Genomic DNA, 131295 nt, shown 5'->3' on the forward strand with positions numbered 1-131295 from the left:
CCAGGATGCAATCCCAAACTTCTCTGCCACCTTAGTAACCTGAGCCAGCCTAATGCTGTCCATCAGTTGAGAGCAGGATCACTTCTGGAAGCGCCAACTTAGAGAAACTTGAATTGCCACCGAGTCCAAGAGAGTGCCGAGATCTCTTAAACCAGCTTTAATAAGGGAGGATTTGTGTCAGGGAAGCATCTCCTCAGCTCAAGTTCAGATAAATCACATGAAGTACCACCTATTTAGTTTCACAGATCTGAGTGTGCTTTTAGGCAAGTAGAGGAATTGTTTTGGTTTTACAGCTTGCCGTATTTTAGCACAAGGCAAGTTTCAGCAGTTGAACTATAACAACCTGAAAATAAGGTGTTTTAATAGATACAGGGAAGAACCCAACGAGCACTTCAACCATGCCTGAACCACCATCTCTGCAACAGCCTGCTCTTACTACAAATGGTATAAGCATACATATATGCAAATATTTAAGTTATGTTCAGCTGAATACAAAGCTGATGATCAGCTCACAAACAGTAATCTCCTTGCAGATCAACCTTTAGTTGAACAGATGTATTAGATATTTTCACAACTAAAGGCTCAGCATCCCTTGCTAACCCACATGCATTCAGTGCAGATTATGTTCACAGAGAGGGCTTAGGAAAGCATCACATGCTGCATATCTAACTTTTCAGCACCTAAGGCCAGCTCCAGGAGGAGACCAAGAGGGCCTTCAGACAGCCACTGCTGAATTGCACTTGGCAACTTACAGGGCAACAGCTTCCAGCAGCCCTGCCCTCTCCTCTGCTAGTGACTGCCATCCACAGAAGCAGGCACGTACTGGCTTTTGAGGGTGCAGTAGGAAATGCAGTTGAAGCAACGTGACAGCCCGCTGGCCTTGAAAGCTGTGGTGGTGGTCCCCAGCTCTTCTCTTCACCCTGGTGCTGGCTCTGGCACTCACCTGACAGTACAAGCCAGTTCAACTCATACGCCCAGTGATCCAGTTAATAAATCAATCTGGCTGTCTGTGCAGTCGGACAAGTGCCAAAGCTTGTGCATGGAAGGGAACAGAACAACTTCTTTAAGCACCTGAGAACCAGCAGGATATTGTGCAAGTGTACGCTCTGTTACTGCATTCAGCGCGGCTTAGCCAAACAGTCCGGATCAAACCACTAATTTCAATTTAAAGCTCAGGTAGCCGGGAAGGCAATAACCTCTCGGATCACCTAGCACAAGCCAGAGTTCATGTGGTAGGAACATTTGCTGTGCTCAGAAGGGAGATGTTCCTGTTACATAGGAAGAAAATACTACATATTCACATGGTCAAGGCCCAGAGATTATAACTGACAAACGCATTGTGTCTTCAAGGGCTCACAAAAACCCTCTCAACAAAAAGTGAAATGCTGATGGTTTGATTTCAAGGTTTTGTTTCCTCCTTTTTAGTTTATGAGTTTGTTCTAGTAAACCATAGTTTAGATAAATAAATTAATAATAATAAAAACTAAATAATAGATTTAGATACGTAAATGGATAATAAACAGATAAATAAATAACATATAGATAATAAATTTAGATATGTAAATAAGTTTAGAAAACTACCATGATTTGCTCACCTGCCAAAGGCAGTAGAAGATTTACTTGAACAAAACCAACATTCATTAACAAAAAAATGTCATCGCACCCAAATTCCAGCATGTAAGTTTTATACTATACCAACTCTTATACCTGTGAACTGAAAAGCAAGCAAGGATTGGAAAAATCAGCCTTTCGGCTAAAAGCTAATGAAAAACTGAATTAGTCAGATGATACCAGAAACACAGGAGAAGGAAGTCACCTGATGCATGCCAGCATGTGGATTTAAAGCACTTTTCAGTGTATTCTGGACAAGAACTGTTCACGCCATGCACCCGCAAGACTAATTACTATGTACTTTTATTTTTTTGTTGTTTTAAAACTTTCTCAAATAACCACATAAAACCTTAACAGTTAGCTATGCACACTGAAGAGGGAAAGAAGGAAGAAAAGCATTAGGAGAACAGAGTATTAGCCTCCGACAATTAGCAAAAAACCTTACATAGAATAGCTCCTACCACTCAAGCAGTAATGGCGAAACTATTACTAAATATTTTTTTGTGCAAATGATTAGCATAATTTTGTACTTTATCAAAAGATCCCCGTCAGGCAGTGCCAGCAGGGAATACAGTGGTATAAGTCCAAGCCATTCATGAAGTTTCACCATACTGTCCACGGGGAACAAAAAAATCTCACTAGATAATGGGGTGTTTTAAGGGTCTTTTAATGGAGCCTTGCATCTCTTAACTAGGCAAGGGAGTGTGGCATGAAAAGCCCGATCTCCAAGAGCCACCCTGTAGGCAAACCTGCATTCTGCAGATAACTAAGACGCTCTTGGTCACAGTAAGGGCTACAGAAATCAAACGGGACGCCCAGGCAAAGCCACCTCGGTAGCGCATCTCTGTGATACCCTTCAAACCCCCAGATCCCAGGACGCAGGCCTGCTTATAAAACATCAACAAAAACCCCAAGAAAGCGAGCAAAAGCAAGTTACGCCTGTGAGAAGCAAGCGGGGCCTGCCACCCGGTGCCCGGCGGGGAGCTCCAGCAGCCCCGGGGCCACAGGGCTTAAGGCAACCCCGACCTCACCGCGGTTACGCCCGCCAGGGCCTCCCGGGGGCCTTTCCGACAGGGCAACCGGCACGTCGGGCTTCTGGCTCCAACAGCGGCGCTTCACACAGAGAAGCCCGGGACCGAGCCCCGGCAGAAGGGAAGGCGGCCAAAGGTGACCCCCGGCAGCCGCCGCGCCCGGCCCCGGCCCCGGCCCTCGCCCGCCGCTGACCTTGGCGGAGGTCGGGGTCCTGCAGGACGTCGTGCGCGCGGTAGTCCTCCACGCCGTGCAGGCGCAGGATCTGCACGACGGCGTTGCTGAAGCCGCAGAGGGGCTGCGCCGGGCTGCCCTTCATGAACACCACCACCGGGTGCGCCCGCACCAGCCGCTCCACCGCCTCCCGCGACCCCGAGCCGCCGCCGCTGCCCTCGGCCCCGCCGCCCTCGGCGCCCCCGGCGGCCGCCTGGCTCAGCGGGCGCCCGGCCCGGCCCCGCGCGGCGGCGGCGCCCAACCGCCAGGCCGCGCGCACGACGCCGCTCATGCTGCCCTGACCGCCCGTCCGCCCGCGCCCACTGCCGGCCCCCGCCGCGCTCCGCCGGCCGCGAGCCAGCGCCGACCGCCTATTGGCGGAGAGTGGGGAAGGTCAGGGGGGGAGCTTCTCCTTCGCATAGGCGTAGCCACCCGCCAATCAGCACCGACAGCCAGTAGCGTGAAGATACAACGAGCCTTGCCCCACCCAACAACCCTGAGGGTATCTTGCTTTTCTATTTGTAGAGGGAACGGAGCCGCCGCAGTTGCATTGGGGGAAGCACCTGTCAATCTAACCTTATTTGGTTAATCCCCGCCCACTCCGCGGACGCGATTGGTCAGCTTTCCCCGGCGCGGTGTTTTGCTCGGCACGCTCCGGAGGAGCGTGATCGGCGTGTAGCTCCTTCCGCTTCCGGGTAACGGTCGCGCTCGTGGCGGCGGGGCCCGGCGCGCCTCAACCGCCTTCTGCCTGATGGGCGGCGGGGGATGGAGCCCACCGGTCCCCGCTGTCCCCACCGCCGGCTCCGCGGGGCAGCTGGGGCGCAGGCCGAGCGTCAGGGAAGGGAAGGGAGCGGAGCCGCCTCCGTGCTCCGCCGCTCCCGTCGGGCCTGGCGTGCGGGCGGGGCCCGGGGGCTTCACAGGCTGAGCGGAGCCGTGAGGGTGGTGCGCTGGAGGTCTGTGGTGCAGGCGGGGGATGTGCCGGTGTCGCCCGCCCCCAGGGGCGGGGTTGGGTTTTTACCCCGCCGGCCCTCCTGTGGTGCAGGCTGTGGCTGGGGGCGAGCCGGGAGACAAAACAGCGTTAACGACGGAATGAAGTCCGGGGAGAACGGGGCTGCGGAGGGGCAGGCTGCGCTGGCGTATAGGCTGCCTGTGCTGAGGGAAACTGCGGGGCGGTGAAGCGTGTCCTCAAACGAGCAGAGCCGTCGAGTCGGCACCTTTTGTCACCGTAGGCAGGCGGACGAGGCAGCGGAGGCTTTGTGTGGGCAGCCGACAAAGTGGGGGATGGGTCTGGCTCCTTGGTAGCTTGGGCTGTGTCTGGTGGCCTGTTTGCCTGCGTTCACGTGTTCGGTTTTGGTTCGTTTTTAATGGGATGAAGCTGGCAGTTTGTATCGCTGAGAAACTAGCAGTTCTTTGCATGCTTTGTTTTAGTACTAGGAGAGGAGACCTGAGTAACCGGTGGCTTTGTGCAGCTTGGTCTGTGGCTGGAACAGCTGGTGGGGTGGCAGCAAGATGGAGAGATGGGGGCAAGATTGGGCTGGCTAGCAGCATGTGCAGAAGGGTGGGTTCAGCTGGTGCTGCAAGAGGCGCAGAACTACCCTGCATTAGCCAGAGGAGCGCTGAATTTGGAACATGTACTGGAACGGCCATGTGTGTAGCCAACTTCATTGGAGCTCCTGGGCAGATGCCAGATTCTTTCCAAGAACTTGGAGCAGAGTGTGGAGGTTTCCTACAGCATCCAGGTCCACCCTGTAAGTAGAAGAAAGTATTGAAGAGTTTTCTTCTGTACTAAACCACAGTCTCTCACAAATAACGAATCAAAGTGTATTTCTGAGTATTAATTTACATTGCAGCTCTGGCATCTGTACTTTTGGTATTAATGGCCATTTGTATTACTTGAGTTTGTAAAGAAAAGAATTTTTTTCTGCCCAGTTCTGCTCATGTGAGAGTTTTACAAACGAGACCAGCTTGTCTTCAGCATTCAGAAGACTCTTTGCTAGTTCTTGATTTTTGTGGAATCCAGTTGATACTTGAGTAACAGCTTGTTTTTCATTTGCTATGAAACCACCTTCAGGCATCGTTTCTGTTGCCTTTTATTTAAATTTAATTAGAACACATTCCAAAGGGAATTGTGGCAAACTTGCAGTTTGTCATCCCATGTGAACAGCTTATGAATAAAAAAGTCTTGCTGTAGTATTTGAAGGTTTATGTATTTATGAAGAAATACTTTCTATTATGAATCTGAAGGCAGAGTTCACGTATTGTGCCGTTGATGAACATTGTGCATTTTGTGTGTCAGTATGTTTTGTTTTCAGCAGAACATCAGAAGCCAGGCACAGTCATGCTGATCAAGACACAGAAAAGTTATTGCTTTCTGTGGTTTATATGTTGTGATTAACATGGTGCAAGGTTGTGTAATATGAAAAAAAAAATAGTATCCAGTTCGTGCTAGATAAAACTTCAGTAAATTCTGCAAAACAAAAATATGTTTTTCTATTTGCTGAGCTGGTATGATATACAGAGGCTTAACAAGTGTTAAGTGTAATAGCCCAAGTGATCTAGTTTGTTGTTTTAATCTAGCAGAAAGACTCCTGCCACTTTAAGATCCTGGGGAATCAGAGGGGAATTAAATTAAAATTAAGTAAAAAGAGAAAGATCTCTCTATTCTTAAAGACAACTAACTGTCTTCTTTCAAAAAAATGTTGGGCTATGAATGGAACTTTGTAGTATTTGCCTTCCTGAATTTCATTCTAGCTATTTCTACAAGGAGATGGTTCATTAGAAATTATAAGTGAAATAAGGACATTATTACACAAACTGAAGTATAATAAACCCTTATGAGGATATGCTCCTTCCAGAATAAATAACCACAATTGTAGTTTAATCCTCTGTAGTCCAAGAGATGCCCTTGGTTGTTGGTACTCTGGGCATACCAGGCTTGCAGAGAGAGCACCCGTGTGAGGAAGCCGAGGCATGCCTGTAAGAGTCGCAGCAGCAACATGCGCAATATTCCTCTAACAGTTATAATTCTGTTGCCACGGAGATAATGACTTATCCCATGTCATTATTGATCTATCAACAGTGAGAGCAATTTTGCAGTGTGATATTGTTTAGCAAATAGAGTAACATCTGCTGAACACTGAAAAACTGCTATAAATGTTAGAAAGCTTCTCTGAAGTCTGTGTACTGGGTTAAATAAAAGTACCTGAATTTATAGTTAACCACTGTAGTTTTGTGAGATCGGCTTGTAAGACGATGTTAAGCTTAACAGAATGCTTTTTAATAAAATAATTAGTGTGGTAAAATGCTTTTGGATTATGCACTATGCAGCACTTTGTTTGTGGATAAACACTTTTCCGTACTGATAAGACTTAGAACAATTAGCCCATGTACACTCTAGAAACAGAGAGATAACTATTTGTTACCTGGTCCAGTCTTCTATCAGTCTAAGTGAAACTTCTTGTATTTTCCAGATAATGATTTAAATCACCTGTTCAGAAGAAATATTAATGGGACTCCCATAAGACTCCTGACATTTTGCTGATGTTCCTGTTAGAAGACCTATCACCTCATTTTGAAAGCAGTAATAAAAGTATTTGAACTGCAGGGCATAAATGACCAGTTAGTCACAAATTAGGTTACTTCCAGGCATTCTGCTGCTGAACAGAATTACTAATTATGCATTGGTGGTTTGAGGTTCTTACACAGTGCACGAGAAGGTAGACATCTAAGAATGATACTGTCTGCAGAAAGTTTTTTGTTTGTTCTGTTTTTAAAAAGTGGAGGGCTAAATTAGCTGGTGAGAAAGATCAGAAGAAAAGTCTCATTTCTGCTTACTGGAACAGGACACCTCTTCGTGTCCAAGTCAGATATGTGTGTGTCGTTCTGTCCTGCGATAGTGCCTAGAAATGAAGTCCCTTCTTGTGCCTTAACAATTGAGCTCTACTTAGGCAGTTTTATTGCCTCTTGAAGGTTTTTAGTGGGATGGCTTGAGCTCCAGTTGTTCTGCGTGCCAGGTAAATAATTTCAGCATACCATCAAGGCAACATCTGGCAGCACCAACATATCCTCAGTTTTGAGAGCATTAAGCATTAAGAATGCTTAAAATGTACCTACAGTTCTGGACTGTGCAGTTAAAATTTGTGTGGGATGCCTAAATTGTGAACGCTGAAGAAATGTCTGTGAAAAGTTCCTGGTTATTTTGAAGATGTGCTAGTTTGAAAAAGCTGTGCAACAAGCAGCAGAAATGTAGAAGTGCTATGGGGGTTTTACTGGCATAGAAACTCAGGTCCCATGGGAAACTGACATTTTGTAATCTGAACTGTTTCTAACTTCTTCTTTTGGATCTGACCTATAGAGGGAGAGACCTATAAGCAAGTTTGTGTCTCAACTAGATGGGTAATTAAATAATATTTATGGATTTACAGCATATTCCCAAGAGGGTGTTTGCATTGGCTTTAAAATACAACAGTCCATTTCATAAATGACAGAGGCGAAGAATATGTATGAAATGACCTAAGTCGGTTTAACTGATGGGTGATCTACATGATCTAAGGAAGTTTTTTGACTTGGATCATGTAAGGATGCCTTTGGCAGAGAGAGGTCACGCTAATAATCAAAGGAAAAATGTCTGAACCTTGCAGTTAACAAATAAAACGGAAGATCATGTTCAAGCTTGAATGTGGACCTTTAAACAAGACACTTTTTAGACTTCAAGCTTGCTTCTTAATGACACTGATCTTAATATATGCCTCTTTCTAGTAACACTCTGCTTTGTGAATTGTGAAGCTGTCATGGAGCAAGGACGTGTAGTATGACCTTTGTAATAGAGGAGTAGAATTATTCTTTGGGATAAGCAAGCTTCTTGCAACTATTCTGCCTGACCAGAGTCTATTAGACCCTTGTTCCTTATTTGCAGATGATAGTGGTGGTTGAGTCTCAGTATTAGAGGAAACATACTTTTATATACATCCAGCTTATATGTAGAGCTGAGAAATGTTACCTCTAATGAGAACACCTCTTGCTTCTTTTCACCCAGGAGTTATGAATGCCAAAATCATGGGCCTGGAAAAAGACTGGGCAAACTCAAGAAAGTAGAATTAATCTTCTGAATACAAAGATACTGTTACTGGATGAAGTCTTGAGGCATAGCAAGCTAGGGACTGGGATGATAACTATATCCATGTCCTATTCTTTGCTTCCTGTGCGTTCACTTTTAACCAGTGTTGCAGAAACAGGGTCCTGAGTTTCTGATTTAACTCGGTGTGGTAATCTGTACAAATTGTAATTTACTTAATGCTGGAGATGTCTTCTGCTCTTTCATAATTGTGGGAAAACCCCAGGGCACTCTCTGCCTGTGAGAAAGATTCTTGTGCCCTAGTTAAGTTCTACTGGCAGGCATACTCTGGGTATAGCTAGGATGACAGGAGTGCTTTTGTTGGCTTAGCTTGTTTTAAGAACGTGCAGTTGCAGTGAGGCAAGAAAAGCTCCGATCAGGGTGTACTTCGTGTCCACGAGGGGGCTGTGACAGCTCCGGTCTGGCGGCCGCTGAGCCCCAAGTTACGCACTTCGCTCCAATGGCAGGCTGTAGTAGCTGAATGCTTGTTGCCTCTGAGAGTGATTATATCTGTTCTTGTTCAGCACTTTTGAATTCCCTCATCTCTTCTATATAAAGTTTAGAAAAAAAAAAAAAAAACAGTAAGGTATTTTTCTGTCTCATTTTGATAAATGCATCTCCTGTTACAAAAACTTTCCTCAGCTTTAATAAACAGCACTGGCCATTTGATCTCCTCTGTGGCAGAAGACAGATAGTGCCAAGCACGTGTCATCACACGTGAGTTTCAACTGTATGAGAGATTTCTCAAAGTAAAAATTCAAGAGTTTTGTACACATCGATGTATTTGTAAAGTAGATGGAATTGTTATGGAGAATCTTAATTATATTTTTTTTAAAATCTTAGTATTTTTTAAACTTGGTACTATATTATTTCAATAAAGATTTTATTTTTTTCATCACATACCCTTCAGTCTTTTGTTTTTTTTCTAGGAATGTGTGTGCACGTTTTAACACAATTTTTAAGTTCTTATAACATTCCCTTGAAAAGGAACTATAGTCTAGCTAATGCTGTGCCCTAAATCACATGAATTGCTGTTGCTCAATCTTTGACAAATCTGTATTAAGGTAATTCTGGGGAGCATGGAAGCTTTTTGTTAAAACATTAGTCTTCAGTTCCTAGTGTTAGCAATGTAATTTTATATTAGATGTAGTATAAACAAGCTGTCATTACTGTAAAAATGTTGAGGGTAATTCTCAGCTACATATTGCATGCTCGTGGAAGTGCAGAAGTGGTATGTTAAAGCAGGGATGAAAAAAAGCTTAAGCAAGTAACTAAACTAAAATTAATCATTGCAGTCAATGATATTTTTTCTAAAAAGATGTTCCTAGTCCCACTATTATATAAAGTGTTGTGCAGAATAAAATGACCCTCATCTCACTTGCTTACATCTTTTCATATGGATTGAAGCTCTGAAGTTTTTATGCTAATTGGAGTTGTTTTGACTAAAATTTCCCACAGGAGTTGTGCAATGATTTATGCTCTGCTAAAGACAACCTGAATTTGGATGAGGCAAATGTAAAATGCGATACCTGTCAGAAGACAGCTGTGGTTTGGAATTTGAGGGCTTGAAACTTTACTGAGGACTGATCTTTGACAGGAATGTGCATGGAAATCTGCCCGTGTTTGGCTGTGGTATGAGGTTCTGCAAACTCTTATTTCTATATGTACAAACTACATTAAGCTAAAAGTATGTTGTATGTGATACTGTCCCTGTATTTCTGAATTTTTGTGGGCTGGGCTGGTGTCTGCTTCCAGTAATGAAAGTAAGGGGAGGGGGTACAAAGGTGCGGGAAGCTGGGAGTCAGACAGGCGGAGGGGAACTGTACTTCTCCTCTGATGCAGATAGCTATGCTGGTTGCTCCTAGAGATGGACAGGACAGTGTCTTCTTTCCAAGCCTATTCCAGTCATTGTCCCCTTCCCTCCAGAGTGGGGAGATTCTCAGACCAAATGTGTAACCTAACAAGAGACACTGGGAGTATGGAGGGGAGAGAGAGAATCGGACTGAAAGGCTGTAGCAACTAGGTCTGATGGCACAGACAGCAGAAACTGCTAGGGTGGTGTTGGATAAAATTAAGAATAGAAGAGTTCTGCGATAAAAAAAAAAAAAAGCATTGGGCTCTGCCATGAACAAGATGGAGGGGGAGTAGGACTGAAAGGGCTAAAGTTGAGTGGCGCATGCAAAATAGGCTTTCCCAAGAGCACAGAAATGAAAACTCAAAGCTATTAGGTGAGAATCTAGTGGCAGCGTGTCTCAGCCTTCTGTGCCACTGGTCACCTTAGTGACCACGCTATGGTGGTGAACAACCAGCATGTGGTATTTCAGTCACTCCCTGCAGAAGTTACGAGAGTTGCATACTGATCCAAGATGGTTTGTGCAAGGACCAATGTGAATTTCTATTGTGAAGATTTTTGTTGATTGACTTCTAAGGAAATAAGCATGGATGCAAGGTTGTTAAAGGAATGCTCTTAAAGTTGCAAAGTCGGATACTCAAGAAATGTTAGATTTAGGCTGAACAACTTTCAAAAGCATGTGCATGGGAGGTCAAACCAAGATTTTCATTATGACATGACACCTTTTTCCACAAAATCTCTGCATATTCAATGCATAGGCATTTGTTTTCTTAGTGTGCCCTGAAGTTCAGACAAGGGAAGGCTGCCTGCAGGAGGACAGCATCAAAGCCTTTCATATGCCCTCCTTAGATGGACATTATTTCAATTTCTACTATGGGGGGAAACCTGGAAAATTGTTTAAAGCACAGCCTTCAACAGTGCTTACTGCTGGTGTTTCTCTTTGAGTGTTTATGCTGATGTAGTTTGAAGGCTGACTTGGAGAAGTTCTCAGCCTTTGCAGTGGTAATTAGAAACAATAAAGCAGAGAGTATGTGAAGTTGGAAAATACAAAGTACTGCAAAAACTGCTGTGAAAAGTTAGGTGTCTTAAACTGGGTTTCTGAAATCAACAGGTGCGTTGAACTTGCTGTGTTTTAAATCTGGCTGTTAACCACAGATATTGAGGTTGCAGGTAAATTGTGAGCTCCTATATGTTAAACTCTCTGAAAAAGTGTCCACGAGTGTGGTAGTAATATTTTGGATCAGTTGGTTTTCAGAGGAGTTTTTGTCTGATGTGAAGAAAATTAGACCCAAAGCACTAACAAAAACTTTAAATGGGAGAGGAGGATTGTATGTTGGCATACTTGCATTTGTAACATACAGACTAAAAGCTCAAGAAAAGACTCAAAAGGTATCTTCTGTGAGAGGTAAAAATACACATTCTTAAAGGGAAGGCCAGAAACTTGAGTTTTTGAGATCTCTACATTTTGCTTATTAAAAAAAAAACAACCAAACAAAAAAACTCCAACCACTTGTAAACCCAGAAATAACAATATAAAGATGAGGGAAGTTTGCTGGTTTTGGGGTGTTTGATATTCTGAAGTGTTTTTTCTCTCCTTTTTTGAAGTATGAAAACCTGTATCTCTGGAAAATCTGGCTGTTCTAAGCACAGGTGAACTAATTGAGAGAGCGCTGCCAAATGCCCCATATAGGTACTGTGATTGTCTTGATTCTGACTGTTTACATGCAATGTTTTTAGTGCTCATAACTGCATGACACAAACATACAGGTTTGTTTGGTGGTGGTGATTAACCATGCACTTTTAGAGGGCAAGCAGTTATTTCACAGAATAAGCAACTTCTCCACAAATACAAGTGTATGCACCTTTCCTAAATTTGCATTAAAATAATTGCATGGAAGGTCTCTCTAATTTTAATGCTTACCTTTAAGTTAATTTCTTGCAATTTAGTGATTGAAGCTTCAATAAGCTCTTCCTCTAAAGTTCATAGTAGCCTTCCTCCCTTGCTGATGTCCATGGCAGGTGAGATTGTTCAGCAGCCTCCTTGGACATAGCTAGCAGCTCGCAGGGTAAAGAACTTGTACTGCAAAGTTGTTTGCCATTTAATTGTAGCACTTGTTGGGCTTTTACAAAGGCCTGTTTTATAATCAGCTTGACTTCGTTTAAAAAAAAAAAAAAAAAGCATTTGCACCCTGTGAACAAAAGCCTGGGAAAAAGCTCTGAGTTTTAGAACAATCACTTTTCTTGTGACAGTAGAGCACAGATCACTCTGAATCATTCTTGGACTCCCTTCCCCATCACTAGCCCTTTTGCTCGTTGTCGAGTGTTTTGTTCTGATACTAGTTTTTAGTTGCTGCTAGTCCTGGGATGCACAGGGAGACAAAGGTACATCCTAGCCGCTGCTTTCTCTCACTGTACTTTAGTTTCAGACACTCGAGTGGAGGAAGCCGATCTGTGCTCTGTTGTAGTTTCATGCTAGATTACTGTGGTGAATGATTTAAGGTCCATGTGCCATGGAAGAAGGAAAGTAAAACTAAAGACTTCTCCTAAACTATAGTCTTTTAAACACTGGCATACAAGGGTTGTTTTGTGTAGCATGTGTTTCCCATCCCTTAAAAGACTAGATGCAAACAAATAAATTGTTTCAAAATGCTGGCACATCTAGAAGCAGGGAGACTAGTATAGGTGAAAGTATAGCTCCAGACTACTGAGTCTCAGGGAAATCAAAATACCAAAACTGCATTTGTGGTGTGAAGGGAAGCAAGGAGAGCCACATATAGTCATGTGTCATTAATTTTAGTAATAGAAATTTTATGGAATGTTATATTTCAACAATTGTCTTTGCTATTTTTTCCAGAGGACTCCAGAGAATATTTTTTAAACCAGTTTCTGGCATCTCCTTCTGTAACTTAAAACAAAACAAAACAAACAAACCAAAACCAGTATGTGGAGAGGAACAAGGAAAAAACCCAATCCACGCTTTAAAAGCAGAAGTCAATATACCCCTTCCCTCATACGCTTTCTGGTGCGGCTAGATTGTTGCTGCTCCAGAACATCCAGTCTTTTTTTCTAGGCGCATTCAGACTCCTTAGCAAATTCTGTGTCTGCCTGCAGTTGGAGGTCTCTGGGTGCTACTGTTATACAGCCATTAAACTTTTTTTGGTCCACAGAGAGTTCACAGCATAAATCAAGAATTGCATAAAATCTGAGACTTCTTCAGCTGCTGTCTTAAAAAAGATATGAAAATGCTGCTATATGCAGGATTATTCATAAACCTAATTAATTTTCATATATTTCTTAAAAAAAAAAAAGTGGATGAGTATTGGTGACTTTTTTCCTGTTTAAATAGAGTGTAAAACACATGCAAAATAGAGAATGTCTTTCATTTCAAAAAGTGGGGAGATATTTGGACTTGTCTTTATTCCTACACTAGTTTACCATGTATGTCAGGTCTGTGTTCTTTAATTCACTTTAATATTAATTAATCAAATTCTTGTAGATAAAGAACATGAAAATTTACAGGTAAGAAATGGTTTCTGGTTTTAATATACCAGCTATAATGCATTTAATTTTTAGACTATCTGTCTCATTGTTTGTAGGCTTGCACGGGATTCACAGTGGTGTATGCTCTATGAGGGCAGTGCTCCAAGCCGCACAAGCCTCAGCAATCCCACTGTCGTATCTCATCTGGAGGGAGACGCGTCGTATGAGCAAGCTGCTTGATTTCTGTTCACAAGTGGAGAAGCCATTATCTCCCTTCCCCTTTTCTCAAAGATACTTCTACGCTCTCCTCCAGTTTGGAGCTGCTTCCTGTTTCCATGTTAACTTATCTTCCTAACTTAAATAGGTCATTGAGGACTGTAAAGACACTTGGGAAAAGAGAGCTATGCAGAATAGTGCACTTTAAAATATATTGTAAAGAAGGTAGCTGAACACAGGGGAGATTTCTCAAAAAAACAAAATAAATTCAATCTTTTGTTCTAGTTGCAAAATGTAGACAAGTTAGAGACTGTATGTCCTGCATAGCTGCTAACGTTGCTGATGCCTAAACGTTACAGACAACTTGCAGGGGAAAAAAAGTAAATCAAGTCACCCTGGGGAATGCAGAGAGCAAACCGTGTGGGACTTCATAGCCCTCTAGTGAAGATGCTCCTCAGGGCAAGGAGAGTCGTGTCTTGGGGCTCTGCTCCTACCCCATCTGTGCCTCTAACTTGGTCTATGTTCAGTTGTTCTCTGGTTGACACTTTTGCTTGAAGAATATTTTTTAAAACAAAATAATTATATTGGTACTCAGATACATAGTCTTAGATTTTTTTTCCATATAGAAGCAGTATAAAAAAGCTTCCTTTTAATAAAGCCAATATAAGGACTTTCACTACTGCAGATGCATCAGGAAAACTGCACCAGTGTAGTTAAGTGTACCACAACCTTTTTCTATTGTTTTTGTGTTCACCAGCTGTCTCCAAAGTTTGGGTCTGCTCCCTTTATCAGCTTTTAATGCCCCTAGTGTATTCTTTTGGGCATTGAGTGTTTGTTCTTATATTTAGGGATAAAAGAAAAGCCTTCTGAGTGCTTTCAGACTGTTAAAGATGTGTAGGCACCAGGGTGAGAACAAACAAGAGCAGAGTCTGCAAGAACCTACAAAGAACATAGCTAGAAGAAATAATGATGCTTGGGAGAGTTGCTGCTTTGCTCTCGAGACAAAAATTGTTTGATATCAACATGGAAGTTGAATGTTATTTATGAATGTTTTGATAGTGCTGGAGGATTCCAGTATCATCAGTGACAACTGTTCCTCTAGAGCGTGTGTTCCATATAATACGGTGTGATTCAAGCAAATGTTCACATGATGAATCCTGATGTCTAGTGCGTGTGATGCAAACAGTCTGTTTTGCTCACAAATAAATGGAGCAGTGCCTCAGCTGGTTTATACTGCCTTAACTCTCTTTGAATTCTGTGGACTTGTGTCAGTTTTTGTCTGCTAACCTTGTTCCCGCATTCTTTTCACTGTAAGGCTTGCTTTTATCCGCTGCAGAAGCTGCAGAGATCTGAGGCTTCTTTGGCAGTATCTAGCACCTAATGGAAAACTTGAAACAAATTTCCTCTGTTCCTAATTGCGTACGCTTACTGCAGTTCTGGGAGTGATATTGGGTGTAGTAAGTCCAGATTTAAATGTCTTAGGTGCTGAAGGCTCCTATTCTCGGAAGGGTCTATGGGTGTAAAGGACTTGGTTTACAACAATTGATTTAGTGGATGTTGTTAACACTTTGTGGATTTAACATTGTGCAAACTCCATTTTGAGTGCACAGTCTTCTGTGGTATTTGTTAACTTTCAGTTTGAGATGGAATTCCAAATTTAAAAGCTAATGAATAAGGGCCACCAAGTATAACTTTTCTTCTGTTTACATGGAAGCATACTAGCACAAAAAAATTCAAAAATCAATTAATTCAGAATCTTGTAGAAACTGTGCTTAAATTTCAAGTGTCCTTGGAGTGTTAAAATGCCCATGAGTCGGAACTCAGGTGAATAGTAAATGCTTAACTATGGGAGAGCGTTTGGGCCAGGGCTGTCAGAACTGGTACTGTAGCACAAGGTCCCGCTCCCCTGCAGAGGTAGTCAGTCCATGCCCAGGATGTGGAGCCCAATTAGACAAAAGGTAAATGTCAAAATATGCCGCAGGGAGAATGTGAAATGCCAGGTTAAGCCTGGATGATCTCCGCATGAATACAGGGCAGGAAGTTAGCCTGGCTGACTGGTGTGATCCTTGCCCGAGTGCTCCTGAAGATACGCTGTTTTGCTGACATGAACATTTAGAGTTTATGGCTCTTCATAACTCGTCGACTGAGGAGAGAGTTCTTCTGTAGCAACTCCTACCACCACCCACAGAAGCTTTCTGTCAAGCGATGTGCAACTTCTAGTAGCTATAAAACACCACCAAAAAAAAAAAAAAAAAAACCTGGAAAGTCCCAGTGTTAAAACCTGTCATGCCAAAGACACATGTTACTGGTATGCTGCACACATATTACTCTGCCAACAAATGCTGTTCCTCCCAGCCCAAGACTGCCATGTGACTCATTATTTGAATAACAATTTCACATTGCTGTACCCAAGCAAACATAGAGGGAAACATCTTAATATCTTGTAATACTTGTTTGTCATTGGTTATGAGCATGAATAAAGGTGTGTTACGCTAATAAGAGAGAGCAGCTACCCTGCAGCATTATAAGTGCTTCTCTGTTGCCCTAAAGATGTTGTGCAGCTCCTCCTGTGGAGTAAAGCATGCCAACACCATTGTTACTTTTGCAGTATTTGGTGCTTTCCACCCAGTCTCTTGGGTATTCTGCTCATCACAGGAAATGTCTGAAAATGCTGTACATTCACTGACAAGTACTCGTGGTTTGGTTTAGAGGCTGAGCCAACTGCTTCTAAAAATATATTCCCTTCTTCCAAGGAAAGAGAGCTAAGAGCTGCTGCTCTTTCCTGTTCAGATGCTCCTCCACCTTTCCACGCTGCTTGCAGTCATTCTAACCTCTCCTTTGTTGTTTAGGTGTGGTGTGTGGGCAGCTTTACATTGTTTGGGTAATGCACTGAATGCTCATTTACTTAATGCCTGCTGTTTGCCTGTGTATATTGGTTTTTCTAACTCAGCATGTACAAAGCTGTTTGAAGTAGTAAAATCAGAGCCGTGAAAGCCTCCAGGTAGGGGAATGCAGAAAAGGAACTTAATGCAAGCAATGTTTAGATACGGTGTTGCATTGTCCAACACCAGCAAGCTTTCTGAATACGAGGGGCTGCTTTTATTTTGTACTTAAAAGGTCTAGGTATACAAAGTAATTTCCTAGGGGGTGGTTTCATAAGGAATTAATTGCTGCCAATGAGGGCTGATCATATACTCACTGTGATGACTGAGCCAGTTTTCCCAATGCAAATTCACAGATAAGATTTTCTATTCTCTATCATCTACTTATTCTGGACACATTCCTTCGGAGTTCAACCTTTTTACATTGTATCTAGTTCCTCACACTATTCCAAAGGTCATTAGGAGATAATCAGCTCTGAATTACTATGGAGCAAGAGCAGTTGCATAGGCATAGATTCCATTTTACACACTAGTGATACAGACTTTGCTCCAAGTGAGTAGTCTGCCAAAACCATGCTAGTGAATACATTATATTTTCCAAGTTAGATGATAGGCTTGTCCAAAGAGGGAGATTACAGCATTCAGTTTCCCTCTCAGTGACAACTTAAAAGGTCATAGTCACCCCAAATTGTGCCACTACAGGACTCACTGTGGGCATTCAGAGCCTCGAGGTCAGAACTAGCTATAAAAGTACACTCCTCACCATTAAGTTCTGACAAAATTTCCATTTAACTTTCTCACTGCTGGTGAGGGATGGTGATTCCTGATGGTTTGGGAGCAATTTAAATACAGAACTATTCCAAGTAAGGCTGTGTTGGCACATGGATGGCAGATCATCTTGAATACGTGGCCGTGGGCAGAAGTGAGCCTCCTGAAGGCTACCCTGGCTGACGCAGCCAGATAACATTATTGATGCAGGCCAGCCTACCCCACCCGGCATTAGAGGGTGGAGAGCTGTCCTCCACTGCCTCTCACAGACTCACCCGCTCTTCACTTCTGAACTACGTATTTCGAGGCTCTTGGCCGCAGTACTGCTACGTGTGGTCAGAGACTTTTATCGCAAATGGCCCATTTTTCTGCTTGTCAGGCAGATGAACTGCACAAGTTCCCAGCAGCAGAGGGCAGCAATATAACCTCTGCCAAAGAGCATGGTTTTGTGCCGTACGAAATACTGACAAACTTCTTCACGTGCTCATTCAGTTCGTTTACATTATATTATTGTTCAAATATGAAGAAGCCGTTCATTCTTTCCTCCTTCCCTCCCTGTGGCTCCACATGCTGCCTTTCATGTGATTATAACTTTCTGATGCCGCAGATGGAGCACAAGATGTTGATGACTCTCTGGCTTCTCTTGCTGGACTACAGAACTGACGCTGTGGCTGGCAACACACCACTGCTGCTGCTCCTTTTGTTTCTAACTGATTTTTCCAGAATAACCTGAGCAAATGCTGTAGACTTTTTGCTTGGATAGGTTACAGAAGAAAGAATCGCCTGAATCGGACTACAGTGGAAACAGGTTTTGTTTCTGAAGTTCTTGGTTGTTTTTTGTTTTTTTTTTTTTTTTTTCCAAATGACTGTTACAGCATGCCATGCATCCAAATGAATTCCTGTTTGCACTAACTGCGATGACCTGGAGTTGTTTCATTCACGTATAACTGCTGAAATGCAGGCTGCCTTCTTGCTTTCTGGGCTTTCAAAAGAAACGTTAAGAAACTCGCCCATGTGTTGGCACGGATCGCTGGGGCTACCGGCACGCGTAAAGATCGCCCGCCGTTCGTCACACATCTCCTGGTGTTCGTTGACTCTCACGGCTCCAAGTCCCCCAAAACGTAATATTGTGAGAAATTCAGCTTTTTCTCTTCTAGTGCAGTTTGCTCTGCTAGAAATAGCGGAGTGCCGGTGCTCACCTGGTGCCTGTGGCTGCGGCCCCCCGCCTGCCGCCGCGCAAGGACAGCCTGCAGCGGGCCGCGCCAGCCCGGCCCCGGCCCCCGGGCCGGGAGGGGGCCTGCCCGCGGCCCCGCCGCCGCTGCCCTCGGAGGGGCTCCCTGGCGGCGGCTCCCCTCAGGCCGGGACGGCGGCGCGGCCGCGGCCCGGGTTACATAACGCCGCCCGCCGGGCCGGGCCGCGGCGGCGGGGGCGGGCCCTCCGCGCCGCCCCGCGCAGCCCCCGGAGCGGCGGGGCCGGTGCCGGTGCCGGGCGGCCCCGCCGAGGGAGGGTGAGCGGCCGCAACGCGGGGCGGGGGAGGAGGCACCGCGGCCCCTTGGGCTGCCCGCGGGAGAAACGGCGGCGGCGGCGGGTGCCGCGGCGGTGAGTGGGGCGCCGGCCCGCGGGAAGGGGCCTGCGGCGCGGCCGGGGGCGCTGCTCGGGGCCTGTTGCCGGTGCTCGGGGCGCTGTGGGGGGGGAATAACGGTGAGGCGGCGGCGCCCTGGGACTGCGGCGTCCCGTCCCGTCTCGTCCCGTCCCGTCCCGTCCCGTCCCGCCGGGGAAGGAGGGCGGCGCGGCGCAGGGGAGGCTCGCCTCGCCTCGCCTCCCCTCACTGACAGCCCGCCCGCGCCCGGACCCGCCTCCTGTTGCTCGGCGCTGCCCCCCGGTCCCGGCCCGCGTCCCTCCGTCTCCGCGATCGGCCGGGCGGGCTGAAACGCCGCCAAGGCAGCGGGCGACCGGCCCCCGCTCGGCCCCGCCGCCGCCGCCCGCCTGGCAGCCGCCGCGCCTGGGCTCGTCCCCGCGGCTGGCCGCCCCGCCGCCGGCCCCCGCCGCGCAGGTCGGTGCCGCCGCACGGTGTAACGGCCGCAACGGGTGCGGCCGGGGCCGCGGAGCAGGAGCGCAGGCAGGGCTCGTCCTCGCTGAGGGAGCTCCCTGGGTAGTACGAGAGCTCCGTAGGTACCACGGGTATGTACAATAACGTAGCTGCAGTAATTGCAACGTACCTCCCTAAATAATGTAAGCTAAGCGGGTATAACCTTTTATTTAACTTCTTTTTAAAAAATCGCATCTGTGAACGAGTACCAGCCTGGTGGAAGCGTTCAACTGCATTCTGCAACTTTTCTTTCCCAGATGTCAGGCTCTTGCCAAAGCCGGTTGCTCAGCGTTACTGTCAAATTTCTTCATCTCTCGGTCCCCACTGCCAGGACTCTGCTGCAGTTTCTGTTCTCCTTCTCCTCTTCTCCTTCCCCAGCCTCTCTCCCCTTCAAATCTATTAAATATATCCAAGCTCAGCTCTGATTCCCCTTAAGCAGGTCTGACCTTGTCTCCCTTTCTCTTCCTAAAGAGTTAGAAAGGTTCCCTCATTTTTAGATACTGTACAACTTCTGTATGTAAACACCCCCACCCCAAGATGTAGTAAGGCTTTGGTTTCTCATATGCATGTTTCTGCCATCTCTTTTATTCCCAAATCCTTATTGGTTTGACCTGCAGAAATTTAGGTCTTTGTCCAGGAAAACTTTATTCCTAGAAACAGCTCTACTCAAATAGGTAAACAGACTGAAATCTGCAGGAATTACAGATCTATATGATGATTAATTGTGAAAATGATGGTTGCAAGACTGCTTTCTTTTGCAAGTTCATCAGAGCAGGATGCCTGCCTTCTCCTTTGCCTCAAATCTAAGCCTGGCTATCTTAAATCATTAATGAAAAATAATATCGCTATGCTACTTTTACCAGCTACTTGCTGCTACTTTTGGATGTCACTTTTAAGACCTTGGCATGCTGCATGCTATTTGAAAATCTTTGTACACAGTGGTTGTTTTCTAGGGAAAGAATTTAAAAAATGCAACAAAACTTTAAAAGCTGATTGGTTGCCTTCAATGTTTTCCTTCTTTTGCTAAAAGTGTCTCAAATTTGTGGGTTGTTAAAATGCACATCAGTTTGGCACAGCCTCCACAGTTGCCAAGTGTGTGAGCCAGTTGGATCTCAAGGAAATGTAACTCCCTGCAATCAGTCCCATGTCGACTTTTATTTCAACGAGAAGCAGACATCTTTTGGTGAGTCACGGGAACATTGTTCCCTACAAACTAGCTGTCAGGAAGTGGAGTCTGACAAAGCTGATGGGCTCTCTATAAAACCAGCTTTCCCCTACACCCAGTGCTGTTTTCACGTTCTCCGTGAATCATCAGATCCGGAGTCCTCTCAAATTCCCAGCGAAGGTAGATTTAGCTACCATTCAGGGTGCGGTAGCATGGTGCCTGCCTCTCTTCTTGTATTCCTACTTCTGATAGTTCCAGTTCTTTCCCTCAGCCACATATTTCACTGCTCCTCCTTTCCCTCCCATCCTGGTCAAGACTTTTACCGTGCTTCAAAGTCTGTTCCTGGTGTCTGTGTCCTCTGAGGTCAGTGCACGAAGGCCACACATTGAAAAGAGTGTCTAGCTTTTCCTCTTGTGTAAGCCGTTTTTCTTTGCCCCTCCAGTTATCTGTGGCTCCCAAATCATCCTGAAAACCTCTGTGTACACTTGTGGGTGCTCAGCCTCAGGATGTGGCCGTACCTGCATCCATGTGTCTTTGGAGAGCAATGCCACTGCCTGAGGGGATGCTCCAAACCTAGCACCTGCATCGCAGCTTCAAAAAGATAACTAGCCTTCATCTTTTAGCATAGCTTCTGTTGGAAACAAGGTTTATGCCATCCTTTAATATGTGTATGCACATGCATCTTGGTATTTGTCCTTTAAATAATATTTTATTTCCATTTCCCAGTTTCAAGCAAGTATGACATAAGAAGAACAGCTCCCAGGTAATGAAGTTCTTGCTAATTTTGCAGAAACAGACCAACAGAGAAAAGCAAGTCTAGAGTCAGACACTTGCCAATTTTCTCCAGTTTTTAGCTTAGTGACTGAGTGATACATTCATATGTGACTGCCTCCATTTGGCAATAAGATATTCAGTGTAAATGAAGTTGTAAAGAGAAAAGGAGAAGGATTTTCTGGGTGAAAGACCCTGGATTGGCATCTCCCTCAAAATTTCGAAGATAAATAACTCTGATTTGATGCATTGCATTTTGAACATGGAAATAGAAAATCTTAGTACAGTTCAGTGTAAACATTTAATCAACCAAGGAACACAGTTCTGTAGGAGATCTGATTTCCTGAGTTGTGCTGGTCACAAAGCGCTTTGTTTTTACTTTGCTGCGTCTCCAGGGCACAGCTCCTGTCTTTGTTCTGCCAGGCACACATTTGCCCAAGTACATCAAGTACAGAAGGGCTATGATCTCAACTAGTGTCTTTAGATCTATTTTATTTTGACAAAATTGGCCAACAGTTTCAAGAGTTACTGAATGTTATCATATAAGCATAATTCCCTTGAAACAAAGCAAAAGTGATGATCACTCATTGTGACACAGAATAATGTATTCCTTGATGCGGCTGGTAGGGCAAATCCCAGATCGTTTATAGCAATGACAAGATATTGGATTTTTGTTTTGATTTATTTGTGGGTTTTTTTTAATCTGTTAGTCCTTGTCAACTGCAGATGGAGTTTCGTGGCACAGCTATGACCTGTCCTGGCAGACTTGTTCTGGGGTAGCTACTGTCTATACAGGTGCGACGATGTCCTTAGGAAAGGTCCCTTTACAACTGCATTGTACATGTCCACGTAAGGATTGTGGGCTAAGTGTGAATCTTGGCAATTCAGGTATGTGAAAGGATAAAGCCACATGGTAACAAGAAAAATTCTTGAGCTCCAGGAATGTTAACAGAGAGCATAACTGGCAAGGGAATTTTTTACGTGGCACATTATATGAAGACAAAGGTATTCAGGCACCTGAAATCAACAGGAATAAATACCAGATTCCTAAATACCTCTTTGAGCCTGACTGAAAACCTCCCTGCAGTCTTTGGAGCGTAGGCAGTGGAATACTTTTATTCTTCAAGAAAAATATCTCTTAAGGTAATGCTTACTGACAGTCGATAAAGTCTCAGCTTTCTCAGGCTTCATTTGACAGAAATTCTGTGAAATTTAAAAATGCAAGTATTCAGGGTCTTTTTTGATCATGCAGATCTGCTCTGCAAACAACTGAATGGTAAGATTTGTGCCTTTAATATTGATTAAATAAAAGTACACTGAAATGACACAAGAAGAATGGAAAAGTATTTAAAACTTGGTGTTTAAACTTTAAAAGTCAGCCTGATACTGATTAGTGATAGACCCCAAACTACACATCCTTGAATTTTGCTAAATTTTTGGTCTGAAACGTAATTCCATTGCCTGTAGCTGATACTGGCATATGCATTTAGTAAGGTAGAATTTTTTTATAACAATTCTTCCATGACCAGCTGCAGTATTGTCAGTATCACTTAAATACAATTTTGTTCTTTTGTTTGAAAATTTACTTTTCTTGTTTGTTCTCTAGTGTTTGACTGTTTAGGGCATAACAGTCAGAGTTTTAAAGAAACAGAGTCTTTTTAAATGAAAGTGGAGATCTGTACATAAGGATCTCTCCTTACACACTCTTCTCCAGAGCTGGAGCTTCAAATCTGTCCTTGCCTTCCACAAGAATTGATGACTCTGCAACATCCTGACTTGCGACTGGATGAAGCCAGGGCAAGCAGTAAACATGCTGTCTGTTAGACATTGCTGTTGGAGTCACTGCTTCATAGACTCAAAGTAGCGTGAACTGTTGTTTATCACGGTATGGCCGTGTATTGCTAATAAATTTAATTGCAAGGTGGTACTGCCTGTATTACAACAAAATGACTCACGGCGTTGTGGGCCCTGGGGTATTTAACTTCAGCTATCCGAAGTGGCCCCACCTCAATGTTGAGATAAAGATAGTAGATCTGACAGGGAAGGGCATTCTTATTGATACCACGTGTCAGGTTAATAAGCAATCTTTGATGTCTCTGTCTGTGCACACATCTTAATTGTAATCCAAGGAAAAATGCATTGATTTTTGAGATGATGTGGACTCATTCGTTTCCCTTTGGCAGAACTGACTTCTCATGTCTCTGTTGGTACAAGCATCTTTTCTATGTTACACTTAAACAGAAGACATGGGCTTGATATGAAGTCCTTCATATCAAGGGATTTCAAGGGAATTTCTGCTTTGACTGTAACAGGCTGAGGATTCAGTGGCAATCTCAGCCTTGGGATCTCACTGAACAGATGCGGGAAGTAACGTACTGGAAGAAATTGAAGGAGGTAGCTATAAACAAGGAGAACCATGAGACTGTAATTTGCTTGGAATTCAGATATCAAGCTGTGGCTTGCTTGTTTTGTTCTTGATTAGTGTTTGTTTAGTGGTATTAAGAGGTGAAATAGCAGTTGTTACAGTTGTGCTATGCAGAAAGCCTTTTCAGAAATGTGACAGTAATACTTGGGAGCACAAGATGAATGAGAGGCCCATGTGGGTTAGCGTGTGCTGGGGGACTTACTGTTACACTTAATAGATAAAGTGCCTGTCACCAGGGAGTCCTGGAAACACTTTGCATAGGGCTACATGCTGCTGCCCTTGCAGTTGATGATGATAATAAGAATAAAACCCCAATGGCTTTAGTAGAAGAGCAGTAAGACCAACAAAAACCTTTGGGTTCCTTTGAGGCAGGTGGGTATTACTGTATCTGTGGGATAGCTGAGCAAAGTGAGGCACGTGATTCTGTAGTGTTTGCCCAGAGGATGCAAGAATTCATTGGGAGAGCCAGGAAGAGCGACAGAAGTCTCACCAGTAGCCCAATTTGCAGGCTTCCTCTCCCAGGCACGTTTCTCCCACTGTTGGAGAGTAACAGCACCTTGTAAGCTCTTTCAGTATCGTGCCTCGTGGGACTAAATAACAGAATATTCAGGAAGTTGTTATCTTTGATGGAGTGAGAGATGTTCTTCAAGGCTCCTTGAAAATACTTGATTTTCAAGAATGACTGTACCTGTAAGTATTGTTTTGATCCAGGCTGGCGTATACAACCAGAGTTCTCATGAATTCTCCTGAAACTGTTTGCATAGCACTGCTGAGTAAACAGCATAGTCTTCAAGGCCTTAATCCATGACTCCCAAGCAACATACACAGTGAGTGCATATTGTTGAGCACATAGTCATCCTTCTCTTCATGCATTGGACTGATTCAGAAGAGCTGTGTTCTGTGCCACAGGTTTGCTCAATGATGTTGAAGGAGCATGTACAATCAGAGGTTTAAAATGGGACCGGTGATGTCGCGCGCTTCATGTGTTGTTGAGTCTGGCACTGTCTGTCGCAGGCTACATTTGAAAGATAGATGCTGCTGAGAGCATCGGTGTCTCCATCTGTGAAACGGGGACACTAACATCTCATTTCATAGGGTACACTCGATGTATGTGGCAACTGTGTTGTAGGTACTAGGTTGGAGGGTATCATGGGTGAGACAGAGTAAACCACCCATAGTGGATCTGGATTCTTGGGTTTATTTAAAACCCAACAGGATTGGAGCTTTTACCCTACAAGATTATCTCACACACTGACTCACCTACTCACTCAGCTGGACTGACACAACAGGAATAAAAAAATTAAGCTGTAACAAAAAATGTAGGGTTACTTTTGGCTGTGTTTTCTCTCCACCTTACATAGAAGTGATATGTAATTTAAAGCATTGCATGCTTGTCTTTTGTTTTCCTGCCATTATAATGAGGCAATCCTAGCAGAAAAATACGTGTTGCCTCTGACTGAGGAGTGGCCTAAGAGATGTATCAGCTGGTCTTTATCCAGGCTTTGTAGCCTGTTGTCAGTACAGCCTGAAGAAGTTCAGGGAAGCTGAAGGTGGAAAACGTAGAGGCACTGATGTACCCGCTGCGTTTTCAAGTCAGTTAGATGGGAAGGCAGGGTCATGTGAGGAAATATGTCTGCGCCTTAAAGATTCTGGGAATAAATAAGAGAAACCAATATTTGGAGCTGTCAGTTCTTCCCCAGGCTGGGCATTTCCTTTAACCTAGATGACTGATTTTTCTTAATGCAAAAGGCTCTTTGTGTGAGTGCTCTTCAGTCTCCATGCAAACGTGGTAGTGGTTATATGAATGGCAGATGACAGTGGTTGACAAATGTAGGTGATATTTCTTATGTAAGTCAGCAGAAATGGTCTGTAGCTGCAGCGGGTTAAGCACAGGCTTTGTGTGAAGTGCGCAGCTAACAATGCTGGCTCAGTAAACACCAGAGGAGTGTTCGGGTTAATTTAGATCGCCAGATAAAGAGAGCGCCCAAGGAAAAAATTTCTTGTTACCTTGTCTCTTAAGTCCATAGGAGTCAGGGTAGAAATCTTGGCTCTGTGACAGTATTGCCCTTGGGTTCACCAGAGCCTGGGATTTTTCCCTTGTATTCTCAGATTATAGACCTGCCGACTCCATTAGTTGTTCTGTCAGTGTGTCCATACTGCTGGTGTGAGAGAGCAATCTATAGAAAATGTCTTCAACCTAAAAGAAGGGAAAAAAATTCAAGCATCTCTGTTATTTTTTTATTTTTTTTTAACATACAAGCTTCAAATCCCTGTATTGTAGAACTCTTCCCCCCTACTCGTGTCCTTGTTCCCTAGCTACTACTTCATTTTTTAAGGCACTTTCAGTGTAGAATTAATTTCTTTACCCAGATTTTCTCAAATCGAACCCCAGGTATGACTGCTTCTCTTCTGAAGCACTTCAGTTGGAAGACAGTGCCATTGGCACTGAGCTCTTGGTCCAGAACTAAAGGTCCTTGTCTGAAAAATGGCCCTGTTATGGGCATCCGTAAAATGATTGTTCCCTGCTCTGAGAGAAGCTCATGTACAAGTGTGGAATCAATAAAATGATAATTAGGGAGACAAAGAAGAAGGGAGAAAGAGAGGAGTTAAGCAGTGAGAAGAGTTACTGCAAGGAGGTGAGGGAGCAGGAGCGTGTCCCTGGCATTGCCTGGCAGCTGCCTGCACCCTAGGTTGTGTGAGGCGGTGATAGCTGTGCCGGCTCCAGCTGTCCACAATACGGCTAGCTTTCATCACCGCCCATCAGCCTAGACCTCGCTGCCCACATCCCTGTTTTGCCTGCATCACCACGTACCTTCTCCACTGCTGTAGAAGATGGGTAGGAACATATGTCCATTTGCAAAATACCCCTTTTTCAGACACTCACTCAGAGGCATCCCTTGTCATGATGTTTGCAAACCTTAACCACCTGATTTCATTTACCCAGGGGTGCTTAGGATGGATCTACCAGCAACCCTAAAGATATTCTTGCCTTCACCATTACTTTGCTTCTCACCTCAGCTGTTTGCTTGTCCAGCTATTTTGTATTGTGAGAATACGTAGTGATGGAGGAGGGCTGGTACTGTCATTCTGGTCTGCAGAGCAAAGTAGCATTTGCTGTCTGATTAAAGAGCTGAAGGTGTTTATAAGAAACACTTTTGTAAGTAATTACATGAACACATTTAATCCCAATACTTTAGATGTCACTGCTTTTTGTTTGGTTTGGTTTTTTTGTTTTTTTTTTTTTAAAGCCCTGCTAGTGCTGGATAGTTGTAGTTAGTCAGTGCTGAGGAATTTACCTGGGTGTTAACAGGCTGTCTTAGTGCTCCACGTGTAATTGTTTTCTATAGTGTGCCCTTCCTGTGTCGTCTATCACTCTGGTATTTGAGAAGCTCTTTTAGGTTATTGCTACTAGCAGGTTACACCTTAGTTTGAGGATTTGCAGATGGATGTTTTTTTTCAGCTAAGCAAATATACCAGCAGCTAACCTACATCTTGGTTCTTTTAGTCTTGCTCAAATCAGATCTGACATTTTTCAGGGTTTGGTTTTGTGTGGGGGTGGGGTTTTTTGGAGTTTGGTTGGTTGTTTTGGTTTTTTTTTTCATGCTAACTGGTAAAGTCAAAATACTTTTTTTTCTTGTTGAATGGGACAGAGCATAACGACTGCCTTAGCCTGATCTTTCAAATGCTCAGCTTGCAGGTGGGACACCTGAATCATGAGGCTCTGCCTAATGATTAGGTTCTGCATAATGATTCATTATTTACACAGAGTGAAATTGTACCAGAAAGAGGGACCAAGAACCTGACGCCTGTCTGTGCCGCCCCTGCCAGTACCTCCAAGCCAAGTACTTAGGGACACGTGAATGCTTGGTGTGGGTGTTCCTTTTCTGAAAAGTCCTTTCACAGCATTTCCAAACCAGATTCTTTGGGGAGTAGCAATTGCATGGAGAGACCTCTCATACCATTGTTATTTTAATTCAGAATTAAAATATAGTTAGAAATGCGATCTTTCCCAGAAGATGGAAATTTTGATTCTCATACATCCCCCTGCTGCATTTCATTTGTTACCAAGAGAGCAGCTTCCACTTCTGACCAGCCTATGATACCAACCTCCACTAACTCTTGGTAGACTTTCAGCTGAGCACTTTCATGCTTTTTCTCCCAGTCTTGTCCTCATGTGTAACCTTTCCCGAATCCACGTCATAACCATCCCTCAGATTCCTCCTTAAAACTCTTTTGCTGCAATGTCTATGGAAATTTGACCATGGTTAACCATTAGACAGCTGCTGCTCTGCCTGTGGCTTTTCACGCTGACTAATTCTGTGTTGCTGCTCCTGTGTGTTCCCCCTCTCTCTCTATCCATATTCTGCTGCTTCTCTTCTGCCTCAGCAGTAACCTCAGCGAACTGGGGACGCCACCACTGCTCTACACGTGCTACCTGCAGCATGGTGGAGTGCTGGTTCACAGCTAGGACCTGAGCCTCTGCAGAGCAGTAAGAGTATATAACACAGTTGTAATGGTCTTCTTGGAAGAAAATCTTTTATACTGCTGCTCTGTTTCTTACCTGAGAGGTTTCATAGCACTTTGTCAGAGCTCACACAACACTGTATAATTTATAACCCTTGTAACCCTACTGGGGTGACAGTTAATCTCCTGAGCAGTTAGTGGTCTGGTACATCACTGGCTCTTCAAAGATGCAGACAATTAGGGGGCAATGAGGCCAGTCTGTCCAGAGTATCATTTAACTACAGTAAGTTAATCAGTGGGGCAATGTAGTCATTTAACTCCATGAGCTGCACTGGGTTTGCAGATAGGTGTTTCCTTTGCAGTGCCTACAGACTGTCAGGTAATCTAAGATCATCCACCTGGTTTTCTTACAGATGTTATTGAATCCGTATTTGAACATAGAGATGTCAGGCTAAAGAAGGGGCCATTCAAATGCTTTCCACTACCACAACAGAAATGATAGTTGGCCTGAAGAATGGGAGAAACACGGTTTCATCCCTCACTGAAACTGAAAATAGTGTTCTTTGTATGGGAAGGAAGGGAATGGCCGGTCAGATGTTGTGGGAAAATTTGGAATATTTTGCTGAAACTGCAGTTTCCTTTCAAGATATGGAAAAATGTAAAATCAAATTTGGTCTAAAGGGAGTTATGCTCAAGTGGTAATCTAGGATTTATATGTTTAAAATACGCTTTGATACTAACTTACTGAAAGTTTTATGGAGAATGCTGCATTTCTGACTGTTAATTTGATCCTTTCATTGCTGCCTCCAGGTTGTGGCTGTCTGTACTCGTCAGGGTATCTGCTGGGCTCCTTTGCTTCCTAGGTTACGTTGTCCCAAAAACTTGGGTCCGTTACCCGGTGTGCATTGCCCAATTCACACGCAGAGTCGAGGTATTTTCCTTTATTGCGTAAATGCGCAAATACGGGTGCATGGTATAAACCAGCACACCGTTGATGTAAACTAACATTTATACAATCATCTAATATATATTAATTGTCACTTTGTTAAATGATTGGTTAAAATTCTTTGCCTGCCATGTAAATTACTACACATGCTCACTATGATTCTCAAGACCTTTACTTCCTTAATCTTTCAGGTCAGTGGGTTTTTTGAGTGGGTGGTCCTTGAGTCGGTGGTCATGATCTCCCCCTGCCGGAATTACCTTTCCCCTAAGTTCACTTAACTTTGGCAACACTAAGCAGTCCTTTACAGACCGTTAGCGAAGCAAACTATCATTCACTTTAGAGTTCTTTGTTATGAGACATATATCCTGTTTCATGATGCCATAGTATTGTTAGGGTAAAAATGAGTAAGGTTAATCTTTACTGACATCAGTTAGTCATCCAAAGAGACCGCTTCTTACTGTGTTTTAGAAGCTACTGTGTATAGCTGATGTTAGCCATATATGCTCTGCTTCCTCAGTACTAGTAGTTTCAGTCTTTTTTTTTTTTTTTTTTTTTTTTAACAGGACTATGGCAAATTTACAGTGACTATGGGATTTACCATAGGAGAGAGAAAACAGGGGAAAAGTGTGTGAAGGCGTTCATTTATAGGCATTTTAACCTCCGTCATTCAAACAGCAACACAATCCTAAAACAACCCTGATTTGACTTCCAGATAAATGGACCGCTCTCCAGTTTGCGTTCCCCCAGGCATCGCATATTTTAGTCTTCAGGCTGATGTGTTTTGAGATGTTCTTATCATTTCTAAGGATCGTTCATGTTAGCAAAAGGCTAACAAGACAGTTGGAAAATAGCTGGTATATCAGTTCCCTCTCCAGAGGCACTGACAACGTTGCTACCTCCTAAGATGTCCCTCCTCTTCTGTCCCTTGTTTTTTTTTTTTCACTATTGGTGGCAAAATTCTGTGTTCAGTTGGCTGCATTGGGGTCACCACTGCACATGGGTATCACAGCCCAGCTAAGGCTACTGGTCTTCAGTTAATCCTCTGTATTAGCAGCTTCACAGGGTTAGCTTGATTGACAGTTTTTGTCCCATTGTTGTTCTTCCACCTAGATTTTCATCCTATCTTTGTTCCTCTTCAGTTTTTCCCCGTGCTGTTCACTTCTGTTGCCTCATTCTGCCCCTGCAATGGGTGGAGAGGTTCATAGTTCTATTCCCGTTTGTATCTGTAACTTCTAATTTGGAAGTAGAATTTGAACCAATGTTTTTCCCCACATCTTGTTTTCACTGATTTCTCCATCTTTTCTCCTTACTTTTATTGTAATCCTGGAAATGCTGCTTAGTGTAGTACAGATTATGATACATGGCGACTGTAAAACTAAAGAGATTTGTTGGCCATATGGACTTGCTTTGCATTTACACTAGCTTGAGTGTGAGTGGGATGTGGTTTGGTCCTGGAGTATATTAACTAGATGTACACCGTTAGGATGATGCAAACAGCAGTGGGCAGGTAGACCAAACCAGTGGGTTTCCCTTCATTGAATGTCTAACAGCAGACGTACTCAGAGGGATCATAATTAATTGAGGAAAAATGCCGCTTTATATTTTCCAATAGTTTTGGGGAATCAGGAATGGAGACTTCATCATATGCTCCATCACGAGAGACAGCTAACACCTACAGAATGTATTCCATTCAGCCAAATTGTGCAGCCGTGGTATTGCCTGAAAATACCAGCTAACCACTTCTTCACGTTGCTCAGTTGTAACTGAGAGCAGAATCTAGATTAGTGTGTCAATCTGTGAAGGCATTCTCCTGCTAGGGAGCCAAGAGTAAAAAAGAAGTAGAAGATAAAGTGTGTAGAAAGGCAAATTATTATGTGAGAGGTTGAGCTAATGCTTTCTAAAAATCTCAGCTCTGACATGTACCTGTCTGCACTTTTGCTTCTTGCTAGTTTTCATGCTGCGTATTCTGGATTAATTCCTGTTCAGCAAACATCTGTCAGGCATAATAATTTCAAGCATTAATGCTTACAGGAATTAACCAGCTTGTTAGTTGATGACCTGAACTAGATAGTTTCTGGGGATTATTGCTATTTAAATCTTACCTACCTTTCAAACAGTGCCATCATGCTGCGCTGGTTTTCTTTTCTTTCCTTTTTTTTTTCCCCTGGTCTGATATGTCTTTAGATTGTCATCCCCTCTTTCACTCCTACCACGCGGTAGGAGGCAGAGAGGAAATCCTGTGCTGCCTCCGACATGAGTAAGGAGGAAGCCGCTGGTTTCTCTTCGCGCCGGACTTGCTCGTGCTGCCAGCCGCACCAAACCACTGTCGTAACGCCCAGGGCAGGCCAGGCTGCATTGCGCTTGCTGTGCTGGAAACCCATCGGGGAACTTTGATGAAATCGCTGCAGACTTTTACCTGCCCTTTTTTCCAGAATAACCAAGATTTTGGTAAGGTTTTTGCAAGGTTTGTTACTTTTACTTCATAAGGAAGTGAGATGGTCGTGACCCTGTGGCGTGTCTGTATCTTTTGGCTCCTAATAACTTTTTGAACTCATTTTCCACTTTCCCTTAAATTTGCCAGAGAGTTAGAAGCGTCAAACATATTAAGTTCCTTGAAATTTCAAGGATTTGAATCATAATGAAAAGGAGACAGAAATAAGTGGCTGCTCCGGCAGCAGCCTGCTGGTTCTGGTGGCACGCACAAAGACCAGCCCATTCGCATGCTTGTCCCCAGAGAAAGCCCTCGCCTCCTGCTCCGTGCAAGTGCCGCAGGGTGCTGGCGGAGAGGGTGGGAGGATCCGAGGGCGAGGGCCCTGTGTGACAAAATAAGGCCTGATAAACTGTTTTGTGAGCAGCAGGCCAGGGTGGGGAACTCCTTCATGTAAGGCAGGAAAAAAGAAGTGAAAATATCCCAGCCGTGGTTCTCACCACAAGTGTTGGAGATAAGGGGCAGCCAGTGAAGCTGATAGAAAGAGTATCTGTTGGAAGTGTTCCTGTCACTCAAGACATGATACCAGGTTTTATAGCCCCCAAATGTTCACCAAACTGGAATGGCTGAGATCCCTTCCCTGAAGTTTGTTAAATATTGTGCGTTTAAGGTCCCATATACAACTGTTGAAACATGACCTGGGTATATGCAGTAAGTTAAAAAGAGATTAAAGAAAGAAATTCAATTTTTTTTTTAATTAGGGAGTACAATTTGCATCTAGCATCGTCACTTATATTGTGCTCATTGAGCCCTTCGCACAAAATGTCTGATTATTGGAGGCTCTGTTGTGCTGTGGTTTAGCAGTGGTCCCCTATCATGGAGTCGAATGCATTTTCTTCCAGGAAGGTGATAACCTGCTTCTCCTGTTTTCTGAGTCAGCCTTTAGCAAGGTCCCTGCTGAGCCCTGATGTATGAATTCAAAGGAAATAGCAGAGGAAAATTCCAGTGACATGAAATGCTTTTAAAATATAGCAAGTGTTTGTGGTATCTTTAAAAGATGGCCTTGCAGAATACTTAGAAAAGTTCATTATTTCTTTTAGATCAAAGTTAAGTTTGTGCCATGATGTATATTACTCCTTGTAGAAGAATTATGTATCACTGGGGTTATAAAAATTGATGTCTTTACGCCTTTTCCTTATTTTAGGTGTTTGAGAATCGTTAGTGCTATAACACATTTGTCAGGAAATGTTTGTCAAATACGCCAGCCTGCGTGTGCAAGTCCTCAGCTGAATGTATCTCTGCGTTAGCTCTCTGGCAACTGGCAGCCCCAGAGATATGTCCCCTAATATTTCAGGTGGGATTTTCAAAGTTGCTGAGAAGAAGTAGTCCCTGAGGTCCCATTGGGGTCTAAATAGAGCTGAGCTGCCTTATCTTTTCCAATGTCCACAGGAGAAAAAAAAAGAGCTTTGGTTTGTTGTAGTATTCTATTTCTAAAAGGTAATTAAAAGTGGATGATGTAAGAGTGAGAAGAATAAGCATCGGCTTTACTCTCACTGCTCAGCACGGTAATTATCTGTGATCGCAGCTTTAAATAACTCTCTGGTCCTCCTCGCTGGAGGTGGACTGCTGACAAATGCGGCTCACTGCTGGGTCCTGCTGCCACTTTACTCTTGGTTTTGGTTTTGATTAATCTCCGTAGGAGGAGGTTCAAATCCCCTTTAGGTTTAAAAACCATAGGACTTCAGTCCTCAGTCAGGCTAAAAGGACTACTAAAAAGGCCGTGCTGCTCCACCTCGGAGGCATTCTTCATCCCTGTTGTGAAATCGTGGGCTAGGCAGAGGACTGGAGTTGTGGCGATGCTGGTCTCTTCACAGAACCGAAATCCTGCCGGTGCTCCAGCAGCTGCTGGGAGGGGTCTTTGCAATTGAAAGCAGAGATGCGATCTTGCTCTTTAACCCACAGTGCCTGGCGAGCACTCACAGTGGGAGGGTGACGAAGACATGGAAACTGCAATAGTTCAGGCAAAAATGAGTCACGAGAAAGCAGCCTGTTTTATTCAATTCCAGAAATGTTCTCAACCACTCAAAATTAATTAGATCGACCGTTTTGCAGTGGTCTACTTTGTTTCTGGGCTTGGGGATGAGGTTGCTGGCAGTTCCAGTAGTGTATTTTGTTTGGGACACAGGCAGGCCTTGTTTGCCTGTGTGTTTGTCTGAACAGAAACCAGTGCCATTTTGCAATATAAAGCCTGGCATTATCAGCTTAGTGCAACTATTACTTTAAATTATGTCCAGAGTGCTGGCTGTTTAAGTCTAGCTTTACTTACTGTGCTCTATGTTTTTGACAGCATTTCAAGGGTTTAGCTCTTGCGGTGGTCATTTTTTCTTTCTTCATATAAACAGATCTTCCTGTTCCACACAAATAGAAATCTGCTATTTTGTCCATAATCATGTGCTTTGATCCCCTGAAAATCACTCATTTATTTTAATCAACAACTTCAGTATTTAAAATTAGTATTGCCCTACTTGCTAGCTACTTTTTTTTTTTTTTTTTTAATTCCAGTGAGTCTCACTTTTTCCATATAAATATCTCATTCACCTCATCCTAGTGATAATGTTTTGAAAGATATATCTGAGAAATCTTATGTTTTGGGGAATTAGTCCTTCAGCTGTTCTTCTAAAGGGGACAAAAGATATTGTGCCCTTAGAGTATACTTGTTAAGTACTTGCAAATGACTATTTCTAACAAGTATTTCTAGTAAATACTTGACTTACAAGGTTTATTAGTTTAACAGCTGTGTGCTTAGTGCTCCCAGGTTGCACACAATTGCTCACTCAGAGGCAGAGGCATTCGACTGATGGTCGAATTTAACAATAGTTTTTAAGAGGAAAAAAAATTGTACGTGCAAAAACCCCTAGATCCAAATGTGGAACAGTTACGTGGAAGAGGAAAGGATGTGGAAGAGCAAAGGATGCAGGCTTGTAGACAGATGGACATCTCATAGCCCTGAGCACCCACATGATGATTGTCAGCCTCTGCAGGACATGGGATTCCTCAGAAGGCAAGTTGTCCCACCTCCGGCATGGATCCTTGCTTGAAAGTGCCCCTCTCTCGCACTGACTCCCCAGGGAATCGCAGGGCTCCTAGCTCAAGGTGTCCCACTGACAGCCTGAGGTTTGGTGCAATGAACCCTCTCTCCTAGTGTGAGACACACTTCTGAGTCCCAGTGTGCTTGCAGGCCCCATGCTGAGGCCACGTGCTCGAGCAGGGCTAGAGGATCTTTTTCTGAGTATCTCTGGCTTCAGGGGGTGGGCGGAGGACATGGGTGGTAGAACCACCACAGCTTGCACAGAGCACTGGCAATGCAGCTGCAGTCTCCAACAGCCCTTTCTTCCGTCCACCACTCCGTGTCCCTAAGTACACACTGACGCCCTGCTTTCGTCGCTGAACCCCTTCTGACATGTACTCTGTAATCTCTTGGGGACAGAGGTATTATCCTTTTAACTGTAGGGCACTTCTGCTCACCGCAGGGTGCTGTGAAAGCATGCTCTTCGTACATGGCTTAACACATTGATTATGAAAATGGCCCTCGGGAGTTACTGTGTGACAAACTGCACGCAAATGAGCGGAGCTGTTGCCAGCCAGTCAGGGAAGATGGACAATTTCTTACTAGGGTTGTGATGCCAAACCAGAATTAAGCAGCACAGCTGGGGTATTAAGAATCACAAGGAAGAATTACTTGGGAATAGTCTACAGAGCAAAACTAATTTGCAGAACATATTTGGCAAATAGTTAGGAATAACCACACCTTTAAGAAAATGAGATTGTCCATACACAATATATGACCAGCAAAAGAGGAACGATTTATCAGATAGATTATTCACTCTGAATTTTTCACTGATCTGTAGCTAAGAGGCAGATACCACAGAGGTTGATTAGTCAGTATATCAGTGCTGTGACTGGCACCCAGTACTGAGGGATCGTACAGTCTGTGGGACACGTGGGAGATAATTAAATACATAAATTCTAGCCTCCAGAGGCTGTGAGACTAATGCTATTGGCTTGCAGTGCTTTTTCATTGGCTGACTGATGCTAAAACTCTTAGGAAGCTGAGCAAAGCTGAAACCTAGCCTACTTCAGCAGCTGGGGACAAATTCGGAAGATGTAGACTGCTGGTAAGCCCGCAGGTACCCTCCAGGGGAAACTGCCAGAGCAGATACCCTGTATCTGAAGAATCTCTGATGAAGTTTTATACCAGAGGTGTTTAACCTGTGATTTTCCAGGCTAAAGAGTCTGTGAACAGTAACTAGGAAAAGCAGGCCTCTTGTCATAGAATCATAGAATTGTTTAGGTTGGAAAAGACCTTTAAGATCATCGAGTCCAACTGTTAACCTAGCACTGCCAAGTTCACCACTAAGCCATGTTCCGAAGCACCACATCTACACATCTTTTAAGCACCTCCAGAGATGGGGACTCAACCACTTCCCTGGGCAGCCTGTTCCAGTGCCTGACCACCCTTTCAGTGAAGAAATTTTTCCTAATATCCAATCTAAACCTCCCCTGGTGTTACTTGAGGCCATTTCCTCTCGTCCTATCGCTTGTTACTAGGGAGAAGAGACCGACCCCCACCTCGCTACAGCCTCCTTTCAGGTACTTGTAGAGAGCAATAAGGGCTCCCCTCAGCCTCCTCTTCTCCAGGCTAAACAACCCCAGCTCCCTCAGCCGCTCCTCATATGGCCTGTGCTCTAGACCCTTCACCAGCTTCGTTGCCCTTCTCTGGACACACTCCAGCACCTCGATGTCCTTCTTGTAGTGAGGGGCCCAAAACTGAACACAGTACTCGAGGTGCGGCCTCACCAGTGCCAAGTACAGGGGGACGATCACTTCCCTGGTCCTGCTGGCCACACTATTCTTGATAGAGGCCAGGATGCTATTGGCCTTCTTGGCCCCCTGGGCACACTGCTGGCTCATATTCCGTCAACTGTTGACCAGCACCCCCAGGTCCTTTTCTGCCAGGCAGCTCTCCAGCCACTCCTCCCCCAGCCTGTAGCGTTGCATGGGGTTGTTGTGACCCAAGTGCAGGACCCGGCACTGAGCCTTGTTGAACCTCATACAACTGGCCTCGGCCCATCAATCCAGCCTGTCCAGGTCCCTCTGTAGGGCCTTCCTACCCTCCAGCAGATCAACACTCCTGGCCACCTTGGTGTCGTCTGCAAACTTACTGAGGGTGCACTAGATCTCCTCATCCAGATCATTGATACAGGAGTGGCCCCAATACAGGAGCCCTGGGGAACACCACTTGCAACCAGCCACCAACTGGGTTTAACTCCATTCACCACAACTCTTTAGGCCCAGCCACCCGGCCAGCTTTTTACCCAGCAAAGAGTATACTCGTCCAAGCCATGAGCAGCCAGTTTCTCCAGGAGAATGCTGTGGGAGACAGTGTCAAAGGCTTTACTAAAGTCCAGGTAGACAACATCCACAGCCTTCCCCTCATCCACTAAGCAGGTCACCTTGTCATAGAAGGAGATCAGGTTAGTCAAGCAGGACCTGCCTTTCATAAACCCATGTTGACGGCCTGATCCCCTGGTTGTCCCGTACATGCCATGTGATGGCACTCAAGATGATCTGCTCCATTGTCATTAAGTTTAAAGTCACTAAACAGAGATGTGCATCTCTGTAGATACACTTGAAGGTATACCTATCAGAAAAGGTTGAAAATCACAGTCTGCAGTGTTTATTACTTGAATTACCAATTTTTTTCCTGTCCTTTCAAGTATTTCCTGATTGCCTAGAGGCAAGAAACAAAGTGCCTTTGAACCTGAGGTGTTATCTATAAAGGGGGCAGAGATAGCCTTACTCCCTGGGGTGGCTGAATGAATAAATGCTCTAAAGATTGTTTAATACCTCAATAATGTGCGGAAAGAAGATCAAAGTCTAAACCAGACAGATATCCAATACAGATATGCTGTCTCCCTCGTGGTAAAAAGGAATTCTAGACCAGTACTAAACCCTGCATTTTACTTATCTAGTTGAATCATGGTAGACCAGCCTGTCTCATAGAGTGACCTGGGAATGCAGAAGTGTGTTTGTGGAGTGTATGGAGTGGGGAGAGATTTGTAATTAAGAGTCCTCACCTAGACTTTTTGCTTCCAAACCACTTGAAGATTAAAATATCGAAACTAAAAATGCTGTGGTCAGATCTACTGATTGTCATTCCTGATACTAAAAGGGAAGAAAGCCCCAGGACCCAGCTCTGCCTTACTTGCACATGATGATTCCATTCAGAAATAGAACTATTTTGTCATTTTGATTTCTTTTTTAGAAAATGTTTTTTTTAGACCTGGGAATTATGAATTTTCCACAGCATTCTCATAAAGCAAAAAGGGACCCATTTGCACTGGCTCTCACCAAAGTCTGAAATTAATCTTTAAAGAAATGGTTGAAAAAATTAGGCTGCGCAAAGCATGTCTGACAAACAATTTTTTCTGTCTGCTTTTCGGGTTTTTGTATCAAACAGATAGAAAATGGTCAGGTGTGATCATGTTGTGGCAGAATGTCTTACATTAGCCATAGGCTTCCTATGGATTGTTTTGTAAGGGAAAGGAAATGGTTATGATAGGCATGAATGCTGTATGTACTCATGATGTTAGCGTTCCTTGGTTGAAGGGGATGCTTGTAGCTAGGATATGAATGTGTTTATTCCAAAAAACTATTTATTCTCTAGCTCATTAATTAGGGCAAACAATTGCTGACTGTCATAAACATTCACTGCAAATAACACAGGAAAAGGCTGTGTTGGAAGATGGCCAAGGTGATAGGATTAATGTTTTGAGGCTCTGAGAGATTATGCTGGAAATAACTACACCTTTTATTTGCAACCTTGAGGGCTTCTGCACCTACTCAGGCAGTTTAACTCTTCTCTATGTGGGTGCGGCTCTTCGGAGGCTTCCAGTCCCTCGGCTGGCAAAGCATCAGCTACTGGTAACATGATTCAAAATAGCTCCTCCTGGAGTAGACCAAGAATATTCAGCTTTGGAAAGACAACGGTCAGTGCTTTGCCTCTCTGTGATTAGTGCCAACGACTGACCCTCCGCTCCAGCCTGAAGCAGACCGGTCAGAGCTGCCCAGCTCTGCTCCTTCTCAGAGCTCTCTTTACAGTATCCAGGGAAGCTGAAAAGTTATTAAATTATCCCAGATACAATTCCCAGAACTAAAATTGCTTCCACACTCATGCATTTGTATAAAATTTGACACAGTCCAGTGTTTTTTCCACATTCAATCCCAGAGCCAAATGCAAAGGGTTATGAAAAGTTTGAAGGATTTCAATAATTGGAAAATGGTCTCCCTAATGGTGAGTGATCTGAATTTCCTGGAGCATTTTTGTACTTTTGTTTTTGTAAGAACTGGGTTCTGGAAACTAGTCAAGTAGTATATGAATATGGGAATCCAAGACATATTGAAACCATTTTAAAGTCTGTGTTGTAAAAATGTAGGGTTTAAAAGAATGTTTAAAATGGGAGTGGTTGTGAGAAATGTTTTAAGAAGTTTGTTGGGTTTTGTTTGTTTGTTTTTTTTTTTTAAAGCAGCATGACTTGGCAGATGGAAAATAGTACATTAGGAAACACTGCAAAATGATAGGATAATCCTAACAAAAAGACACCACACTTGCAAAATAACTTTAAAAGCTCTCAATAGTGCATTACAAATATTAAATAAGTAAATCTCACAATACCCTAGTGAGAGTTATTAGATGCACTAGAAAGATTGCTGAAGTAGCTGTACTTAAGGAAGAAGGGCTCAGAGAAATTCAGCCCCACAACTGCTGGGTGGATCCCATGGAGGATGACCTGTGCCTTTCACTGTGTCAGGGTCTGCCGTGGAGACCCAGGCATCTCCACGTCCCTCAATGGCACTGCTACCATGTAGTGGCTCCAAGAACTATAAGGCAGAGCAGTCAGCTAATTAATTTATCTGCTCTTTCAGCAAGACAGCTCCAAGACCAGAGCTGATATAAGGCTGCCTCTGTATCTCTTCTCTTCAGCCCAGCCCAACAGAAAGGGGGCATAGCTCAGGAGCCGAGCAGATTTTATAAGCAAAACGCAGCTTGCTGTTGCTTTGGATCTCATTACTTCATGTTGGGGTATTGAGCCTTTGGCCCATGGGCAAGCTAGGGGGACAGCGTGTGTGCCCCCGGGGCCTTGCCAGCTGCTCCTTCTCCTCTGGGAGTTTGGGAACAGGCGGTGGGTCACAGTCCTCTGACTTCCCTCCTCGCTCAATGGTTTTGTGCCTGGATGAAAGAGGGGGAGAGGAGTGATGCTGCCTTGAGACAGGTGTGTGTTGCCACAGGAGTTCATCTTTCCCTGTTCCAAAGGTGCAGGTATTCTGTGCGTGGTAACCGAGCCACAGGTGGCCCAGTACAAGCCCTGCTTGTGCCGCGGGTGTGCAGTGGGTCTGGCAAAGCAACTGGGCGAGGGCTGAGGCATCGTGCCCTCTGTGGCACTGAAACATGTGTGCCTACCCAGACACTGCCAGCCAGTGTTTTGGGGGCCATGGAGGGTGATTCAGAGAAGGTAGGAAGACTAGTATTGTGGAAGAGGTTCAGCTAAAGGATTCTGGAGCTAATCTGTGTCTTATATTTTCGTGTTCCTGAAACGTGCTTTTTATAACCTCTGGACGTGCTGCAGGAGCTGTCCTGGGTCAGTTATGCTCAGCACCCTCAAATACGCTTCTTCCTTACCTCTACTAAGTAACTGTGTTATTGCACTTGGACAAATAAAACTTGGTTTTGATCAGCATCTCATTATCTATGCCAGAATTTCTTAGGCATAGTTATTATTACCCTCATTTAGTAACATGTATAGAGATGCTAAATACTTTCTGCAGTATAAATACGCCTTCCACAGTATGAATTAATACACCGATTCAAGTGGCATTAAAATGAAAAGCTGTTTTGAACAGCTACATGCATTTGAAAATTACTATGTTAAAAATAATTTTGTACAAATTGCTCAGAGGATCGCACCTGTGATTAAGGGGAGGCTTTCCCTGGCACAGTGGGTCCTAGCGACTGAGCCTGCGACCTGGGACAAGGGCTGTCACACCATGGTACAGGTGGCCCTAATGGTCTGCTGCTGTTGCAGGTTGGTCTGTTAATGCTGGCTTTGCACAGCTGAACAGCTCAGGTCTGTTCCAGGAGCTGCTATGTCTCCTTTGGATTTCTTGCACTGATCAGAGCCCTGTGTTTCATGTCCAGAAGTATTGCTCAATAATTTAGTTGCAATGATGCAGCAGAAATAGTGTAAACACTGTTGATTCATTAACACTTAACCAGTAATCATTTATCCCAGCTTTAGGAGCATTTGCAAAGAAATGACAGATATTGCCAAATTTCAGATAGAGTCAACAGCTGTTCTTCCTCCCAAGCAGAAAACAAATCAGAAAACATACTTTTTCCTTGCAGATATCAACCTGTGCCTTTAATGCCTGGGAAGGGTGCACAGGTTCCAGAACAAAAGATTTAGGGACACTGTAGCTGATTGATTGCTTCAGCCAGGGCCTGGCTGCCCAGCGGGGAGGAAAGAGGGAAGACAGGACAAGTCTGTCTCAGCAGGCAGCCCAAACCCATGTCAGGTATTGCAGGTCATAAGGTTACCACGAAATCCGCCTGGGCCTTGGGTCAGAGTCCATGCTAAATTTAATCATCTTTATGGTGCTAGCTGTAGGAATGACTTGGTCAAAATCAGTCAACGATGTTATGCAGACAGTTGGAGTAACAAAGTGCTTCTCTTCCTTTGCAAACTGGTGATCTTAATATTGAAATAACATTTTTCATGGCTTCCTGCGTTGGCTGCTTACGTGGAATGCCTGTGTGTGGGATGGTGGTCCATGTATCTGTGGGTTTTGGACAGAAAATCCTTGTGCTCAGAGGAGAGCAGCATGAGGGCAGAGTGTGAGTGGGGTTTTCTTCGTGTTAGATGACAGTAGGTTTTCCACATAGTTAATGTTTGATTGCCCTGTACTTTTTGTGAGAAATAGGACTAGGATAACATAATGTTCTCTATTGGCTCCTCCATAACTGGAGTCCTGAAGCCAGTTTTAAATATGATATGGATGTTGCCAGGAATAGAAACCTTTCCTAGGAAATGAATGCCACTCCTCATCAGAGTCTATCCAGCAAATGTACCATGAGTTTTTGTTCACAATAGCATAACTGGAATCGCCACAGCTTACACTCACACATTCAGAAACTATTTGTCCAGAAATGTATGTATGTAACAGGGAGAGTTGTAGGGGACAGTCCCTCTATGGCTGGCCAGATATAATGAGAAATGTTAATGTGAAAATGAGTTGATCAGTCAGCTGCAAAGAGATAGTTGCTCTTTTCCGAGGGTTGGATTATTATGGTTCAGAAACATCAGTTCTAGACCAGTCATAGTTGGAGAAAGACACAGCTATCTAGCAATCCACTGAAAATAACATTATTTCTTTAGCTGGCTTCATCCTTAGGACTCTTGTGATGTAAGTCAATGATTTTAGCTTTAATTATATAGCCTGTCATATTTTTTATATGAGAGAGGGAGTAGCTGCCCCGTGCCACACCACCCTCACTAAATCCAGTACATCCTGTTCTATTCTTTAATCTTTCCAAGGTGAGGTCACACTTTTTAAAACTGTCTTCCAGCTCTGAGAGTTACAGCTTTGGATTCTGCCCCATCTGACATCTCCCACTTAGGGAGGAATTCCCTCTTCCATGGAAGTGCAGCTCCGCTCGTCTGCAGATGGAGGTCTGGCCTGTCCTCTGCTCCCGTAACCCCCGTGGGTGGGGCAGTGGCTGCTCTGCAGGGGCAGTTCTCTTGCGCTGTTCTGGGACCTGTTGAGCATAAAGCCTGCTGAAGGCTGGGAAGCAACAATTTAGACTGTTTCTGTTGCCAGACATCAGTGTTGCAAACACTAGTGTCTTGTTTCCTCTGGTGTAATGTGGAAGAAAATGCACTGGGAGCTATGGGGGAGGACATGCAATATTGCATGAATCCTTTTACCTCGTGCAGGAACATCAGCGGGATGGTGGGAAGCTTTCTGCCAGTGGGCAGAAGCAGGATGACTCTCCCCTGTAAAGAGTAAGCTGCTGAGAGTTAAAATGGTTACAAAAGACCATTGGTCCAGCTTCGCCAAGGGCCATGCTCTGCCTCTCACACCGAGCGCTTTCTTCCACATGAATTGTCACATGGAAACTGAGTGCGCTGCTGTGGAACTGAAATCTGCACAACAAACTTGAGTTCAGTAATTAACCCTCAAACTCTGTGCTGCAAAAATATTTCAGTGATCAATAACAAAGAAGAAGAATATTTTAATTTACATGAGACGCTGACTGCTTCGCTGGCAGTAGCTGTAGGATGTGATCCAAAACCATTTAATGTTAATGGCTATCTCTCTGTTCACTTCAGTGGAGCTGACCTACAGGGAGCTTTGTTATGATTCATCCTTATTAGTCGAGTATGGCAGTGCCTAAGGGCGAGCGTAGGATGGCTCTCCTCTATTGTACAGGCACCAAGGAGGCCATATGGGCAGCAGAGACCTTAGCTCTAAACAGAGAAGACACAAGAGCACATCAAGAGAGCAAGCTACCATCACACCCACCCACTGATTGGGAAGGGGCAACAAGAGAGAGGGAGGGGAAAATGAAACGCTCAGAGCCTGGTATGGAATAAAAGAGGTGGCAAACGAAGAAATCCATAAGTGTTGATATTCCCATGTGATGGCTTGTGAGTTTTTTGTCTTGGTGGCTGCTGGCCGATTCCCATTGTGTCTGTATGTCCTAGACTCACTGCACGTGCATTCGGATAGCTTCTCCATGGTCTCAGCAGAACAAGTTAACTGAGGGCCTAAGCATCTGATCCTGATCTCACCAGCTTTAAGGGGTTTATATACCTCTAAGTTAAGCATGTGCTGAAGAAGTGCTCTGGAAGGGCACAGGGAGAGTTTTGTACTGCCTAGGCTCTGGGAAGAGACAGAAAGTGTTTGTGATTCGTGCAGGCAATCTGGAATACACCACAAACACCAGATTAATCTAATTTGAAAGCTTTGAATTAAATCTGTTTACTGTAATGGAGCCTCCCACAGTTCCCCACCTTCTTTTTGTTTCCTGGTATATTTTCATTTGGGAAAGCTGCAGTGTGAATGCGTTCTCTGTGCTCGACTGAATCGTGATACTGCTACATTTTTTGGTATTATCATTAAAAAGGAAAGCCACAATATTAGCTTTTCTCCCTTGCTCCTTTAGATTGCCTTGAATGCATTCTTGTTTAGGTCTTAACCAAAACGTACTCACTTCCCTGTTTCTTATCCTTTCAGCTTCTTTGAATGCAATGACTCAGCAGCTACAGGATGAATTTGACAGTAGCGTGGAGAATGCAGAAGCTTGGATGAAGGCCATCCAAGAGAGACTGAGGATCAATGACAACACCAAGGGACCTCGATCTGCCCTAGAAGCCAGACTGAGAGAGACTGAGGTAAGGGAAGAGTGATGTACTGGTTCAGAGATGGCTGTCACTGCTGCCATTGTTACAGCAGTTATCGCTGTGAGCTCTGGAGTTTTCCATTAGCAAACTATCAGCTGCCCCTGCTTGCTGGAATATTGGTCCTGTGTGGATGGGTTTACATCAGTATTCTTTCTAATTTTTCCATCTGTAAAATGTTTACAGACATTGTAGAAAAAGAGGATGGCAATTTGATATCACGAGTTTCCAAGCTTTTCAGATTGATTTGGAAGACTAGCAGCAGGTTTGGCAGGTTAAAATGTTTACACTCTCCTATGAGCATGCTCAAACCTCAAACAATTGAGTCGCTGCTTGAAATAACCAGATAGTGATTTGCAGAAGTCCAGCATGTAGCATAAGAGAATCAGATCACATTAGTGGTCTGTCTGCTCCAGGACTCTGGCACTGATAGAGAAAGATTGCAGTGTCCTAGTAATGGGCTGTTCTAGAGTAATCCCCTTGTCCTTTTCTATAAATCCTGATGATAAGAGGGTTTACAGCTCCCCTTTATAATCTGTCTAATGAAAAGGTAAATGTTTTCTTTTTTTTTCTGTTCTTATTTAATCTCTTGTATAACTCTTCTCATAGAGATCCCATTGCAGATTGTGCCTGCTCTCTTACAGTGATTTCACATTCATTAACTTCAGTTTCATTAGATGTTATCTTGTTCTTGTAATCTCAGAGAATGAAACACTCCTGTTTGTCCCATCTCTGCCATTCATGATTAGAGGGAGTGGAGGTATTTCTATGATTAACATTAAAACTATTTTTATACTTGTATTACCTTTAGTTACAACTAGTCTGTTCTTTACATTAAATGGCCATATCTTTTCCATCATTTTTTACCCAAAAGTCTTTCTTTTTTTGTGTCTACTCATGTTTGGAGTGCCTCTTCTGAAGTTTAACAACTCCAAAAAAAAGCCATTGCAGGCTTACATGGAGGACAAGGTAGTTTACATGATGGTACAGCGATGTCTTCAGCCTTTTTTCCTTAACTGTGGCTCATTGGAGGCTGGGTCTTGCCTCTGGCATAATATAGAGACTGTTCACGGAGTGATGGATGATGGTTAGACTTGCATTTCAATCATGAAAATCTGAAGTATTTCCTCTTGGTCTATAGATTTATTTCTGCCCTTAAATTATTTTCACCCTTTCCTTTTCTCTGGGAAACAATGATACGTACAGTCTCAAAAAACATGCAAGAAACACAGGAACTTGAGTAGGGAGAGCAGTAGTTTGGCAAAGGGGATGCATTCATGGCAGAGAGAACCAGATGCAAGGTTTAGAGGTTTGTGGTGATTTAATATGGCCTGAACGGAAGGCTGTTGACTTCTGTGGGCTTTGGAGGAGGTCTATAACATGCACAAAATCATGTTAGAAGATTTTCTTCAATTCAGATTTTGGGAATTCATCATTCTAGAGCTTAACAAGTGTCTGTTCTCTCTTCCTGTGTGTACCTTATCCACCTTCTGCTCCCTCGTCCTGCCTCCTTTCTGGGCCTGGCTTCCCTGTCTAGCTCATGTCTCCTTGTGATGTTCTCACTGTTTCACCTATTGGCTCTTTTCAAATCCAGTGATCATTTTGCAGTTCCTTTTTTGCATCTGGCTTGCATTTTTTTTCATGCTTCCTTCCTGTGGTTTATTTTCTGTTAATTTGTTAAAGAAAATGCCAGCCAAAGATAGCAATCACTTAAAAAACAGATTTGAAAAAGAAAAATGCCTGTACAGCCACTGCTGTACAGGCTGGATCGTTGGGCCGGGGCCAACTGCATGAGATTCAACAAGGCTCAGTGCCGAGTCCTGCACTTCAATCACAACAACCCCATGCAACGCTACAGGCCTGGGGAGGAGTGGCTGGAGAGCTGTCTGGCAGAAAAGGACCTGGGGGTGTTGGTCGACAGCCACCTGAACATGAGCCAGCAGTGTGCTCAGGTGGCCAAGAGGGCCAATGGCATCCTGGCCTCTATCAAGAATAGTGTGGCCAGCAGGACCAGGGAGGTGATAGTGCCCCTGTACTCGGCACTGGTGAGGCTGCACGTTGAGTACTGTGTTCAGTTTTGGGCCCCTCACTACAAGAAGGACATCGAGGTGCTGGAGTGTGTCCAGAGAAGGGCAACGAAGCTGGTGAAGGGTCTAGAGCACAAGTCTGATGAGGAGCGGCTGAGGGAGCTGGGGTTGTTTAGCCTGGAGAAGAGGAGGCTGAGGGGAGCCCTCATTGCTCTCTACAACTACCTGAAAGGAGGTTGTAGCAAGGTGGGGGTCGGTCTCTTCTCCCAAATAATGAGTGGTAGGACGACAGGAAACAGCCTCAAGCTGCGCCAGGGGAGGTTTAGGTTAGATATTAGGAAAAACTTCTTCACCAAAAGGGTTGTCAAGCATCGGAACAGGCTGCCCAGGGAAGTGGTTGAGTCTCCATCCCTGGAGGTATTTAAAGAATGGATAGATGTGGTGCTTGAGGACATGGTATAGTGATGGACTTGGCAGTGATAGGTTAACTGTTGGACTCGATGATCTTAAGGGTCTTTTCCAACCTTAATGATTCTGTGATTCTATGATTCTATGCTTTCTCTCCGGCTGTTGTTTGCTTTCACTTGCTGGAAAATGTCAGGCTTAGAATACAGCTTTACTCTTAAATTTTTCCTGTCGGGTGATAGCTATGGCTTTTATTTTCTTTCTCTGACCTACCCTTTGCCCTGCTTTCCAGGATTCTTTTAGTCACACTTTTCATAGTAGATAGATAGTTAATCCAAACACCTGTTTGTACGTCACGTGTGTGTGCACATGTGCTGTGTACATGCCAAAAGAACAGTCTTTTCCCAGAATGTGAGACTGGAAATCCAAAGGCCTGTGATTTGGTCTCACCTTTGCAATAACTGACGAGATTTCTTTGAACAAATCCCATGGGCCTAATCTTTCCAAAAGCAGTTGCTGATTTTGAACCTCTCAGTGTTTTCATTATAGAAGCCTTTTCCTTCAAACTTGAGAGCCTGCAGTTTGCCAGGAGTTTGTGGAAGAACAGCAAGAAAAGCTAATCTGATGGTGTCAGAAATTTGGATAAAGTGATGCTGATAGCTGACATCTAAATCAGGACATAATTAATCTGTTACATTTTACAGAAGTTGTGCTGATTTTCCATCTCTGGGTAGAGGAAGAGAATCTACTTAAAATTAGATGGCTTAACTTTCAGTTCCTGGCATTCCAGTTTGTGCAAGATACACGTTTTCACCAATTCATAACTCAGCAATTTGGGGTCAAAGCAAAAGTTGGTAGCAGGCAGAAAATTCCTCTCGTTAATTTCTCTTGGCTTGTGTTCTGAGCCAACTTTTATTTGCAATAGGAAGCCTTTTTAATATGCTTCATGATTTCTTATAGTAGAGCTTAAAATTGAGACATTGCAGTGTACCCTGTGGAGATCACCTCTACACTCTTTGGTGGGTGAGGGAGAACAACTGGTATGTGGCAACATAGTGCTATAACTTTATAACTGAAATGAAAACATAGCCACAGATATTTTTGTTTTCTGTAGCTAATTTAAAATGTTTTTCAATCGCTACATGGTTTTCAATTCAATTGAATGCTTTAGGATGTTTAAGAATAAACAAATCTGAAGAGAAGTTCATACTTCTGTTCAGGACAAGCTTTGCAGCAGGGACTTAATGATTCCTGGGTGAAAACGAAGTTTAAATGGCAACAATTACGCTTGCTTTCTTGTCAGGCTTTCAGTCTCATTTTTTTTTCTCATAGAAAATACGTGCACTGGAACCAGAAGGCAGCTTGAAAATGGACTTGATTCTTGCGAAGGCAGATGCTGCTCTTCGAAGCATCGGTGAGGATAAGAAGCACGAGGTACTATCTAAACTGAAAGATATTAAAGCCTTGTGGGAAGAGACAGCCATATACATTACTCACTGTCACAGGTAAGACAAACATACTCTTTGCTATTTGGTGTGTTGAGGCAGTTGTCTCATCCAGTGCTTTCATAAAGTGCTTCCTGCCTTTCTCTGTGTCTGGACTGTAGATGGCAATCACTGCTAATCCCAGTCCCTTGAGCATGTGGGGGACTGTGCAGGGAGAGAGGGTTGGTGGGACCTCAGTGCTCTCTCCCCTCACAGCCAGCCCATCTCATGGTCTTGAATGATGAGTTCTGCCAGGCACAGGGACCTTTTACAGAATATTTCCTCCCCGAGCAGGGAGGTCCTGGGAAATGAATCCTGACCTTCTGAAGTCAGAGCAGATTAAAATTGCTGAGAACCTTGCCCTTTGCTTTGATGGCCTTTTGAGCTTGCCAGTCTCCACTGCTCCCAGCGTAATTTCATCTAACTCCTCTCTCTTGCTCTCCCCAACAGCCGTATTGAGTGGGTCTGGCTGCACTGGAGTGAGTACCTGAAAGCCCAAGATGAGTTTTACGCATGGATTCACAACATGAGGGTGACCTTGGAGCCTGACATTGAGTTGCAGCTTGGCTTAAAGGAGAAGCAGTGGCAGCTGAGCCATGCTCAGGTTCTGCTGAATGATGTCTTAAATCAGTCAGTCCTGCTGGAAAGGCTGCTAGAGGAAGCTGCTTCCTTGTTCAACAGGATAGGTGACCCCAGCGTTGATGAGGATGTTCAGAAGAAAATGAGGGTGGAATATGAAGGAATCAGGGAAGAAGCTCAGGTACACCTATAAAGAATGGGAGGTGTTCAGATTTCACCAATATACAGTATTCTTTGCTGTCTGCTTCTTGAGTGATGGGGCTTACCTGGTAGGGCTGCAAAAAGAAACAGAGCTGAGGACCCACGTTTTTTCAGTCAATGGTCTGTTTGCAACAGTCACGTCCCAAGATAAGCTGTTAATTGGGATGTTCTTACACTGTACTTTATAACATGCTGTTGTAAAGTAACTGCAAGCTGCTTGCTAGGATCTAGTGAATATTGGTTTAGGTCATCTCTGTATAAAGTTTGAATTGTTCCTCATCTTTCAGTGCATTAATAATCTTTGTATAACCAGATGCAAAGTACCCATTCCCAGAGCCAGGGAATTTTACATGCATGCACCCTTGTTGGAGGATGTAGCGTTGGTCCAGATCCAGAGCTACACTCCCCGCCTGCAGAACTGGGAAACACGGAGGTGGGAGTCAGCTGTGGCCCAACACGGAACTCAACTATCCAGTTCTAGTATCTGAAAGATTTTCACTGCACAAAGATACTGATCCTTGCCTGATGGTAATCTTCCAGCTTGAACAGTTGTTAGATAGGCTGGTGTAAGACATCCTAGTTCATCTTTCAGTGCTGGTGATTTCCTTTGACCCTATTTCTGGGTAAAGATTTCAGATAAGGCTCATACTTTTCACTTCTAAAACTCAGGTGAATAAAGGATTGGACCATGTGGCATGGCCGAAGGGCAGACATCTGCAGATGTCTGGACAAATTCAGTTTCTTACTAGCCTATATCAATAGAAATACTCAAAGGGATATTTGAAATGTATATAGACACATCTATCCCAAACATATAGAGATTAAAATCTAGTCTTTGTCTACAGTGGCTTCCAGGAATTCCATAGGCTGGAATTACCTGGTGCAAACACAAATCATTTTCATTGCACTGGCTCTGCTATCTGCCTCTGTCATAATGTTGCCTTCTGTTTCTTCCCACACCTATGTCCCAGCCCAGAACTGGAGCCTGACAGTTATGTGAGCTCTCCTGCCCTGGGTGCTGTCATACAAAGTTAATTTCAGATCACACTGGAAGAACAACAACATTGGGATGCTCATGCCATTGCTCCGCTTGCTCTACAGATACTTTTTCTGTTTTTAAAAAAAAAACACCCAAACCCCAAAACAACAAAAAAACCCTGAGCTGGCACCTTTTGTGAGCATGAAATACAGATATTTTTTAGCCATAAAGATAAAACTGCTGCTAATAAGTCTCTCCAAAAACCAGAGCATATTTGGAAATTCTGTAACTGCAGCTGCCACAGAGAGGCTGTAAAGCCACCAACAGACTTACGCCTCAACTTTGATTATTTATTTTTCAGGGTAGATCTCTTCATTACAAAGCAACTGGATTTACAAATAAGAAGGTTCCTGGGAATTCAGCTGTTGTCTATCTAGATTGCCACTTAAAATTCTCATTCACTCACTTCTAACCAAGATTTGTCTTTGGTTTTGAAGCAGGAGACAATCATTAGCTATTTTAATAAGGCAGTTTTTTCAAACAAATCATTTGAATACTCAAAGCCAGAATGCGACCTGTCTGAGACTGGTTTTACATAGTGTAATTTCTCTAGCTGACTTGGATACGCGCTGGTGTAAATGAGATCAGGAAGTGGCTCATAGTACTTAGACAAAATATGTCTTTATGTCTCCAGCCAACTGAGATGCTAGAAAAAACTTTTCTTTGGCATTGGTTACAAATACCACATTTCATAGAAGGACGAAGTGAGAGAATCCAGCTAAGAAATGCCTCTTTCAAGAGGTATGGAACAAAGAAGGGAGTTGGGAAGCCTTGGATTTTGCAACTGAAGTAAATGCAGAGTTCATTAGCTAATGCCAAGGTTACAGGCACCTTGGGAATTGTTGAAAAGTATAACACTAGTTAGAGAAACCCTGCCACCTCTTCCAACAGGAGGGAGGAATGAATGAAAGAGACACAGGAGTTGTAAGTGGATTGCTCCAGCCCCTCGCATGATGAGAGGCCAGGCTAAATGTGACTTGCCAGCTGAATGCCAGCTGAATGCCTGAGCTGCCTCCCAGAGGAGGCTCACTGGTGTTTGTCGATTACACTTGTGTTTGAAGAGCATTTTTAGATCCCATGCAGTTGTCCAGCTCTATCAGAAAGCAAGCTCTTGGACAGTGTTTCTTAAATGGTTTGCTTGTGACATTGCTTCTCTGGTATGAGCAAATGGTGGGGTTTTTTTTCTTTCTTAGTGCTAACATGTGTCCTTATCATTCCCAAATTTTAAAAGCACATAATTTTCTTTTAATTACATTAACAGGGATATTTTTAGATGTGGCAGCCATTTCCTACATGCTTTCCCTTGCCTAGTAAAATAACAATATGCAGAGGTAGATGATTCTGGGTTTTAGCATAAATGATGAGTGAACATGGTAAGAAAAGTTATTATATACAGTATGTTTATATTTAGTCAAATATATCAGATATATCAGATATATATATGTCTGAGCACACCAAATGAATTTCAGTCCATGTTGTCTCTGTTAACTGAAACCTAGATATTTATAATGTCAACCCTCACGTACCCTAGAGCTAAGACTGAAAGCACCAGGAAGGGCTACAGGAGCTTTCTGTACTCGAGATGCCACAGAGGGATTTAAATCAGAAACTTCCTTTATGTGCTCTAGATTGCCTTCCAGAGGGGGCTCGTTTGCCTTTGCTTACTGTGAGGGGAGCTTAAGGGAGAGGGTTTCCTATGCTTCCGTCCATCCTCCTTGCGTACCCAGGGCTGGGCGTACCCTGCCCAGACACATCTCTTCCTCTGCGGCCCATGGCAAACCCATTCTTTTCCTGTCGCTGCTCTCACTCTTTCCAGGGCCATGTCCTTGCTTAACGTCTCCTCACATTAACCAAGTGCATGTGGAGATGGAGTTTAATACTGTCCTGCTCCCAGAACAGCTAACCTAACAGAAGCAAGTGACACCATATTTTCCATCATTAGAAAGTTTCCCTGCCTAGCCTTTTTTTTGGGGGGTGGGGGGTGTGCTCAGCCATCTCTTCATAAGCCTTTTGTTTGACAGCTAGCACAGTCTGTCCACATCCATGGCATCTCTTCCTTGACCTCACGGACCAGCAGGAGTATCCAAACTGTGCACTCCTTTGTTTTGGCTGAATAGCCTGGCCAGGGTGGGTCATTTTGACTTCCTTTTTAACCCTCTATATATTAGCGTAAGACTTTTGTGTTTAATAATAGCTCCACTTTCTAATTCTGACTTGCTCCTTTTGGAGCTTCTGTCAGTGCAACAAATTAGCCTAATTCCATGGAATCAATAAGCCTGGGCTAACTTGTTTCACTTCGATGTTTGGCCCACTGTATGATTGCATTCTTCAAGTCCCTAACTTGAGGTCAAGGTGAGAATCATTTAACCTGTATGCACCTCTGCAGATTTGAGAATCAAGGCAAGCGGATTTAGCAAACAAGTGAGATGTCCTGCTGGATACATCTTAGCCACACAAGTCTGCAGTCATAATTCTGCTTTTTGGTCTCATCCAAACCCCTGTTTGCATAAGTGGTGCTATTAAAGGTCCTGCCCTAATAAGTGGGCAGCATTTCATCCTCCATGGGAAGCAGTTGTCCCTTAGCTGTCCCTCTTTTGTCCCAAAGCAAGTCAACTAACTTTAGGGGAGTCACTCTTGATTTGCACAAGTCAGCAGAGATGGCAGTGGCAGTGTGGAAAACACAGACTGGTGTGGTGCCACCTGGAGAGTGGTGGCTTTGTACTACACCGTGGGTATAACCTGTCCCAAAGGTGAAGGGCAAAGTCCCAGAGGGACCACCACCCCACAGCACACGGGAGATCCCATGGTGACTGATGCTGGTGCCACCCTTCTGCTGGCCTGGCTGGAGAAAGGCTGACAGAACGGCGATGGCCCACTGCCACCTCAGGCAGGTTGACGGGTGTGGGGACATGCCCAGAGCCTCCCAGAGACAAGGGAAACACAGAGGGGACTTTGAAACTCTGTCCACCATTGCAACTATCACCCTACGCTCTGTGGACGGCAGCTGGGATGAAGCTCTGCTCAGAGGCACGGGTTGTGTCCCATACTACACAGAATGAAATTCAGCCCGTTGTCTGTGACAGCAAAGCCTTTCAAGGGTGCTGCAAGCACTAAATGGATTGCACAAGGAACAATTTTTTTCTAATGTAACCGTAGTGTACCTCAATTGCTCTTCATGCCAACTGGTGAAGGGCAAGAAAAAATCAGTCTGATTTTGCAGGAAATAATACTTAGGTTGGATATTATACTAGCGAAACAACAGAGCAGGATTCCTCATGATTTGTGTAAAATTTCCTTCAGCAAGGCCTAAACTTCAGCTGACAAACAGGATAGTCGGAGCAAATATGAGTCTGCCTTGTTTTGAGGGGTGCCAGACTGGATCAGTGGGGAGCAACTCATGATGGGCAGGCCCCTGTAAGTTCAGGGATTGTCGGTTCTAGGGTGCACACACAGTAACTCAGAAAATGAAGCCTGCTTCCCATAGGCTTATATTTGCTTCCAGGGTCTGCAGTACCACCACAGGATAGTTTGTGATCTGCTAATTGAATAAGTATGAAAGTTCCTGGGCCACATGATTGAAGGTGATGGTCACTTTCCATACAGCCTGCTTAAATAATGAACATTAAAACAATTTGCATGCCCTTAGCACAGTCTCTCTTATCCTCATTTTGACAGATAAGCAAAGTCAATCTGTTGCGTGCTCATCTTTATTTTTAACCAGCATGAGGAACATAACTGCTTGTCTCCCAAAGTCAAAACCAGAAACAGTCTTCTGTCTCTTTTCTTATTATAATGAAAGAATGGGAAGTTTTGGAAAGGGGAGGCTAGAAATTCACCTGAGAGGATCGTGCAGTTTTTCTCCTCAGAGATTAGCCACTGAGAGCCTGCAGCATGCCCAAGATGGGGACAAGCCTTTATGTCCTTTTGTGTCCTGTTTCTTGAGGTGAACTGTGAATTCCTGTGGAGGCCAACTGCTATTGGGGCTTGCAGAAAGGGACTCCTGTTTATAAATTCTGGGTTAATGTAAAGGAAAAAGAGCCAAATAAGCACTGTCCTCATGGCTTCTGATGTCTCTTGTTACAGAGCAGAGTGAAACTGCTTGAAAAGATAACCAAGGAACATGAGCGGTACAGCACTAACATCAACCAGTTTCAATCGTGGCTGAATGGTGTGACAGAAAGATTAAACTGCTGCATTGGAGAAGCAACCAAGTCTTCAGCAGAGGACAAGTTAAAGGCACTGAAGGTCCTTAAACAATATAATTCTGACAAGGAGCCAGGATTGTGTGTTCTCCATGCCTATATATGTTTCTCAAACCATGCAAGGGTGTACTTGAGAAAAGAATTACATGAAAAAAATAAGGTGGTGATTGTAACATAGGCTAGGGGAGAAGAGTTCTATCAGGTCCTAGGTCTGTTAGTACATATTGTTCTCCCAACTGTAGCATGAGTCACAGGCTGGTCTGCTTTGTTTTTCTTTTTGAAGCCTGATCTCCTACGGTTATGTGATTCTTTGAGAATCTTACCCTTTAAACTTGTTTAAATGAATGATATTTGGTAAACATGATTCAAATAGAGCCTGAAGGCTCACACATTTTGAGAGTTTAGAGCTCGTAACAAAAATACCAGTTTTGAGAACAGTATCCGGTATTTTGGTGCCACTGCTTAAACTGTTCAGCTTCAACTCTCTCTGAGATCTGATTATTAGTATTTCTTACTGCCTGCAGCTCCTGTTTTCTTTGTCAGAGACCTCAGGTGACAAGTATTTCTGAAAATCAAGCCAGTATTTTCAGAATTGTGGCAGTTAGTATTACTCAGAAGGCAGTCAAATGACCAACCCTGGTTTCTGGTCACTTGAAAAAAGACATACTTTGAAATAAGAAGTGAAGAAGAAAATACGTTCAACCAGGAGAGGCGATCTTGTTTTCTTACTGCTTTCACCTTTTTTCCGAACTTCCCATTCCTGCAGTTAATCTTTAATTGACTTCTTCCTGCAGGAAATTGCCAAAAGCATTAGGAGCGGTGGAAAGAAATGGAAGCACCTTGAAAATCAGTGTGCAGAGGTGATTCAGAATACCTCCCCACTTGGAGCTGAGAGAATGAAGGATGAACTTGAAGAGCTAAGAAAAGCCTTGGAGAAGTTGAAACTGCTGAGTAGTGAGGAGGAGGAGAGATTGCTCAAGATCCAACAGTCAGAAAGTGCCTACGAGTCCCAAGCCAGACAATTAGAAGCAGATGTCCAGGAGCTGAAAAAAGATCTACAGAGACTAGAAAATGACCTGGACCCTGGGGAAGGGGAAAAGACTGAAGATAAGCTTGTAACTCTGTGGAGAAAATGCAATGTGAGTTGTTACCCTTTGTATGCCTAAAACCAGCAGTCATAGGTTGAATATGCATAGTCACGTACAATAGGTGCCTGTCCCATTGGTTAAAGGTGGTAAGGAATGAGTATGAATGTGTATAAAACAGACTGAGGAAAATGTGAATAGCAACAATGGAATCAACTATTCTAACCTTTATCTTGCTCTGCACAGAGGGAGCAGAGTTGGAGGATGTGTTGGAGTTTGTGTCTTGAGTTCAAAGGGACCATATGCAAAAAGAGGACAATACAGAGCAAACAACACAATTTGCTCTACTTAAAAAGAAGCAGGAGAAATAATGCCTCACTGTATACACACACACACCCCCACAGACACAAATACACATTTCTGGGGTATTTGGTAAGACCATTTCCATATTATGTCATTTATCTGTGTAAGGTGGTACCTATATTCCTTTACCGTCAGACACACCTTCATTCCCAAGAAGTCCAAAGTTTGTAGAAATCCAGGATTTACACCAAAATCAATCTGTTGCAACAATGAGTGCAAAAAGTTTGTCACACATGAAGTAGATAAGAATCTTTACCACTCATTTCCTCTTGGGGGTTGGTTTTGCATTTATTATCTCTTCTCAAAATACCTTTCATTGCTATTTGTATGTCTGGAACTCAGCAGGACTAGCTGGGAAAAGCATATACAAAAAGGATCCACAAAATACAGACTGGTTCAATCCAGCTACATTTGCATGTCTTTTGTTGTTTTTGTTTCCCTACATCACCCTAGAATTAACATTCTGTATATATGAGTGTTTGAGAAAGATCTGTTCATGCAAACAGACATGGTTAAGACTGCTCCAAAAATGCATCTCATGGTATATACTGCAATCAGTGAACTGAAACGGGGCCTGTTTGTGATTCTCTGTTCAAACAGTGAACCCTGCCGATGAGATGCAGACGCTAGGCAGTGTGAGGAGAGGAGAGGAGAGGAGAGAGAGCCTGCAGGAACAAAACTATTCCTGAGAATGTTTTCTGCCTTAGTAAAGTCCATATTCATTGCAACAGGAAAAAAGACAGCAGAAAGGGGACTTGTGAATACCTTGATAGACAGACTTATCTCTTAATTTCATGTGCCAGATGCTCCCTGAGGTGTGATCTGTTCATTATTTTTATAAATTAAGGCAACAAGAGCAGCTCTGTCTGCAGAAGAGTCCAAGGCTGAGAGGCTGAAGGCCCAGCTTAAGGAACTGCTACGGTTTTCCCAAGATGTGCAGCCACATGCTGAGAGTGTTGTCTCTGCAATACAGCAATATCAAAGGTAGTGGGAAGTCTGATTACGCCGGGGGCTGGGGGGAATCTTCTCTCAGACATTGAACGGATTGACAAGGGCCTAAGAAAAAAGTTATATGCTGTTCCATTGTAGGTGATGCGTAGAAAAGAAAGGCTTTTGCTAATTACATCCGCCTCCGCATTTCAGTAAACCTGTAATTTTAGCCAATTGGCAGGAGCTGTAGGCTGCTGGCCATTTTCAAGCAATGCTCTTGCATCATTAATGTGTATGGTTTGAAGAAAATTAGATTGTTGGCAGCTAATTTGATCTTCTTAGCATTTAATAATAATAATTTATGTATTTTGCTTGCCTTTCATGACAGCAACTAGAAAACCAGGACATGAGCTGTAGTAGTAAACGATTCAGAAGAATTATGACCCTCTCTTGTTGAGTTTGTTGTGATGACTCATCAGCCTTAGCAATTATTTGGCAGCGTTTATTCCCCTTCTCCTGGTGACATATATACATGATTCCTGTTTTCAACTTGCCTTGGGTTGGAAACTCTGAAAGTTTAGCCTCTCCCCAGACTTCAGCGTTTCCGTTTCCAGGCTGCCTGGAATCAGGAAGTAAAGAAGCTGCTGCAAATTTTGCAAACTAGAAGAAAGGAGCATTTTTTTTAAGGAAAGAGAAAGGTCAGTTTTTTTACTGTATCCAAGCTTATTTTCCTCTTTCCAGTGCACAGTATGCTGTCCTGCTGGAAGGGTTATAGGTCATTATGGGAAAGAATTTCAGTTTAAAAACTAACAAGTAAACGATGTCGAAAGAGGAGCAGAGAAGGCAGGAGAACTTGCCTCTGAGTAGAAAATGGCAGCTGCTCTTTTGCCAGCTTCTCTCCAAAGCTTCTTTGCAAAGTCTGACAGCTTCACGCTGAGCCTGGCAGGGGCAGCAGAGCAAATGGCAAAGGACATGTAATGTCAGAACTTTCTATTTGCGGAGCTTTTGGCCTCTGCAAGCTTGCCTTTGTTTAGCTCTGCAACGTCCCAGTGACACAGGTAAGATTTTTGTTTCTGTTTTTATAGAAAGGCAGTATTAATCTTGATTGGCATTGGTCTTGCCTGCCTGTCTTGTGAATTTGCAGGATACTGTTCCCATATGAGCATATAGTTTGGGCTGCATTCTGCCATATCAAATAGGATTCTGCAAACTGGGAGGTCAGGAAAGCTGAGAAAAACAGGAGGCAGCTGGATGGGGTGTGTCACTGCTAGGCCTTGTTACTCAGCTGTATTTTTAAGCCTTTCTAAGGCTTTAAGCCTTTCTAAGGCTTTTTTTTTTTTTTTTTTTTTTTCAGCTTTTATAAGAGAAGCCTGGATATTTAATGAATGTGTGCTGATTTTATTTCTTTTTCCTATATAGATATACATACACATATATAGCTGTGCGTGTATGTGTATACATACATACATAAATACGGGGCTTTTATCAGGATCACCTATATATAAATATAAATACAAGTGGTTCTGCAAAATTTTAAAAAGCTATATGTGAAAAAAATATGTATTTCCCTCTTTTTATAGGTAATGTAGGGTGATCAAAGATTTCTTAATGAACTTTTTTAAAGGAACGAAGGCTTGGTAATATATAAAACAATACAGGCAACTGCAGTTAAATTCTAGACAGTCTTGGCTTGTTCCTCCCACCAGGCAGTGAGACGGCTCCAATAATATGATTTGTTAAATCATGCTGATGATAGCAGCCGAGAAAGATCACATACAAGAGAAGACTGCTGGCTGCTAGAAAGGCAGAGTAATTCCTGATACACAGTTGCACAAGAGACAAACGTGTCTTATGGCATCTAAATAAAGTTTTGTCAGATGTCTCTGACTGACAGAGCAGCTGTCAGTATGCAACACCAGGCTCAGACAGTAAAAAAGACTGAGGCTTTTGTGTTGGATACAGTTTACACACGAGTATTGTGTTTATTCATGCCTTGATGAATAGGATGTTTGGACTTGGATTTCTTCATAATCCTTCTCTCGGCTGTCACTTTATCCTTGCAGTGTTAGAGGCAAGACATCTAAAATGAGCACTGATACAGAAACCCAACTAAGAAGACTCTTCCAAAATCCCCTGCAAGATTTTGAACAGTGGAAGCCATTAGTCCAGATGCTCCTGGAGACTCCGGAGCCAGCACTGGCTCACATTGAGGTAGCAAACCTGTTACTAAGTTCAGAAACTGATGCTTGGTTTGTGTTTGCCCAAGCTATGCCAGCAGCTGCCTGCATACAGCTGCCAGACAGCAGCAGCTGGAAGGGCCTTTCCAGTATGTCAGAAAATCCCACAGTACGGAGGTCAATGCTTCGCTCTAGCTGTAGCAGAATGTCTTACTTTCTGCCCTCCATTTGGTTAACTGGAGTTGTCAACTGAATAGACTGAACTAAAGTGCTAGATATCTTTAACAATGATGGTAATATTGTTTAGCATTAGCGCAGATCTCCCTGGATGGGAAGGAAGTCTGTGGACTCTGTTAAGAAGTGTGTAGTAATATAGTCGTGGGATTATAATGCATGATTTCTGCACGTGCCCAGGAAGGTGTGTTTGTTACTTTGTCATCCCTGTGATCTCCAGAATAAATGTGTCTGTGAACAGGGATGGAGTTTATCCTTAGGATGAGCATTCAAGCTGTCCTTTCTGTTGGTTGTTTAGGCCTCTCCTCTGCACAGACAACTCTTTCCATAGTACAGCTTTCCTCTATTTCTGTTCACAAAATGGATGCAGCCTGGTGCTTCTAACATTATCAGGAAGACTTTTCCTTTAACTGGGCACTGTCCAGGTACCTTCTGTTACCCCTTGTTGGCCCAGCATGCTGTTTTTACCTGACGTTGTCATACTGCTTTGGTTGTGTGACTTGTGTGAGAATAATATGATTATAGTATTTTTATTTCTATATTTTCGGTATTATTTCACTGGAAGAATTTTTTTCCTTTAGGCTGCTCTAGCTGAAAGCTCCCAATTCAAAGAGAAGTTGATGACATTACAGCTGAAGAAAGATTTGCTAAACAATATCCTTGGTGAGGAAAAAGCAAAGTCTTTCCTGCAAGAAGTAGCTGAAGCTTCAAAGGAGAGAGAAATTCTGCACAGAAGTCTGCTGCAAAGCAAGAGCAAACTCCAGGTGAGCTTCAAAGCCCATATACAGTCTTTGCCTGTGACAAACACACTGATCAATCTTTTACTAAGCCAGTTTTATAGATACAAATTTAGTACTAATCAGCTGTGCCCAATCCCTTTTTCTAGGTTGATCAAATATTCAAATAAATTTGTGGTGTGTTGCATAGTGTAGTTTGACGTTTGTTCTGAGCATGAAATGGCCATTGACAAAAGATAATGTCAAGGGATATATGTTGAATGCTGGAATTTTTTTCTTCGTCTTTCTCCACCTAGAATTTGATATCACAACATGAGGGCTTTGATGCTGGTTTCGCACCTTTGCAGAAGAAATTATCTGCCATCAAAGCCAAATTAGATCTAGAGAAGGAACCGCGGCCTGACCTCTTGGGTAAAAAGACACAACTCCAGAGACTCCAGGTACATTACAGTAATGTTTGACTGTGATATCCTCAGTTAATTGTGGTCCTGTTTGTTCATATTTTATTAGCATTAGGAATTCAGTACCTTGTCCCCTCAATTGATTATGTGTTAGATAATTTCATTTGGTCTGGTTTATAGCATGGAGTAGGTGAAATTGAAGCAGTGCAGCTGACGAGCTGTCAAACTGGGCTTGAGGGAAGGAAGAAGCAGTTGGAAGTTGTTGGTGCCACACCTTCTTGGGCTAGTTTTATTGCTAAAGAAAATGTATCCTGATACTTCCCACTAGGAGTGAAACTGCACAAGATAACCTGAACCAATCTAGCTGCCTCCAAAAGCAGGGAGTTCCCATTGTCCCACCTCCTTCTGCATCCCCACCTTCCTGCTCTTTACCTTGTCATAGCTGGATTTACTCAACAGGCTAATTCAGCTGGCCACGATAAGAAAAAAGTAATCAATAGAAAAAGATGATAATTTTCCACTTGGTTAGTGTTTTGAACTGGTTCAGCAAAGGGTCCAACATGCAGTAGAGCCTGCTCAAGGCATGCAGTGGGACTGCATAGCTGGGAGAGGGGAGAGAAGAGCAGGAGGAGAAGAGAGAGGGGATGTGACTCTTCCTTTGTGCCATGGTGAGCTACAATGATTCACCTGTATGGTGCTACTTCACCCTTGGTGACCACAGAGGTGTTATCACCATAGTTCTTCGCAGTACTTAACTAAATGACCCCAGAAAAATGTGCAGAGAGCAATGAATCGCAGCTGTAACATCACACGTCAGGTGGGGCTGGCAGTGAGGAGTTACTGGATTGCTTCCTCTGACCTTTGCTCCTTCTACTGCACCCCAGCGTCCACCTTCTGTATCAGGAATAGTGTGGCCAGCAGGACCAGGGAGGTGATAGTGCCCCTGTACTCGGCACTGGTGAGGCTGCACCTCGAATACTGTGTTCAGTTTTGGGCCCCTCACTACCAGAAGGACATTGAGGTGCTGGAGCGTGTCCAAAGCAGGGAAACAAAGCTGGTGAAGGGTCTAGAGAACAAGTCTGATGAGGAGCGGCTGAGGGAACTGTCATTGATTAGCCTGGAGAAAAGGAGGCTCAGAGGAGCCCTCATTGCTCTCCACAACTATCTGAAAGGAGGTTGTAGTGAGGTGGGGGTCAATCTCTTCTGCCAAGTAACAAGCAATAGGACAAGAGGAAATGGCATCAAGTCACACCAGGGGAGGTTCAGGTTGGATATTAGGAAAAATTTCTTCACTGAAAGGGTGGTCAGGCACTGGAACAGGCTGCCCAGGGAAGTTGTTGAATCCGCATCCCTGGAGGTACTTAAAAGACAGGTAGATGTGGTGCTTCGGAACATGGTTTAGTGGTGGACTTGGCAGTGCTAGGTTAACGGTTGGACTTGATGATCTTAAAGGTTTTTTCCAACCTTAACGATTCTATGATTCCATGATTCTAATTATACTATGTCTCCTCTGGCACCTTCTCAGCAACTTGTCTTCTTTGCTATCAACTGGTAACATGTAAGAACGTCCAGACATTTCTTTCAGGAATATTTACTTCTAGACATCAAAAAAATTAATTTTCTTAACGACAGTTATTGTTCCTTTCTTTTTGCCCCCTCACACTGTCAAACGAAACTACTTTTAGTGTATGTTTTATGGAGGTCTATGCCACACCTGGCACATTACCCATATGGAATCTGTCTTTTCCTCTGCAGATGATCCAAGATGAGTTGGCAGAGCTTGCAATTCAAATGGAGGAGGTAGAGAAGCTTGTTCAGTCAAATACTACACACAGGCATGAAATGAACCAACTTATATCTGACTCTCAGGCCCTGAAGAGATCGTTGGAGGTAACATAAGGAAGAGTTTTTAGTTGCCCGAGGAATTGTCAGTTGCCACTATTTAAAAATATTAAAAAAATCTTTAAGCATATGAGATAATATGCTTTGAGTGACAGATATTTTCATTTCAGGGAAGAAGTCACTGAATTCTTATGACTTCGATAACTCTTCAGGATTCTCTGATTATCTGTAACATGATTTCCCTTTGGGACTCGATACCATCCACACAGATTTTATATCTATATAAATTATTTCTGGAGCGGGCCCAAGATTTCTGAGCAAAAGACCTCATAGTTATATTATCATGGAGGTGCTTGGACTTCTTCACAGATTCCTGGATAGTGTTTTTGTATCAAACTGTTTGTTTTTTTATAGTTTTGTGACCTAAAAGTTAATGAGAGAAAAATGTTGCAATTGCATAATTACTTGTTTTGACCTGAGGCATTTTGTAGCTTGTAAACATAGCTGTAAAAGGACCTTCCAAAGCAGTCTCAGAAAAAGAGCTTATAAAATTACCTTGGTTATGCAGGTCACCATAAAAATACGTATGATAAAGTGTTACCCTAATATGCACTGTGGAATTCTAGTTTCAATCTTAATAATCCCATTTATTGCTGAACTGGACTTTTTCCAAAAAAGTCTGTACAGTCATTTCTGATTCAGGGAGTATAAGATGTATTTAATATTGACTGGGATATAAAAAACCCCACTATATTCTTTATTCTGTTTCAGCTGAAAAGGAAGGGAGCTATTTTAGTGCTTAATGCCCCCCAATGTGGTTGAATTCAGGCCTGCAGGAGCTTGTAGGTGTTTTCTATGCCACTGATGCTAAAGGAAAATGTTTTTTGTGTCTCATTAACAGCTGTGTTTTTCCTTTTTGCCCGTGAGATTCTGTACCAGTAGTCACAATGTTAGATACAGTAATGAAACTGCTTTTTGTCTGTGTTTAGTTGCTGACATATTTTTATCATTTGTAGATGATGATACAGCAGAGTGAAGAGCACGTTCAGAAGCATTGGGCATATAATGACAAACTCTCTGACCTCCAGCAGTGGATCACAGTAACCACGGAGAAGATTGACTCCTACCAGGGTGCTGATGGAGAGCAGAACACCGAGGGCAGGGTGGCAGACCTTGAGGTGAGAAAAGCATCTTACTGTAAAAGACATTAATTATTCACTTGCAGCATTTAGACATGAAGGGTGGGGGGTTTCTAGTTAGGGTTTCCTGGTTGGGGAGAGTGATGATAGTTTGTTCGTTGCTGCTGCCTCCCTGCTTTGCCCCGTGCTGTGGGATGTGGAGCTAGGTAAAAGAGAAGAACAGTAGAAATGGCTAAGAACTGTTGAGATGGATAGAGTGTTATCAAAGGATAGGTGGTTTTAAAAAGAGCTCTTCCTGCCAGGGTGATCTCTCTGGACAATACCTACCTTTGCCTGTGTGTGTACTCATCGATACATTGAACATTATTACCCTGTTAGCTAACTTTATACTGTGTTGAACCGAGCTGTTCCACAGCTGCTAACTTTTCCCTGTGTGGCAGTATTTTGCATGCTAGGTTCACTCTGGCAGGTTACTTCAGCTGGCAGCTTTTGCCTTCTTATGGGAAACCAAGATACCTCATGGGAATGCTACAGAAGGGGTGCATTGATAGCTTGTGCCCTTTAAGTTTTGCCATCAGCTCTTTGACCTATGTTGGCTCTTTGTAAGAATCCACAGCATATTTTTTTTTCTGCTAGGTATGTTCTAGCTAGTGCCAACAGAACCAGCATAGTCCTGGACTGAACATGGCCTTCAGTCTGACATAGCCTCTGCTTTACCCAGGATACCTAGAAGTAACTGTAAGGGCTGTACGTTTCAGAGATGGCTAGCTGAGTTTCCAGATAAAGAGATCCAGCTGCACCTTGTGGAAGCTCATGGCCAGCTGGTCATGGAGAATTCTTCCCCAGAGGAGACTGCCCATGTCCAGGCAGAGCTGGATCAGCTGAAGGAGTCGTGGAGATCACTGAAGGAGATGGCAACTGGGTAAGTGTTCATGTACATCTTCCTTGCGTCCCTTCAAGGGCATGCTCTTTACTGCTATGTGACCAGACACACTTGATGCTTTATGCTCTGTGCTGTGAAAGTGAACAGCTATGTTACAATGCTAGGAGCAAGATTAGATTTTATTTAATCGTTTGTAAACTGGAAATCATTACTTTCAAGAAAACCATTTTAAAGAATCCAGGGACCAGAGCAGTCTATGAAGCTGCCTTTACCTCACGCTTGAAATAAGCTGTCTCTGTAGAACCTGGCTCACCCTGGTACCGCCAGTCTGTATCAGAGGAAATAGGACATAGACTGGGTGACTTCTGCTGTTCTGCCTCACCTTCCTGTTCTTCTTACTCTCCAAGGAGGCTATATCTGCACTGGGACTTGTGCCTTTTGCAAACCTGCAAAAGTATAAACAGAGCTAAAATCCTCTCTTAGCTGGCAAATGCGGACTTAATTTATTTTGCTTCACTGTGCAGTGTCAAACTGCTGCTCATATTTGCTAGTCTGTATTAAAATTTAACACTGTGCTACATGTGTGAGTATATTCATACATAGTGTCAGAATAAGCATAAAAATGGAATGACTAAATTGAGGAAGGCTTGATTGTACTGCCTGCTCTTACCAGACTGGAAGGTATATTGTCAAGGTAGTATTTTTTTTTTTTGGTCCCTCATTCCCCTGAATAAAAGAAAACAAAACACTTGGAAATGTTAGAACTAGAGGACTGGTGCTTCTTTGAGACACTCCTGTCTTGATCTTATTTTGTTAAAAAGATGTTGGAAATAACTTTAATAGTAATAGTGCTATTAGTAGTAATAATAGTATAATAATAATAATAGTGCTGTTTCACCAGAGGCGTCCCGCATAGCCCCGGTCAAAATGTGGATGTCTCACCATTCGATGTTTCACTGCACTGATGTCTGTGGTTTTGTGTTTTCAAGTCTTCTCAAAAAGTGGCAGTTAAATAGACCAGTGGCTGATAAGAAGAAGAAAATAGCATTTATGGACAGCAGATGGATGTCTGAACCTGCCTTCCATCTTTTAGATGTAGATCCCAACCATAAGCAGGTGAGAGGGGGGCTTTATATCTGCCTTCATATCAGCTTTACAAGAATAATTTTATTGGCTTCATCTGGTATTATGGGTAACAAAGTTGGAGGTTAAGATCTTGCAATCGGGCCTTCAGAGCAAATGTCTGACATAACAGTAAGGGCTTTTTTGTTCCTGTTGTTCTGTAACCTAGGAGAGGATAGGAGAAGGGCAAAATACGAGCAGCCACTTGAAGTTCCTACACAACTTTGAAGAGTGGTTACAAGGAGAAAACACCAAACTGACCAAAATTCTTGCTGTGACTTCATCTTCCACAGAGGAAATTGAGGCACGCCAGAGCAAACTGGAGGTTAGTTTTCAGGGGATGAAGATGGAGGAAAAGATTGCAATAAGTGCAAATTCCTTCAGAATTAAAAAAAAAACCAACCGAACAATGCCCCCCCCAATCAGAAAAGCCCAACAACCAAAAAAACCTCCACAAATCAACAAAAAAACCCACAAAAAAAACCCACAAACAGAAAAACCCCTCAAGCACTACACTGTCTGCTTTAGGAGACTGTAGAGTAGATGAAGCTCAGGAATTTAGGACAAGTATTTCACCCCTTCTACTAAAAAAGGTCTGCCAGAGCTGGAGTGATAAAAGGGAAGGGAGCAGTCTGGCTATCTGGCTGTTGGACTGGACATTTCCAGTGTGGTATGGCAAAGGTGTTCATTAAAAGAAGGTGATTAAAATCAATGTCTGGTATTTGGCCGCACTCTTTCTATTTCTGTTGAATATAGCTAGATGCAATGACAATGGATGCTGTAAGAAGTTAAAAAGAGAGAAATATCCAAGGCTACAGGAGTCCTGCAAATGACTGGACCCTTTTATATCATTTCAGGCCAACAAAGCAATAACAAAAATAAATGCGGTATTCCAGAGTACTCAGTAGTTTGATTCAGTACCACTGTTCTTTTGAATGCTAGATTTAAAAAGTAGGGCCTTCTTGAATTCTGAGTTGCTGCTGACCTTGTCTTTGCCTGCAGGAGCTGCAGTCTCATGTGCCTGATGGTCAGCGTCTCTTTGAGGAGCTTCTTCATCTTCATCCTGTCGTTGGAAACTCTGAAGATCTGGAGGACCTGCGTTACCGATGGATGCTCTACAAATCTAAACTGAAAGAGTCCATGAATTCACCGGTAGGTGACAGCACTCAGTTCACAGTTGCTGATCTCTGCCATTGCTCATTTAGGTTCCTTCACATTGCTAGTCATAATTCAAGAGTACGTTGTGTGTCTGCTTAATTAAAACCTCCCTTAGTAAATGCCATCAAAGACAGAACAAACATAGCCATGTATTTATAAATATAAGCACAAATATTCTTGTATTAAAATAAGAGTTGTGTGCTATCTTTTTTGCTTTGTAAGCAATGCTCAGAATATTTCTCAAAATGGAAGGTTCAAAACAGAATGACAATTGGCTGTTGTCAAAGATGCGTGCAGTTGGGGACTGTGAGAAATTTGTGTGTGTGAATATTTTGGATATACGCCTAGTTCTGGGCACATGGATTTCTAGCTTTTTGCCCTTTCTCCACATAACATTCTCCATTGAATTATTTTTTAATAGTTCCTGCAGTAAAGATATATTCACTGTTCATTATTTGTGTCTCCTTCTGTGAGACAGTGATCAGAATAGCCGCTGACTGAACTGACTTAGAAAGTAACTTGTGCACAGAAGGACCTAGTCCTTTTTGAAACTGTCTTAACAGGCTAAGGATTTGGAATGAAATAAAGAGAAGGTGTTGCAAGATATATGCAAAAACGAAATTATTAAAGAAGTTATCAAGTTGTTATATATAAGACAGGCTAAGAATGGCAGAATTCATCCCCATATATAAGATATTCCAGGGCATGCTAAAAATATTCCCATGTTCTTAGTGCAAATGTACATAATTATTAATTAATTTTTTTCTAGCTTAACTGCTTACATTATGTGTTCAACTTCAAGATACCTTAATTGGAGGATTAGATTTTAGAGGTGTGCATTTGGTACTTACTTTCTGTATGCAAGTGCTTTGGAAGGTATCTGAACTCGAACACCTAAAGTTGGAGGCACCTGAAAATTTTTTGCTTTGAGAAACCTTGTCTTCAAAATTTTCTGCTTTGAGAAACCTTGTTTTCAAATCCAAAGCTTACTTAGAATACAAATCCTTTAAAGAGCATGGAAAGTAAACATGGCCCCTGTTAATAAAGAGCATATTTCATATTTTTGCCATTGATTGTAATGAGTTATGCTTTGTTGACCAAAACCTTGTGTAAGCATAAATATAGTCAATAGGTGTCAGTAAAGTCAAAGCTATTGCTGGGAGAACTGCTCATCTGATTCAAATGGTCAAGAACCTGAAAATGTTTCAGCTTTCTGCCTAGTATGTGTTAAAAAGCTCATTAAAAAAAATCTCCTGATGGTTCACTCTATCCAGGTGATCAAGAATTTGAAAGAAACATCCCATATGAGGTGAATACTCTTTTATAAGCTCCACTGGGATCTTAAGTTCATGCTTCTTTTTTCTTTTTCTTTTTCCTTTTTTTTTTTTGCTTGTTTGTTTGGTTTTTTTTTGTTTAGTTTGGTTTTTTTGTTTGTTTTAAACAGAGTCCTGGGTCTTCGGAAGAAATAGACAGATTCAGAAAGGTATGACAGTTTCTTATCATTAAGCTAAAAAATGTTTGATCAGACATTTTGCAGATAATTGTTTTAAATTAAACTTTTCTAAAGATTCTTGAGATTAATTTGATTATTAAGAGCATCTCTTAAAAAAGAAGTTTATTTTCTCCTGATTTTAAAAGGAAGAATATTACAGAGTTTTTACTGTTGAGCTATGCTTACTGTGTCCGTAGAAGCTAAATATCCACCTCCTGGGAGAGTAGGGGAACTCAGTTTTTATACATCTACATGCTATATGAACTTAATTCCTTTTTTCAGAAGAGACTACGGAAGAGCCCAAATCTCTCTCTAAAGGTCTTAGGGGCCAAAGGCCTAAAATAATTTTGAAAATGGGACTTCTAATTCTTTAGACACTTCTGAAAAAATTGCTTCGGATCATTCAGCCCACCTTTTTTTGAATGCAGAAAAACAGAGAAAGTCAAGAGATTTGTCTAATGTTATTAGACTAAATCCTCATTCTAAGCAGTAGAATTCCTCCTGTGAAGGATTTTCTTTTGGAAGTGATGACATAAGAAACAGAAGCAGTACAGGAGACGATAACGAGAAGCTTAAAGAAAACAAAATGCTGCCAGTTTCTTATTAAACCGAAGAAGCATTTCTGATCCCATTTTCATGAAGTCAGCGAGTTTTTCCGTTGACCTGAGCAGTGTTGAACTGAGTCTTTTCTCTCTGTCACAATTTGCTTTGTTTATAGACACTGTTAGCTTCTACTTTGTACTGTCATCTCACTTTTCCTTTTTTTTCAGAAGGAATACAATAAGCCTTTATTTGCCCAACATAAAGTAGATTGGATGAATAATGTGTTGCAGGAACATAATCACATAATCATCTTAAGCTAAACCAAACCCTTGATTTCTCCTGTTGCAAACTCTCTTTAGAAGAGACCAATATTTAAAGGGTACAGTACAGTGCACTTCTAGTAGGGCCAGAAATCAAGACTTCTGGACTATCTCATTCAGAAGAGAGATTCCTCCGGTACTTAAATGTGGAGTAGCATCTCCAATATTTTTCCCTAGTGAAATACTGACCAATTTAAGGTAGTCTTTACACATCGCCTAAATAGTTCTGGCCACAGTTCAGCCTTCCTGAAAACCCCCAAAGAGTTTCTGTTCTTGCCTGTCTAGCTCAGCATTAATTGTACGGCACTGTTGGTCGTACAGTAAGGTCACCAGAATTTTTCAGGCTGGAAAAACAATGTGACATTGTAATTACTTGGTGTAGAGGCAGCCAAACATATAGTAGTGCTGCATTTCCCTAGAAGAGGCCTAAAGGGATAGTCCAGAAGACCAACCAAGGAATTCTCTGCTTTCATGTGACTTGGTTGGTTCAAGTTGTTTGTAGGGGAAAGCAAAACGAAACAAAAGCTTTACATATAAGCACATCTCCACTGCACAATTAGATATGATTTTTTAATTCACCTGTCCCACCTGCCTTGGGATAGGTGGTATTTATGCCTCCTTAACTTCTCTGAAGGAGACTAAAGTCCTCTGTTATTTTTCAAGGATACTGGAATAACATAATGGCAGGCAGCAAACATTTGTCAATTAGGCCTACAGCAAGGGCACAAAAATAGCATTCTATGAGGTTTTAATAGCTCCTGAACACAAACAAAGAGAAACAGCTCGGGGTGGGAAGGAACGAGGAACTGAAATACCTCATAAGCATGAAGGAAATGGCTCCCATTGCACCAACAAGTGATTTGCAGTTTCCCTCCAGCAAGTATAAATGTTGCAGTAACTTACACCTTGCTCACTTCAGTGTGATTTTGCTGACTTCAGGGCATTCATCCTGGATTTAAACAGTGTCACTACAATGAGAATCCAAGTGCTGTAAGCAGAGGTGTCTTTTTCATTCAGGCTAAGGCTTTTATCAGGATGTGAGCCTGTGTTGCCATAGGATTGTTGAGCATTACTTAAGAGAACCAGAAAATAATGTTGATCCCTTTTGGATGCATTGCTGTTCAGGCTGAGAGAAGAGGAAAAGCAAACCAACTGCAGAATTTGTGGCTTTGCAGTTTATTTTAAATTCAGACTTAACACCTAGAGTGTGGCTAGAAATGAAAGAAAGATTAGGCAAAATATTTTTATATGTTTTGAATATCCTTTCAAAACCATAGTGAAGGAAACCAACTACCCTGAGAGAATGGCTGATCTCAGGAGTTATTATCTGCAGAAAGTACATGTGGTTGGGGGCTGCATCACGGTACTTGCAACATCCAGTGAGTTTGCATGCAATGGGGTCAGGTTATCTCTAATTTGTCAGCTCCCTCATGCTTTTGGGTCACACAAAATCAGCAGAGGTGGCAGAATTTCAGGTATTTTTGGACTGATCTCTGCTTTCGGCAACATGAGGTCCTCAGTGACTCTGCTTGTGTGTCCTGTTTGAACTGTGAATATTTTGCAGCAGTAGCAGCAGATCAGCATGGAGAAGGGGAAGACCCAGCTGCAGCCAGTCTCATTCCGTTGCCTTCTGTTTTTATTCCATTTCTAGCCTGCATGGCCAAATGTTGGGCAGAATAGAGCCTGCTCCATGTCTATTAATGTGCTTTTTTTCTCATCATTCATCCTCTGCTGAGGACATGCCCCTAGCCACTGGTGCCCTTAGGAACAGCATGGGCTAATGATTGCGATGTGAGCAACTTCTTGTTGATTAACAACAAACAGTTGCAGGAAATTGCACTGGCTGCAGTGAATTTTTAGCAGGTGCCAGTGACAGGGCAATGTAGATGGATATTTCTGCAGGGCACCTAACACACCCAAGGACATAATCAAGCAAATGCTCAATAATAACTATGATAAATGTTACTTTCAAAGATTGGCTCCCAGCTACCTGAAAATGTTCCATGAGCATTCTTAGCATAAATAGGAAGTCAAAGGCTCATTATTAACAGGTCTAGGTAGTGCTGTTTGATTTATTTTCTCAAGTGTTCAGAGTAATTACACTTCCTTGCTAAACAAATGATTCTGGCTTTATTGTTTGTACAAACAAAATCATTAGGATTCATTACATCAGTGATCAGCTAATTGCTTCCTTTGCGATTCTGCTAAGAGTAATCTCCTGTAACACACAGACAGAAGGAACGTGTAATTTAATCTTATTTAGAGACACCATTGATCTGGAGTCAATCAAATTAATGCAGTCATTCAGGAAACTGTGCAAAGCAAGAGCTGCCACAGCTTGCCAGGAAGAAAACAGTAATGTGCTCTGCTCTGCCCAAGTGCAGATATGACAGGAATTCCTCACGGCAGAAGGTCACAGTGCAGAAATGCACAGAATCGTGTGTACATGTCTGTGTTAGTGGTGCCTTTCTATTGAAAGTATGTGGCCCATTTGTTTTACTGAAGTCCTGGTGGGTGTTAGCCACTTGAAAACTTCTGTACAATTACATTCTTAGTAAAATGCAAAAGACTCATTAGGAGGTATCTTTCCCTCTTTTATAGATAGAGAGAACATCTCTCCATATTTTTTCCATCACTGTGCCTACAAGCATGTGCCTACCTCCTTTAAGAATTATACCATGTCCCAAACACAGGAAGAAGGGCATCTTACCATTAAGAATTAGCAGATAGACTTATTTTCCCTGAGCAGTGATGTTTGCTCAGAAAGGAAACTTAGGCAAAAAAATAAAAAGCTGAAAAATCCTGACTGCCTCTTCCTAACTGTGACCCACTGTTAAGTATGCTGTGCCAGACAGCATCATCTCCTTCCTTCTCCAGGAGGCCCATGAGCTTCCCTTCACGTTTCTGCACCTGTGAGACTGCCTGCCTGCCGGCCTGCCCTTATTTCTGTAGGTTTCATGTTGTTTACCAATCTACATTACAGCTTTCCCAAATGCTAGAAAACAGGGACTCTGTTTGTCTTTTTTATCTGGTTCTGCCACTTCTGTGCCTTGCCGTGCACTCCCTTGCAGTGCTGGTGCAAGGTGGAGAGGACATCTTGCTTCCCAGGCACCTGGTTCTTACTTTCTGTCAATGTTAATGTGGTATTAGTTAGGTATGTGGTTGGTGGCCCCTGCTTCCTTTTTTGAAAACATGCATCCTTCAGTAGCCTACCACATTGTGAAGTATTTACAGATTTTCACCAAGGAGACACCTTAGAATGATTTTCTCAGCATATATAATTTTACTTCCTAACTGAGAGGTAATGACAGAGTTGTTGACCAATAGCAGAATGAAACCAATTCCCAGTATATACTTGAAAAATGTTTTTAACACTACTGTAAAAAGCATGGTAGGAAAAATTCCTGTAATCAATACCTCAAAGTAACCCATCACATTTTTAAATTATTTAAATAAAATGCAAATAATATTCAAATTACGTATGGTGACTGATGAAGTTTAAGAAAAATTTAATCTTGACTTGAGAGAAGTCACTGGTAAAGCAGCTGGAAACATACATTCTTGATGTGATAAAACAGCTTTTGATGTCAGTAGGCTCTTCTACAGGTTCTAGAACATGTTGTCATTATTTCAGTTTTTATTCTTTCTATGCCAAATTTAATTAGTTTATTTCAAATTGCAAGGCTGAGTGGAAGTTGGAAATTGGGAGAAGTTGTTTTACTTCTCTGCCTTCCTGAATAAACGTACAACACTGATGTCTTCTACTAAATTTCAGATACACTGGCGGAAAAGTCATCCAGCTACTAGCTGCCAGTAACTCTCCTAAAAGTAGTACAGCATTGCTCTTAAGTACAAAATATATTTATTAGGATAAATAGTATGGCTTATGAGTGTATTTAAAACTGGTGGGGTATTCCTGCATTTTTAATTGAATTCAGTTAAATTCAATAAGCAGCTCAGCCCATCCCAGCTGCTCACTCACTCGCCCCCGGCAGTGGGAAGGGGGAAAGAACTGGAAGGGTAAAGGTAAAAGTGAGAAAACTCATGGGTTGAGATAAAGGCAGTTTAATAAGTAAAAGAAGGAAACAAACAAAAATAAGGAAAACGAGTACTACAAAAAAACCCAGTGGCTCACCACCAGCAAACTGATGCCCAACCAGTTCCCAAGTAACAGCATCCCTAGTAAAACTCCTCCCCAGCTTGTTTTTATTGCTGAGATTGTTGTCATATGGTGTGGAATATCCCCTTGGTCAGCTGGGATCAGCTGTCCCAGCTGTTTCTCTTCCCAACTTCTTGTGCCCCCCCCCACCTACTCACTGGCAGAGCAGTGTGAGAAGCAGAAAAGGCCTTGATGCTGCATAAGCACTGCTCAGCAAGAACCAAAATGTGGGTGTGTTATCAACACTGTTTTCATCACAAATCCAAAACATAGCCCCATACAAACTACTCTAAAGAAAGCTAACTCTATCCCAGGCAAAACTAGTACAATCTCCACCCCGTTTTCCATACCACGTACATCATGCTCAGGTCCCACACTATCCAATACAACCTCATTAACCTGCCACCCCCACCCCTTCCTGTCCTTTGATACATATACATGTATCATTCCCTTAGGGCTACCCCTCTAAAATGCTCACAAAATGTCCTTTGAGTTCATTTAGTGTATGACTTTGGGCTCCATCTGTTGTAATGCTCATTCAGGACAGGAGAGACAGCGTGTTGTGTTGGATTGTTGCACACTGAAGCCAGCTCAGGTTGCGTCACTGCTGCACTTGCACAGTGCAAGGTATCTTCCTTCGGAGATTAATTCTTCATCGGTTCGGGTAACTCCTGCTGTAATAATTTTGACATATTGCAGCCACAGCAGTGGCAATATACAGCATCGTATAACAATGGCATCATACAGCAGTAACATCATACAACTCAAATCATGGGTTGTTTTTACCCAAGATTAAATCTCCTTGATGTACACATTGGACTTCCCCATCCTTCTGCATTACCCACCAAGTACACCCAGGTCCTTGAGCAAAAGCAATCCCACAAATGGGTTTGCCTTTGCCCACGGAAGGATTAACCCAGACTGTCTTTCCCAGCCAGCTCCTTATGAGTACTACAGGGACTTTACCTCCTTCACAGTGCACAGGGGTTTCAGCTGGGCAGGGCGAGGTCGATTGGCAGATCCTCTAGTGTTAACTGGGCAAGTGGCTTCTGCTAAATTTGTATCCCTGCCTGAATGTCCCAGCACCCGACTGCTGGTTCGTATGGGCAAGAATGAAGATGTATTCTCTTTGGGTTGCTGTAACTGTTGGGACAGTCTCTCCACAGCTGAGATATAGGCCCATAGGGAAGAAGCAAGATTCTTTTCAAACTCCTGGAGTTGGCTGGCCAATTCATCCATAGTTGGTGCCTCCATGTCTGTCCAGCTCATTATCGCCAGGGTGCTAGTGTATGATGTTGGTGCACTCCGCACAAACTTCTGCCACATGGTCTGTGTGCACTGGACTTCATCCGGGTCTTTGGATGCCTGGGTGTTGTCCAGGTTGCTGTAGATCACCTCCACCATGGCTAATTCCCTCAGATACTGAATACCTCTCTCAATGGTGGTCCACTTGCCTTGGTTACTTGCAAGATCTTCCTTGAAGGGATACCTTTCCTTCATGCTCGACAGGAGCCGCCTCCAGAGGCTGAGGACACTTGCCCCTTTTCCAATCCCTTTGTCGATGGCCTTGTCCCTACCAAGGGACAACAGATGCCAGGGTTCCGTACCCTGTAATTCCTGACTATTGGCCCCAGTATCCCAGCATTGGAGCAACCAGCTGATAATTTGCTCACCTGCATGGCGGACGAAATCTTTTCACATATTTCACAACTCACATAGGGAAAAGGCTCAGGTGGTTTCTAGTGCGTTTATGATTTCAGCCTCTTCCCCCTCCTTTTCTTGTGACTGCTCTGCTGCAGAACAGGCTATCTCTTCTGAGTCTTTCTCCTTCTTCCTCCCTTACTAAATGAGTTGACTTCTGCTTCCATTGTTTATTCTTGACTATACAGGTGACTGATATAGGTGAGGGTTGGGTCTCTGGTTTATCCCTAGTGTCTGTCTGTATGTCTTCAGATCCTTCTTCCCCTTGAGGGTGCTGAGCAGTGTTCAATAGTGCTTGGTAGGCGGAGGCCAGGCCCCAGCAGACTGCCATACACTGTGTCTCTTTGGCACTGCTAGGGGCAGAGCATCCTTTTTTCAAACATTCTGTCAGTTTATCAGGATCCCACACTTGTTTGGGGGTGAAATCCCAGACCATCGGAGGTGACAACCATTCTGTGCACCTGCTCATATTCTCCCACACACCTTGCCACCTATAACGACACTGCCTCAGGGCATATCTCTGTGCAATATTCCTAAATAGTCATTTAACCTTAGGAAAAGCCAGAGACAGATTCCTGAGACATACCAATAGGAGCATTCTGATTATCCAGGGATGTTCAAGGTACTGAAGAGTTATTTTAACAAGGCAGAAAACATCTACTGCACAGGAGAAGAAGGGGAAAGTGTCATTCTTTGTTTCTTCCACAAATTGGCTCTTGGAGGAGAAAAGGGAAAAAATGTAGCTGATAATTGTGTCCATGAGATAGTTCCTGAAGTACAGGGATGGCAGCAATGCCAGGCCCAAACACCAGATTAGGCTCAAGACCAGTGCTTTTATCATGCTTCTCCCAGGCAAAACACAACCAAGTGCTGCACAGCACAGCACACTGCAAAAGCCCAAACCGGCCTTTAACAAGCTCTCAAATTTGATGTACACACAAAAACGGGAGCATGGCACAGATCAGATACAAGAAAACAAATAAGGCAACATCGTGACCAGCAACTGTTAAACAGATGTAATAATTATAAGTTCCCTCTAACACCCTATAGTCAAATCTGTTCTTATTGCAAACCCTTTGAGCTGCACGTTGGGCGCCAAAAAGGACTGTTGTGTCACTCACTCCCCCCTGAAGTGGGATGGGGGAGAGAATCAGAAGGGTAAAAGTGAGAAAACTTGTGGGTTAAGATAAAGACAGTTTAATAAGTAAAAGAAGGAAATAAGGACAAACAATACCAAGAAAAATAAGTCATGCAAAAAAACTCAAGGGCTCACCACCAGCCGACTGATGCTCAGCCAGTCCCCAAGCAACAGCAGCCCTGGTAAAGCTCCCTTCCCAGTTTTTATTACTGAGCACAACATCATATGGAGTGGAATAGTCCTTTGGTCAGCTGGGATCAGCTGTCCCAGCTGCGTCCCCTCCCAGCTTCTTGTGCCCCCCAGCCTGCTCACTGGTGGGGTGGGGTGAGAGGCAGAAAAGGCCTTGACTCTGTGTCAGCACTGCTCAGCAGTAAGGAAAACATCCCTGTGTTATCAACACTGTTTCCAGCACAAATCCCAAACATAGCCCCATACTAGCTACAATGAAGAAAATTAACTCTATCCCAGCCAAAACTAGTTCAACCGGTTTAAAAACCTCTTACCCTGTTCTGAACCTTTTGCAAATACTTCACTTGTGATACTTAAGAAACTAGGTGTAACTCAGTGCCTGCTGTTGGATATGAAAATGTGCTTCAAAATTACCTCACTGAAAGTTTGACCTTCCATATTCTTATAACAGGCAACTAAGATATTTTTAGCAACCCATCCTACGTACCACTTTACTAATCTTCCACAGTGCTTCCTAACTTTTAATGTATGTCAAACACTTTCCAGATAAAAAGAAGGTAGTTTCCACTGCTTATGTGCTGAAGATGGGACCAAACCAGGGACTTTTTCTGCTTGCTTAGGCCTGGAGAATTGTAGAAATCAGTGTTATTTTAACAGATCAGGCTGTAGCCCTTGTCCTGCGGCATGCTTCTCCTAAAAGCATGTCATGTTGTATATGCACACAGAAGCTAACCTTTATAAATCCATTTGTGTCACAGTAGCATATGGCACAGTGCTTAGTTCTAAGCGACTTTGCAGCAGAAATTCTGAAATATCTGCCATATGTGACTGCTGAAACCTCAAATACAAACTGCTGGCTTTTCCTTGTTTTCTGTTTCTTTTAAATGAAGCCTTCATCAAAGATTCTAGCTTATCATCCCTCCATGTTGAGGTACTCCAGATTCTCCCCTAAGGGAGAAAACAAAGCCTGTAATTTGCCTGTATACTTATTTACGTACATACACTTATGCTCTTCAGAATTGAAAAGAATGTTAAGGTTGCAAAGTCAAGCAATCTGAAGATAGAAAATGTCAGAGCTAAAATTGCTTGTGTGACCTCAGTTAACCTCCCTTCAGCACATTCATTCTGGTAGCTCTTTATGAGATGGAGAATGATAAGCACAGGCCTCGGAGGGGTCCCAGCCATCCTTACTCATTCCTCACTGCCGATTGCCTAACCTGGGCAGTGTTTGTGTTTAGGCAAGTACAGTTCTGAACCCAGTGGCTCACTGTCCTTTTGCAGAGGCCACATAACCTCTGATCGACAGTATCCAACTCTCAGTTCCTGCTGTGGTGCATGGGAATGAGCCACAGCTTTGTATGTTGGATGCTCAGTTCTATGGCAACAGTAGTATCCAACTCCCCCAAATTATTTCCTTCTTGAAAAGACCGGCTGTTGCTTATCTTAGAGAGGGGTGCTCATGGCTTTGAGTTAGGAAGTGATGAGGAGCCCAGCTCCAAACTGTCTCACATTGAGGTAACAACCCAATTATTTGCTTTGGTTTGAGACAGCAGCCTGTGCTCCCCCTGGGACTGATCTCTTCTTGTTGGCAATAACCTGCCTTTGTGAGTGGCAACAGAATTAGTACCCAGTGGGATCTTAAGTGGCAGAAACCCAGGGCCTCTCAGAGGCAAAATATCACTAAGGTAACAACTGCTTTACGAAAAAAAGTGATGATGCTTGATAATGGCACGCTCCCATTCAGAACGAAAGGGATGTATGGTAAGCTGCTGTTACAGCATTCCTGGCAGCTCTGCTTATTCTCAGAGGAATAATGAAGTGGTAGAATTCATACCTATGTAGGTGATCCTTTCCAAGGCCTATCTATTCTTCCTATTAAGATGTACTTGCTCTGTACCTATTGCTATAGTTTAAGCCCATTCTCTTGTGATCCGCCCACTGTGGATGTAGGCCTGGATTCATCTTGTCTAAGCATTTAACTCATGGGTTTACAAAATCATGCATAGTGCAGAGAGTGTAGATGGGGGTTGACTCTCCATCTCTTCCACAAGAAAGAACTAGGAGCCAGGTTCAAAGCTAACACAAGGGATTTGTTCTTCATGCCAGTTGGTTGACCTGTGGAACTCCTTGCTAAAGGATACTGAAGGCTTTTAAAGTTTGTATAGGTTCAAGGGGAAACTGGAAGTATCTGGAAGAAAGATTCACTGAGTGTTAACTAGATGGACAAGCTACATCAGGCTCAGGAAACTGCCTGAGCTGAAAGCAGTTGGAGGCTGAGAATATTAAGGAGAAATTATTTATGCTTGCCTTAGTACCTCTGCATCTGCACCGATTGCTGTAGAATATGGGATACTTGAGCTGGGTACAGCACTGGCATGAAGCAGCATGGCCGTTGGTGTCTTTGTCTGTATGGTGTCTGTAGGACACTAGAGCATCTGTCCCTTTATCCATGGGGAGAGCAGGAATTTTCAGACAGCAGTGCATTTCCCAGGGTAGTCTCTCAGTGAGATGCTCTAAGGTAAGAGGAATGAATCCAGACTAAATCTTTTTTCTCTGCTGGATCACTGATTCAGTGGTGCAAGTATGATTTTTGTCAGGCATGCTAGTGACATACAAGCAGCAGCAAAAACCCACTAATGAGCATGGTATAAGATGCTATATTCCTCTGCTCCCTCAAATAGCTAGATTAACTGTGTGTTTTCTTATATCCTGGAATGTGGTCAATAGCAAACCAGGGAGTGCATTGATTTTTAGCAAAACACTTCAGCAACTTAAACAGGAATATTATGTAGCAAGTTCTAAAGTGCTTTTCTGCTGTTTCCCATCCAAGTGATTTTTCACGGTGCATTTGGTAAGGAGTTATTAACTGCAAACAGATTTAAGTGCTGAGGACTCCCTAGATCTAAACCAATGCTTGTCATTCAAACGCCCTAACACGAATCAAGTACAAATGTGAATGTTCACAGCCAGTGCAGTTCATTTGGTAACAAGCATGCATTTAGCATTACACAAAACACAGCTGTCTACCCCTTGACAGTCCTTGCTTGTCCTGGTATTTTGAGGGAGAAGGGGGAGGACATTCATCCTTGATGGTGAACTTTAAAAGTATATTTTCTTTTTTAAATGTCAACCTATTCCTTTTCCATGTGTGTTTCAAAAACGTCTCTGACACTTTGGCTCGATACCCAGGTATTCCAGCTGTTATTCTAAGATGGTGGAAATTAAAGTTCAGTTGACTTCACTGGAGCTTTGCCAGTTTTCCTCAGAGGAAGATTTGGTTTCAGAGTATCTTGTGGAACCTAGATCTGACACATGCACTGCAGTCAGTGGGTGCTGGGTAGTTACTGATGCCGGTAGCTGGAGTGATTAGGGAAGGGGAATTCTACTGCGTAGCAAGGGTCGTGGTTCCCACCTTTGATCTCATATGGAAATTAAATGTTCCAGCTATCTTTTGCAAAGGTGCAACTGTGTCAGACTGTCCTTTTCTAACCCAGAATGATGTGCTAAAGCGTTGGGAGTGTGGTCCTCACTCCGAGTAGATTCGTACAGCCCTGATCACTCTGAGCCCAGCAGAGGTTTGAACCTGGGCCTCCTGAATTCCCTGTTGGTGCCATAGCCTCAGGTCACCACAGCCTGAAAGCATCTCTCTCTCTCACAGCACAGACCTAAAAAAATACCTTGGCTTAGTCTTAGTAAAATTGAAGTGCTGCTTTTTTCACACTCAGAGGGGGAGTTAGTGCCCAAAACCTTCCCTGCTTTTTTCAATTGTATCATCTCTCCTATTAAAAGTTACTCTGTCTCCTTCTAAATTTTCTATCCTTTAACTATAACACCTCTAGTAGTACTACCACCAAAGAAAAAAATAATAATCATATCACCAATTGTTCCAGCAAGCAGAAAGCAACAGAACTAATATAGGTTTCATGTGCACAAGAACCTGGGCATATAAGTAATGAATCCATTTGTAAGGGTATCTGCTGAACTCCATGAATAAGTAGTTCCCAATCCTGACTTTATTTAGTTGTCTCTGTGCATAATCCTGCTGCAGACATTGAAGTTAATGGTAAATCTCCCATGGATTTCAGTGTGTGCAGGTTGGGGCCCTCATATATTAAGGGCTTATTATTGCAAATTTGCTGAAAGCACCAAACCCTCACAGCTCCTGTGTGCCTCATCTTCAGTCCTGCAGAGACATCATAATACCATGTTTGTGATAGCAGAGTCATTCCCATGGCAACAAATGGAGTCAGAAATACAAGATTCTGACCTTGCTGTGTGATCAAACAAAACAGAGAAGCTGGGCAGCAAAGACAAAAGTTCATCAAACACAAATGCCTATAAACCCAGCAAGCAGGTGGGAGAAAAGCAGCAGATAAAGACAAAATATTTCTCCTTCTCTGAAGTTCTGCCCCCAGGCAAATGTCCCTCCACAGATTTTTCTGATGCTAGGATCTGCTATGGTTAGCCTGAGTATCGTATCTTATCCTGCAGAAAGCTCCAAGGAGAGCAAACGATAGCTTGTTAATAAAGCCATTTCACATTAATTCTTTGTGGAGGATGAGCTTTGAAAAGCAATACTATTTACAGCTTCTTCCAGCAGATCTAAAAACAAGATGCTTAATAAATAACATTTCAATCTCGTCCCATTTCTTAGAGTTGCATTAATAGTCTTTGCTTTAGAGATCAGGGCAGAGTCAGTGACCTGCTCTGAATCAAATGCTGGATCGGTAAAAGAATTGGGGTAGGAACAACGTGAGTGGCTAATTGGCGGTGTGGTCATCATAGGAAGCCAACAACAAACCTGAGCGACCATAAGACACCTGCTCCCTGGACTGTGGCAGGAACAGAGAGGAGGCACAACTGGAAAAGCCCACTGTTTCCCACCAGTTCATTGGCAGAAGGAGATAACTGGGAAGACAGGTGTTGCAGCTGGTCTGGCAATGAAAGAATAGTTTCAGATTGAAGTAGCTTTCAAAACCAATGCTAAAGGATTGACAGTTGTAAAGCAAAAGTTTTAGGTGCTGCTAGGAAGACTGGCAGTCCTTCTCACAGCTGCGTCACTGAGAGGTGGACTTCTAATTCCCAGTTTGAGTTTGTGAAAACATGTTTGAGACTTCCAGCCATAATGAAATATTGAACAGTCAGTCACAGGATCCTACCCTTTAACAACATCAGCATTAAGTCTTATTACATCTTAGTGGTAGAAGAAAGAGCATGGTTTCAATTGTCCCAAGGCAGAGGTAACTCTAATGTGATCTTTCACCAACAGAACTACATCTGTTAATACATACAAACAAACTTGTCCATGGCTTCTGGAACCTGGAAAGGGCCTTTTTCCTTATAGATGGGACACTAAATAAATGTATTTGTCATATTGCTGCATGTTATGGATGCAATGGAGAATTAAGAATGAGAAATGGTCAATGAAAAGAGAAGCTGTCAGTGACAGTCCATTTGTTTGTACTGATTACACCACAGAGTGGCTGTTTCACGGCATTACAGAGACAAGCCCAGAAAGCTCTGACCAGGAGTTGTGGCTGCTGCCCTTACACATAACGGTTTTAGCACTGACTATAAACACAGAAGCCTTGCAGGTTTTGTTCAGCCCATAGGCTGATGAAATCCAGGGGAGAGGAAGGATTTCAGGTCTGGACTCCAGGACTAGAGAAGGGAAAGTCCTGTTAGTACAGCTGCTTACACCTAGTACTTTGGCTAGTGTTTGGGAACAGGTCACAGCAGGAGCAGATGACTCCTGTGATGCAGCCAAGTTGGTGAAGCTTTGATTTTGTGGGTAAATGCTAGCTGTACCCAGGGAAGCTGCCCAACGGTGCTTAAAGTCAGAGTCCTACTTACACCCTGACATGTACTCATTGCCCACTAACTACTGACAGTTCCAGTGTCCAGGGACCTGAGTTTTCATTGACCTCAGCAAGCAAGTTACAACTCAGATACTGCGGGCCAGAAATGATAGAGCAAGCAGCTGTTGCTCTGCTGCCTCTGCATCTGCCTGACACGATAATTAAATCTCATCAGCCATTCGATATCATGGAAGCAAACCAACTACAACTGAAGAAGGATTTCACAGCACAACTGTCTCATGATCTGTAACTGCAGCTATATATTTGCCTTCTAATTAGTTCTGTAAGCATTTATATAAAGCTACAAGAGACTGAGAAATTTAGAAAGCAGTGGAAGAGATCCTTAAAAAATAGTAAAGGGTGTAATTACTTTCCTCTATCATCATTCTGCTCCTTATCTTCTCTGCTGATGTTCCCCACTGACTATTCATGGCAGTGCCGTAGTGGGACAGAGGCATTGCCTGTTACTTCAAGCATCCAGTAGAGGCCAGAAGCCCTAATTTTGCTGCAGCACTGACATTACCTGCGGCCTGAACACAACAAATTAACTGCCTCTTGTGGAAAATGTACGTCCCACTTCAGTGGATGTTCTGCGTTGATATTTGTGATGTCAGTTGGTACCTAATGTAGCCATATTAAGCATTATTTCTATGTTCTGAGTATAAATCCATGTTTGATGAAATCAATGGATTATTGAGCCCTCTTTTTCAGGACTCCCTTACAGATAGTTGACTTGGCCTTTTTTTTTTTGTGAAACACACATAGTTCAGCTCATTGGCAGAAGATATCCAGGAATCTTGCCAGTGGAAATCTCACTTCTTAATTAATCTTTTCTGAATTCTGTATCCCCAAATATGTTCTCTCCTGGTCATGCTAATCCAGATTAAATTCATGGGATTAACTGAGCTATTCTAGATTTGCACCAGCATAAAGAAAAGAGTAATGGGACTTCTTTGTGTGTCCCTCCCATGGCTGCTCAGCAATAAATGCGACTTTAATGTCTTCTTCACTGTCAGTGTTGTGTTCTCTCTCATTCTCCTGCATCACATAAAAGTTTAAGATGGGCCTGGTAAGGTATAAGAGGTACTGAGGCAGGCTGCACTGCAGGGCCTTTTTTCTGACCTCCAGCTTCATGGACCCCAAAGTCAGGATCCAAAGAGCATGTTGCAGCTGGGGAGATGACTGTGAGCTGGATGAGCTGCAAACGAAGCTCCTTTCTGCTGACGGAGAGCTAAAGGCTGGCTCCTCTCTTCCAGGCATCAGCGCTCTCATTTTACTGACAACAGAGTTACTAACGCAGACCTTCTGTCCCATATGCTGACTGTGAGGAGACCAGTCAGCAGCTTTGGCGTGAGCATTTGTAATCACCACTTTGTAACTGGAAAATAGACTCGGAAGCAATTGTTTTCTTCTGCTAGAAAATAAGCAGTGTTTTCCTGCTAGAAGACAACAGTTTGCAGCAGGGAATTCTTTAAGAGAGTGAAGTATTCTCCTAAAAGAAATGGTTTAAGCACCAGCTTCAGTCAGCTGCAGCATACCAAGCGCCCAAGCTGGATCCCAGGGCACGTTGTGCTCTGGACAAGTTGGGTTGTTCTGCCCAAACCTGGCGGTTTGATGTATTTGAAATGCCCCTCCCCAGGTCTTTATTTTTCTGAGTTGTTCTTCCGTTTGTGTCTTTCAGAAGCGCTCTGGAGGCATTTGCTCATTCCTGCATCGAGTGTGCTGGGCAGCACTACCATTGCAACTGCTCCTCTTGCTCCTCCTGCTCCTGGCCTTCCTCCTGCCCCTGGCAGAGGAGACCCACAGCTGCAGCCTGGCCAACAACTTTGCTCGGTCCTTCAACCTGATGCTGAGATACGAGGGCCCACCTCCAACCTAACTTCTTGGCATGGCACGAGGTGACTCTCAGAAATATAGACTTTTTTTTTTACCAATTGCAAGTATTGTAGATTTTAGGGCTTCTAACAAGGCCATCATATCAACTGGATAGGTCACATAAATGCAACATAAAATTAGTCCACTTTAATCAGGTATTTGAGCAAATTTAATATTTTTACAATATTTTATTATAATATTTATAATGTGTATATAGAGATTGTGTATGTGTATGTATGTACATATATATATTAAAAAAAGCATATCTGTGGTCAAACTAACATCCGCCATCCACTCATCCACTGTTTGGAGATAATCCTGCAATGTTTCTGTTTCTACCATCTTTCAGCAAGGAATACTGAATGATGGTTTGGTTGTGGGGTTCTTGAGTGATTTTTAAAATCAGATTCTTGTTGTTTACAACTGAAGACAGAGCAAGTATGAGAAGATGTGGGCATGCAGCAGAGTGCAAATTGGAGAGCAGGTAGAGTAGAATCGTATTTGAATACAGTGGTTGACATTCAGCCCAAGGAAAATTGGGACTATTCTATTTGAAATCTTGAGCTAGTTTTCTCAGTATTTGGATGCAGGGATTGCAGAAGGTAATGGAAATGTTTCCACTCACTTCAGTAGGAGTGGGTGTGGGACTCCTCTTGTTCTCATTTTTTACCAAATTTCTTTTCCAATTACTGTGTTCTCCATCCCACCTGAATCAGGAGAGGTAGAATAGAGTAGGAAGAAAGCTGGGAAAAGAGAATATGTATTTTTTTTAACATCTCTATAGCAGAAGAACTTTTAAAATCAGGTCATGATTTTCTGAATTAATTTGTGAGCACTGAACAAAACCTTGTATCAGTGGTCCTGTCTTTGAAAAGCAGTGGGGGTTTTTTGTTTGTGTTTTTTGTGGGTTTTGTTGGTTTTTTTTTTACTTTATGAAGAGGCGTTTGGTAATGGATCATAAAGCCTGAACAGTGGGAGGCAGCCTGGCAGCGAAGCAAAAGTCAGAAGTACCACCCTGGAAACAGGATTGCTTCCTAGGATGTTTTTATATTAATGGTTTGTTAAACTGATGTAAACTGATTGTATCAAAGACAGTCAAGCCTAGATTTCTATATAGTCTAAGATGATAACAACTTGTCATTTATTTACCTAAGCATATGCCTGATTTATCAAATTTTTGAATGTACATTTTAACATTGCCTTTTAATGTAAAAACAATTCTCACTTTACTGTGATGAAACCATTTTTAGTGGTGTTTTACCTAATTGACTCCTGCGAGAAAAGGTAATTTCTAAAATTTTGTGCCATTTCTGAGAGCTATCTCTTATTGTCTCATCTTTTTAGGCACAGTAGTAATCATGCAAAAAAAAAATTAACCAAAGAAATAGTTACTTTTCACATCCTGGCTATGTTGTGGGAGGAACTTGTCTTCGGGGTACCAGTATGGTGTATTCCGTGCTGTTTTCCAAATAAGTTCCAAAAGAATATTAAATCTGTTGTGCAGGTAAATTATTTAGTAGCTGAGGGAGGAAGTCCTTCAAAACAAAACCATGAAAGTTTTGCTAAAGAAGCAAAGTTGGGTAGAATAGGGAGGCGTACCAGCAAGGAGCTCATTATAGGCACAGAATGAGGGAGAACAGGCAGATGTGAAAGAAGACTAGCTAAAGATAGAGAAGAGAGGTTTCCAACAATTTATGAAGCCTAAGAAAAGGAGTCACGATGAACACAGACGACAAGAATACAGGCTCTATGGAGGAAAAATCTCTGAACCTTTTTGGCTCCCTCTCCCTGCTAGAGTATTGTTACTATTGCATATTAAACAGCTTTTCTTCAGTAAGGTTTAAAATGGAGCAAGTAACAGGGGCTCTACCAGTGTTCTGAGGAGACTCTTCCACTGCCAGGACTCTGTCATTGTATTCCTAACAATGCTTCCAACTATGCTGGGTTTGCTAGAGTTGGATAAAAATGTGAAAATTCTGCTAAAAGTGAAAAGGAGAGTGGAAATTAGAGGAAAGAGAGCAGGGATAGTGAAGGTATTCAAGCAGAGTGCAAGGGGAGTGTGAGGAGGATCTGAACTGATGCAGATTAAAACCTGACTGTCAGGAGGTAGCAGAAGAGCTCTAGAGAGCAGGCAGAGGGGGGCTGAAAGCAGAAAGGTGAGGAGAGGATGTACACTGAGCAATGAGACATTCACATCTGAATGGGAAGCGAAGGAAGGTAGGGCCTGTGTTTTCTTTCTTGAAGGAGCCAGATGGAGAGGAGCTGTAATTCATTAGAGAATGGGACAAATTAATTCCATTTTTGCAATGGTTCTTGCTGGCGGTGGAGGACGTACCTCCTCTTCTCTGATGAGCTGTGCAAGAGCCATGCACGTTCCTGCAATGCTCCTCTAAAAATTGCTGCCAGCCCTGAGGGAAGAAACCCTCATGGCTGCACAGCAAGGAGCTAATCATCACACACATCTCCATTTCAAATTAAATGCTCCAGTAGAAAAGAAGTGTGGGGGAAGAGGGGCAGTACCAACGTCTGCTGTGTGTGGCTGTGTGTATGTGTACTTGTGCATGCACTTTTCTGTGGCGTAGCTACATTGCGCTTCCCTGAGTTTTGCTGAGCCATTCCAGGTAATGAAAGTAAAATGCCAGTGAGAAAGTAAAAATAATGAGGAAAAATATAGCCACAAGAGAAAATCAGTAGGGAGATGGACAAGTTTTTTCTATGAAAGCACAAAATGTCACATGCGATTTCTTTCTGCCCAGCCTTTCTGATCTGGATGATTTTTATGGGTTCACAAATGTATTTGACACCACAGAAGTATGCAACTGGGGGAAAAAAATTCTACACAGAGGACCATAACAGAACAACTGCATTGTCACCTTGATTTTTCAGTGTTGTGGCAGGCTTAAAAAAAACACTAAATTAGAAACACACTTTTGCTGCTGGGTTTGCATTCAATTTATTCTATAAGTCCCCTGTCTGTAATCTTGGAATTTTTTGCTTTAAATCTCAGCAAATCCATTCTCATTAATTTAAGTAATCAAAATATCTCACATCATAAGTGATGAATCTTTCTAGTTCTTTGCAGTGGAAACTATCCAAAGCACAGGACTTTGATGTTCATCTCACTCAGAACAATTTCACTCTTCCATAATGTCACTGATCTCACCTGTCCAACACAAGTGTGAGATTTTTCTAAGAAAGAAAGAATTTCTAAAAAATCACAGAAGTAAGCTTGAAATGTAAACCAAAATTTACTTTCTTTTTTATTCTCTTGTTTTTCTTCTGAGAAGTTTGTGATACTGATTCCTGGAAGTGTGTGTAAATATCAATGAAGTCAGTAATTGGAATAATGAAAACAAACTGCCCAGTTCAACTTCCAGGAAACTGAACAAAGTTCAGATTCCTCAACACACAAACTAAATCATACTGTTTCCAAATCGGCCCTTAAAATTTGAGCACTGTTCTTCATGCCTGAATCTCGGCTCACACATGATTTGGGGTTACACCCTCACTTTTGTGCCTATAGAATCCACAGCTCATAGATCTCTGACATCCATACGTAACCAAGATGTGTTACAGTTCAGCTTTGGACTGGGGCTGCTGCCTTCAGACATCCCTTGCCAAAAACCTAGGATGCACAAAACAGATAAGCGTCCATAACTGAGGGCTTGCACTACTTTACTCTAATCCATATCCAACCACAGTCAGAAGGTGCTAAAACCTTCTAAAATAGATTGAATATGTTTGAGCTTGTAAATTGTTTGTGTATCTGGCTCAGGACATGTAGCCTATACTGCATGCAGATACCCAGCCTGTTCACAGAGCAGAGCTCTTGTGAGTCTCTCTGAGCTCTTTTGCCTGCACTATTGGACCCAGTATTTCATTGACCACATTAATGACCCTTCAGTGTTGAAGGCAAAATCCTGCACTCCATGCATTAAAGTAAGAATTCTGCACAGCCCCAAAGGCACACTTCAAACCCAGCCTTTGGAGTGAAATCAAGCCTAATTTATAAATTGTAATTGATTTTGTAGCCAGCTGCTTTCAACAGAATTTTCCATGACTGCAATACAGTGAGGTAGAAAATTGTTGTTGTACCACATGTCTATTAATAGCCCATTCTCTGATTCCAGCTAGCAATTTAGATTGTATTAAATATTATTTATATATGTCCTCTCCAGAAATCTCTGTATGAAAAGCATGTTCAGTTCTATGCACGCACACTAAAAACGCCGCATTCCCCTGTTAGCACAGTCCCCAGAGCAATCATGATTTCTACCAAGTACTAGCTTATATGCCCTGACTGAGGTACTGACTAAACTCAAACATTTGGGGCTGAAAAGAAAGCTACTAGCCTAACTAATAAAAACACCTGATGATCACTGAATAATTTGGAGAGCTTTTAGAATGGCTTTCCACTTCTCCTTAATCCTTTTTGCTGGGGTAGTAGAAGACCTCAGAGAGAAGAAATGTCTCCAAAAACTGGCCATCAGTAGATACACAGATGGTAATCTCTGCACATCAGAAGAAATAGTATGTTCTCTTTGGTTGCTCTAGGACCTCAGGAGTTTCCTCCATCTGATCTCTTCTTCAGTATTAAATAATAGGAAATGTTTTACTTTGATGTGTGTGCATACACATCTCATTAGCACTAAAGAGGTTTGAAGAGTGAGTTCATATACAGGAATTCTTTTAAATTGTGTCGACAAGAGAGTACATTGCCTTTTCTCAAGAAAAAGTAAAACCTCTGTATGGCAGAGATTCCCAGAGAAAAAAAAAAACCCTTTTGGAATAACTGAAGGTTACAGACTGAAATTAAACTGGAGAAATAGTTTTGCCTTTCAAGAAACACCCGTATAAATACCGCAATAAAGATATCTTTGCCAGGCATCATAGGTATCTTTCAGGTCATAGGTTATGTACCCCGCTGGCTGTAAGAACTGCTTTTGGAGACTTTACTATCTGTTGGACAGTATCAGCTGCTAGTCTGCAGCTGAAAACACATGTTTGCCCAATGAACTATGTCAGCTTCTTCCAGAGTCGCTGGGGGCTGTCGAGGACATTCTTAGTAGTTCTCAGATCATTGACCTGCTCTGGGCCATTACAAGTTTATTGCATTAATCTATCTGTCAGCAGCTGGCAACTCTCAGAAACCAGTTTATTAAAATATTAGAGGTAAACATTGTTGGTACAGACATCACGATTCATTCAGAAACCGATCTTATTATTTTTGCCGTATTTAAACATAATTATCTATTGGTTATACTGGGTTATAAACGGTTTAGTTGTAGGTGTTGGGTGACTGTGTGGAATGTTTTAGGTGCAAGGCTTTTTGACTTGCACATGCATGTTTAAGAAATGTGGGTTCATTTCGCAGTTGCTCAATGGTAACACAAAACAAAACAAAGATTCTTGAATGTAGCATTTTCAAAAAAAAAATAAAGCAGGATGGAATAATCTGTCATACAGTTGATTTTTTTATCTCTTGTCTTTCCAATTTAAAATGTGGATATCTGTCTACCAGAGAGATATCAGTAGATGTGGAAAGAAAAGGAATATCTATCAGAAATGTATCAATTCAAGCAGTAGCCAAATGGCACCTTTGTTACCTAACTTACTTCAGCAGTTGCCAGCTTTAGCTCATTGTATCTGTGAGCTAACCACCCTCCTCCGAGTAAACCATGGGTGAGATGAAACCGCCCAGGTGAAGGTATAACATCCCAGTGGAAGCAGCAGGAGACATTAGGTCTTCAAAAGGCAGCCTGATATCTGGAAGCAAGGGACAAACATGTAGGTTTGGCGTAATGAGAGCAACTCAGGACTAGTAACACAGGAACAAGGGTTTGCCATCCTGCTCTGCCAGTCGAAATTTTGACAGTGGCCATCAGCACTGTCCAGTTTCACATCCCTGACTGTGGAAGGAGGCTCCCCTCAGGGTAATCCACTGGAGCTGAGATTTGAGTCTTGGAAGTGCTTTTTTCTTTTCATTAAACATAGAAGAAACTGCTAAATCAAACCCCTCAGTGACAGATTAATGGCAGGTGGTAGGCGCTGATGCTCCAGGAAAAGATGCAGGAAATGCTATTGTAGATAGAAAGATAGTCATGAAGGTCTCTGTTCAATCCTTAGGAATTAGAGATTCATTATAGAACTGAAGTAGGAGGCTTTCTGCTCCTTTGCAAGTAAATGCCAGCTGTTGCCTTTAGTCTTCTGGATTTTGGGGGTGAGCCTGTTCAGTGCCTTACTGAATGCTAGTGGGTTTCTGGCTTCAGAGCTGTTCACGGCAGTGAGTTCCACATCCTTCCTACAAGTTGTGTGAAAAAGCTATTCCCCAGAATTGCTTTTGAATCAGAAACCTTTAGTTGGAGGGGTGGGGGCTGTTTGATTTTCCTTCTTTGGCCCCTGTGCATTGAGTCCAAGAAAGGAGAAGGACCAGCACTACCCTCTCCAGACCATGGAGATTTGGCTTTGTCTCCTTCCTAAAGTAAATTATCCCAGTCTTTTCTGCTTCTTTTCATGTTACAGTTCTTCCACACCTTTGATCATTCCTGTCACCTTCCTCTTAACTGTTTCCAGTGCCAGTTCTTCCTCCATACGTAGAGCAAAAAATCTGGTCCTGTTTCAATAAATTGAAATTCAATAAGTTTTTTCCCCGTTGCAGTTCCTGCTGCAGATGCTCTGCTTGTTTCTGCTGCCCCTTGTGTCAAAACAGCCTTCATCACTATCTGAGGGCCCTGTGGTCCTTGCCAGCCATTTCTTCCAAGTCTCCTGGCCATGTCCTACCCTCACTCGCCTTGTGTTGGCTCAGGGACTGCCCTTAATATTCACATCTGCAGAGGGTATCACTTAACAAACAACTATTAGTAATGAAAGCCTTGCCATTAGCATTGTTCATAGCCTGCCCAGACCCTTTTCGCTTCTTCTCTCTAAGCAGGTTTTGATGGGTAATCCAATTACTGCATGCAGAAAATTGCCCCTTAATCAGCGAGGAGGGCCAGTGTTTCAGTTTCAGCTCTATTACCCTCGCGTTGTCACTGCCTGTGTAAGCGCTCCATGTGCTGCTGGGCCCGGGGCTGGGCGCTCCAGGGTGCGTGCCCTTGAGCTGCCAGGAGCATTGGAATGTCACTGTTATACACCCTAATAAGCCAGAACCCTTTTTTTTGAGCTGGAAAAAAAAAGAAAGAAAAAGAAAATGCTCACTTTTAACTGATTTCACAACTCATTTATCAAGCCCTCTAGCAAACCATTTATTTTAGCTCCTTTTTGCTCCATCAAAAGCTGTATTTTAAAAGGGAGAGGTGAGTTTCGAGAGGCTGGGAACTGAAGGCAGGCTGCAGTGCCACCCGCCCTCATCAGCGCTTTGCCGGGAGGCCTCCAGCTAGAATTCAGGGGTAGGAGCTGTAATTTTTCCTGAAGTGACTCCCGCCTTCAAAATCAAATTATTTCTTTTGTCAAGTCCAATAAGCATTGAACACCACAGACTTGGTTTCACTACAGATATGAATGAATGCCTCTGTACGGTACTTTCCATTGCCATGAAATATATATATATATGTATATATATGTAATGGGGAGTGTAATTATTGTTCTACTTAAAGAAAGGTGACATTCCACTTCAATGTAACTTTCAAGTGCAGCTTTTAAGAGAAACTGTGTCTTAAAGGGAAGCTGGAAGAGTTTAGAGGTATGTGTTTTAACAAGCTTTAATGAGCTTTAATAAGCTTTGAGTTAGGACTTCAGTCTCTAAGGCAAAAAGCACCCAAGATGCTTTTCCCATCACCTTCCAAGATCAGACCCTGTAAGAGTTTAACCTGGGAGTCACTGCTTGAGCACTGGCTATTCCTGAAGGTATTTGGATGCTGCATGTACTAAAGGTGTGTCTGTTCTCAAATGCCAACCTCCATTTTGTACATGTGCTTCACTGGAAGGCAAAAGACACACCTTTGTCTTGCTCCGAGACCATGACTGTCATTTGTGTCTGAGCAGATGCATTCCTTTTGATCAGTGCCACTCTTTCAACTTTTTTTTTTCCTTTTAATTGGTACTTACTCAGTTTATCAGGTGATTCCCAGAGGGCATACTCCACCTGCCCAGCCTCAGAGCTTCCCTTCCAGCAACATACCTTCTTCTCATTTGTTTACTTGGGTGTACTGGACCACTGTGAAGCAATTGCACAAGCAATAACGCGGGTGTTGCATTTTTCTGTCATTGCCTTTCGTAAGACGTAGCACTCCATTGGCATTGAAAAGTGGTAGGAGACCCAGAAGCTGCATTGTTGTTTACTAGCAATATAACCGATGTACAGTGCTTCTCCAGGGGACCTGTCCTCACTTCTCAAAGCAGCTGGCTGTCTCGGCCCAATTTAATTAACAAGGCTGGATTATAAACAATCTTGGGTCCCTTCACCAACAGTCCATCAATCTTGCTTCCAGCAGTTTTTGTGCTTTTGTTTAGTTTCAAGCTAGAGGAAAGTTTAAAGAAATGTGCTAAGGCTCCCGTATGGGGTGAGTAAATGTCCCGTATATTTCACAAAAATTACAACAAAATGAAGGGATTTACTCTCACATTGAACAGAATTAACAAGAAGTTCTAATTGATGTATTAAAGAGTTAATAAGAACAGCCTGGAGTGAAGTTTCTGCAGTCAAACCGTTCTCTGCTTTTAATTTAGAAATCAGCGAATATTGTGGTACATTTTGCCACCTTCTTTTAGAAGCGACCTGGAACTAAAATGTGAATCCTCCTGAATGGGAGGTTTATTGATGCAGATCTAAATTTCACCAGTATGTCCCATGTTAGATCACCCGCCTTTGGGCAGAGAGGAAACCTAAGGCTGTTCACAAGAGAAATTAATATTGTGAATGGTTTTAAAATTCTTCAGAGCTCCTATCCACTTCCAAATGTCGGTAATGGGGAAGATCAGAAACCTTCCCGTGAACCCTGTCCATTTTGCATGTTGAAATCCTGGCTTGAAATCAGGTCTCCACCTCAGCTTCTTGTAAATGTTAATATTCAAGTAGAACAAAAACATTAGAGGCAATTACAGCATGAACATCTCTTCTTGTTTATGTATAGTAGCTGATAGCAGAGTCTGTAATAATAATCTGTGTTTATACATGTGCTGTTCAATGTAACAGTTGGGTACAAAATACCTTTTAACTGTCACAAGAAAATAACTGGATGGATGTCACTTTTTGCTTGTATGAATATAATTATTTGCCTTGCAGGGACCAGTTCCACTCTTGTCATGTTATTTATGATTTTTAAATACATTTGTGATAAATTAGGCTCATTTCTAAGGTAAACAATACTGGAGCCAAACAGCTGTCTCTGTACATGTGCATGTTATCACAGCTGATATCAAGTCCAAGTCAGACTCCTTGTCTTGTTTGGACCTTTCCTTAACCTTTCTGGCTTATTCAGGGAAATGCGGACCAGTCTATTTTCTTATCAAAAATGCAGCTTTTTGAAAAGCTGAACTTATTTTTAAAATCTTTTCTTTTTACAATTATTGATTCAGAAAGACTGTAATAATCCTATTTTTCTAAACTGCCAATTGCTTGTATTGGAAAATGATATATAGATATATATTTTATTCTACAGATTTCCGTGTAGTTTTGAAACTCTTTGTTTTCATATATATCCTCCTATTTGCTAGAATTATCTCAAGAAGTTGTAAGCTTCTGTATACTGACTATGAAATTGTGTAAAAATGCAGATGCATAAAAAGACTGACTTTATTTTTTATTGAAATTGTTAGAGTTAAGTCATCCTTAGTGTTACGCCACGCAAGATGTACGGAAAGAAATCAGGTCATTGCTTCGAAAGGCTGGACAGTGTTACATGACAATTCCTAAAAAGTCTCGACTGAAAGTCAGGAGAATTTACCCTAGAAATGGTGCCATTTTGGGGCCTGATTCTATCATTTATTCCCACTGTTTAGGACCTTATTTCACAAGTACTCCCATGAAATTTCACGGGAAATATTAAAAATAAGAGCCTATGATGTGTGAATAGCAGTGATAGAATAAGACCCTTTTCTAATGAGGAATGGGGCTTTTTAACTAGTTAGGAGGCTATATTTTCAGTATTTCAGGACAACTTTTTGTGTTCTTTTCTGCACTGTGGACTCCTCCTGTATATTCTGGATTTATTCCATAGCTGAAATGCCAGATTAAATTGATTGAAGCCCCATGCGCAGATGAACATAAAATAACGCTGCAGTGGAATATTGCAAAAAATGGCCTGATTTCATTCTTCAGACCAATAGTTAAAGTAACTCACAGCCTTGGCTTCTGTGCACCTGTGAAGCAGAGGCCCTTGCTTTGTACCTTGGCTGTGGTGTAACATGGAAGGATTTCTGCTCTCTGCCTGGAAAATACTGTCTATTCCTCAACCTTGTCAGAAGCATAATATTTTCTCAAGTAAAAAAAATCTGATTCTGCAAGACTCATCGGGGAGTTAAGGGGCAGCTGGGACCTTCTGTGATCAGGCCACATTATTCCAAAAGTTTATCCCTCGATGACAAATAAAATATGATGTGGCTTTTCTGTTTGCAAGTAGGATAAAGAGACTGGAAATTCATCACCCCAAGCCCTAGCCTTGTGACTGTTCTGTGATGCTCCACTGTTACCAATGAACTATGTTGAATCAGATTATAAAATCAGAGTATTTTATTGCATGTGTCCTTTTTTGTAATGAAAATATAGTTGTATTTGATGTTGCACTTATAATGCAGTAAATAAACACATATGTATTTCTTTTTAAGGACTTTTAAATTATTCTGGGGGGTGGTTTCACATTTTTGCTGTGCTTATTTCTTACCATCAGAGTATTTGGGCTGACCTAGAAACACCCAGAACAAGTGAAGCAAGGATAAAATTTGCTGCTGCCTGCCTCTCTGCTCACGTGCCACTGGAAGAAGGTTGTGCTGAATGTACCTACTTCACCCTAGCCCTGTAAGATTTAATAGAAAATGTCAGCTTTTCTATAAGACTGTGCAGTTGTTTGAATAGAATTCTACCAGACCCAAAGAAAAGGTGAATTTGCTAAATCATATTATGATTCAGTATGATTTCTTACGGTGTTGGCCTCTGACAGTCTCTGTGGGGCTCCCCTCAGTCCCAAACCTGCTAAGACAAAGGGGAATTTTTTGAGAACCTCAGATTTGAAGTTAGCGCAAATCACATGCAGCGAGCAAGCAGTGTATTAGTTTAACCACTGCTGATTTCTCTGAAGAGTAATCACCGCAGCATGTATGTGTGGATGCACAGCTCTCATTAGCATTCAAGTAATTGCTGGTTTCTTTCCTGAATCTTTATGAGATAGAGTCTGCCAGGATCTCTGACATCAAAGGGCTCCACAGGCAGTTACTTCTGGCGGAGTGGAAAACCACTATGATTTTTTGGTGAACCTGTGGGCTAGGTTCCCTGTTGCTTTTATGAACACACTGAGCTTTATCCAGGCCTTCAACTTCTCTCAGGTATTTGGACCATGTGGTCCTATGCCTTCCTATGAGCTGTCTCCCGCCAAGCCCCCAAAAGTACAAATGCAAACACTTCAGCCGATCATAGCTGTGTCAAGATGAGAGCAGCAGCTCGAATCCAGAAGAGAATGGGGTAGGACAAGTCCAGGGCTGTAGGAATTGCAGACTGTGATGGTGGGACAGTTACATTCCCATAAGGGCTACAATCAGTGCACAAAAGAAATTTCTGTTCTTACTCTTTTTTTTTCCTTTGCAATGCATTTTTACATCTTGCAGTTTATTTTTTGTGGAGCCAGAAAGTAGGCTTCTTTGTGTAGGTCAGGTCTCTTGTCCCAGACACTGCACATAGACCAGGAAAAGACTGTAGTCCAGCAGGGAGGAGAGAAAAGTGCCTAAGAATAGACAAAACAGCTCACACTTGCACGGTGAATTAATATTTTGTTGACCAGGTTCAGGCTGCAAACAACTCTACAGCTGATCGGTGGGAGTTGAGACAGTCAATGAGAATTATTATAAACACTTCTAGAGGACAATGAGATACTCCAGGCAGCTATAAATCTCTCAAGTCATATATTAGTAGAGAAACACCTGTTTTAGATAGCAACCCTGCTGCTAGAGGATGGAAGTATCTGTTTAGGTTGTAGCAGCAAAAGGTGGCAAGTTCAATAAATAAAAATAATAGGGTAAGACCCTCAAGTGGAGTAAATCAGTGTAGCTTCATTGAAGCCATTGGAACTAAGTGAATTTACAGCAGTAAGAATCTGGCTCGTAGTCAACAGGGATTTTACCGAATGCTTAAAACCTCTCCATTTAGAGAATTCTGCTCTGCCTTACGCCTGTGCACTAAATCGTATCTGCACAAAAGTCCTTGCTGGTATAATGAGGTCATTTCGGATGTGAGCGTTCATTATATGCTTAGGTAAATTAAGGGAAAAAAAATACGTCATTAGCAAAGTCTTAAATAAAAAAGGATGGAGCAAGGTTACCGAGTGAGAACTATTCAAATAAAATCAATCTCAGCCCTGGAGAGTTAATGGGGAGTGGCTTTCTATGGAAAAGGGCTGATGGTGTGTTGATGCTGCACATAGGAGCTGAGCGCTATGGCCATGAGAGATTAAAAACAGGGACTGAGTTTTTTTCTGGGTTAATATTTCAAGCTTTCTAAATTTCATTCTGTGACATACCATGAATGCAGGCTTGGTTTCCAACTGCAGAAAAACGTTCTGATAAACACGTATTGCTGGAGCAAATGAAACTGAAGGCTCATCCGGTTTTACCGTAGCACTCGTGGTATTAAGAGGGATTGTAATATAATCCTCTTCAATGAATAACCCTAACAGATGTTATCAGGGTTGCTCTGTACGAGCCGTGGACCTCTTGCTAGAACTCCCTCTGTGGAAGTCCAGTTCATAAATTGTCCTAATGGGCTGCCTGCCTCGTCCCGCTGCTGCAGCAGCATGAAAGGGAGGTGGTTACCAGCGGCCTTGAAAGCCGGCATTATTCCCATCTGGTATAGATTACAATACTGCTAAATATTTCATGCTTTTTGTTTTACAAACAAATAAGAGCAGAACTAATCTTTTTGTTTAATGTTCCTTGATTGACGTTTGAGTGGGGAAAAAAAGTTTGGGGTTTGTTTTGATTTTTTTTTCTTTACTTCAGATCTTAATGTGGCTCTGCAAAAGCTTTTAATGGAAGATAGAGCAGATCGCCGTCGACTTTTCTGGTGGGCTTTTTATGGCACCATTGATACAGAAAAAGATATGGGGGAAAACCAGATGATGAATGTGCTGTTCAATCAGCTGGGATTTCTTTGCTTGCGAGGAGATAACCCGATGAAGTGCAAACAGAGACAGGGAGCAGACGTTGACTGCTTGTCAGCTATATACAGAACTATCTCTGGCTGGGGCTGCTGGAAAACACAGCAGCTATTAGTACCCCTCTGCCCTTTCACAGCGCCCTGTCAGAGGGTCCCCAAGCACTGCAGCCAGAGCCATCCATTAAACCGCAGAGCAACCAGTCTGTTTAATCACCCCAGCTTTAGGGAGGGGAACGGCAGCCCTGGAAGGATTCAGAAGGCATTTTTAACCCCCCGGTTCCCTAAACTCTTGCAGAGGTGGATGAGCTCTGCCCCAGCAGGACGCGGGCAACCCACCTCCACTCAGGGACCTTCATCCACAGGGCAGAGGTTGTGGGGGGGTCAGGAGCCCCCCGGGATGCGCAGCCTCCCCTCAGGCCCCCGCCTGTGGAAACGCCGAAGGTTTCGGGCGGTTTCCCTCCAATCCAAAGCAAGTCCCGGCACAGAGTGGGGCCCCTCGGACGATACTGCTCCGCTCGAACGGCCCCATCGGCTGGCCTATCTGGCGTTTGGACAAATATCTTCATTCGGGCGCCCATTGGGCTGTGTTAGCTGTGAGGCTGCATCGCAGGGGGGGATCAGAGGTATGAAATGTCACCCAGAAAGGGCTAAATATTGAGAAAAGGTAAATATTCACTCTCTCAGCCTGTTGCACCATACTACCTTCAACCATGTAGTAATATTTTTTATTTCATTGCACAAACAGAAACGGGCTTGTCTGATTCACTCTTGAGATGAATTCTCTACAGTTACTGCGGGATGAATTTTTCCCCAATGGCTGATGCATCAATCATCCCATTCCTTCCTCCCGTAACTGCTGCCCTCAATTCAGAGCCAAAAGTGAGTCTCGGGGACTGACCCTAATGCTTGCCTGCAAATAGGCTTTATGACTTACGCTGAACAAGACACCCAAGCAGTAAAATTATATACTGCTTTCTATATTATGTTTCTTCTTTTTCTAGCATTTTCCTCCCAAGGATCTCAAGGCCCACTGCAAGGTTTAACTAATTCTTAACAGTCATCTGTGAATTAAGTTCTTTTTGCTAATTACAGCTGAAATACTATTGCCAGAGTGGAAGATATTGCCATTCTTGAGCATCTCTCCACAATAGCACACGACAGTTTCACTCAGGATTGTAAAAATAAATCGTAACTTGTAACTGCCGCAGTTCCTTGCATTCAATCATTTTCATTGTGGATTTTGACATTCCACTTAAAAAATTTCAAATCCAAGAACAGTAAATGCCGAGTCATAAAAGCTTAGGAAATGGGTCGAATCCAGAGTGCAAGGCAGCATTACAGTGTCTGATCTGCTGTCTCTGATAATACCCTCACAAGACAAGGGTCTCTTTTTTTTTTCATTCCTGAACAAATGAATTGCAGCATGTATGAAATCTCCAGAGGCCATCTGCGACTGTAATTCATTTACCCACCATATTATGGAACAGATTTTCCAGTGAGTTCAAAACTCGGGAAAGGGGGGAAGGGAATAGTATGATGAGAAGGATCTGTGATCCATATCTAAAAATAAAAATATTATTCAATTGTCACATTTGATGGATAAAGTGTCTGACGCAGCAGGCGAAGCCATAGCAACTAGATAAATATGTTTAAAACATTTAATTTTGATACATTAAGAATGAGTTGGAGCAGGGGCTTATCGACACTGAAATTAAACAGACATTTCTAAGTTCCTAAAAGCCTCTGATTTTGTTTAGCTTGGAAGAAATTTTGCTGTAGATAACTTGGAAATGTAAGGGGAAGTTGGACTTGGTGCACAAAGGAGCGGCTCTGACAGGTCAGGACTAGCAATTACCTTTCTTCTTCATTTGTTATTTTCCAAGTGCCAGCAGCCCTTACCTGATTTGTGTTAGACCACACGAGGCCCTTCGGCAAGCTTACAGACCCTTGGCTTCTGCTTTTAAATTGAAATTAGTACGTTCATTTATGACCTTAGCCGCTACAAAAATATTTTTATATGTAGGGCGCTCTCAATATTTCTGTAGTGCTGTTAACATTCAGTAATTGTAATTAGTAACACATCCTCCTGAACAGCCAATTGGTTATGTGGCTGTAAGCATCAGATTTCCATCCTGAGTAATTCCAAGGATGTCACTGAAGTGACAGCGGGAATGAATTCAGCCCGCGGTGGCTGGCAGGGGTAGTGTTTACACTGCGTGTCACGTTGGTACCCACTGAAGGGTTTTACGTTCTGCACCAGGTCCTGTGTTTCTTCATAAAGCGATACCATGCAGAAGAGGGAAATGGTGCAAACGTCTAAAAATTGTTTTCTGTAGACATCTGACCAAGAGTTATGGCTGAAGGAGGAAAGTGTTCACTTCCACACAGTAATTAGGGGGCCATATCTGAGCAGAGAGGGGTGGAAAGGAAGGCAGGAGAAGGAGCGACACCCAGGAGCAGCAATTTAGCTTGCCGTCAGTCTGAAATCAATGAAAGGTGCTGCACCGAGCCTTTCGCCTGCACCCCCTGGCACTTGTAAGCACCAGCGTCAACCTTTTCCTCCTAACACATCAGGCCCTACAATACCTTTCTTCTGAGCCAGTGCAGAAGTGAAGAAGACGCAGGCAACCACCTTCTTTTCCCTCCTCTTCAAAGAATTGCAAACGCAGTCATCTCACCTAACTCACAGACGGGTGCTGTGGGGCATAAACCGAGAAGGGGCTGGGGAACAGCAGGCAGAGCTGAGCGTTAACAGCCCAGCCTCTGGAGAAGGATTCGCAGCTCTTCAGTTGTGCAAGGCAAGCCAAGTGTGCTTGCTTGGGGCTGAATGTAGCCTAATACTGCTAATACTGCTACATTACTGCTTTCAACATGACCATCACAGCCCATTAGGGATGAAGTAGCTGCAGATTGTATTTCTTTTTTGCTCATGCCTTCACATCTATAGAAGATAAAATACTTCGCAGAGTGCCCACAATGCTGAGTGTAGCTTTCTGACTGGAATTATACAATACTAACAAAACATTCAGCGACAGGACATGGTTTACACCAGCAAAACTGCATCTTTTTAACACCATTATTTATTTTTCCAGTGGAGAACTAAGACATATTGGCAGAAATATGCTTTTACTGGTACAACTATATCTATGCAACAAGCTTTTTTTTACATGCCTATATATATACCATGATACTCATGATCAGCAACATTTGTAGTGTTGGTTTTATCTTAGTGAATGCAGATGCTAGGCAACAGGTTAGTAAGTAAAAGCAGTTTAGGCTCCTCTCTGTCTCAGCTCTGCTCATTACGCTTCAAAAAACTGGGGAAGATGATGAGAAACGTGACTGCTTTGGCATAATCGCTTAATTTACACAGGGTGGCAATTTGATCCCAGAAAACTAAAATCAAATTCAAAGAAAAACAAAAATCATTCAAAACCCAAACTGTCCAAGGCAAAACTGAAGAAATGGAAATAAAGGAAAGATGCGGCAGCAAGGTTAAAAAAAAGAATAATAGCATTTACGTATGGAAAATAAAAAGGGTAAATGAAAAATGAAGTGACGGCTTTCTAACAAAGGGAAGAGGAAAGCAGGGCGAGCTGCAGATGGAAATGCTGTGCTGGGGGGAAGAGGAGGGACCCGGCAGAGAGCGGGAGCGGGAGCGGGAGCGGGCAGGAAGGAGGGGGCTGCAGAGGATGCTGAGCGCAGGGCTGGCCCAGCGGGGGGGTGACACAGAGGTAACAGCTTAATGCCACAACAGGCCTTTGGTGGAGGCACTGGACGGGAGTGAGATCTCTGTTCTGCCTCTGGCTGGGTCACGGGTGTCCTCTGGTCACTGGGGGAACCAGGGTGAAATCCTGCTGTCCCCGGGAAATCACTGCCAAAACTTCCCTTGGCTTTCATTGACTTCAGAGTGCAATGGCGATTTCACACTTTGGGAATCTGGCTCACAAAAGTGGAGAGGAATTGGGGGAGGCTCGATGTTTTCTGTGACCGGCTGTGGGTACCTGACTTGCAGGAGACCCACGAGAGGCAGGACTCGGGGTCAGAGTGAAGGCACAGTATCAGGCACAACCACGTGCCCCACTGGGCATGGGAGCCGCATCCTGCTGCTGCCAGGGGATGCCGGTGCCACCTCCCATCCACCCTGGACAGCTGAGGTGCGGTGAGGCCTCCAGGAGCCGATCTGGAAAAAGGAGATAAACATGGCTCCGCAGTGCTTCCTACGGGTCTGATGAAATTCAGGCCCCAGCTACATGCCCTGAAGCAGTGCTGGGTTTGCCAAGGGGAGAGGAGGCAGCAGGGCAGCATCCCGGGCATCAGGCTCCAGCTTGGGCACAGCCGTCAGCCTGGAGGGGCACGGCCACACTGGGGATCTGCTGCCCGCACTTCAGCTTGTTTCCTCAGAGCCGAGCAGAAAAGCAAAATGCCTTCTGCTAAAAATCACGTCTAGATCTACTTTTTAATAACAGTTCCAATCAGGAGTCACATTGCTCATGGTAAGAAATTCCAAACTGATCTTCTTCCACATTGCCGCTGTCTTGCTTTGTTGGATTCTCCAGCTCTTGTTCGGCAGCTAGCCAGGAGGGAGAGTGCTCCTGGCGCAGGGGGATGCTGGATCCCCCGCAGAGGAGCCACAGGCTGCACAGCAGCCGGCCCCGCTCGCCACTGGCAGGCAGGCTGGCAGGGAACCAGCGAGGCTGGTCTCCATCAGACATTTGGCAGAACTAACCCATACCCACAGGATCCTTATAACCAGCAGTTTTCTAATGGCTCCATTTTCCCTCCAAAGCCATCTCAACAGTGTTCTACCGCAAGGCTGAGGCCAACAGAAATCGGCTTCTGACCATGCCCGTTGCCACACAGCACCCACAAGCCGCGTCTTTGCCTCCTGTGCTGTCTCCAGTCACCTTGGACTGTCCCAGCCCTTCCTTCAGCCCCTGCTGTGGGGTGCTGGCGAGGGGCAGCACAGTCCTCTCCAGAGGGCACCTGGCAAAGCTTGAGAAAAGCTAACTGGAAAGGTTTGTTGGAGAGTAAGGTTAAATTTCTGCATGAACACAGGCAATCTCTGCTAGTGCCTGCCTGCCATGCTGGAAGGGCAGCTGGTGAGTCTGGGTATCTCCTTTCGCTTCAGAGCAGTCCCAAAAGGTGAGGTTTCATCCCAGGATGAGCAAGCTTGGCCGCTCTTTTCTTCCTGGGGCCAAATTTTGAGAAGAGCTGTTCCTGCTCTTGTATGCAGTGCCCTTTCTAACGGAGATGAGTGGTTCATATTTGTCCTCAATAGAAGCCTTGCCTTGTCTGAGTTATTTTTATGGTATTTTAACCATTAGTCATCCACCTTGGTTTTGCTGTGGGAAGAGCTAAATGCAGCAATTAGAATGAACTGGCAGAGTGCCACAATATTTTGTGGTGTGTTTAGCAGTCCTGTCCCCTACCCGCCTGATGCAGCAGAGATGTGAGTTGGCAGGGGTAATGCAGATGGGAATGGCCAATACGTGCATTGCTGGGAGATTCCTCCAGGACAGCAAATAGGTGTTTAATTTCTTATGACAGAAAACAGGGTCAAGAGAAGAAGACTCCTGTTAAGCAAGAGGATGAGAAATATAAGCATTTCCTTTGTTGCCACTTTCTTCCCAGCCTCTGAAAATGGAAGTCAATGTCCTGGAGAGCTGTGTTGGATCAAGCTGGTAATCCAAGGTAGCAGACACTACTGTGAATACAGGTTTCATGCTATCAGTATCTGGAGCTGGATGTCACACTGCTTTGGCCATCTTTGCCTAAACTTGGGGAAAACCTTGGGTTGAATAAAAATTGAAACTAGTTGTGTTATGGCACAGGCAGCTTTTGCTTGCATTTGTGCAAATCCATTGATATGGGAGAGAGGAGAAAGAACATTTTTACTGGCACCTATCAAGTATCTTAACACCTAAGAAAAAACACACTTAGGTGTGAGTGCTGTGCTGCTCTGATGAGCACAGGCAGAAGTGCCAGCAGCTGGCAGAAAAAGGATCACTTCTATTTTTAAACCCATTCATGTTAGCATCTTACCTGTGAGGAGCCTGGGTGCCCAGGTGGCAGCAAGAAAAGCTGGGCAGTTTCACAAGCAGAGAAGTCCATGAGGTCTGTGGGCCAGGGCCGCCCGCCCGGGAGCCCAGGACCCTCACAGAGAGGCGTATTCCCATAGTGCTGGACACTCACTCAGTAGAAAGGTGCCAGATGAGAGCAGCTGGGACTGGACTATGATCTGCAGAATGAGAGATTATCATCTGATTTATTTTTTTTTTAATTTTTTGAGGACTCGGCTGATAGGACCCTCCTTGGAGAGCCCATGCAATCAAGTTCCTAGTTTATATCTCCAATTTGCACTGTTGCTGCGGGAAGCTCTTTTGAGGGCACACGTGTGTGCATGCTCACAGGAGGCTGTGCATGCTTCTCAAGGGAAGGGGACAGGCTCCATTTCCTCCGTCCCTTTCATACCACGGCCTGAAACATTTGTGTTTAGATTCCATCACATCATGCAAAACCTCTTCTGTTTCAAATGGCCAAAACCAGCTGCTATTTCTTCTTTTGTTTGAAATAGCGAACCAGAACAGCGTTTACTTTAATTCTTAAGAGTGTCACAGATAATCTGTGGGATGGAGTCCTTATTTTCCATGCACTCCAAAACCACCAAGTGTCACGCACAGCTGTCGGTAGTACAAAAAATGAAATAAAGTTGCTCAGCTCAGACAAAAGCAGATAAAAGTTCTGTGTGCATTTTCCTGTAAGAAAAAAAGGAGGAAGGAATGAGGAGAAGAATCTTAATATAAAAGAAATGTGAGGATTTTAGAGACTCACAGGAGGATAAAAGAATCTGAAATCTGCCAGTAAAGAGGGATCTGTTGCCTTCCTGAAGCATGGGGATCTAATTACTCCTTTTTTCCCCCCTTCATTATAAAGCAACTATTGCAGAACATAAATGACCTTGTAGACTCACTAGATATTCCTGCCAAAAAGCGTATCCATTATCAAGTAATACATTTTCTGCTTGTGTAGCTCCAGTGTGCTCTTTTGAAAAGCAGTAAGTTCTCTTCTGACTCCCTTATCCCATTTCAGGATGCCTTTAGTCATGGGACTCTGCTTATTCAGTAGTTCATGTCAAATTTACTCCAGTAAGCAAAACTTAAAGTTCTTTGAGAGTTGCTTTCCTGTTCCCCAGTGAGGGAGGTGTTGGGCTTGCTCCTTTTCTCACTAAAATACATTTGAGGTTTGCTATTGATTTCATGGGGGCCACGAAGGCACAAAACAATACTTCTTGAGAGCAAGTCGCTTTGGAGCTATGCTAATTCACACCATCTGAAGTGTCTTTTTGCAAGAAATCAGCAGCAAAAAGAAAATCAGCCTTTGGGACAAGCACTTCAAAAAGTTAGAAACTCCTATGGAAGTGGGTCTGCAGAATTTTAAAATGCATCAATAATTCAAATCATCCCGACTGGCTGTATTGCTGCACAACTTGCATATTATGAAACCTGGGTCTCTTATAGGGAATAATTTTAGACTGAAGTTAGACAACAATAATTCTTGATAAACAAAAAAACCCAAACACTAGAAGCCATCTGAAACGGAGCAGCTGCACTCCAATGCCTTCAGGGGACAGTCGTGGCCAGCCCTCCCTCCTGAGCTGTTGCCAGCGGCAGCTCAGGACCGTGCTACTCGGCATTGGCTGCAACCCGACCGTGGACCATCCCGACAGGTTAACCACAGAGATGACCACGCAGTGGGAATGGTCACTGCAAAGAGTAGCACTACAAATGAAGTTGAGAGTCCCAAGTTCAGGTAAGTACGTTGGCCTCTGATGCTGAAACCTGGATTTGAGTGCTTTGCTTTGTGATAAATTAAGTGCCACAATAATAAAAAATTATAGTTTTGTTAAGAGTGAAAAAAACTGTTTTTGGCTTAGAGAGCAAGCCTTTTGTTTGCTCAAAATAACTCATAAATGGGAGTTGTGCCTTTAAGAATACAGCTACTTGCTTTCATTTAAGAAAAATTAAAACTGGTATTGTTACTGTGTCCCACATTTTAGTCAACCATAATGGTACTCGAGTTTTTATTGTTATTGTAAATCATTCAGGTATTTCAGTCCCACCGGGGGATGGAACACCAACTGTCCGTGTGTGATGCATCTTCTAACTGCAGGTTTGCAATAAAAGAAAAAAAAATGGTTTGCAATAAAAGAGTCCCAGAAATGCAGAAAATTGTTCTGATTTTTTTTAGAGATGTTTCTTGTTAGGACCTGTCAGTTATGATAGCCTCCCCAGCCATGCTGAAATATGCACTGTCCCACGTTCACACCAGGGTCATTAATGGCTGTCCCACACACTCCATGCACCCAGAGGAAGGTACATTATCTCTGTCATTTTGTGGTTTCCCCGAATTCTGGTGCAAAGCAGGATGGACCTGCTCTGTTCTGCATGTACACACATTAGATATTTCAGCCTTTCCCGGCACGTGAATTACAGTGTCATCACCAGGCTGAGGTTCATGGCTTTCCCCAACTCCAGTCTCACCTCCCACCCATCCTCTTGGCACATGGAAAGAGGGCAACATCGCAGCATGCTTTAGTACAAGTCCAAGCCGTTGCCCAACCAGCTAGACAAACGAAGCTTGATGTGGATGAATAGTCCACTTCAGCAGCAAATACTTTGGCTTTGGCACGGTTATGGCTACTCTTAACTTGCCAGGGCAGACAGGGCCAGAAAGTTCTTTTGCAGGATTAGGAGTGACCCATGCCAAGCTCATTATGTTCCTGGAAATAATAATGAATACTTGAGAGAAGATCCCCTTCAAGGTTCATGTCATTGCCCCCACTTAGAGAGGGACAAGGAGGTGCTGCGGGCTGTCTTGCACGGGCTTACCTGGTGAGGGCCTCAGGATGACAAGGCTGGTGTGATGGGTCCTTCACAAGAAATACAATTTTGGGGGTGGGAGAGCTTTTCCTGAGCCCAGCATCCCTCTTGAGCCAACCTCGCCCCAGGGAGCTGTGCAGTTCATGTTCTAGGGAGAGAGAGATGCCTGGGATGGCGCCCAGATAGCAAATCCTCCTGCTTTCTGTGCTGTGCCGGAGCCCGCTGCTCCTCTGGCCACCGGCAAAATGAACCTGGTTTCTGGCTCGCTTGAAGGAAGCAATGGGCAACCCCCATCGCTTCTGCAGGAATGGGGCTTCTGGCGAAATGTTCAAGAGCCACTGATTTATTGAGCCAAGCAGTCTCTAACAGCTCATCACAAAGTTCTCTATGTTGATCTGAATAGAGTGGATAAAAATTAAGTATTTACAGCTTCTGTTTTAATTTCTGTCAATCAATCAGTTCAATTTTTTCTTCTTGTTTGCAAAATAGGCAAATGAATTATTTTTAAATAGCTTTTTCCCTACTGGTAGTGTCCCAGTAGCTTCATCTGCGTGGATGTGACTCCTGGGATCCTTCCAATCTTGCTGCTGACCTGAATGGTTTGGTCAGATCACCTGTAGAATCCAGGCAAGTCAAGCCTATCCATCTCACTGTGCTCTAGTTTTCTCTTTCTGAGGTAAATTATAGTGTAGCATTAGGTAGTTCCACCTTTCTCTATCCCTGGAAAACAGCTTCATGCTGAAGGACAAATGGTCTTCCAGGTAAGGCAGTGGACTCATCTGATATGGACTGTCTTCATTGCTCTGCAATCAATTTCTTATGCAATCTGGGACGAATTCCCTGGTACCAAAATACAATTTTCCCTCTCATAAATAAGGATATTAATATGTGTGGCACATTAAATGGAAAAAAATATATTGATATTTTTGAGACTACTAATAAAATAAATGCCATAGAACAGCTTTATAACTAGCTCTAAGCAAATATCCACATCTATCAGCATCAGAAGCAGCAGATCCTGGTTTCAAGTGAATTTGCATCTTGTAGCTGATTTTTTTTTTTTTAAACTCAGTTAGACTAAAGTCACAGCATGTGTTTGTGAGAGGAGATAGGACTTTATGAATGCCCTTAGCACCGGAAAAAGCTCGATCAGACTTACCTTTTATTACACACAGGATATGTTCTTCATCTGGGAAAGACAAGTTGAACGCTGGGTGGATTTTTATGTCTAATAGCGCATTAACCATGATCTAAACTTTTCCTGCAGTTAAAGTATTTAGAATGGCTCTTTCCTGTGTGGATTCTCTGATGTCTCTCTCCTCCACCTGGCTGCTTATTTAACACAGAAATTGCAGGAGCATCCTGTCTTTGTGATTTCTACTCCTCAATCAAATCTGTTTGAAACTGGTCCATGAGTTCAAAAGTTATTACTGCAAGGACAGATACAGATGCTCACACACAGTGTGATCACATAAGCTTTTTTATCCAAGCTAAAAATTGAAAACTAATGAAATACCCAAAATTTACTTTAAAAGGTGAAGCTTGGGCTGGAGACACTTTTTTTCATCTCCAGTATTAACTATCAGTATTTTGCTGTCTGGCCTCAGCATGCCTATGGGGTGCGGGGCAACCCACTGGCTCCGGCAGTGGTTTCTGTGATGTGAACGCTGGGCAGTTGTGCCACAGCCTCATTACCTGAATGACTAGCACACGCGTGCAACGGTCCCCTTTGGGGAGGAAAAACTGCTGGTCCAACCCTGCGTAGCTGGGTTGCCAAATCATCCCTTCTACACAAGACTCTCCAGGGAATGCCACCGCCCCCTAACTTACATATTTTGATATCATAAATAACCATGGAAATGGGATTAAGCCAAGGCTTAGATGGGAATTTCTGTCAAAATTTGGACCAAAATCCTCACGGCGGGACCCCCGGGGGGCCAGGAGCCTCCAGCATCAGTACTTTGCTGACATGGCTGAAAGGGTATGCCTCTCCTTCCCCATAGGATCTTCTCCAGGACAACAAACCCAGCAGCCTGTAAGACACCAAATCCATCTCTCTTAATGAAGATGATGTACCCTGATGTGCCCCATGGCTTATTCAAGCAAAAAACATCAGGTCAGTTTATCAAACAGTAGCTTTTTGCAGGCATGCAACCTGCTTTTCTTTGTCTACCCAAAGCCTAGGATTTCTCAGTTTTGCAGAGACCATTTCCATTCCACCTGCCGCCTGCCACAAAGGTGTAGTTGTGCTGCCACGCAAAATGGAGACGGCTGCAGAAAAGCACCCAGACTGCCTCAACAAAAGGCCCTAAACGTGAGGGAAACATCAAAAAAAAAAAAAAAAGCAGGAGATGTAGCTCAGCCAATGCAAACATGTAAGAAACTGTGCAAGGGCTCAGAAGAGAAACCAGATTGCTGTTGAAATAGCTGGTTAACATTTTGTCTGGAAGCACAGCTTCAATAAAATAGGTAAGGAAACCAGCTAAGGACCCCCAATGGCAAACATATTTATTGAGAATCCAATAAAAGTCTCAGAACAAATAGCCTGAAGGACCTGTAGACACAGCCTCTGCTGTAATAAAAATGCAATACAAGGCATCAGGGAAATGGTAAGGGAAAAGGGCTGCTCCATGAGAAAAGCAAACAGGAATCCCAGAGCACGAGGCCTGGAGACACAGGCTGGGATGCAATAAAATGACGGCCATTGGGGAAAAAGAAAGAAAAACAAAACATCTAACAAAGACACAAAGAAGCCCCAGATACCCCAGCTAGTCTAGAAAATCAGCACAAGTTGCCATAAAAACACATGGGAAAATAGGAAAAGAATAATGGCTGCAAAGCGATTGACTCCTGCAGGTACCTAAAGGCAGCGCGTAGGCGAAACTCCACAGGAAGCCATGTCAGCTGCAGTAAACTCTGAGGGTGCCTAGGAGACAAACCTGTAAAAGGCGACAAAACAGTGGCCTCGGAGGGGCAAAATCTCTGCATTGGAGACAGATTTACATTAAATGCAAACCCCCACATTGCACGGAGCTGTGATTTTTGTTTTATTTATCTTGGTCAGCAAAACTTTTCAGTAGGTACAAAAAGATGCTGGAGACTTTCTATTACAAGTGCACAGGAGAAATTGGTTTCAGAGACATCTGTTGGCTCAAGGGGTTCAATCTGTACCCGCTTATTGTGAATTTTCATGTACCATAAAAGCAACCAGAAAAATGGGCAATTATTTATCATCAAAGTCATTGTCACATTAAGTACTGTTAATGAAAATGACATAAAATAACGGTTCATAGGAATAAGCAAGATTTTTTATTACGGCAAATGAGTAAATTGAGAAAGAAGGTGATTTTCATTTCCTGGCTTCAGTCGCACACTGCAGCTCATGGCCATAAAAGAGCGGTTGCCTGTCGCAAGGCAAGGACCTGCATTCTCGGGCTGCGCTGCTGCCTGGACCCCTGCCCTGCGAACAGAAAGCGTCCACGGACAGGGCAGGTCTAGGCTGGTGTCTCAGGAGCCCATGCTCCTGGCTGATGGCAATTTAGCACACCTTGCTGCAGAAAGATGTTTCAATATAGGTAGGTCGGCCATAGGCATTTCTCATTGCTGCCTCTGGTTTTAGTGAGCGAGGGCAGCGTATGACAGCTCTGCCTGGGTTTGGGCAAGGATGCCCTCAGGACAACCCAAGGTGCAGATGTCACCTGATTTTCTCCAGATAAATGCCAGCCTTGGAGGAGCTGTGGCATGCACTCATGCTACGCATAACACAGCTCTGCAGTTGGGATCTCTGAGTCTCTTCAAAAATTCATTCAACCCATGCCCAGAGGTTTTGTTTTTGTTTTTTTTTTAAAAATATATGTACTTCTCCTGGAACAAGGGCAGAGTTAATTTGCTTGGAAATGTGTTAGAAGTTGGCAGTAACAAAGTATTTTTTTGTTTACAAGCCTCTGAACTAGGAAACCTAACATTGACAGTGCTTAGACGCATGAATCCACTTGTCAAGTTTTATTTTACATTGCGGGCAAAGAAGTATGTGCTTTTTCAACAACTCTCCTTCCATCTGTTTGTCAGCTCTGTTCCTTGCACCAATCTCTCTAAAGCGCCTACACTCCTGAAATTGTCCTTCCTGAGCTGGGCTTCCTGGGCTGCAACGGTCCCAGGGTTTGCTGGGCACATGGTTTAATGGTAGAGGATGGTATTTTTAAGATTTCCAAATGACCTTTCAGCCGAGCAGGTAGCAGGCTGTTCCTCACAGCCTAGATCTCTCCAGCTCCCACCGATACCTTGGGGTGGATTTTGCCCTCCTCGGGTTATTCGCAGTGTCACTCCCTGCCAAGGAGACTTCAAGTTATAGCCACTTCTTCCAGCTGTCAGGCCACCTTATGTGGATTTATCTGGCACTACCTAAGTAGTTTCCATCCACTGCTATGCCACGAAGCGCTCCAAGGACATGGCAGTGTCTGCAGTTCACAAAGCCATACGTGCAGGGGTGCTCTCATCACACGCAGGTCTGGAAGGAAGAAAACCTGAAAAGAGCAGTTACAGCAAAAAAGGTTAAGCTGTTATGTCTGTGGTCCAAAAGAGTGGTGAGCTGAGCTCATTCCACCAAGTCTCTTGCTAATCTGGTGCTCTCATGGGTGTGAAATATTATCAGCTGTTAGAGTTATTAAACAGTGTTAACCAGGTAGTGCGTGCACTGAGCTATGTTTAAGGTTAACTGTGCCATTAAGGGCTTACAAACTCAATTAAAGGTTTTAGTGCTCAACAGTTAATGGTTAATTTCTGCAGATGTCCTGTTTCCAATTACTATTCATATATAATGTAAGCAGCATGGCATCACACTTCAACTCAGACAGACTGATTTTTTTTTTTTAATATATTTTTATACCAGCAGAAGGTTTCACTTAATTGCATAATACCCAATATTTAGTATTCCTGGAGTGTCTTTGAAATCCCTCTTAAATCCCAAGTATTTTCACCTTTCTTTTTCTATTATTATCACCACTCCCTGCCTCACTTGTGCTCATCCGACCTGGCAAGGGTATGGAGGTGTTCTCCGCCTTGTGCCGTGACCCTGCTGCCCGACGGGGAGGAAGGCACGCTGAGAAACGTGCTCTGGCCCTCCTGGTCCCCGCAGTCACAGGGAGAGACTCATGGCTTTTCTTTTTCCTCTCTCATTGGAAATGACTTGGGAAGCTCACAACCCCCCGAAGTGTACTGAGGAGCTCAAACACAGATTTAAAAGCCTAAATTTGAGCCCACTGAGTTTGGAAAATTTTAAGCAACAATAACCCTCTTGTAAGACCAACTCTGATAAGGGAGCATTTGAATAAAACTGCAGATGGAGTTAACTGGAAAGTTCTGAGTCCTGGAGTTACACCCAGGTGGGAGGAAACGTGCTACTGTCAGTAAAGAAAAAGAGTGAATAAATCAGATCTCCACTAATGAGACAAATAAATTCATAAGTGGAAGCTGCGTTCTTACCAACTCACCCATTAGGAAAAATCAATTCCTTTCTGTACACGCAATTGTGATATTCCTCCTGAGAAATACTCTCCGTTCACAAGGAACATGAATGCATACCTAACTCTGCACATGCGAGTAAATCTATGCTTATCATTAAATTTAAGTTAACAATATAATTAAATTGAAATTAAATATGAAATGTCTTGGGAATTACTCATGAGCTTGAAATTCAGTCATTTAAATGCAAAGTTGAACTGGGATCTCTGGGAGAAAAGGACCCAGGGAGATGCACACGGCGCTAGGCTTGCAAAACCCTCGGAGGTGGTTTCACAAGCACTTTCACCCATCTGATGATTGCACTGTTATTAAAAAGGCATGTCCCACCCCTGCCCCTGCCACGCCTCCCCAGTACAGCAGTCCTCCAGGTTGTTTGGCCAACTGAATCAGCAAACTGATCTGGACAAAAAATGATCCTACAAAAAAACACAATCATTTTCAGATGGATGTGTTCTCCGACTGATCTAACTGCGTGGCCACGCAACTGCAGGCGCTGGCCTGAGAGGCAGAGGGGTGAGGGAGCAGGGGTGATCCCACCTCTTGTGGTGGCTGCAGAGTCTTCAGCTGGTCGAGCTGATAAGGAAACCTCCTGTGCTCTGAGGGCCTGTTACAAAGCTCTTATCACTTGGAAAGTCTTTGCAGTCACTTCTGATCTGTTCTATTGCATGTGAAACCATGACTCTTCGAGTCATTCTTTCAGGTAGACGAGCTTTTTGGAGGATATCTAAGGAGATAAGGTTCTTTAAGATTCACAGAGGTGCAGCACCAGTGCCTCCTATGGCTACATGGGCTATAGTTAGTCTGCAGAAAAGGTGTGAGCCACTCAATCGTAGACATCTAATTTTTTCTGAAAGAAACATCAAGAGGAGTCATTAACCCCAGTGGCGTAAGTTCATGCGATGGCATATCTAAAAATTATCATGGATGGAGATAACAGAGGGTTGGGGCCTAGAATTTGTCTAGGCATCTCCAAAGTTTTGGGGTGAGATCCATTCTTCTCAGGTGTATGGAGGTTTTATGCTGCAGGTAGAGCTGCTCTGGGCAGAAGTCTCCACTCTGGTGGTTGTTCAGAAGCTGTGGGAGAAACTCCAGCAAGATGCAAGGCCCATCCTAATCCTCAGTGCTTCTTGCTCCAAATGTTAGGAGCACTTTTTAACTTTGTGGTCTCCCACAAAAACACCGACTATTGGGCACCTCTAAATGGCCCCCACTGAGTCCCCATATGGGAGAGACCAGCCAACAAAAGCTTCTCAACAGAGAGCAGGTGAGAGGAGGAATGAAGCATGTATGACAGATATTCATCACGTCTTTCATGGCATCACTGGGTGGGGTTCACACGGGCCATGCAAGTACAAGCAGTGTAGAACAGATCTGAAAACATATGATTTCTCTATTAAAAGACAATGCGTGGCTGACTTTTTCCTTCATTTAAGCTAGTCAAAATGAAGGAACAGACAATCCTGCTTAAGGACCCATTTCCACTTAGTGCTGAGCACCTCACTGAAGACATCTATTTTTCTCAGGCATTTATTTTACAATAGCGGTGGCACCTCTCACCAAGACCAGGCCACCAGAGTAGAGAATAATCCCAGCTCCCTACAAAGAGACGAAACCAACTGACGAGTTGAAAGGGTTTCTCAGACCTCATAGGATTTTTCTTTGCTTTTTTTTTCCTCAGTGGAAACTCAGAAAAGCACTCAAGTGGATGGCAAAGTGTCTTACAAATATCTTGTATAATTTGGCAACCACCATGTTCCACATCTAATTTCATTACAGCACATTGAATGTTTTGGGGGTTTTTACAATGGTTTTTGCACCTTTAACAACATGTTGATTATTGCGTTTTGAAACAACTCACTCACTTCTTTAAGAATAACTTAAGTGAAAATTTCATTTAGAATTGCAACACCTGGAGAAAATCAACATCATGTGACTTGTAGGCACTTCTAAACAGGAAATACTCCATTTATTTTTTTAGCTGTGTTTGTGTAATAAAGTCTAGCATCCAAGTGTGAGCAACACATTTTCTTGTTTTATTAAACAGCATGAAAGGATTTATTACTTCTCCACTGAATGCATTTCTGGCACCAAATGGAGCTGGACAATAATTGTCAGGCACTGAGTTTAACATTACGAGAAAACACCTTTGGTGGAGTTCAGAGTTTATTGTGTAATGAAAAATACACCTAGCTGGTGAGGCTTCCTTTGAGAATTTGCTTGGTGAGTGTAATCTCAGGTACTGCTGCTTAATAAATTGGATTCTTTGAAATAGAAATTAAAGTACAGAAATAATATCTGAGAAGGTTATTTTTCTTTTCCTCCTCCAGCTATGTGAAGTTCCTTGAGAAGGAAAATAAAAATAGAGGGAATGGAGAACATTTCTTTTACCACTCAACAGGTTAGGGCTGTGAGATGCTCTCAGAGAGCAGTGTACCACGCTCGGGACTTTTCTCCTCCTCTCCTCTGATCTTTCTCAACTCCACTGGCTGCTCCTGCTCCTGTGGTCCCACCCCAGGCTGGAGCCGGGTGTGAAGGACTTTCCTCTCTCTCTTTTTTTTTATTCCTTGTATTGCAAGGGAAAGGTGCCCCAGGCAGGGCAGGAGCCTTGAAGATGGGCTTGGCTGGATTGAAGAAGTTGCTGTGTGTTTTGCAGGCGTGCAGCGTTCTGGTGTTCTCAGGAGTTCCCCAGAAACAAAGACTGATGAGAAAAGGGAGAGATGTGGTTAAAATCAAAGTCCGGCTCTTCAGAGGATGAGCAGAGGTGACCGATCTGCAGCATCCTGCTCACGAGTTCCCTGTACCTCGTACAGGCCAATGCGCCCCTGCAAAGTGGCTGGAAAATGCAGGCAGCAGAGCTTTATGCTCTCTTGACACTGTCACAAATGACTGTGTAAGGTCGAAATAAGGAAAAGACCCCATATATCGCTATGGTCCTGGTCTGACACATTCTCCCCAAGGTCTCAGTGGAGCATTGCAACATTCAACATATTCGTTTTCCACCGAGACTGGCAGGGCATGTGTTAGAGGTTTTGGGTTAACTACAGGAATGGGAAAATGCTTTACACAATCCCCAAATTAGGGGTTCTGACTCATGAAAAAGCTCTCCCATTAACTGCCTTCCTCGGTGTGGGACAGCAGGCTCCGGGCTCCACCGCACGCTGGGGAAGGCAGGAAGATGGGGAGGGGAGCATGGGTGGGCCTGGCCCCAATAACGCAGGAGACACTGAAAAGCTTCTGTCTGAGAATTACCACAGCCTTTGTCTATTAACCTTTAACCCCGCTCCTCTTCAGTGATCTGTCAATGAGTAAGCTGGGTTACAACCAGGGAACCTCACTTTTTGTTTTCTGCATCGTGCATGGTGTATCCCTGGGGGGCGGTTTTAGCACTCCCCCACCCCAACGCCGCATCTCAAGTTTGCACCGGCCGCCCGAAGCGAGCCGAGATGCGCGTAGGCACCAGGAGAGGGCAGCGGTGCCCAGGGCTGGGCGGCTGCCCGGGGGTGGGCGCCCGGCCCCGCGGCGGGAGGCGGCGGGCGGCTGGGGGAGGCGGCGGGGGGGATGCGGGGAGGATGCGGGAGGCTGGGGGAGGCGGCGGGGAGGATGCGGGGAGGATGCGAGGAGGCGGCGGGGAGGATGCAGGAGGCTGGGGGAGGCGGCGGGGGGGATGCGGGGAGGATGCGGGAGGCTGGGGGAGGATGCGGGGAGGCGGCGGGGAGGATGCGGGAGGCTGGGGGAGGCGGCGGGGAGGATGCGGGGAGGATGCGGGAGGCTGGGGGAGGCGGCGGGGAGGATGCGGGGAGGATGCGGGAGGCTGGGGGACGCGGCGGGGAGGCGGCGGGGAGGATGCGGGGAGGATGCGGGAGGCTGGGGGAGGCGGCGGGGAGGATGCGGGAGGCTGGGGGAGGCGGCGGGGAGGCTGCGGGAGGCGGCGGGGAGGCTGCACCCTCCGCGGGGTTGCCACCCGCCCTGCTCCCAAAACGGGGAGGGTGCACACACGCAGGCATTAAGGGTGATTTTCTGCATCAACCGTAGGGACAACAAATTTGCTTCCTGGCTGAGGTTCCTTGTCTGCTTTGACGGACAGATGGTGCGTTAATCATCAGACCTATAGAAATTCATCTCGCAATCGCCCGACTGTAGTACAGGCGATTTCTTAAGGAATTGCAGGTTTTAACGCCAGAAGGGACCTGTAGAGTGAGACAGTCCTAGCTCGTGTTTGAACGGGCCTTGCATCGTGTTGCTTGCAAACAGCACAGATCCCTGCGGAGACCTCTCCTGTGTGTTCATAACAGGGAGCATGGTGGATGTGTGGTGGGGAAGAGGGGTCCTCCTCTGGCAGCTTCTCCTCTGGCAGCTTCTCCTCTGGTCCCCATAGGGCTCCCACCGGCTTGGCCTGGCCCTTCCTACCCTGGGGATGCATGTGCATGCATAGAGCAGGGAAGGGAGCACCAGAGGAGGGGAGAAGAAGTGGCCTTTAGCCAGCATGGAGACCACCCTCCCAGAAAAGCCACTAGGCTGACAGCCAAAGGGTTGCGGGGCAGACGTAACAAAGATATCTACAGATCAGGACCGTGGAGCTTTGGTTTTCCCCATCTTGTACCATCAGAAAAGAGGGCCTTGCCTGAAAAGTGAAGCTCGGGAAATCAAATCAGTCATTCCTCTTCACACAACCAGGCAGCACAAAAGCTGCTCCTATGACAAATTCAAAAGTTCTCCATTGCCCAGTTTAACCTGTTATCAGATCTGTGCGTAGGTAACACTAATACCCAGAATTGCATTAGTTAGCATTGACCAAAAATCAGAAGTAACATTAAACATAATGTGTCTTCTTTTATGCCAATCTCTGTTTAAGGAACCAGGAAGGCTCCCAACACAGGGGACAGCCTAATTCATGCCTGCTTAGCAAGAGGTTCTTGCATCTTTTGATTCTCCCAGCACTAGTCATGGTTCCAGGAGAGGGCATGAGACGATGCCCCTCCTGGCTGACCCCATCTGACCAATGCTGTGCTCCCAGTAAATATAGTTAAAAATAAGATAAATCTCCAAAATCGTTTATGCTTTTACACACTGATGTCTTGATGCAGAAAACAGTTATGCACATAATTAACGTTACCACCATGATAATCCCATCATGGCATATTTGCTGTAGGTATTTGCATTTCTATAGAACCAGAAGCCATGATAAGATCTTTCAGTTCTACCTCAGTTATGCAAGTTGCAGGATATTATGTCCTTATGAACATGTGGATAAATGACATTTTGAGAAAAATTATTATAATTAATAGATATTATAGGATCAAGACCTGATTATAAATAACAAGGTCATTGCTAAAATGGGGATACTTTCCAACCAGTTTTAAAATTTGTCTGGCAAAAAATAGGTCAGGCCACCCTAAATGGCGTTTGCAGTATGGTGCTAGGCAATTCTGAAATCAGTTTGGCGGAACTGATTTAAAACTTATATGAGAAGTATCATATAAATTACAACCGCGGGGAACTCAGATTGTACTTACATGATTCTGCTCTGAGCATGAAACTGGTTTCAAAAAGCAGAATAAGACCTGAACCTAAGAAATCAAATGTGAGAGAGAAGCTGCCAGAAAATGTCCTGAAAACAGTATTTCTCTTATACTATAGGTATGTATGGGAAATGAATGGTGAACTTTCAAAGCAGTTCTTAGGGCCATCCTCATTACCTTCATAATCCTCACTTCTCACAGATCATAGATGTCTCCTTGCAATCAGACCCTGGGGTCACTGATGCAGGGCACCAAGCCTTCATTTGGCTGGGAAATGACTCCTGAGTTTGCAGTTGCACACACAAAGGTACGTACTGTATGAAGGCCTGTTCCTATGGAAAAATGCAGCTGGGATTTGAGCCATTGCTTATATTTGTACTTGGTCTGTTTTTCATAAGAGGTCTATACTGTGTGATACCGATGATAATTCTTGGGTGACTAGACAGCCCCGTGCCTGGAGACTGTTTCCACAGACAGAAAAACCTAGCCCGATAACTCATATTGGTGAAACTGAAGTCTGGTAGAAGTAAAAATAATTACAAGTATTTTTTAAAATGTGTCTACTTCCAAGTTTCTACACAAAAATCTAGAGCTGGCACTCTTATCTCATTTTAACAGACGGGACATTGTTCCTCTGTGATGATTCAGCAAAGCAGCTAAGCATGTACTTAGATATGAACGACGGCAGGGATGGAGGGAGGAAGAAAAACATGATCAAATGTAGCAGTTCTTCTGAGGTGGGCCTGGACCCTGGAGGTGTCTTGGGATGAGGGTGGTCATTAGAAATCAGGTAATTACATCAGGGTTAGCCAGAAAACATTACCTCTCAAGAGGACAGGGAATTGGGAAGACCCACATGGCATTGGCAAAACATATGACAATCTAAAACCAAGCTAATAAATACACAGCGAGCCTCTAAGTCAAGTCCTCTCCAGCATCATCCCCATGAAATGCATACCCATGGCAATAATTCCATCACCCCAGTGTCTGGGTCCTGTGCAGGAAGAGGTTAATTCCCTCTTAGCCTTTATGGCACAAAGTAAAAGCTCCTGTTATTTTTGTTTTGTTTTTTTAAAAATTGTGTGGAGAAAGAGGCAGGCTTTAAATATTTGCGTAGGCTGCTTGGCAACAAATTGCATGTGATCTTTATAAAAACAATGAGTTCTCATAGAATTTACATTGTGTTTGAACTGGGTGCTAATGGCTCCTGACCAGTGCTCAATGGCTGGTTTGTGGGAAGAAACAGCGAGAGACGAGTTATATTGTGCATTGTGTGCTGCTGCTCCAGCTCTCTTGAGAAAGACGGAGCTGTCAGAAGTTGAGGACCAGGGTGGGAATAAAGCTGTGGCTTTTACAGTACATAAAATGCATTAGGTGAGACCTGACACTGGTTGTGGTTGTGCACTTAAGGCCACTGCTGTGGGGTGTAATCTGCACACACGACATGGTGCTCTGAAATATAACTGATGGCTGCAGGCCTGTCTCCTTCAGTCTCAGGAAATTAGCTGCGTAGCCAGTATTTTTCCTTCAGAAATGATGTCTACTTGTCTGCGGTAAAGGTGCTATTAAACAGATTGTAATCCTTTCCCTATCAGCTGAGAACTGATTTAAAACTCCTATATTGTCTGTTCAGCCATGCAGGAAAGGCAGAGCATACCTGCACTTGCAGCTGCTCAGAGATCATTGACATCAACTCAGAAGTCATGAGATTTCTCAAAACAATAAGCACTACTTACTTTTTTATTTTTCCCCTTTTTTTTTAATTTTTCCTCCTCCATTTTGGTCCTTTCACCTTTCAGATACAACTGAACCACATTTTCTTAGGTGTCTTCCACTACTGCTGAAACCAAAAACATACTTCACGCCTCCCGCAAATTCTCTTCCTGGCAGGAAAATGGACTTTTAAGTGAATATAATTTGCAACATCAGTGAGAAGAAAACAGTGAGGATTTCTGGTATTTCCATAATCTGGGGAGATGACACCATTTCCCTGCACTGAGGGCCTTTGGTTAGGACCTTTTGAACCATTCCTGGTGACGGTAGAGGGGTTAAGCATGTGCAGTACCAACTGGGTTGCTCTAAAAGAGGATATAAAAGAGTTGAACGTGGGTATATCTGATACCCTACCTTAAAATGTGCATGAATAAAACCTCTGATCACTGTTGCTTCACTTTTACCAGTCAAAATACAGCCATTGCTTTCTTTTTACACAGGTAATAATAAAACTACATGGCTTTTCTGAAACTTCCTCCACGTGAAGACGTGAGTGTAGCAGCTCACAAGAGCTGGGAGAAGTAGGGCATGGTAAGCAAACAGCATCCAGTCCTGTAAATAAGAAAATATGAATTCACAGAAGTGAACTGACTTACATATGATCGTGCATGCCCTACGCCAGAGCCAAAGCCAAACTGATGTCCAGATTCTCCAAATTCAGGTGCTCTGAATTCAGTGAATGTTGACGATAACTTCCTACAGGTGTGTACTGTTTGTGTTTTAACTCTCAGAACATACCTAAATGGGGGAAAGGAGCTCTCAAAAAGTGTTACCCAGTAGCAGGGCAGCCACTGATGATCTGAGCCTCTCTCTGCAGATATCATGTGAATGTTATAAGGGTTCGTGAAGTTGCATGAGAGGAGCATGAGGCAGTGGCTCCTTGTGCACAGATGCGTATGACTGGTAGGGATGCTGCTGAACGAACACAGACGTGTTCACATGTTCATGTTTGTGCTGGTTTTGGCTGGGGTAGAGTTAATTTTCTTTATAGTAGCTAGTATGGGGCTAGGTTTTGGATTTGTGCTGGAAACAGTGTTGATAACACAGGGATGTTTTCCTTACTGCTGAGCAGTGCTGACACAGAGTCAAGGCCTTTTCTGCCTCTCACCCCACCCCACCAGCGAGCAGGCTGGGGGGCACAAGAAGCTGGGAGGGGACACAGCCGGGACAGCTGACCCCAACTGGCCAAAGGGCTATTCCACTCCATATGATGTTGTGCTCAGCATACAGAGCTGGGGGACGAAGAAGGAAGGGGGGGGATGTTCGGCATGATGGCGTTTGTCTTCCCAAGTAACCGCTATGTGTGATGGAGCCCTGCTGTCCTGGAGATGGCTGAACACCTGCCTGCCCATGGGAGGCAGTGAATGAATTCCTTGTTTTGCTTTGCTTGTGCGTGCGGCTTTTGCTTTCCCTATTAAACTGTCTTTATCTCAACCCACGAATTTTCTCCCTTTTACTCTTCTGATTCTGTCCCTGATCCCACTGGGGGGAGTGAGCGAGCGGCTCTGTGGTGCTTAGTTGCTGGCTGGGGTTAAACCACGACAATGTTCCACCAACACTATTCTTCTGTTTACTCCCATATTCATTAATTCCACATATACGTGTATGTATATATATGTACATGTATGATTTTATACACACCCATGGCAGAGAGGACATACAGGCTACATACATGCACAAGTATGAACTGTGCTATAACAAATACCTAGCAACATGTGACTTCAACGTTGTGGCAATGGTTTTGTCTAGAAATGCAGGATAATCTTGCAAAAAATGGACTGTGTGTTTTAGTGACTGTCTCGCTGAATTGATAGCAGAGGATTAAATTATGACTATCAAACCATTCACCTTTGTCAATGGATCTAATCACAATCCGTTTGATAGTGACAAAAAAAATGCCGTCTGACGGCAGCTTTGTAGCTTTGTGAATGAGTGAATTAGTTCCTACTGGCTGAGCACTAACTGCAAACTGTTATCACTTCGTTGTTGCTGTTACTACTTTTGCTTTACTCAATGGCTTCATTTTCCAAGGTAGAAATCTGTAAGGAATAGAATTAAAACTCTTTAACCTAGTCTGTGTAAGAGCTGGAAAAATGAAAAGAAAAAGAATACCCTTTTAAGATAAACCTCACAAAACTAAAGGCAAAGGACCATTAGACAGATCCTCTGATCTGGTTTTTGTATTAGAGGCCATTACACTTCGCACAATTAACCCACTTTTGCATAAAAAACTGTACTGGTTTTGAGTACGGCACATCTTCTAGAAAAGCATGCTCTCTCTCTGAAGACAGTAAGGGTTGGCAAACCGTTATTTCTCTGGATGACTGACTCTCTATTAAAATCTCCTCATTTAGATTCATCTTGGCTTCAGCTTCTGGCCATTGGTTTTTGTCTTTCTTCTCCCCAGTGCATTTAAAAGCCCCTTGATGCCTGGTGTTTTCTTCTCAAGAAGAAAATTAACTATATGCATGAAGAGCCCTGACCACTTTTGCCTCTTCATGAAAGACTTCAATGGTATTTCAGCAATCATCATAAGAAAGAGCTCCTGGACAAATACATTTTTTTTTTTTTTTTTTTACTCAATTGCACAATAAAATGCAACAAGATGTGTAAAAGCAGGTAAAAATCACTGAATACAAAAGGCAAAACTCTCCAGCATGATGGCATATGGTCACGCTTTCACCTCATCCTGGCATCTGGAAGAGCTCCCGTAAAAGTTTGTTTGAATCAAATGGGATAAGCCATTGACTTGTATAAAAACACATGAGATACAACAAAGAAAATCCTTGATTGTTCAAGCTGTGGGCAATTGGGCAGCATTACCAGATCTTACCAAAGCTAGGAGATTTGGCACATTTTTACACTGGCAGCTCTACAGTCTTGGAAACAGTTATTGCTGTTGGGACTTCCATTCAAACCCATCGCTCACTACTCTGTTGGTTTTGGCAGGTAGGAGATTGCACCATGTGTCTTTTTTTTTTTTTTTTTCCACCAGTTCTTCTAAGGGGAGAATTACAGTGTCTTTTCCATCCCCAAACTTTCTTTTCAAATTACACTAGTTGAATTTTGTACTATGATATCATCTCCCAGTTCAAGGGAGTTATAACATAAATGGATGTAGTCCTGAGCCTTTCTCAAAAGCAAAGTACAAACATTTCCATCAAAGCTGACTTAAGAATATTTGCCAAATGATGATGCCTCATACTCTTCTCTTCCCCCTGAACTGCTGTTTATTTTTGCAAAGAAGTTATTAAACCAGGGAGGACAATACATAAATACATACAAATCCATTGGTTTCTTAGCCCCTTGACACTCATCTCTGCGACCCAGGTGTGACTGAGCGATGCATGGGGAGGCTGGACGTGGGAGAGGCAACTTTAATGAAATCCCCATGCTGAACCATTGGCAAGTTATCACTTCAGCCTGCATTTCTCTGCTCATGCACACACAAATACCTACAAACTGGGCGCTGGAAGTTTTTTTGGTGCCCCACACCCCGCAAATACCACTGTTTGTTTTTTCTCCAGAGTTTTCTGTTTAAAGGATGTGTTTGAAAACCAGAGCTTGATTCTCATCTGTTCTTGTCCCCCTTCACCAAAGGCACAGTGATAGGAAGCAGGCAGCCACCTCGCACTAGAAACATGTTCTTACTGGGGTGCCGCTCTCCAACCCAGCACTGAGGGCCCTGCTGACCCCAGCAAAGCAGGGACATAAAAATTTGCTTACGCAAAGGCTCCACTGTGTATTCTCTAACGTGACTTTTAAAGTGATTAGTCTTTAACGTCATATTGGTTAGAGCTTGATAAACCCTGATAGGTGCTTGCAGTTAACTGTGGTCAGGTGAAGTACCACCAACCATGGCTTCTAAACTAACATCTACAGCAACCACAAGGTCATGTCTGACATTGGCAGCACTCCTCAAGGTCACACTTTGAAACATGGTAAAGAGAAACTTGTGAAATCATCAACCTCCTTCTGCAAAGGAATCACTGCTGGGTTTTAATTCTCCCTATTTTCAGAGGCTTCTGGCAGAACCATGACATTAAATATTCAGTGAAATACAAGTAAGGTTTGAAAATGCCTGCTCCAAAAGAACTTGGAACCATTAGTGCATCTCATACTGCAAAAGCTTCTGCCTGGCAGGTCATGCATCAGTCATCCACTTTTTACCTCAAAAAATGATCAGCTTATTTATCAGCTATGGGGAACTGCCCCTCCATTTGAAACATTTATATATTTCTGTTACTTGCAAAGCTAATGTTGTTTGGGAAGGCCAGGGAAGGGATCTCTTCTCAAATCTCTTTCGCAGTCAAGCTGACTTGACATTGGATGTAATATTGAAACCACTTCTTCAAATAGAAGCAAACAAATAGGAGAAGGGTTGAAGTACTACTGAAGGGAGCTGTGTCGACAGGCGGTTTAGCTGAATATTGCATTTGGAGAATATTTGACATCTCCAGTGCTGTGAAAGAGGTCAGACAGTTCAAAAGGAGGCTTCTTGCTTGCTTGCTTGCTTCTAAGAAACTAATTCATTTTGTTATTATGATGAAGTACGCAGAATAGCTCACACATAATTCATTCTTCCACAAACATTTTATTGCAAAAATATGCAGGTTGTTTTCTATAATATAAAATATTATTTCAGGGGTTGTAGATTTTGTTTCAGGCAGGTTAAGCCAGGAAATTACAGAAAATTGCAATATACAAGAGATTTGAGATCTGCAGATGGAAAGCTGCGTATAAAAGCCAGCAATGTTATCATTATTTTTATAGCATCTGCAACTGCAGTGCTTAAACACTGTAATAACTACCTGCTGCCCTGCTTCCAGTCCTAGCATTCACGGGGTAAAAAACAGACCATGCAATCTCCATTTTCTACTTGAAGCATTCACTTCTTCTGGTGTTGGAGACAGATGATTTATAATTTACACTGTATTAAATATTTGTAGTTATGTCCAGAAATAGTCTTTGCCAGTGAATATTATTGCAGAGGCTTTGACTTGTATCTATTGTATATACAGTGAAAGGACCCCAAGTTTCTCTAATCAAGGTAATTCAGGCAGAAGAAGGTAACCTGGCTGGCTGGGGTCACCTGAAGCTGAACGTTCTGCAGCAGAGTGAGTTGGCCTGCCCTGAGCAACGTTCAGCTGTGGCTGGATTGCTTCTTCCTGCACAATCAAATACTGTGTTCAGTTTTGGGCCCCTCACTACAAGAAGGACATCGAGGTGCTGGAGCGTGTCCAAAGACGGACAACGAAGCTGGTGAAGGGTCTGGATGACAAGTCTGATGAGGAGCAGCTGAGAGAGCTGGGGTTGTTTAGTTTGGAGGAGGCTGAGGGGAGGTCTTATTGCTCTCTACAACTACCTGAAAGTAGGTTGTAGTGAGGTGGGGGTCAGTCTCTTCTCTCAAGTAACAAGCGATAGGACAAGAGGAAATGGGCTCAAGTTGTGCCAGGGGAGATTTAGATTAGATATTAGGAAAAATTTCTTCACGGAGAGAGCGGTTAGGCATTGGAACAGGCTGCCCATGGAAGTGGTGCAATCACAGTCCCTGGAAGTATTCAATGAACGTGTGGATGTGGTGCTTAGGGACATGGTTTAGAGGTGGACCAGGCAGTTAAGTTAACAGGTTGGGCTCGATGATCTCAGAGGTCCTTTCCAACCTTAATGATTCTATGATTCTATGAACTTCACCAGCTTATATAGCTCTACAGGATCTTACAGTCAGGCATCATCATCTAAAGAAATATTCACCATACCAAATCACTGCTCTGTTGTGCCTCTCTCCTTCCATGAAGTAAGCCCCTACACAGTATAGGCTCCTCCGTTTCTTCAGTCATTGTTTAAGCTGCTGCTAGCACCAGCCTGGCATCTCTAACTTTGCACTGAGATCAGATAGGATGAAAGAGTGAAACTCATGTTATGGGAGCAGGTTGTGGAAGAAAGAGACACTCAGATGCTCTCAAGATGAAAGCCCTATTTCATGGGTCTTTTTCCTGGCCTTGAGGGTGCTACACAACATCTATACCTGAAAAATGGTCCCCTTACTGCTACACATTCCAACCTTTGTTCAGTATCTACTGGGGAAACAAATCTTCATAGCGTGCTGGAGCGTACAGAAGGGAATCTGAAGGTCCTGAATTCAGTTGGTCACACACGGCTGAGAGCAAGCCAGGCTCAAAGGGGAAGAATTACACAATACTGTGACATGAATACTGTCACATGGATGAGACCAACTGCATCATGCATCCGTCAGAAACAGAGGAAAAATAGGAAGGTTAAAAAAGGGAAAAATAACGAATAAGTTTCTGAAAACTAGAGGGAGTTTTTACTGTGTGTTCTCTGAATCAAGGAATGGTTTTGCCCTAGTAAAGGGGGAGATTTTGAATGAAAGGCCCATGGCAACAGAAACAAATCAGCTCCACAAGAACATAATATTCAAATGAGTTTTACGTAACTACCCTCCTTTTCTTCCAACCTTCAGACTGCATGAAAGAATGACAGAGAACTAAACTGAATGTAAGAAAGCTGGCCTGCAGGCCAGGGAAGGACCTTTCCCATTGCCTCTGTCATATAAAGCATGCACGTTCTCAATAAATCACACCTTAAAATAAACCACACTCACCAAAGCAAATGAAAAAACCACAGAGGAAGGACTGGGAGTGATGCCCACAACCCTGCTCCCACCACACCAGCTGCCCTGGTGAAGAATCCCAAGGACCTCACCTGCACAGCTTTTGCATGTGGAAGCTATCCCTGATGTGACGCCATCACCCCAAAAGACCTAGTCTTGAAAATACCACCGCTCACTGGAAAGTGCATTTTGCTACTGTTGGTACAAACTTCACCTTGGTAGAAAGCAAATAAAACAAATTCAGCTGAACATATCCAAATTAGAAGCCACTGTAACTCCTGGCATTTTTTGGAGACTGTGTGATGAAACTTATCTACAGCGCATAGAGACCTTCTAGCAAGTCCCATAGTCTTATTTATTGCCATTATGTGGCAACAGTTGTCATGAATCAGTGTGGCTCATAAGTATGGCCTAAGTGGTGGACTTCTGGGAGTCAGTGAAGGAGGAGACACAACTCTGGTCAACATCCAGAGTTTGAACATATGCTCAGCAGTATACTGAGGCAGGGCCAACAGTCACCACACCTCTTCCTCTGTTAGCATCTGAAAGGGACCAAGATGAGGACTGGTTTAGTGGGGCACAGCACTCCTGTTTCTAAGCTGGTATTTGTTTTATTGATTATATCAATTTTATCAATTAATTAATTGCTTGTTATCAAACTTTGGTTGGAGAAGCAGAACACACATTTTTAGTGTACTATCCCTTGCCTTTAAAGAAAAAGTTATAAAGCACTTGCATTTTATAGCTTATTTATTTTTTTGCACATGATCTCACTTCCTCCAGTTGCTTGGTCCTCTTAATACAATATCTCTCATTCCTTTTGCACCTATTCCTGAGTGTCTCCTGTTTACTCGGTTGAATTAGACTGTCTTTTTTCTCCTGACTTTTCCTGTATTTTGCTTTGAAAGTCTATTTTACATGGTACCCCTCCCATTGTTTACATGCGTGTGGGCAGAGGAGCCAGACTAAGGGATGGCTGCTGTCAGACAGGGTAATAGAAACAAAATCTTCAATTAGCTATTCATCTGGCATAGCTAATGAGTCTTTTCTCATAGTTGGCACTTCTGGGTGTTTCAGATATGGGCTAAACAAGGAAAATGAAGTGTTGATGAGACCTACGGTGGTATGATTATTGCCTTGAAATGGAGTCACCATTCAGGTCAGGTTGTACTGTATCTGTAAAATATGAGAGTTAAATAAGAATTTGGATTACTTTCCTGTGTTACAGACTTCAACTTTCCTCCCTTTCCCTCATTCAGCTACAGGGTAAGAAAGCCTCCGTTTTCAGTCCTCTTCCAGGAAGACCATTATGCCATTATGCAGCAAGTGCAGGACAACCGAGGGATCAGACCCAGCCAGCATGGGTTTATGAAAGGGAGATCCTGTTTCACTAATCTGGTCTCCTTCTATGACACGGTGACCCGCTTAGTGGATGAGGGAAAGGCTGTGGATGTTGTCTACTTGGATTTTAGTAAGGCCTTTGACACAGTCTCCCACCGCATTCTCCTGGAGAAGCTGGCTGCTCGTGGCTTGGATAAGTGCACTCTGTGCTGGGTTAAAAACTGGCTGGACGGCCGAGCCCAGAGAGTGGTGGTGAATGGAGTCAAATTCAGTTGGCGGCCAATCACCAGTGGTGCTCCCCAGGGCTCAGTGTTGGGGCCGGTCCCGTTCAACATCTTCACTGATGATCTGGATGGGGGGATCGAGTGCACCCTCAGTAAGTTTGCAGATGACATCAAGTTGGGTAGAAGTGTCGATCTGCTGGAGGGTAGGAAGGCCCTACAGAGGGACCTGGACAGGCTGGATTGATGGGCCAGGGCCACCTGTATGAGATTCAACAAGGCTCAGTGCTGGGTCCTGCACTTGGGTCACAACAACCCCATGCAACGCTACAGGCTGGGGGAGGAGTGGCTGCAGAGCTGCCTGACAGAAAAGGACCTGGGGGTGTTGGTTGACAGCCGCCTGAACATGAGCCAGCAGTGTGCTCAGGTGGCCAAGAGGGCCAATGGCATCCTGGCCTGTATCAGGAATAGTGTGGCCAGCAGGACCAGGGAGGTGATAGTGCCCCTGTACTCGACACTGGTGAGGCCGCACCTCAAATATTGTGTTCAGTTTGGGGCCCCTTACTACAAGAAGGACATCGAGGTGCTGGAGTGTGTCCAGAGGAGGGCAACGACATTGGTGAAGGGTCTGGAGGACAAGTCTGATGAGGAGCAGCTGAGGGAGCTGGGGTTGTTTAGCCTGGAGAAGAGGAGGCTGAGGGGAGACCTTATTGCTCCCTACAACTACCTGAAAGGAGGTTGTAGCGGGGTGGGGGTTGGTCTCTTCTCCCTAGTAACAAGCGATAGGATGAGAGGAAACGGCCTCAAGCTGCGCCAGGGGAGGTTTAGGTTGGATATTAGGAAAAACTTCTTCACCAAAAGAGTGGTCAAGCGTTGGAACAGGCTGCCCAGGGAAGTGGTTGAGTCTCCATCCCTGGAGGTATTTAAAGAACGGACAGATGTGGTGCTCGAGGACATGGTATAGATAGACTTGGCAGTGCTAGGTTAACGGTTGGACTCGATGATCTTAAGTGTCTTTTCCAACCTTGACGATTCTATGATTCTATGATAAGACTTCAGAAAAACTAAACAGATCAAAAATTGAGCGAGAGCCTCACCTTCTCTGTAGCCCCTTTAACGAGCCAGAAGGGCATGCAAAGGCTCGAGGGCTACACCAGTGGTGTAGGGGCAGGACTCAAATGCCCACCACCTTTCCAGAAACACTATTTGTTGTGGGCAGAGGAGCACCTTGCAGGCCTATGGCGTTTAACAAGGATGTTTTAGGAATGTGGGAAGAGGGAGGTCTAGCAGGGATCAGTGTGGAGTTATTTTTGTAGCTCTTTGACCAGAGCAGTGAGGAATGGCTAAGGCATGCCTGGATAAGAAATTATGCTTCTCTGAGGTTTGGGTTGAATATACATGATGTCCACACATGGACGTACCTATTGCAAGATAGACAACATCTTTTTCTGGTTACCGTTGGTCTGGAAGTGGTTTAAACAAAGCCAGAAAATAATCCATTCCCGGAATGACTGTTCAGATGGGGAACTCTGTTTATAAAGCCAAAGCAATTTAGCTACAATGGCATAAATATCTTCCTTAATTCCATAAATAGCTTCCTTTGTGTCAGACACCTTCCCTTGCTGTTTTAGCAGAAGCCACAAGGCACCCTCCATCTGGACAGGCACAAAGCCTAGCTATAGGATTTGAGGGTTTTGTTGCTACTATCAGACAATCTTCAAGTATACATTTTCTTCTCAAACTGAGACTTCAACTCATTAAATCACATACAGGTAAGATATGCAAAGGATGGTAAACTAAAAGCTTTTTAACATCTTTATTCTGCATACACTAAAAAGAAAAAAGATGAAGGTGATGGAGAACAGTGGTAAGTTCCCCATGAACTTCCTATTAGACTCCCTGCCTTCTCATATGTGACCAAAATCTTTTTTTAATAAACCTGTTATTATAGTTCAGAGTCTCTGCCAAGTGTTTACAGTGTTGCCCTAAGTAACAAGTCTGAGCCAAGGGACTTAATTAAATGTAACCTGCTTTTTCAGTTATAGAATTGTCCTTAAACATCAAAAGGCAAGGGAACTTTAATAATAAAATCTGAAATCACTTTTTGTTTAAGAGAAGTTCTTTATTCCTCACTGTATATAATCAGTTACTTCTTAGAAGGCGTATAGTATTTTCACAGATAATTTCCCACAAGCATTTACAGATTTTATGACAAGTAACATAACGTTTGGAGTGCTGGCTTTATGTGAGAATCTCAGATTTCATACTTTCTTCTTGAGCTGATTCATAGACCACATGGTTGCAGGAAACAACGTAAAAACTTTAAGAAGAATGTTTATAAAGGATGCCCCTTTTGATCTCACAACTTTTAGTGTCCTTACAATTTTAGAGGCTTACCTTTTCATTTTAGAGCACCCAGTTCTGCATAGATTGCAATTTTTTTTTCTACCTATGAGGGTTTCTGCTAACTGCAGAGTTGTTTTGGGGACAGTGCTGAAGAGCTATCTGGAAGTCTCAGACAGACAAACACTGGTGATGGCTGCTGCCTCCCTGGACAGAGTTCTGCTAAGTGAAACTGGACCAGACTTTTCATTCACAGTAGCTCACGGCCCAGCGTTTTAATGTAAGACGAGGTCGATGCAGCTTATATTGATGTGCTGGGCTAGAAACTGGAGTGGCCAAACCTGCCAGATGGGCCTGGACCCCAGGCCAAGGCTGAGGTCCCGCCTGACTCACCGGAAGGAGAAGGGCAGGCTGCGATGTTGATGCTCTCGTCTGCAGACCACACTAGCCAGTGCCATTTTGCCTTCAGAGGATGGGGCTGCGCAGAGCAGATGCTCTCCCAGGTAAGAAAGGTTTAATGCCTTTCTCCTCTCCCTAAGCAGCAGTTTTAACTTCCCCGTGCCTACAATGTTAATCATTTACAACATCTTAAACCCAGCCTGACCCTGAGACCCAGACTGTGTAGGTCAAATGCAGCTACCCGGGAGGCCTGGAGATGTCAGAGGCACTGGGGCTGTACCCTCAGCCACCCTGATAGTGGAGCTGGGCAGCTATCGCACAGGGCAAGGGAGCAGGGAGCAGGGTGAAGGCAGTAATTGGCCCCAGGAGGATGTGCAGAGAGCAATGAGTCACAGCTGTAACATCACACATCAGGTGGGGCTGGCAGCGAGGAGTTACTGGATTGCTTCCTCTGACCTTTGCTCCTTCTGCTGAACCCCAGTGTCCACCTTCTGTATCAGGAATAGCGTGGCCAGCAGGACCAGGGAGGTGATAGTGCCCCTGTACTCGGCACTGGTGAGGCCGCACCTCAAATATTGTGTTCAGTTTGGGGCCCCTTACTACAAGAAGGACATCGAGGTGCTGGAGTGTGTCCAGAGGAGGGCAACGACATTGGTGAAGGGTCTGGAGGACAAGTCTGATGAGGAGCGGCTGAGGGAGCTGGGGTTGTTTAGCCTGGAGAAGAGGAGGCTGAGGGGAGACCTTATTGCTCTCTACAACTACCTGAAAGGAGGCTGTAGCGGGGTGGGGGTTGGTCTCTTCTCCCTAGTAACAAGCGATAGGATGAGAGGAAACGGCCTCAAGCTGCGCCAGGGGAGGTTTAGGTTGGATATTAGGAAAAACTTCTTCACCAAAAGAGTTGTCAAGCGTTGGAACAGGCTGCCCAGGGAAGTGGTTGAGTCCCCATCCCTGGAGGTATTTAAAAGATGTGTAGATGTGGTGCTTAGGGACATGGTTTAGTGGTGGCTTTGGCAGTGCTAGGTTAACTGTTGGACTTGATGATCTTAAAGGTTTTTTCCAACCTTAACGATTCTATGATTCTATGATTCTGCTGCTGAAGGCTGCATACTGTTCCACTTCTCCTCATTCCTTTACCTGTGTCTTGTACCAACTCCTTTCTCCAGCTGGCATACCGACCACAGCAAGCGGCCACTGGGAAGTCTCACAAGCAGGCCAGTGCAGACTGGGACAGGCTACCTAGAGAGCTCACCAAGCCCCAGCTCCTGGAGGGTTTCACACATGATGAGACAAAGCCTCAGCTGTCCCTATGCAGCGTTGGCAGTAGTCCTGCTTCGAGCAGCAGTGTGGACTAGGGACCTCCAGCCATCCCTTGCAGACAGTATTTCACCGATGCTGTGAAGTCATTCACCTGCTTTTCCCACAGCCACACCGGCTCAGTTTCCAGCTCCACCTCTAAACATGTTACTGATGCATTCAGCCCACTCGGATAACTCCTGGAAAAAACAGGTCCTCCCACCGCAAAATGAAGTCAAAGCCCGACATTGCGATTTGTGCAAATCTGGCTGAGTTCAGATGCGTTTTCCTTTTCACAAGCTGTTTCTTCTCCTTGCATTCAGGTTCATAAACTCTTTGGCATGGCATTCATCTGTCCTTACATTTGTGCAAAACTTTTGAGCCTTGATATGTAAACAGCTGAAGATCACCCCAGACTCTTGGAGACTGGATTTTGGGATAGTTGACTGGTGCGTGTTATAGCGGTGACGAATAGTTCACCTATTAGATGCTTTATGGATGACTTTTTGTCTTCTCACCGCCTCCATCTGATTTTGAGTCGTAGAGAAATCACCGGAGCGGGCTGTGGGAAGAGCGCTGCATTCCTGAGCTGGGTGAAACAACTGGTTGTGTGGAGTAAGCATTTACTTGGGATCACATAAACACTTCCAACTTGAAAGAGCCACAATCTCTAGATCCCAGTTTGTTTATATTTAACTTTGTAGATCTTGGCTTGTGTGTTTTGCTAGTCTAACTAATGAGGCTATACTAGTCTGACTGGATTGTGTCAAAATTTGCTGTTTACATTATGCAGTCTTCATGGTTTGAAAAGAAAACA

At 43.5% G+C, this 131295-nt stretch overlaps 2 protein-coding genes across 9 annotated transcripts in view; one reads left to right on the forward strand and one right to left on the reverse strand.

The window, feature by feature from the left end:
• The window catches only part of GLRX5 (glutaredoxin 5), a 6671-nt gene extending 3511 nt beyond the window's left edge, over nucleotides 1-3160 (reverse strand). Inside the window, exon 1 of the mRNA XM_082318835.1 lies at nucleotides 2836-3160. Coding sequence (XP_082174961.1) covers nucleotides 2836-3145 — 310 coding nt within the window. The 5' untranslated portion in view covers nucleotides 3146-3160. The remainder of the gene's footprint in view (nucleotides 1-2835) is intronic.
• A 15496-nt stretch (nucleotides 3161-18656) lies between these two features.
• SYNE3 (spectrin repeat containing nuclear envelope family member 3) lies at nucleotides 18657-96501 on the forward strand. Of its 8 annotated transcripts, XR_014228794.1 has the most exons (21): nucleotides 18657-18763; nucleotides 31209-31472; nucleotides 43807-43964; nucleotides 47735-47907; nucleotides 48337-48646; nucleotides 53789-53950; nucleotides 54702-55046; nucleotides 56203-56339; nucleotides 58349-58496; nucleotides 59278-59460; nucleotides 59730-59873; nucleotides 61590-61724; nucleotides 62693-62854; nucleotides 63574-63737; nucleotides 64688-64814; nucleotides 64990-65145; nucleotides 65823-65972; nucleotides 67396-67461; nucleotides 83060-83276; nucleotides 94080-94207; nucleotides 96397-96501. XR_014228794.1 is itself a non-coding variant. In XM_082317887.1 (19 exons), exons 2-19 carry the CDS (start codon nucleotides 31418-31420, stop codon nucleotides 83255-83257), a joined length of 2973 nt encoding a protein of 990 aa, XP_082174013.1. In that variant the 5' UTR covers nucleotides 18657-18763; nucleotides 31209-31417; the 3' UTR covers nucleotides 83258-93952. The 8 variants fall into 8 exon arrangements, 7 of the variants coding, with proteins under 7 accessions (XP_082174013.1, XP_082174015.1, XP_082174018.1 ...); XM_082317887.1 differs by lacking the exons at nucleotides 94080-94207; nucleotides 96397-96501 and having other exon boundaries at nucleotides 83060-93952; XM_082317889.1 differs by lacking the exons at nucleotides 94080-94207; nucleotides 96397-96501 and having other exon boundaries at nucleotides 67423-67461; nucleotides 83060-93952.
• Nucleotides 96502-131295: the final 34794 nt, after the last annotated feature.

This window comes from Platalea leucorodia (assembly GCF_965183815.1).
Source record: "Platalea leucorodia genome assembly, chromosome: 7".
NCBI lineage: Eukaryota > Metazoa > Chordata > Aves > Pelecaniformes > Threskiornithidae > Platalea > Platalea leucorodia.

Coding starts and splice junctions, on each gene's coding strand:
- SYNE3 (XM_082317887.1), top strand. CDS start 31,418: ATGAAATCGCTGCAGACTTTTACCTGCCCTTTTTTCCAGAATAACCAA. Junction 55,047..56,202: donor CTCTGTGGAGAAAATGCAAT/GTGAGTTGTTAC, acceptor TTATAAATTAAG/GCAACAAGAGCAGCTCTGTC. Junction 59,874..61,589: donor CACAACTCCAGAGACTCCAG/GTACATTACAGT, acceptor TTTCCTCTGCAG/ATGATCCAAGATGAGTTGGC.